General features: G+C 39.2%; 1 protein-coding gene, 1 non-coding gene and 1 pseudogene across 2 annotated transcripts; 2 read left to right on the forward strand and 1 right to left on the reverse strand.

Annotated features, from left to right (window-relative positions):
• The first annotated feature begins 3,927 nt into the window (after window positions 1–3,927).
• Window positions 3,928–79,825, forward strand: CYSTM1 (cysteine rich transmembrane module containing 1). The gene is made up of 5 exons (XM_077137960.1): window positions 3,928–4,069; window positions 4,119–4,299; window positions 4,741–4,878; window positions 50,946–51,166; window positions 79,619–79,825. The coding sequence occupies exons 1-5, from the start codon at window positions 3,928–3,930 to the stop codon at window positions 79,726–79,728; spliced, it is 792 nt and encodes a 263-aa protein (XP_076994075.1). The 3' UTR covers window positions 79,729–79,825.
• On the forward strand, window positions 4,887–15,883 carry LOC143663840 (eukaryotic translation initiation factor 3 subunit J-like; annotated as a pseudogene).
• On the reverse strand, window positions 15,938–16,130 carry LOC143665071 (U2 spliceosomal RNA). The gene has a single exon (XR_013166746.1). It is a non-coding gene; the product is annotated as a U2 spliceosomal RNA (small nuclear RNA).
• Window positions 79,826–103,750: the final 23,925 nt, after the last annotated feature.

Raw genomic sequence — 103,750 nt, forward strand, 5'->3', positions numbered from 1 at the left:
AAGGTTAAGTAAATAGATCACAGTCACGCTGCCAAAATTCAACATTTCTGCCATGTTTCTGCCAGAACATTTTGCTGCCTCAAAGCTCTTCCACATAAATTCCAAATCCTGCCTACACTCAAGGGCAGAGAATTAAGTAGGATAGGAACATCAGGGAGATGTGGATCTGGTTTTTGAAGGTTTGGTAGAATTCTCCTTTGAAATCATCTGGGCCTGTTGTTTTATTTGCCTGGGGTAGTTTCTAAAATGGCTTTCTCTACTTCTAAGGAAATTATTCTGTTTAAACTTACTGTCTCTCATGGAGTCAATTTTAGTAATCTGTGTGTTTTAAGAAATTATCGATTTCATCTACATAGTCAATTTATTTGCATAGAGGTCTGCAAAGTCACCTCATGATTTTTAAAAATTTATTTTTTTTAATATTTATTTCGCCCTTGTCATTTCTTATTTTGTATATTCAGGCTTTCTCCTTTCCTTGATCATGCTTTCTAGTGATTTGCCTATTTTGTAAATTGTTTTCAAATAAAAGAGGATTTTAAAATTTTAGATCTACTGCTTTTTATATTCTCCTCATTTAATCTGATTTTACCTTTACTATTTTGGTTCCTGTGATTTACTTTGTATTACTTTGCTTTTTTTCTTTTCGCTTTTTTCGAGTTGGAAGTTGCAAATTAAAATTTTATCCTTTAATTTTCATGTATAAAATCATTCATGCAATGAATTTTCCTCTGTCACTACTTACTATGCATCCCACAGAAATATCCTACAGTGTTCATATTGTAGTTTTAAAAAGCAATTCTGTCATTTAAATTTGCATCTCATATTTCACTCAAGAATTATTTAATAGGAATTTTTTGTTTGTTTTCTCATTGTCTTTTAATTTACATGTAGTAGGAACTTTTTGGCCTTATTGGTAGAATTTAATGTTATTACATGTGAACAGAGAGTGTTGTTGGTATTCTACTTTATAGACCTAATACATGAAATATTTTTATGAATGTGTTTTTGGCACTTGGGAAAAATGTGTATTCTCCATAATCAGAGTATAGATTTCAAATATACTAATAAAGTTTACCCTATAAATTATGTCGGTTGGATCTTCTATTATTTTTCTTTTGATCACTTTAACTTTCTTATACAAAAATTATATATTAAAACCTCCTATTATCGTGCATGTATCCATGTCTCCTTGCATCTTTTGTAGTTTCTGCTTAATAAAGATGGGTGCCGTGCCATTTTGAACATGCGGGGGGGAAGAAAAAAGCTCTTCCATACTCTGCCCCATCCCTGCCTTATTTCCCACAACTCTCCAATTGCCATGATTCACTTAGGCTTTTCTTATGACTGCATCCACCATCCTCTAATTTCATTGTTGTCTTTGTTTACTCAATTATTCATTCAATTGACAAAACCTGAGCTTACAGCTGCGCCCAATAACTTCATTGTTGTCTTTGCTCCTTCCTTCCTTCAGTCAGCAAATATTTACTGAGCCCCATGCCCTAGGTACTCATATTGCCGCCACCCCCCAACCCAGAATTCTCTCTTTTCCCAGCACTCCAAAGAGTGGCCCATCCTTCAAAAGCTGCTCCAGATCCTTCCCTTCATGCAGTTCATCGCCCCCCTTTTCATGAAGGCTGGAGGCATAGAAGGGCATTGGATTTCTCACGGGCCTTGCAAGGTCTCAGGCTGTCTCACTTTCCCCATCAGGTGTTAGATTCCTGGAGGACTGAGTCAGGGCACATGTTCCTTTTGTAACCAACACAGTGTTGAGTGCACATTAGGCATTCAAGAAATACTCTTTCATCCAATTGTTGAGTGAACAAATGGGGTGCAACGAAAATACAATGGTGATTCAAATGACTCTTTTAAAATATTATGAATCTGGTTTCCTTTTCTTTGCCCTGGAATTTGCCTAATGCTTATGACAGTTTCCTGAGGTAGGTATCATTTTCCTAATTTACAGATAAGAAAGCTGTGGCTCAAAGAAGGTTGGTAACTTGCTCAAGTTCACACAATGGATAAATCTCAGAGCCCAGGCTTCTAACCACTGCACCATGCTGTCTCCGCAGTCCTTGGAGGGTTCACCTGAATTAACAGATGTTAAAAATACATTGCAGCCTCTGTGGCTAATGGCTTTCACAGAAAATATACTTTGCCAGGGCCTTCTACACCAACATTTTTCTTTATCTCCAGGAGTGAAAACCTTCTGCTGTTGTGAAGAAACCTGGTGAAACTCTGGCAACTTCTAAACCAGGACTTCGGCTCAGTCCTAAGACCTGAGGTCAAAATCCTAGAAAAGAGCTATGTGGGAATGCACTCCTTAGCCACATCTCTGGTTCTTAGATGCTGTCAGCAACAACATTTCCTGAGTTTTTACCCATGTGGTAGCGCTTCTTCCTCAGGGTGGAAGAAGGGTGGGGGAATATTCTGTTCTCCTTTAATGGCTATACCTTTTCCCCGCCAACTCAGTGAAAGAAGTGGCCCAGGCCTTACTGAAAATGTGTCCTATCATCTCTTCTCCCCTAGTACGGCCCCATATGTTCCAGAAGCCATATCTAGCCTACTTCCTTTCCACAGCAGCCACACCTTGCCATTCAACCTTGCCCTGCCTGTATTAGTGCCAGGAGGCACGTGCTTACCTCCAAAGGTCCGGAAAGCCTCCAACTAAGAAGCCTCTGCTGTCTTGAGGGCATTGTCTGAGTGTGGTTCTGGATATGCCTACTTCTTCTCTTTGCATCAGTTCTTGCAGAATGTGGCTCTTGGTACTGATGATCCAGAGATGGCTTGGGGGCTCCCTTAGAGGCTGGCCAGCAATGCTCCTGCCTGAATCTTGAGGAGATGTCAGCCTGCACCCGATTGTCTCTTCCCCTCTTCCCCTCAGCCCCATTTTTGTCACCTCTCAGCCTCCCTTCTCTAATACTTTAGCACCCCTTCCTAGGCTTCTCTTTACCTTGCCCAGCCCGTTCAGCAAACCTTGCCAAACCTTGCCCATTTCTCCTTTCTTTCCCCTCCCTCCCCCTTCTTTCTGATCCCTAGCTTTCTCCTCCACACAATCCTTCAAACCCATATTCTGGAAAAAAAAAACCAAAGCCAAAATAAAACCACATTCCGGCCCAATTCTTCCTGCTGCCTACCCCCCATCCCCCACTTTAGTATTTCCCCACCTCCTGTCTGCCAAACACTCTGCATCTTCCTGTGCCCTATTCTCTGCCCCTTGGGACCTGGGCTCACCTTTGCGATCTCTGCTGTCTTTTTAGGACAGCTCTTTCTGCCTGGAGCCATGATTCTTCTCTACCTTCTACAATTGTCTTCTTTCATATTGTATGCTGGTTTCTTTTAATAATAGATGTATAAATGTAAAAAAGTGTCACATAAAATTATGAATAATAAACAGCACAGTTGGTAGTTGGGTATAAGACCCACAATTCATAAGCTCTTTTTTTAATCCATAAATTCTTTTTTGTTTTAAAACTTTTTTTATTGTATAATATAATCTATATACAAAGCAAAGAAGGAAAAAAGCGATAGTTTTCAAAGCACTCTTCAACAAGTAGTAACAGGACAAATCCCAGAGTTTGTCATGGGCTACCATACCATCACCTCAGATTTTTCCTTCCAGCTGCTCCAGAATATTACATTCTTGGGCACTGACTGCTTGCTTTGAGTCTTAGGGGAAAGGCTATAGGGAACAATCCAGTTATCAGTCTCAGCACCAGACCTCTCAGGTAAAGCTCAGGGAGCAAACTGCCACCCCCGAAACTACTTTGGTCTTGACAAAGCAGCAGCCCACCGAGAACCGAGTGCCACATACCGGGCAGGGCACCACAGGGACAGCGGCGCTGCCTCCCAAGCACTGGCGCTTAAGGCGCGGGGGCATCGGTTGGATCTCGGAGGTCGGTCCAACCTGACGGGGTGTCTAACGGAGTAATGGAGACAAGGGTATTACATTCAGCTCAGAGGCCCGCACAAGGAAGCAGAGGTCAAGCCTCGGGCCCCGGTGGCGTCAACGGCCGGAGAGCGCTCCCGGCGGCGCCTAGGGAACTAGGAGGCTGGGGGCGGGGCCCGCGCTGTGACGCCGCCTCTCTCCTCGTCCCGCCCCGCGTTGTCAGGGTGATCAGGTGACTCGGAGCTCCGGACCCTCCAGGCGGCCGTGACGTCAGGCGCGCGGCGGCTCCTCATTCGTTGCGAGGCGAGTGCGGCGCGTCGGGTGCTTTCCCTTTGCGTCCGGTCCGATTCGGACCAGACTAGTGTACAGCCCGTTAGTGGAGCCCGGCGGATTGACGAGAAGGCGGAGAAGAGGTGAGGCGAGGTCCAGCGGCTCCGAAGCCAGTCACGCTGGGACCAGGGAGGGGGTGAGGCGCGGGCAACGGCTGTCCGAACTGTGCGCGCCCCCGACCTCGCGGCGGGCGTCCCGAGAACCCGCACCTGGACGGGCGGGGCTGAGGCGGGGGCGCGCGTCGCTTCTGAAGCAGGGGGGTCCCGGGAGGCTAGGAAGAGGCTGCATCCTGCCGGGAGCTCGCCCCGGCGCCCCGCACCTGCTGCTCCTGTTCCCTGGTCGTAGTGCGGCTGGCGGGGGGCTGGTGAGGCTCCCGCGCCGCCCGTCTGCCCTCTTGCCGTGGACTCAGTGGCTCCGCGTTTCCACTGGTTTCGCCTCGCGGGGAGTGGGGAAGCTCCGAGTGAGACTCGCCACACCCTGTCTCGGGGGACGTCTGCCTGAGGCTCTGGCTTTTTTCGCCTTAGGTTGCGATTTCTGTGGCGCTTCCGAGGACCTACTGTGTGCTCTGGGGCCTGCTGTGGGGGCGTGAGCGGGAGCAGGGGGCTGAGGTGGACTGGAAGTCCGGGGCTCAGGCGCCGGCTGGCCGAGGGCGTCCAGAGAAGGTACTGTGGAGAGAAGGAATCCTCTCACTGTTGGCTTGGGATTGGAATAGACCCGTTGGGGAGGTGAAATCTGAGCCGGATCCTGAGGGGCGGGGACTAATTTCCGGGTAGTCTCGGGATTAGATTCAGTGTTTTGGAGAAAAAAAGTTTGGCGAAGTAGGTTAGGGCGGATTAGGAAAAATTCTAAGTACCCACCTGAGGGTTTGTGGGCTGTGGGGAGCCAACTAGCGTCGGCTGGATTTGGGTGGTGGAAACACGGGTGGGGATACACTGAGGAGGCTGGAATAGGCAGTCCGGGAAAGAGGTAATGACGCTTGCAGCTCTTTTCTGATGGGTTTCCAGGAACTCTGCTTATGAAATGTAACAGACGGGGATGGGGGCTCAGGCAGCCAGATGCCACACAGTCCTGCCATTGTTGGCAGATTAAAAAAAGCTTCCTTATTACAAGAAAAAGGAAGCATCCCAATGTGGGTCTTTTTCTTATTTTATTTGGCCAGATTTAATGACGAGCTGAGAGCTGTCCCCACCTCAATATGCACAGAGGTTGTAATGTCCCCAGCACTTGCCCTTCAGGGGTTTCGGAGTGTCTTACAAACACTTCTCATCCCTAGGGTAAAACCAAAACCCCAAGTGGTTGGTAGGAAATTTAATTGGGGGGGGTAGTTATTAAAGGAGAATAGGTTCTTAAAACATGATTATGGGCATTGGGTAAGCGTTTCAGAAAAGGGACTCATGTTTTTTCTTATGATAAAGGTCTCTGGCCCACAGTTGCCAAGAGTTCTCTTAGCTCCTCGGCTTCTCACTGTAAGGTTGCTTAAGTGTTCTTAATTTCCTGAGAAAATGGAAGAAAATATTTTGATTATAAGAAAATGAAGTTTTCCTAGCCCTCACATTCTCTGATGTAACAACAAAAACAAAGGCATAGCTTTCTCATATTAAATCAAAATTTAGCAGCTTCTGTTTTCTGGGAGGAAGTGAAATAGTTAAACCTTCCCACAACTTTGTTTTGTATTTGTTTGGCCCCAGAAAACAGAATTGGAACTCTAGGGAAATCTACAGTAAAAGGCAGTTTAGGGAATTGCTGAGAACTTAAGAAGGTGGCTGCAGCTGGTTTGTGCATAAATGTAAGAACAGGCGCAGCATTCGGGGGAGTGCTGACACGTGGAAATAGCGAACTTCCAGTCAGGTCACTGAAGTCATTCTCTGTAAAAGTAAACCCCACGATAGGGTGAATTGAGCTATGTATGTACAGAGTAGTTTTCAGTAGTGGGACTTCTTACTTTAGTGATTTTTTTTTAAGGGACTTTGCAGGATACTCCCCTCCTCCCAATATTAAGAATTGCTGGCAATGAGATTTCTTGGCCACATTAAAAAATTTGTTAAACGTTTTCCAAACCTCTTTGATGATATTTGAACAAATCACCTAATCATGGTTCCTTTGGAAGGAAACAGTCTGCCCACCTGCCGCTCCCACCAACATAATAATAATAAGTATGCGCTGTCAGGGCAGTTAAGTAGGCCAAGAGTTTTTGGAAATTTTCCACTGTCCTGTTTTTATTCACCTCTGCCACCCCCACAAGTTTTCCCATTGGTAGAGAACTTAAGATTTCATTGTAAGGAAAAAAATGTTAGTGTGTTTTAACACAAGCTATGAGAAAAACAGGTTGGTCTTCAAAAGATATGCCTTTGCTTTGGAAAACTGAGCGGCGGTGAGGGTCAGGGCTTTGGTATGGGCCACAGACTGGCCACACAGCAATTCTTAGCCCTGTGCCTGTGTCACCAAGGCCCTGAGCATGGCCTTCCTTTCTTGGCACAGAAACGTTCTTTGACCTTGAAACAGGGTAATGATCAGTATCCCCTTCACAGAGGTACGAAGAAGAATTATTGAGAGGCTTATATGACATTTGAGCTCCTCCGTGTCATAATATGTGTATGTATTTTTTGGGGGGGAGGTGCATGGTCCGGGAAGTGAACTCGGGTCTCCCTTATGGAAGGCGAGCATTGTACCACTGAACGACCCGTGCACCCCATAATATTTTTTCATTTTTTAAATTTATTTATTAAACATAACCACATATAGACACAAACATTCTTACCATATGATCATTCCATTCTTTTTTTTACTTTTTAAAATTAACTTTTTAAAATATAACAACAAACACGTTCTTAACATATGATCATTCCGTTCTACATATATAATCAATAATTCACAATATCGTCACATAGTTGCATATTCATCATCATGATCTTTTCTTAGAACATTTGTATCAGTTCAGAAAAAGAAACAAAAAGAAAACAAAGAAATTCATACATACCATACCCCTTACCCCTCCCTTTCATTGATCATTAGCATTTCAATCTACTAAATTTATTTTAACATTTGTCCCCCCATTATTCATTTTTTTTAACATGGACAGGCATATTTGTTCATTTTTAATCCATATGTTTTACTCATTTGTCCATAAGGTAGATAAAAGGAGCATCAGACACAAGGTTTTCACAATCACGCAATCACATTGCAAAAGCTATATCATTATACAATCATCTTCAAGAAACATGGCTACTGGAGCACAGCTCTACAATTTCAGACAGTTCCCCCCAGCTTTTCTATTACATCTTCACTAACAAGGTGATATGTATTTAATGCGTAAGAGTAACCTCCAGGTAGACTCTGTTTGGAATCTCTCACCCATTGACACTTTATTTTGTCTCCTTTCGCTCTTCCCCCTTTTGGTCAGCTCATTCTAGGATTTCTGTCTCACATTGCCAGGCAGGTCCACACCCTTGGGAGTGATGTCCCATGTAGAGAGGGGGAGGGCAGTGAGTTTGCTTGTCGTGTTGGCTAAGAGAGAGAGGCCACAACTGAGCAACAAAAGAGGTTCTCTTCACCCCATAATATTTTAATTTTTTGTATGAATGGTATGTTTTGAGCTGCAGTGAAATAAAAAAAGAGATGACTTTTCTAAACTTTTATAATGAAAGCCCCATTCAAATTCTTAAGGCATTTTTGCTTGTGTTTTTTCCCCTGGAGTTTAAGGGCTTACTTACCCTTTAGCCTATAATCAAGATCTTGAGGCCTAGGGGTAAATGCATATTTGTTTGACATGTAAATCTACTCAGATTGCTCAACATTTTGTTTTTCTAGTCTGGGTTTGGCTTTTTCTGAGTGCCTAGAACCATAGGGCTGACAGTTTTACCAGCATACTTTCAACAGCTAGAGAATTATAGGAAGGTGTCTCAGTCCTTAAAAGAGTTAGTTATTAAGCTCATCAGAAGTAGAAGTGGGTTATAATGCTCATTAAGTTGAATGATGAGTAAAATAGTCATCTTTTAAAATTGTACCTGTCCTAAGTCAGTTTGCCAGTCTGGCAACTGAGAGAAGTAGAAATTCGAGTGCTTGCTGATGTGCTCAGGGACTTTGCCGAAGTATGTCATCCATTCTTTAGATCTCTGGTATTTGTTGACGAGACACCATCCATCTTTTAAATTTCTGGCATTTGTTGACCAGGCTAGCTCTCTCACATGTGGGAAATTGTGAGAGAGGTTGAGTTGAGCTCTGCTTTCAACTCAGGTTGAGTTGAGCTCTGCTTTCCAGGCCTCTAGCCTCCCCATGCTTTGCCAAGGCTACTAATGGTTTGGCTGTAAAATGGGAGTCAGCAATTAAAAAGCAGCAATATAGGAAGGAGGGAATTGAACCTAATTTGACCCTCCACCCTCATAGCCAAAAAGGTTTATGCCACTTTGGGCATTTATATATAAAGGACTCTTCAAAAGGATGTGAGTAGGAATGAAGCCTTCTGTAGTTTTTAGCTGAGATGTGGAATATTAATACTGATTTAGGTTTCAAAGCCAGATCTAGGAAACTGGATGGGTTCTTAGATCTGAAGCAAGGGAGACAGTGGTTTGAATCTAGTCTCTGGACAGCAAGCCTGTGGTATGACTTTGTTAAAAACAAGGGATGATTGATGTTTTTCTGAACCCTTTCAGTTAAAGGTAGTGATGGTGGGAGGAGTTGATTTATTTGACTTTGCTCACTAGGGAGTAATACCTTATTCAGAGGTGCCTATCATTAGTTCTTTGATGATTGGTGCTTAAGAATCATTAGCCAGACACACACTCACACCCTGCTTGAGATGGCAGCCGTGGCGGGAGACCTCAACTCCTGGGACACAGACACGTTCTCGGTGGAGGTCCCGGTGTGAAAGGTGGGGGGCGGTGGTGGCACCGCAGGCGGGGACTGCTGGGAAGGCGAGGACAAAGACGAGGACATCAAGGATAACTAGGATGACGATGATGACGAAAAAAAAAGGAAGCAGAAGTACAACCAGAAGTAAAAGTTTCAGAGAAGAAAAAAATAGTAGAGAAGATCAAAGAGAAAGAATGGCCACAGAAGAAAAGAAGAAATAAAAAAGAGGTTAGAACAACCCGAAGAACCTAAAGTGCTAACACCAGAAGAACAACTAGCAGATAATCTGTGGCTAAAGAAGTTGCAGGAAGAGTCAGACCTCGAATTAGCAAAAGAAACTTTTGGTGTTAATAATACAGTTTATGGAATAGATGCTATGAACCCATCTTCAAGAGATGATTTCACAGAGTTTGGAGAGTTACTAAAAGATAAAATTGCACAATATGAAAAATCACTGTATTATGCCAGATGTTTGGAAGCCTTAGTTTGAGATGTCTGTATTTCATTGGAAATTGAAGATTTGAAAAAGATTACCAATTCGTTGACTGTGCTTTGCATTGAAAAACAGAAGCAAGCAAAGCAAAGCAAAGCCAAAAAGAAGAAAGGTGTGGTTCCGGGGGATGAGGGGGGAGGGATTAAAAGCCATCATGAAAGATGATTTGGCAGACTATGGTGATTATGATGGAGGTTATGTACAAGACTATGAAGACTTCATGTGACATTTCTTCTTCTCCTGGTGTCGTCTTTCTGTTGCCCACAATCCCTTTAACATGTAGCACAACTTCCTTTCCTTTCAGTTCTGCCAAGAGGTACAATCAGAAGTACAGTACCTTTGTGCTGGTTATTTAACCCCTTGATACTTAGGTGCTCATGTGCATATGAGGGAGCTTGGATCTTGCCAAGGGGTTAAAAGTAGGAACCTCAGTTGCTACTAAATCATAGTAAAAAAAAAAAAAAAGAAAAAATATTTTCTTTCTTAATGTTGTTATTGTTGCTATCTGATTCCATAGCAGCAGTCACTAAATTGGAAACAAAGGTTGCAACATGACAAAAAAAATAGTGTAGTATTTACCAGCGCCATTCAGTAATATAGCTTTAACCATACCTCCTTGAACTACTTCATAACTTGTTAAGTAAAGCAGTTTGCAGCAAGGGTATGTGGTGTGCACCTAGTATTAAAATTGCTTTGTCTTAAAGTTGAGCGTGAGGATATTAAAAATACATTATGAAGAAGACTGCTTATCTCAGAGTGAGGATCCTGAAAAGCCACCACCAGTTCGATATTTAAAAATTGACCAAAACTCTCCAGACTGAAGCTGAAGAAGGTAAACCTCTCCATTATTGCCTTACAAGTTGTGGAATCTCTGTCTAGTTTATATTTATCTGAATCTTTCTGCTGATGGAGGGCTTCAGATGGGGGAGGGAAACTCTACCTGTTGGAATTGCCTGATCTAAGTACCTGAGAAACAAATCTCCTTTGTTATCCTAGGCTGCAGTGGAACAACTTTAACAGGGTTTTGGCATTTCTTTTCCTTTATAAAACATCCTCAGCAAACTGCACCAGTTAACTACAGTTTGGTAAATTATGTTAACAATTATGACATCTGCAGTGTTTTATAAAGCAACTAATTTAATAAAATCTCTATTGTGAGGACTTAAAAACAAAAAAAGAATCATTAGCAAATCCCAAGAGTACTGACCCAGAAAATAGTCTTAACTGCAAACTATGTAGACATGTGAAAATCTCCCTGACTCCCAGGAATGAGTGAGGACCCGGCATCATGGGAATGAGGAAAGGCTTCTTGACCAAAAGGGGAAAGAGAAAGATGAGACAAAAAATCTTAGTTAGTGGCTGAGAGATTTAAGAGTGAAGAGTTTATCCTGGAGGTTATTACACATTATGTAGATACCCCTTTTCAGTTTATAGTGTGTATTGGAGTGGCTAGAGGGAAGTACCTAAAACTGTTGAGCTGTGTTCCAGTAGCCTTGATTCTTGAAGGACACTATTACTGTATAGCTTTTACAGTGTGACTGTGTGATTGTGAAAACTTTGGGTCTGATGCTCCTGTTATCCAGTGTAGGAAAAGATAAGTGAAAAAAGAAAAAACAAGGGTTAAAAATAAATAAATAATAGGGAGAGATAAAAGTAAAAATTGGGTAGGTTGTAATACTATGAGTCAGTGAGAGGGAGGAGTAAGGGATGTGGAATGTATGAGTTCTTTTTGTTTTTTTCTCTTTTTTCTTTTTCTGGAGTGATGCAAATGTTCTAAAAATGACCATGGTAAAGAATACACAATTATGTGATGATATTGTGAGTCATTGATTGTATAATATGGTTGGACAGTATGTGTGTGGATATTTCTCAATAAAAATATTAAAAATATTTTAAAAACAGGGCAGGCCATGGTGGCTCAGCAAGCAGAGTTCTCGCCTGCCATGCTGAAAACCCAGGTTTGATTCCTGGTGCCTGCCTATGAAAAAAAAAAAAGAAAGAAAGAAAGAAAAAAAACCACAGTTGAACATCAAAGATTTTTGGGGTAAAAGAAGACCTGGGAAATGGTGCTAAACTTCTTCCGTATTAAATTTATAATGCTGTTTGTGATACTTTACCAGCCAAATTTCAGTATCAGAACTTTGGGTATGGTTAGCTAGGGAAAAGTGTGTGGAGAGAGGGACCTTTGTAGGAATGTGCCTATTTCATGAGTCCTTTATCCTTAAACCTAATACTTGCAGCTTTCTTGCCACCACTAACTTCCAGGGGACCCCAGACTCTACCCCCTTCTCCAGTTTTTCTCCCTCTTGCCCCAAACACTCTGATAAAAGAAAAAAACTTTTCATGCAGTTTAGGATTTTATACTTTTATTGGGTCTCCTGCATGGCAGGTGAGAACTCTGCCACTGAACCACCATTGCCTGCCCATACCCAATATATTTTAACCTTTGTTCCCTATATATTTTTTTCCTGTACCCCCTATCACTCCCTTTCATTGACCACTGGTATTTCAATCTACTAAATTTATTTTAACATTTGTTCCCCCTATTATTTATTCATTTTTAATCCATATTTTTTACTCATCTGCCCATACTGTAGGTAAAAGGAGCATCAGACACAAGGTTTTCACAACCACACAGTCATATTGTGAAAGCTATATCATTATACAGTCATCTTCAAGAAACATGGCTACTGGAACACAGCTCTGCAGTTTCAGGCATTTCCCTCTAGCCTCTCTAAGACACGTTAAACTAAAAAGGGGATATCTGTATAATGCGTAAGAATAACCTCCAGGATAACCTCTTGACTCTGAAATCTCTCAGCCACTAACATTTTATTTTGTCTCATTTCTCTTTTCCTTCATTTGGTCAAGAAGGCTTTTCTAGGGTACATACATCCTTTTAAACCAGCACAGTCCCCTTGAGGGGCTGGGGAGAAAGGAGGAAGTATTAAACATTCCCACCTGGGGAGTCTGTGATATTCTCACAAGTATTGGGGACAGCCAAGTTAATAGTCTGAAATCGCGATCTTGGGTTTTACCTCTGTGAATTTTTTTCCTGCAATAGAGAAGCTAAGCCTACTTATAATTATGCCAAAGACCCATCGCCAAAGAACTCTTGTTGCTCAGATGTGGCCTCTCTTCTTTAAGCCAATGTTCTAATTTGCTAGCTACTGGAATGCAATATATCAGAAACAGAATGGCTTTTAAAAAGGGGAATTTAATAAGTTGCTAGTTTACAGTTCTAAGGCTGAGAAAATATCCTAGTTAAAGCAAGTCTATAGAAATGTCCCATCAAAGGCATCCAGGAAAAGATACCTTGGTTTAAGAAGGCCGATGAAGTTCAGGGTCTCTCTCTGTCACGTGAGGAGGCACATGGTGAACATGGTCAGGGTTCCTCTGTCATCTGGAAAGGCACATGGCAGACATGACATCATCTATTAGCTTCTTCTCCTGGCTTCCTATTTCATGAAACTCCCCAGGAGGCATTTTCCTTCTTCATCTCCAAAGGTCACTGGCTGGTGGACTCTGCTTCTCATGGCTATGTTGTTCTTCTTTGTTCTCTCTGAATTGCTTTCATTCTCTAGAATGTTCCCTCTTTTATAGGACTTTAGAAACTAATCAAGACCCACCCAAATGGTTGGAGACACATCTCCCCTAATCCAGTTTAACAACCACTCTTGATTGAGAGATATCTCCAGGGAGATGATCTAATTACAGATTCAGACATACAGTATTGGATAGGGATTATTCTGCCATTTTACAAAATGGGATTTTGATTAAAACATCACTTTTCTTGGGTCGATACATCCTTTCAAACCAGCACAGCCAACTAGGCAGGGGAACTCACTGCCCTCTCCCCCATGTGAGACGTGACTCCTGGGGATGTAAATCTCCCTGACAACATGGGACATGACTCCCAGGGATAATCCTGGACCTGGCATCTTAGTATTGAGAAAGACTTCTTAACCAAAAAGGGGAAGAGGAATGAAACAAAGTTTCACTAGCTGAGAAATTTCAAACAGAGTTGAGAGATCATTCTGTATGTTATTCTTATGCATTCTACAGTTATCCCTCTTTAGTTTTTAGTGTATTAGAATAGCTAGGATGAAATACCTGAAATTGTTGAACTGTAATCCAGTAGCCTTGACTCTTTAAGATTATTGTATAACTATATAGCTTTTACAGTGTGACCATATGATTGTGTACCTAGGACTGGCACTTTATCCATGGTACAGACAGATAAGTAAAAAAATATGGGCAAAAAAAAAAAATACTAGGTGGGCATAAGGGGTATGGGATGTTTTGGTTGTTCTTTTTTTTTGGGTCCATGATCCGGAAATTGAACCCAGGCCTCCTGCATGCAAGGCGAGCATTCTGCCACTGAACCACCCGTGAATCCTTGGTTGTTCTTTTCAATTTTTATTTTTATTCTTTTTTTTGGAGTAATGGGAATGATCAAAAATTGATTGTGGTGATGAATGCAGAACTAAATTTCTACAACATTTCCCTTGCAACTTATAACATAATCAAATAAATCTGTTTCTAAAAGCAGATCTCTTTTTACAATGTGAAAGAATAAATCCTTTGAGGTTTCCCAGGACCCTGCTGGATCAGTAAGACATCATTTAGGGTTTGATTTTGGGAGGGAGAAATGGTAAAAAGTTGTCAGATTTGAACATTTTACTAAATAAAAAAATGGGTCACTGTCAGACAATATTTGGTTCTCTTTTTCACCCATGTACCAATAAAAGAGTAAATAGGAGTATCCGTAAATATATAAAGAAGACTTAATTCTTTTAAAAGTGAAGAGAATTGTTTTCTTAAACAATATAGGGTAATAAGGTCAATATAAATATCAATAAGGATATTATTCTTATAAGACATAGAATTTTTGCCTTCCAGGTAGATTACTCAAATGGTTAAGGAAAACTTTATATGACCTCTTACTAGGAACAGACCAATAATCCATTTTAACAGAAAGAAACCATATTCTAGTTTTGCATGAGGATACTGTCTGATCAGAAAACTGTTGAAAATCTCATAAGCCTATGAAATCTTAGCCAACCTTAACCATGACAAATAAAATTCTTGTTCCACAAACCTACAATTTTCCATATCCAGTTAAGTTTTGTCCTACACATTCCTCCTCATTTTGGGACAACCAGTCATTTAACTTTCGGACAAAACTACCCTTTTTTCTTAACAAAACACATCCTGCATACCTTATTTACCAAAAAGATCTTTGAAGCTGTCTTAAAATATCGTACAAAGCATAATTATTCTTAGTTTGTCAAAATAATAACACAATTTTGGGCGGGCCACAGTGGCTCAGCAGGCTTGCCTGCCATGCTAGAGGACCTGGGTTCGATTCCTGGTGCCTGCCCATGTAAAAAAAAATGATAATAATAACAACACAATTTGGTTATATACACATTTACATTTTTCATCATCTTGACGATCAAGTAGATAATCATATCTTATATTATCAGTAAACCTGTATAAATTTAGGAATAGACTCAAGTAAAATAAACTTGTGATTGTAGTATACTTAACATTGATAATTCAGAAGGCATAGCTGTTTTTATTTAACTAACAATATTAAACTAGTCTTGTTTGTTAAGGGTTTAACTGAATTATGTAACTCAGAAGTTAAGATTTAAGAAATAATCATGATTTCTGGATCATTATATAGGTATTCTTTTTTACTATCTAGTATATTAGAATAGACAGAGGGAAATACCTGAAATTTCTAAACTGTAATCCAGCTGCCTTAATCTCTGATAATTGTATAACTATATAGCCTTTATCTTGTGATTGTAAAAACCTTGTGACTGACCCTCACTTGTACTCCCTTACCCTGTTTTTCAACTTTTGATAATTGTTTTGTGCATGCTCAATACTTAGATTACCTCTAACCTCATCATCTTGAGCCATTGTTCTCATATCCTAAAACCTGCCCATCTCTCTTTTTTTCATTTTCTACCCATTTTTTGATACTGTAAAACATCTGAGAACTGCAGTTTAGGGAGACAGCTTTTTAGACCAGAAGCCCATCTGCTCTCCTCTTCATGCTTAGCAATAAACTCTCTCTTTGAAACGCTGGTGTCTTAGAAATTGGTCATTTGAGCCTGTTGGGCAGAGAACCCACTGCTTTTGATTGGTATCATTTATGTGAACTTAAATTTTTGTTAAAAAAAGTTTTGATTCTAGATCTATGAATACTTTTCTCCCATTAGAAATATTAGAAGCTTGGTTTCCTTAATTAATAGGTCTTAGAGACTATTAATTTCTATATTAGTACTTATTTATCTTTAAGCTAATTTGATAAAAGCTCTTTTTTTTTTTTTTTTTGACTTTTTATACATTTATTATTCCCCCAAGGGGGGTGCACCGTTCCTGGAAGTACTGCAATACCAGGTCGATGCCTGGAGTGGACAGAGCAAGTTCCTATTCCATCTCCCAATTCCAAAAATCCATTTAATATATTGTCCTCGGATAGAGGACGTATCAGATACTAAACTGATAAGAACAGATACTACACTTGATCTTAGCCAACAAAGGCTGAGAAGCTATGATAAAAGCTCTTTTAAGGAGTTTTATAACTGAGGTAGGAAAATATCATGCATGAAACATGTAGACAGACACAAGTTGAGAGCTTGTAGGGTCAATTTAAATTTTTTAGCCATAAATTAGACATAAAAACAAATATAGAAAACATAGAAATAAAAACTCACTAGTTTATATAAACTGTTTTTAGAGTTTTGTGATTTCATGATAGACTCTGAGTACCAATTAAAATGGATCTTCCTTTTGGCCTAATTCAGGAACCCTCACCTCTGAGTTGAGTAAGTTTGTCTAATTGCAGTCTTCCCTATAACGGCCATTGCAATTTTAGGTGGTGGTTGTTGAAATTTTGCCATTTGGTTAGTTACTCATAGCTTCCAGCCCCATAATTTTTAAACATGTAATATGCTGCAGGTGCCAGAGGGTGGATGTGTTAGTTAGATTCAGTTGTCAACTTGGCCAGGTGAGCATACCTAGTCTTGTTGCTGCGAACATAAGCCAATGGTGCGTGAACCTCATCTATTGCCGATTAAATCTGCAGTCAGCTAGGGGGCGTGTCTGCTGCAGTGAGTGACGTTTGACTTAATTGGCTGGTGCTTAAATGAGAGAGCGCAATGTAGCACAGCCTAAGCAGTTCGGCATTCCTCATCTCAGCACTTGTAGCTCAGCCCAGGCCTTTGGAGATGCAGAAAGTCACCCCGGGGAAAGTTGTTGGAACCCAGGGGCCTGGAGAGAAGACCAGCAGAGACCATCCTGTGCCTTCCACGTAAGAAAGAACCTCAGTGGAAAGTTAGCTGCCTTTCCTCTGAAGAACCAACAAAATAAATCCCCTTTTATTAAAAGCCAATCCATCTCTGGTGTGTTGCATTCTGGCAGCTAGCAAACTAGAACAGTGGAGAATCCGTTTTTTTAGAAATGAGGATCCCATGTTAACTTATGCACATGACTAAGATACCAGCAGTAGCAGAAATGAAACTGGATTGTATCAAAAGGCTAGGGACTGGAGGAACTGAGAGTGGGGACACAAATGGACATTTGGACACTGATGTTTATGGTGGCAGTGTTCGTGATTTGTAATGGATAGAGGTGGCCTAAGGGTACACTGACTGAGGAGTAGAAAGGGGAACTGTGGTGTATGGATACAGTGGACTACTGAGTAGCTGCAAGAAGGAATGAAGTTATGAGGCGTGAACCTGAGGGACAGTATGTTGAATGAAATGTCAAAAAAAAAAAGACAAAAATATTTTGCCTCACACGTATGGACTAATTACACAAACTTGGAGAATTGAAATCAAGAGCCTAGGGTATCAGATTAAGGCCTATTATAGAGGTTCCTAGATTGTAAACTCTTACAGCAGCCACATCTCTTCCAGAGTTGTAATTGTTATTTCTAAATTGTGAGATGCTGAGCTATTTGTGTATAACGTGGTTGTTCCCTAGAATTTTTGGTATTTGTGTGACACCTGAAATTCAGAGTTAGGGCTCTGATGCTATGAAAGTCAGCATTATTCCATACAGCAACTGTTTAAAAAGTTGAAAAAGTGATCAGACTTCAACTGGAGATATGAATGAACCTGATCTTAATAGGACTAAGGTAAATCAGAACACAAGGTAAAGGATGATATGGTTTGTATTTTAAAACTCAATTTCAGTGTAAGACCAAAGGAAGAGATGTTTATTTGGTGCAAAATTTATATTTTCTGTAGCACACTATCTAATTATAGTGTAGTAGTCATGTAGTCAGTTTGTTTGAACACCATAGTTACATGGAATCTTGAATAGGGAGTGAGAGCTTGTTGGTTTGTACAGGTTAGTGTGATGCCCCGATTCATCCCTGAGTAGTTAGGGCATAAAATAAAAAGTATTTGCGAAGTGCCCTTGGAGGACTGGGGGAAAAGGAGAAAATATTAAACGTTCCACCTGGGGAGTCTGTGATATTCTTGCAAGTATTGGGGACAACCAATTTAATAGGCTGAACTCTTGATCTTGGGGCTTACCCCTATGAAACTTATTCCTGCAGTGGAGAAGCTAAGCCTACTTGTAATTATGCCCAAGAGCCACCACCAGAGAACTCTTTTGTTGCTCAGATATGCCCTCTCTCTCTAAGCCAAGTAGGCAGGTGAAGTCACTGCTCTCCCCCCATGTGGGACATGACTGCCAGGGGTGTAAATCTCCCTAACAATGTGGGACTGACTCCCAGGGTTGAGCCTAGAACTGGCATCATGGGATTAAGAAAGCCTTCTTGATCAAAAAGGAGAAGAGAGAAATGAGGCAAAGTTTCAGTGGCTGAGAGATTTCAAATAGAGTCAAAGGTTATTCTGGAGTTATTCTTATGCATTCTATAGATATCCCTCTTTAGTTTTTAATATATTAGAATAACTAGAAGGAAATACCTGAAACTGATGAACTGTAATCCAGTAGACTTAATTCTTGAACATGATTGTATAACTGTATAGCTTTTACAGTGTGACTATGTGATTGTGAAAATCTTGTGACTGATATTCCCTTTATCAGTATGGACAGATGAGTAAAAAAGAAGAGCAAAAAAGTAAATACTTCAGGGGGTGAGAATAAGGGTTAGAAAAAAAAAGGGTAGATTGCAAAACTTGTGGTGAATGAGACAGAGGGGTAAAGGATATGGTATATATGGGATTCTTCTTTTTTCTTTTTATTTCTTTTTCTGGAGTAATGCAGATGTCCTAAAAATGATCATGGTGATGAATACACAACTATATGACAAGATTGTGAGCCATTAATTGTATGCTATGGATGGACTGGTACGTATAGATATCTCAGTAAAAATATTAAAAAAAAAAAATAAGGCTAGGAATTTGGGCTAAGAAATTGAGCCTTCTTGTCAGCAAGATTGATCCGAGAACCTTTTCAGCTAAAAGGTGTGGGATTGGCAAGCTCAAACACAAGGAGAGTGGAGCTCAAATTCGAGAGGCAGTCACTCTCCCACTCTTGGAAATGGTGAGGAAGACAGAATACGCTAACGGCTCTATAGTGCTTTTACCTCTCTTTCTCGTCTCGTGGGATCCCATCCTTTTTGCCAAAATTGACTAAAAAAAAAGCTTTTCATGAAATTTAGAATCTCAGAGCCTTATGGAGCAATTCATGAATCAGGCAGTATCCCATTCAGAAAGCAGAAGGAAGCTCACATAGAGCCAGTTGCTTTGTTCTGATTGGCTGACTGACAGTGTTACCATTTTACTTAGAGGGGTCTTACAAAGTGGGGTGCAGGTGTGTGCTTAGGAATGAGGAGGTTAGCTGGTGATAACGGATTGGCTGTCTTTGAATTTGGTTTTCTGGGCAAGCTGGGCATTTACAGGGAATAGAAACTAACTTAGGTTTTTTGTTTTGCTGATGTGGGGCTTAGCATGGGCACCTCCATGTTGGACCTACTAGATGTTTATTTTATTTTTTTAATTATTTATCAATCCTCTATAAGGCCAATCTAATTCTTAACGTCTCTCAGACCAGTTTCTGTTTCCTTGTGGCCCCGCTAACTTTGCTGGACCAAATGTTTGTTGATGCTGAAATGATAAACTACTGTTAGGGGTAGTTGAATTCTAAAGCAAGGGGTTTGGAAGAGGGTGCTTTATCCTGGTATTTCTCACACTTCATTTGTGTATACCTGCATGCTTTTTGTCTTATATGTATTCCATCTATACTATTAACTCATATTTTTCTTTAAATTAACCCACGTTAAAAAATCCTAAGATTTATTTAAAATGGAAACCATGGCATTAACTTAAATTGAAAACCACTATCACCTACTACAAATAGATGGTGAATACTAAAAGGCATAACTTTTTTTTTTGTTATCACAAAATTTTTATTTGTATCAACATTTGTAATCAAGCGGCATATTAAAACAAAGCCAAATGACTGTATACACGTAGACTGAAAATAACATATGGATTAAAAATCAATAAAAAGAAACTTTCTTGAACAATAGTCTTGCTACTGTTGAAATATTGTCAGAATGGTTCTCTGAGAAAAGATTTTTATCATTAAATTCATGCGTTGTAAAAGAAGGAAGATTGGCAACATGTAAAATGTTTGCTTTAAAACATTTCATTTTGTGTAATCTTGTACAATTTTTATAAAATATACCTCTCTTTCATATTATTTGAGGCCATTGTATGTTTTTAAATAAAAATTTCCAAGGTTCGTTTCCAGTATATAAAATTCAATTGATTTTGTATTAATAGTAGTATCCTGCAGCTTTGCTAAACTCCTTTAGTATTTCCTTTTTTTTAGATGAAGTTATGAGTTTATTTAAAAATTTTCAAGCCTCACAATGTATTATTTCTATCAAATGTGACTAAATGGATAAAGTTACATTTGTAACAGAAGATTCTAAATGCTAGATTTGTTCCTTAAATTTTTTTTTTTTGGAAACAAAACATTTTATTGTAGGGCTATACTTCCCAAAACATTTTTTTCTTTTTTGTGAAAAATAACATGTATACAAAAAAGCAATAAATTCCAAAGTACACTGCAACAATTGGTTGTAGAACAAATTTCAGAGTTTGGTATGTTACAATTCCACAATTTTAGATTTTTACTTCTAGCTGCACAAAGATACTGGAGACTAAAAGAAATATCAATATAGTGATTCAGCAGTCATACTCATTTGTTAAATCCTACCTTCTCTGTATAACTCCGTCATCAGGTTTGACCTTTCTCCCACTCTTTAGGAGTATTTGGGCTATGCCCATTCTAACTTTTTCACATTGGAAGGGGTTGTCGATAATATGGATGGGGACATGAAACTAGTGGATGTTCTGGAGAGGCTGGCCCCTCTGTACTTCAGGACTTAACTGGTCCACGGACCTATCTGGAGGTTGTAGGTTTCTGGAAAGCTACCCTAGTGCATGGAAGCTTTGTAGACTCTTTTTTTTTTTTAAGATTTAATTATTTATTTTTATTGATATATATTATATATTCAATACCATGTAATAATCCAAAGCGTACAATCAGTGGTTCACAGTATCATCATACAGCTGTGCATTTATCATCACAATGACTTTTTTGTGAAAAATAACAAATACAAAAAAACATTATATTTCAAAGCACATCACAACAATTAGTTGTAGGACAGATTTCAGAGTTTGGTGTGGGTTACAATTCCACGATTTTAGATTTTTACTTCTAGCTGCTGTAAGATACTGGAGACTAAAAGAAATGGCAATATTATGATTCAGCAATCATACTGTTTGTTAAACCCTACCTTCTGTGTATAACTCCACCATCACCTTTGATCTTTCTCCTACCCTTTAGGAAGAAAGTGCCCATTCTTATTTCATATTGGAAGGGGCTGTTGATAATATGGGATAGGGGGATGAAACTATTTGATGTTCTAGAGAGACTGGCCTCTCTGCATTTTTGGACTTATCTGGTTCAGGGACCCATCTGGAGGTTGTAGGTTTCTGGAATGTTTCCCTAGTGTATGGAACCTTTGTAGAATCTTATATGATGCCCCATGTGTTCTTTAGGATTGGCAGGAATGGTCTTGGTTGGGGGTTGGCAAGTTAGGGTAGGTAGCAATGTCTAACTGAAGCTTGCGTTAAGAGTGACCTCCAGAGTAGCAACTCTATTTAAACTCTCTCATCCACTGATAACCTTATTTGTTACACTTCTTTTCCCCCTTTTGGTCAGGATGGCATTGTTGAGCTCACAGTGCCAGGGCCAGACTCATCCCTGGGAATCATGTCCCACGCTGCCAGGGAAACTTTCACCCCTGGATGTCATGTCCCATGTAGGGGGGGCTGGGCAATGATTTCCCTTGCAGAGTTGGGCTTCGAGAGAGAGAGACCACATCTGAGCAAGAAAAGAGGTTCTCCAGAAGTAACTCTTAGGTATAGCTATAGGTAGGCTAAGCTTTTCCACTATATGCATAACCTTCACAAGAGCAAGCCTCAAGATAAGGGCTTGGCCTATTGATTTGGGTGTCCCTAATGTTTGACACAGTATCAGGTGTTTCCCCAGTGGTAAAGTTTAATAGTTCCATAATTTTTCTCCCATCCATCAAGGGACTTTGCCAATACTTTTTGATTATTTGTCTAATATTCTCTGGAATGTGTTCAGGTATTACATTAAATTATACAGGATTAAAGGCCCTTGTATTAGTTAGGGTTCTCTAGAGAAACAGAATCAACAGGGAACACTCGCAAATATAAAATTTATAAAAGTGTCTCAAGTGACCACTGGAATGCAGAGTCCAAAATCCGCAGAGTAGGCTGTGAAGCCGATGATTCTGATGGAGGGTCTGTACAAACTCCACAGGAGAGGCTCACCAGCTGAAACAGGAAGAACCTGTCTCTTCTGAATCTTCTTTATAAGGCTTTCAGTGATTAGATTAAGCATCACTCATTGCAGAAGGCACACCCCTTTGGCTGATTACAAATGGAATCAGCTGTGGATGCAGCTGACATGATCATGATTTAATTCTATGAAATGTCCTCATCGCAACAGACAAGCCAGCACTTGCCCAACCACCACTTGGCCAAGTTGACACATGAACCTGACCATGATATCCCTCTTTCTTTTTTTCTTTAAACAGTTTTATTCAAACACTATACAACCCATCCTGAATGTACAATCATTGGCTCCTGGTATAATTGTATACTTATACATTTACCACCACAATCTATATGAGAAATTCCCATTTCTTCCAAAAAGAAAGAAGTTCCATGTCTCCTCCCTGCTAACCCCCTATTATTGGCATTTAGGTTTGGTATAGAGTCTTTGTTACAATTAATGAAAGAATATTTCAGTGTTACTATTAACTATAAGCCTTAATTTGCATTAATTGTATTTTTTTCCGATGTACCATCTGTATTGATCAGTCTTCTCTAGGGGAACAGAACCAACAGGAGTTATCTATAAATATGAGATTTTACAAAAGTATTTCATGTAACTGTGGGATGCATGAGTCCAAATTCCATAAAGCAGGTCATGTACTGGCAGCAGTGATGAAGGTGTTTGATTAATTCCACAGGAGAGGCTGAAGTAGAGATGAAAGTTTCTCTTCTGACTGCAGAAATTGGGGGGGTACTTTTTACTAGATTGTTTCCATGGAGATGTGATTCCACCTGTTGCAGTGTGCTAAAGCTACCAGAATGCAATGTAAGGTAGATGGGTTGGGTTCTACAAAGATTCATAAAGTTGCAAGTTTATAGTTCTCAGGTCATGAAAATGTCCAAATTAAGGCACCAACAAGAGGATACCTTCTCGGAGGAAAGCAAGCATCTGGGTTCCTCTGGCACATGGGAAGGCACATGGTGATATCTGCTGAACCTCTTGGGTTGGTTTCAAAATGTCTCTCTTAGCTTTTGTGAATATTTTTGGCTTCTCCTGGGGGACTCTCCTTCTGCATCTCCATATGTCTGTCTCTCTCTGCTCTCTATCAGTTCTGAACTCTCTCTTCACAAGCTTTTTAAAGGACTCCAGTAAACTAGTCAAGACTCACCTTGAGTGGGCAGCATCACTTCTCATGAAAATAATCTAATCAAAAGATCCCACTCAAACATTAAATCATAAATAATGATTTATTAAATTCATACATACCATACCCCTTATCTCTCCCTTCACTGATCACCAGCATTTCAATCTACTAAATTTATTTTAACATTTGTTCCCCCTGTTATTTATTTATTTTTAATCCATGTTTTACTTGTCCATCAATAAGGTCGACAAAAGGAGCATCAGACACAAGACTCTCATAACCACACAGTCACACTGCAACAACCATATCATTGTACAATTATGTTCAAGAAACATGGCCACTGGAGCACAGCTCCACGTTTTCAGGCAGTTCCCTCCAGCCTCTCCATTACAACTTGACTAACAAGGTGATATCTATTTAATGCATAAGAATAACCTCCAGAATAACCTCTCAACTCTGTTTGGAATCTCTCAGCCACTAACACTTTATTTTGTCTCATTTTGTTCTTTCCCCTTTTGGTCAAGATTTTCTCAATCCCTTGATGCTGAGTTCCAGCTCATTCTAGGATTTCTGTCCCACGTTGCCAGGCAGGTCCACACCCCTGGGAGTCATGTCCCATGTTGAGAGGGGATGGGCAGTGAGTTTGCTTGCTGTGTGGGCTGAGAGGCCACATCTGAGCAACAGAAGAGGTTCCCTTGGGGATGACTCTTAGGCCTAATTTTAAGTAGGCTTAGCCTGTCCTTTGCAAGGCCTTCATTCTTATTCTGGGCTCCCTGCATTTGGGTTGTTTAAATGACCTATCCATATAGGTTGAATTAGATTATGTGCTACAGAAAATTTAGGTTCTGGACAAAATAAATCTTTCTTCCTTTGGTCTCAAAAAGTAGGTGAGGTGCTAAAATACAGACAATGTCTTCCTTACCCCTGTATTCTGAATTGCCTTAATCCTGACCTGATTGACTTTGTCCTTAACTCTCAATACCAGGTTATGCATATATAAAACAGCCTCTAAAATCCAGAAATAACAATTACAGTTCCAGACTAAATGTGACTGCTTAAGAGCTTACAGTCTAGGCCCCTGTTTTCTTATAAGTGTTTTCTAAAGGAGACCATACAATATTTGCTGTTTTATTTCTGGTTTATTTTGTCTCACCAAATGTCCCACAGGTTCATTCACAATGTTGCATGCTTCACAACTTCATTCCTTTTTTGTAGCAGCATAATATTAAAGCATATATACACACCATCACTCACCAATCTACTTCTCAGTGTATCCTTCAGTTACCTCCATTCATTGGGCATTGTGCTTAATGTCAAAAGTCAACAATCCGTCAACACTCAATTTCAGATAATTTCACTGTTCCCAAGAGAAAGATAACCAATAAACACACTGTCACCAAATAGAAAATCCAAACCTCCCTTAACTCTTGTTCCTTCCCCCATTATTTACCCTTGGTGTTGCTGTAGTAATGTTGATAATTTGCTGTTAAACATAGCCCATAGCATCCAGTAGCAGTTTTCCCCCTTTGCTCCTAATTTATACATTCTTTGTACAAGATTCGTACCTTTGCAGTAGTTCATGCAAGAACTTTTTTACATTTGTAGTTGTTGATCAGGGGGGCACATGGGTCTGTACATCCCCTTTCAATCATGTTCACCTTCAATGCGGTAATGTTAATAATTGACCCACCAGTGAACCACCTTCCCTTCTATTGTCTTACATTTAAGTTCAACCTTATTAGCTAACTGTTCACCCACCTCAAGCTTCTGTGTATCTCTTAAATTCCCTCTATTCTGTATTATAAGCCTCTGATTTTAACTTTACCATAATCATAAAAGTGGAATCATACAGTATCTCTCCTCTTGTATCTGGCTTATTACACTCAGCATTATGTCCTGCAGGCTCATCCATCTTGTCATGTTCTTCAGGATGTCATTTTGTCTTCCTGCTGCATAATATTCCATCGTGTGTGTGTGTGTACCATATTTTATTAATTAACTCGTCTGTTGATGGGCACTTGGATTATTTCCTTCTTTTGGTGATTGTGAATAATGCTATGAACATCAGTGTGCAAATATCTGTTTGTGTCACTGTACAATTAAAGTTGTTTGTCCATGTTCCCCAAATCATGCCATGTACCCCACTTGGGAAGATACTGCCTTCATCTAAATATATAACTCACTAATAGTGAGTTCTTCAGATGGCAGTAGATGGGTGATAGGGATGGTTCAGGGGTAGATAGGACCTCTTAAATCTCATCCTTCTCCTGAAACTCTGTGTGTAGCTGTATGATTCCATGAAGGCAACAGAGTGAAGAATCTGAAATAAGAACAGTGTGAAACCCCTGTGTCTATGAAGTTTGGTCAAAAGGAGGTCTGAGTGGTTGGCAAACTTTTATAGTGTATTAAATTCTATGTCCTTTGCCAGGGCCTTGGCTTCATTAATGCTGTTACTCTTTCTATGAGAATGTGCACCCAGAAAACTCTGATTTTTGTTCAAGGGGAATGTTAGTAGTACCCCAAACTAGTTTGGGCTACTGTCTTCCACATATGGAGTAGCTCTTTGTGGATGTTAGTAATCACAGAAATGGAAGTTGTCACTTAGCATTTGTTTTCTGTAACCATTATCCACGAAGCCTGTTTCTTTAAAAATCCTGTGGAAGTGGAGAAAGAGGAAAGGCAGGAAGAAGATGAGTTGCCCTGGGGTTGTATGGTTTCTTAGGGTGCTGCATGTGGTAAGCATGAGTGTTACATGCTAGTGTGAAGTGAAATTCACTGTTGTCCATTAAGAGCTGCCCTGCAGTACCGACAGAGCTGCTGATCCCTCAGAGGGTCAGGTGAGTGTACTTTAATGGTGGAGCAAAGCCACGGCTGGTCCCTATTCACCATGGACCAAGAGAGCTTAATTGCCTGCGCATTAAGCTGTAGGGGCCTCTTTCTAAGACATTAAGATTTCAGCTTTCCCACAAAGCCTAATCTAATGCCCTGTGAGGAGGTGGGCAGAGCCACTCTTTCAAGGGCTGTGCTGGTGGGGGACCTGGCCTGAGAAGTGGCCTTTTCAGGCCCATTGGGAGGGATGGACCTGTCTCTTTCTAGTATGTCCTCTCAATTTAGCAGGGGGTAAAGTTCATCTCTCTCTCTATGCCCTGACCTCTCCTTTCATTTCCCCAACTCACTTTTCTGTGTTAATAACCTTCTTCCCTTTTCCTTTCCTTTCTGTTAACTGCTGCCCTCCCTTTCAGTCCTCTCTCTTGCTGGGCCTCATTTTCTCTCCATTCTCACTTTGAGGGCTGGCTGTTTGAAGTTTTGGAGTTACAATGCTATCCTGTATGTGCCTGCAACTAGATGGAATTCAGAGTTCTCTAGCCTTTTTTTCTAAGGAGGAACTTACTTTCACTTCCCCACTGGCTTCAGAGAGTAGGGTTAGTGGGGTGCTGACCAAAGTGCCTGAGCTGAGTGGTCAGGTGGTACAGGGAATGTCCCACTCCCAGCAGTTGGGGGAGGGGATTTTGATCAGGATTTGCTGTCAGTGTCAGGAGCTGTCAGTTAAGAGGCGTAGGTCCATCCTTGGGTATTCCTCCTGGGCATACCCCTTCCAGAAGCTGAAGGCAGAGGAGAGTTCTGCATCGACACTGTCCTCTGGTTTCTGCAGAGTTTGTTTTGAGTAGATTGTGTTTCTTTCATCCTTTATTCTTTGCATGTATTTTTTTTTTTCCATTTAGGAAATTAAAGTCATAATGTGTCCTGTTTTGCAAAAGAGCTCTTTGTAAATAGCCACTTTGGACAGAATGACTAGTACTCAAGCAATATCTGATGGACACTAAGAGTAAAATAGTAGATAACATTTCCAATAGAGGGTAGGCCATTTTAATTGTTATAGATGTTTTCAGGTAGCAGTTATTATTATAATTATTTATTTTGCATTATCAAAATCAAAACAATATACAAACATAAACATTCTTAACATACAAACATTCCGTGTATGGTGTACAATCAGTGACTCACAGTATCATCCCATAGTCGTATATTCATCACCGTGATCATTTTTTAGAACCTTTGCATCACTCCAGGAAAATAAATTTAAAACAAAACCTCATACCCCTTACCCCTCCCTCTCATTGACTGCTAGTATTTCCATGTACCCAATTTATTTACCCATTATTCCCCCTATTATTTATTTATTTTTATCCATATTTTTTTACTCATCTGTCCATACCTGTATAAAAGGATAAAAGGAGTATCAGACACAGGGTTTTCACCATCACACAGTCACATTGTAAAAGTTTATCCTTATGCAGTCATCTTCAAGAATCAGGGCTAATGAAACACAGCTCAACAGTTTCAGGTATTTCCCTCCAACCACTCCAGTATACCATAAACGAAATGGGATATCTATATAATGTTTAAGAATAATCTCTAGAATAACCTCTTGATTCTGTTTGAAATCTCTCAGCCATTTCTCATTTCTCTCTTCTCCCTTTTGGTCAGGAAGGCTTTCTCAGTCCCTTGATGCCAGGTTCCGGCTCATCCTGGGAATTCTGTCCCATGTTGCCAGGGAGATTTATACTCCTGGGAGTTATGTCCCACGTAGGGGGAAGGGCAGTGAGTTCACCTGCCTGGTTGGCTTAGAAAGAGAGGCCATATCTGAGCAACCAAAATAGATTATCTAGGGTGGCCCTTAAGCCTGATTTAAAGTAGGTTTAGCCTGTCCTTTGCAGGAATAAGTTTCATTGGGGTGAACCCCAAAATTGAGGGCTCAGCCTATTGATTTGGTTGTCCCCACTACCTGAAAGAATATCAGGAATTTTCCAAATGGGGAAGTTGAATATTTCCTCCTTTCTCCCCAGTCCCCCAAGGAGACTTTGCAAATAAAAAATTATAAGCCTGCCTTTGAACCTCTTTATCCCCCTAGGCTAGGACTTCCAGAGATAGATGATCTTCTGTTCTTTCTTGCCTTTCATATGCAGTTTGAGTCCTTGTTCAGTGAAGGGTCCCATTTGTGAGCTTTGTGTCATTCTATACCCCGCAAAGAGTCTATTCCAAAGCCCCAAACCAAAAAATTTGATACAAAAGACTAATTTATTTTTTAATATATTGACTATATTGAGGGCCGCACAGGGTGTGGTAGAACTAGCTAAGAAACGAAAGTTTGTAATGAGGTAGGAAACAGCTAATAAGATTTAGGAGGTTGTCATTAGAATTAATGTTTAGACAATAGTGGAGTAACTGTGCAGGTTGTCTCCTTCTAGCCTGCCCCTTAAAGAACAGCAACTAAAGAAATTGTAGCACACAGCAAAATGAATTAGAAAAAGTAAGCAAGTCATAAAAACAAAGATCTTGTCCATGTTATACTATCAGGGGTCTCTTGGTGTTTTGTTACTGGGAGCACCACTGCATCTTCAAAGAAGTAAATGCCTTTTGTTGCTGTTTCTCTTAGGGTTCTCATGTAAAGTTAGTTGTCTGTGTCACGAGTGCTCTTCCTAGGTGAAGGCATACAGTTCTGGAATGCCTGTTCTTGTAACTTTGGCTTTGAGGCTTGAATTTGAGACTTTCATATGTCTGTCTGTCATGACTCTCCTGATTGGGGACATTTGAGCCTCTATTTGTGCATACTGGTTTCAGCAGAATTGTGTATATCTTTTTTTTTAAAAAACAATTTTTGTTGTAAAATATAACTTATATACAAAGCAAAGAAAGAAAAAAGCAATTTTCAAAGCACAGTTCAACAAGTAGTTACAGAACAGATCCCACAATTTGTCATGGGATATTGTTCCACCATCTCAGCTTTTTCCTTCTAGTTGCTCTTAAAACACTGGAGGCTAGATGAAATATTAATATAGTGATTCAGCAGTCATACTTGTTTGCCAAATCCTATTCTCTCTGTTATACCTGCTCCTTCTCCCCTGCTCCCTCTCCCAGTCCGTAGGGATCCCTGGGCGATGCCAGTTCTGACATTTCATGTTAAGAAGGGGTGTCCACACTAAAGGATAATGGGATATAATTAATTGATAATCTTGGATAGGCTGGTCCCTCTGGGTTTCAGGATTTATCTGACCTAGGAACCCCTTGGGAATTACAGGTTCCAGGAAAGCAAACTTAGTGCACAAAACCTTTACAAGAGTCTCAGTTCTACCAGTGGAATTTCAAAGAGAGTTATTGCTAAGCACAAAGGAGGAGATCAGATGGCCAGTTTGCCTAAAAATCTGTCTCCACTAACTGTAATAACTCTGTAGTTTTATAGTATTAAAAGAAAGGCAGGTTTTAGAATAATGAGCACAATGGCTTGAAGTTGGTGATGAGATAAGAGGTCTAATTATTGAGCTTGTGCAGATTAATTACATGCTTAGACACAGAACATATGTAAGAAATTGGTGGCCTTAATATGATGATGATGGGTGTGATTTTTAGTATTATAATGATATATAGGTCAATTGTAGGTTAAAGTTTAAGCTACTGTGCATGTTAAGCAGGCCAATTTTGGTTAGATCCTGATCTGTCTAATGGGTGGTTCAGGGCTTGTTATTGGACAAAGGTGGTGGATTCTTTTGTCGGATGAACTCAGTGACCGATTCCTAAGACACCTGGGTTTCAAAGAGAGAAAAAATTTATTTTAGGCACATAGCAGGAGAGCAAATAGCCTAGCAGCCCAAAATCTGTCTCCCCAAATTGCAGTAATTTTGATAGTTTTATTAGAGAAGAAGATGGGTAGTGTTTAGGATGATAATGAGCACAGTGGCCTCAGATGATGTAATTGCAGGTAATCTAATTCTTGAACATGTGCAGATTGATTTACATGCTTAGTCACAGAATTCTGTAAGAAAATGGCAGAATGAGGTATAGGTGACTTGTGGGTTAAAGTCCAAGCTACTGCACATCAGGTGGGCCCATTTTGGTTAAATCCAGTGTTAGTTATCAAGATAACTTTGAAATTTGGGTGGGTTAGTTCTGGGCTGGCCCAAGACCCTTCATTGATAAACATTAGGGGCTGTCTTTAGTGATTACAGGACTCTAAAGTTGAAAAACTGAATAATAGAACAAATGAAAGTTAGTCACAAGGTTTTTACAATCACAGGGGCAGAAGATAAAGACTATAAAATTATTATCAGAGAGCTTGGCAACTGGATTGCAGTTTGGAGATTTCAGGTGTTTCCCTTTATTTACTTCGAATACCAAAACGCCAAAAGGAATATCTATATAATGACTCAGTAAGTAAAATCATCTCTTAAATCCTGATTTCTCGGTTACAGGCTGACTGAAAGCCCTTCATTAATAAATGTTAGGGGCTGTCTTTAGTGATTATAAGATTCTAAAGTTGGTAAGTCACAAGGTTTTTACAATCACAAGATTAAGGCTACACGATAATACAGTCATTACCAGAGATCAAGGCAGTTGGGTTACAATTCAGAAATTTCAGATATTTCCATCTGTCTATTCTAATATACCAGAAAGTAAAAAGGGATTTCTATATAATGATTCAGTAGTCATAATCATCCCCTAAATCCTAACTTCTCCCTTACAATATGATCTGTTTATTAAGACCCTATTATGCCCTGCCAATCAGGGAGTTTAAAAAAAAAAAAGAAAACAAAACCTAGCTATGGACTTTAAAATAAGATCTGTTGTCATATTTTTAAACATTAAAGGCAGTCTTATAAGTTACCAAGAAGGATATTTAATGATAGAAGTTGAAGTATAGTAAAGAACTTTGCTAATCTGTGTCCCTGTCTCTTCGGAGGTAATGTCTATATCCTTGGAATTTCCAATGATAGTGACAAAAGGAATGGGTTCTCTGCCTGATGTGCATAATAGCCAATCAATGACAGCAGTGTTTCAAAGAGACAAAGAGTTTAATGCTGTGCAAGAAGCAGGGAATCAGATGGCCTAGGGCCCAAAAATCTGTCTCCCCAGTCTAAGGAGTTCAGGGTTTTTATGGATTCAAATAAGAGGGGAAGGAGTTCTTAACACAGGGTAAGTACACACAGGGCTAAGAATAGGCTATAATAATTACAACAGAAAGTATAAAGAAGGCTGAGACCAGGCTACAATAACCATTATAATAGAAAGTATGAGCAGGGCTGAGATTAGGCCACTACAACCATTACAATAATATATAGATAAGGGTGAGACTAGTTGAGTTTCAGTAATTTTAGGCATTAACTCCTGCCTATTCTACAATATGGAAAGAAAAACATCTATATAATAATTCACTAATAGTCATTTGTTAGTTCTTACAATTGAAGTGTCTTTGGTCATGCATGGTGGGCCCTAGACCATACCTGATTGTCTTGGCAGAAAGATGAACCACATATTAGGGAGTTGGGGCTTTGAACCTTGTCCCAGCAGCCTGACCTCTAGATTAGAGGAAGGGGACTAGAGATTTAGTTCAGATACATGGACATTGATTCAATCACGCTTATATAAAAAAAAAACCCTAAAAACTCTGGAGTGATTCCATGATGACAGTATGCACTGAGATGCCAAGAGGGTGATGTGTTCTTATTCCAAGTGGAGAGGACATGGAAATTTTGCTTCCTGAGGTCTTCCCAGTCCTCATCCTACATGTATTTCATTTGCATTCTTTTCCCTATATTAAATCTAATTGTAAGTATAGTTCTTTATTAGTCTTTCAGGTGAGTTATTGAACCTGACAGTGTGGGTGGAACCTCTGAATTTGTAGCCACTTGGTTAAAAGTGAGGATGCCCTGGGAACCCCTGAACTTGCAGCTGTGTATCTGAATTGAGGACAATGAGGGCAGAAGTGAACTCTCTCTATAGTAGTGGAGGAATGTACCCTTAAGCCATGGAATGTACCCTTAAGCCGTGGAGTTTGGCCTAATTCCAGGAATAGTCTGAATTGTATTATAGTTGTTGTCAAAAGTTAATGAAGCAATGATTTTTTTTTAATTTAAAAATTGTTTTTAAACATAACGTAGAAAAATGAACATTCTTACCATATGACCATTCCATTCTTGGTATATAATCACTAACTCACAATTTCATCACATAGTTGTATATTCATCACCATGATCATTTCTTAGAACATTTGCATCAATTCAGAAAAAAAGAAAAAGAAAAAAGATAAAAACCTCATACATACCATACCCCTTACCCCTCCCTCTCATTGATTGCTAATATTTCCATCTACCCAATGTATTTTAGCCTTTGTTTCCTCTGTTTTTTTTCTATACCCCTTATCACTCCCTTTTATTGGTCACTAGCATTTCAATCTACTAAATTTATTTTAACATTTGTTCCCCCTGTTATTTATTTATTTTTAGTCCCTGTATTTTACTCATCTGTCCATACAGTAGATAAAAGGAGCATCAGACACAAGGTTTTCACAATCACACAGCCACATTGTGAAAGCTATATCATTCTACAATCGTCTTCAAGAAACATGGCTATTGGAACACAGCTCTGCAGTTTCAGGCACTTCTCTCCAGCTTCTCCAATATACCTTAACTAAAAAGGTGATATCTATATAACATGTAAGAATAACCTCCAGGATAACCTCTTGACTCTGTTTGGAATCTCTCAGCCATTGACACTTTATTTCGTCTCATTTCTCTCTTCCCCCTTTTAGTCTAGAAGGTTTTCTCAATCCCTTGATGCTGAGTCACAGCTCATTCTAGGATTTCTGTCCCAGGTTGACAGGAAGGTTTACACCCCTGGGAGTCATGTCCCACTTAGAGAGGGGAGGAGGGCAGTGAGTTTGCTTGCATGTTGGCTGAGAGAGAGAGAGAGACCACATACCTGAGAAACAAAAGAGGTTCTCTTGGGGGTGACTGTTAGGCCTGATTTTAAGTAGGTTTAGTCTATCCTTTGCGGGGATAAGTGTCACAGGGGCAAACTCCAAGATTGAGGGCTTGGTCTGTTGCTTTGGTTGTCCCCACTGATTGTGATAATATCAGGAATTCTCCACATGGGGGAGTTGAATGTTCCCACTTTCTTGCCATTCCCCCAAGGGAACTTTGCAAATACTTTTCTATTTTTTCTGTTCATTGTTCAGATCACTCTGGGATTTATCTGGACATTACTCTGGGCAAACCTATAAACTCTCATGCCCTACTCAAGGTTCCATGTACTTATGGTGTTCAGTAAAACCGTCCACATAAGTTATATTAGGAAATGCACTAGTCAAATTATAAATTTTGTGCCAAATAAACATTTTTTGAAGTAGTGATTTTTGTAGGTTGTTTCTCCTTCCTTCCTTTTCTCTTTTTTTTTTTTTGGCAGGGTGTGGTAGAACATTATAAGTAGTATCAGTGATTTTTCTCCTTCTAAATGTCTAGGTGTAGAATTATCGGGCTAAAGGAAATTAACAATTTTAAGAGTTTTGTGTACAAAGATGGCTTCAATATACGGTACCATCTACCATTGATTCCCTTTTATCACACCTTGGCCAACATGGAGTGTGATGGTTAAAAAACAAACAAACAAACAAAAACCTTTGCTACTTTGTAATTTGTAGGTTGCAAATGGAAGATTGCTTTGATTTTCATTTTTTCTAATTAATTTAAGGGAAATACAGCATCTGGATCATACCAGATCATTTGGGCATTTACAGTCTTAGAGATGAGTGACATTCCAGCTCTGACATTTGTGGATCTGGCTGATGATGACCCTTTGTGATGTCTGACTACTCCAAGCCAACCCAAAGAGATGGGGTAGCAGTTAGTGGGAAATTTTAAATAGAGGCTTCTAAGCAAGTTCAAAACTTAGCTTTGGTGGTTGGCTTCAGAGATCTCTTTGATATCCTTTCCTCTCATTATCAACCCCCATCTTATCTTTTCATACCTGGCCTTAGCTAATGACTCCAGATTGGCTACTGTGGCCTCCAGGTTGCACATAGGAAAGGTCTTTCACATTTCTCTCATGCATGGCTACCTTCTCTGCCTCCTTATCACCTCTCACGAGTGTCATCCTCAGCTTATTTAGAGCAGGTGCCTGTCTGAGCTTTCTTTTGGGGCTGGCTCTGAAGGACTTCCAAGAGCTACCTCACTGACTAGAACTGGGAATTTTCTCTTTGCCTCTACAACACATATTTTTCCTACATGAAAGAAGTGAGACAGGCTGGCAAAAACATCCATGATGATGACAGATAAAGAAACTGGTGTGGAAAGGTAAAGTAACTTTCTTGTCATGCAACTAAGTGACAGAGCTGAACATTTTTAATGTAGTTTTTTAAAACATGAACATTTGAAATGCACATAGTGTTATTAAAGAGAATATAGTGAACCTCCCTGTACACATCACCCATAAGAGAATTTAAACTCATATTTGTCACACACCAGAGCTTTATATCCTTCACTATTAGGAATCAGTTTGTATCTAAATTGTACTACCAAAGCACTTAGATAAAAAATATGTCCCATCACATGATTTGTAGTAATTTTCTTTGTTTTTCAAATTGACACCCACACCTTATTTCATGTTAACCAGTGGGTCACTGGTTATATAATTAATGAATAAGCAGAGTGAGCAGTTAAAGCCATATTAAAGTTAACTTATTTTTATTTAAGAAGTACATGCATGTAATTTAAAAAGTCAAAGATGGTACTACGAGAAAAACAGTTGTTCCCTGACCCAAACTTCTCTGCTCCAGGATAGTTCCTCATAGGCAACCAAAGTCAGTTTTTCTAACCATGTCTTTAGCTATTTGCCTTCATAATTCCAAATGATATACTTCAGTTACTATTTCTTGAGTCATCAGTTTATTATCTCCTGCTTTCAGCTGTAGCGCTTTTATAGCATCGCCTCTTCTTCTCATTTCTCCAATATAGTTTAAACATTTTTTTTTGCTTTCAGTATTTTACACCATTGTGTTTATGAAATTACTGCTGAGCTTTGTAACATATTTACATTTCTTGTACATGTTTTTATGTTCACTGGAATTGATAATTGCCTTTTTTCCCCATTTGCTTAGATTTTTTTGTTTTATTTGAATTCATCAATATAACCTTGCTGCTCTCTCCTATTCCTATATGCCAGAAGCACCCATTTTCCATGCTTTTAGTAGTTTCTTTTTTTCCATATTTCTGAATAATATGATTATATATCATCTACTTCTTAGACATTATCTGTTGACTTCTTGCTATGGAAAATGAGGATTTAGCTCTTTCAATCTTCTACCTTACATCCCCTTCTTCCTTAATCCTCATATAGTCATTTTTTGGTTAGATCAATAGAACTTTTGTGTAGATTCAGTATTTAACATTTATGTAGTCATAATGTATTCACACTGACCCATTTAATAGTATACTGTGATTATAATACCTTTCTTATGTAAAAGCTCCCCAATTAATTTTTTTTTATTTGTTTGCATAGTTCTTTATGTACCTATCATCAGTTCTTGGAGACTCTCCCATAAAGTTGTAAAACCTCTCATAATTCTCCTTTCCACATGTCATGGGTACCAGGTAATCTTCTACCCCCTCTTCCCATACATTATTCTCTTTAGAGCTCTCAGTCTACTTGCCCAGGTCTGAGTTTTTTGTTTACAGACTGCTATGACGCTGTCAGTTTGGCATTTCCCTTCTTTTTTCCCTTTTCCTTGATCCTGGGAATTTTCTTTCCTTTATGGTTGGAGCCCTTTCATCTTTTAAGATGTCTTTATTTTATCTTCATACTAAAAGATGAAATCTTTCACTCAGAATTTTGAAGGCATTGTTCTGTGATGTCAAATTTCAAGTGTTGGTGGCTGAAGTTTCTGAACATTGCTGTAATCAGTGCTTTTTCCTCTTTGCAACCTTTTAAGTAATTTTTGCTTTGCTTCTGAAATTTCACAAAGAGGTTCTTTAACGTGGGTCATTTTATTTGTTGGGATGAGCTTTTCAGTGGGGAAGCTAAAACTTTCATTTATGGGGCACTTTTTAAATTATTGCTTTCTCTCTATAGTTTTTCCTCTACCCCCACCTGAAACTCTTCTTAAACTGGACATGAATCTCCTGGATTTAGCCTCTTATTTTGGGGGTGGGGTGGGGTCTTTGCTCTTCTCATATTTTTTGTGTGTTTGTGTTCTCTACTTTCTGGAAGATTTACTTTACCCCTCTGCCTTTTTTTTTTTGTGGTTACTTGTTGACAATTTCTTTCTTTCTTTTTTTTTTGTGGAGGGTGGGGGTGCATGGGCCAGGAATTCTACCCGAGTTTCTCACGTGACCGCTGAGGGTTCTACACTGAACTCACAATTTACTTCTTTTTTTTTTTTTAATTTTTTAATTTTTTTTAAAAATTCAAAAACAAAAAAGGCAAAGATTCTTAATTTATGATCATTCACTTTACCTCTAACTTTTAAACTAAATTTTTAATTTAATTGTATGTGTATGTTAGTGTGCATATCTGTTTCTCTCTATATAGATAGCTGGGCCAAAATATAAAATTGTATCTAAGCTTTTAGAGGGTACACAGTAGTAGAATGCCTGTTGTCCATGCAGGAGACCCAAGTTTGATTCCTGGACCATGCACTCCCCCACCCCCCACCCCCAAAAATGGTTGAAATGGCAAAATTGTATCTAAGCTTTAGTTTTTAATTCATCAGATGGCCTTGGTAATATCTATTTCCTGGGTTTCTTGAAAGGATTACATGAGATAATAAAAAAAGAACACATAGCACATAGTGGTTATTCAGCAGATGATTTCTTCCCCTATTAGCCAAATGAGAAGTGTCAGAAAAGTCAAGTACCATCTTTCTTTCATCCTTTGCTGATGCAGATTATAAGAAGGTGTTAGAGGTGTGGGTTCACATCTCTTGACATCACTCCCCTGACAATAGGGAAATGCTTAGTGGGAAAATAAACTAGTCATGTTTATTTGTAGAGTGAGTACCACTACTGTAAAACTCCTGCTCTCTCTCAAACATCTCATTTATTTCTCACTTTGGCTGATGGAGTGACATTTGTGTGTTCATTTTAGAGTACTTTTACTATCATCTTTTTAATTCCAAGAGCTGCTGATTGTTCTCTGTTCCTTTTTTTAGCATTTACTTGTTTCATGGCTCCATTATCTTCTAGGTTTTTACTTTTTTCATTTACTTTGCCTTTGTTACTGCTGAGCTGTTTTTCCTTTTCCATGTTTTTATATTTTGGCCTTTTTTTTCTGTGTGCTAGAGGCTTTAACAATCCTTGTCAATGCATTCATTTATGTATGAGGCAAAGTCAATTAGAAGTTCTCTGTACGTTGAGAGGGCTTGACAACTCTGGGCTTTACTTTGGATTGGCTGGAATTATTTCTTTGGAGCCCCTCACGTATTAGCATGTGTAGTCTCCTCCTCCCCCCATTGAGATTGTTCACTATTTCCAGAGAAAAATTCTCCAATATATACTGCCTACAGGATTAATGTCAGTCTATCAGTTATCTTGTAATTACAGATAATATTATTTTTCTTTCTTGCATCTCTGCAATGAGGTTTTCTATAGTATTTCCATAGACCACTTTCCCCAACAGTAGTTTCTGCTCTTCTCATTGTATGGTTGAATTACTGTATGGTTGAAAGACTGCTAATCCTGTGACTTTGAGCATGTCTTACATGCTGTCATAGAGTAACAGTGTGCAGTACAATCCCTTAATGGATCTTGGCTGCTGCACTGCTTTAGGTGCCCCTTTTGGAACTTTGATTTGTCTTGAATGTCACGTTTTCTGCTTACATTAAAAAAATAATTTTTGATTGTGGCAAAATATACTTAATATAAAAATCATTTAAATCATTTTAAGTGGATAATTCTTTGACAATAAGTATATTCACAAACTGGGTAACTTTAATCACTGTCTGTTTCCAGACAGTTTATCATCCTAAACCAAAGCTCGTACTCATTTAGCAAAACTCCCCCATTCCACCTCTTCCCAAACCCCTAGTACTACTGTATTTTTTGTGTGTGTATTTGTCATCATGGTCATTTCTTAGAACATTTGCATCAATTCAGAAAAAGAAATAAAAAGAAAACAGAAAAAATTCATGCATACCATACCCCTTACCCCGCCTTTTCATTGATCACTAACATTTCAATCTACCTAGAAACTAGTATTCTGCTTTCTGTCTCTGTGAATTTGCTTAATCTAAATATTTCATATGTGAGAAATCATGCGATATTTATCTGGCTTATTTCACTTAACATAATGTCTTCCAGCTTTATTCGTGTTGTAGCATGTACTAGCGCTTCACTTCTTTTTTACAGCTGAATAGTATCCGTTGTATGGATATATGCCACATTATGTCTGTCCATTCTTCCTGTTTGGTAGACACTTGGATTGCTTCCACCTTTTGGCTATTGTGATGAACCGTGATCTACAAATATCTGTCCAAGTCCCTGATTTCAGTCCTTTTGGATATATATCTTAGAGTGAAATTGCTAGGTCCCGTGGTGATTCGATGTTTAACTTTCTGAGGAACCACCAAACTGTTTTCCGTGGTGGCTCCATTACAAAATTTCCCATCAACAATGTACAGATTTTCCTGTTTTTCTGCATCATCTCCGAAACTTATTATTTTCTTTTTTTTTTTAATTTTGTTTTTAGTAATTGCTATCTTAGTGGGTTTGAAGTTGGGTTGTCTTTTTATTGTTAAGTTGTAGGATTTATTTTTTACACATTTGCCTGTTAATCCATCCATATAAGAGGTCAAAAAACAAATGCAAACCAAAAGTACAATTACATAAGATTTTATGTGTGTAGTTATGTTTTTCAGTGAACTTTATTTCTTAGGACTTTGTGTTACTGTCTGGTATCCTTTTGTTTCAGCTTAAAGGACCCCATTAGCATTTTTTATAGGGCAAGTCTTTTAGTAATGAATTTTTCCAACTTTTGTTTATCTGTAAATTTTAATTTTCTTTATTTTTGAAAGATTTTTTTCATTGATTATTTTATTCATTCATTTACTTATTCACATTTATTGAACTCTTACTTTACTGTAAAAAGGGCTTGCAAAGTTTTAAGTAAGCGACAGTCCATGCCCTCAAGCAATTTGCAGTCAAGGAGGGGCACAAGAGAAATACCCCAACTTCTAATCAGTTAGATACTTAAGATAATGAGGGACAAATAATGAGTTCTGGGGATTCTCAGGATGGAAAGTCAAGGGAGAGCGCAAGAGTCAGAGTTAAGTAGTACAGGATGTGTTGGGTTTCAGTAGGGGGAAGCGAGAAAGTTGTTTCAGGCAGTCACATATACCAAGAAATAGAGGGGTAAATTACACAGTATGATTGGGAAATGTTGATGAACCTGATTGGCTCATAATATTATTACATAGTTGTATATTCATCACCATGATCATTTCTTAGAACATTTGCATCACTCCAGAAAAAGAAAGAAAAAGAAAAAACTCATACATACCATACCCCTTACCCCTCCCTCTCACTGACTGCTAGTATTTCCATCTACCTAATATATTTTAACCTTTGTTCCCCCTATTTTTTTCTATACCCCTTACCACTCCATTTCATTGATCACTAGTATTTTATTCTACTAAATTTATTTTAGCATTTGTTCCCCCTATTATTTATTTATTTTTAATCCATATGTTTTACTTATCTGTCCATACCATAGATAAAAGGAGCATTAGACACGTGGTTTTCACAATCATGCAGTCATATTGCAAAATCTGTATCATTATACAATCATCTTCAAGAAGCATGGCTACTGGAACACAGCTGTACAGTTTCAGGCACTTCCCTCTAGCCTCTCTAGTACACCTTAAACTAAAATGGGGATATCTGTATAATATGTAAGAATAACCTCCAGAATGACCTCTCAACTCTGTTTGAAATCTCTTAGCCACTGACACTTTATTTTGTCTCATTTCTGTCTTCCCCCTTTTGGTCAAGAAGCTTTTCTCAATCTCTTGATGCTGAGTCCCAGCTCATTCTAGGATTTCTGTCTCACGTTGCCAGGGAGGTTCACACTCCTGGGAGTCGTGAGTCATGTGCCACGTAGAGGGAGGGAGGGCAATGAGATCATTTTTCGTGTTGTCTAAGAGAGAGATATAGGCCACATCTAAGCAACAAACAAGGTTCTCTAGGGGTGACTCTTAGACCTAATTTTTTTTTAAATTTTTATTTATTTATTTTTTAAACATTTTTTATTAATTAAAAAAATTACAAGAAACACAAACATTCCCAACACATACACTCAGCAGTTCACAATATCATCACATAGTTGCGTATTCATCATTATGATCATTTCCAAGAACATTAGCCTCAATTCAGAAAAAGAAATAAAAAGACAACAGAAAAATATAACAAACAGAAAAAAAAATTTTACATGCCATGCCCCTTACTGATCCCTTTCATTGATCACTAGCATTTCAAACTAAATCTATTTTAACATTTGTTACCCCTATTATTTATTTTTATTCTATATGTTCCTCTCATCTATTGACAAGGTAGATAAAAGGAGCATCAGACACAAGGTTTTCACAATCACACAGTCACATTGTGAAAGCTATATCATTATACAGTCATCATCAAGAAACATGGCTACTGAAACACAGCTCTACATTTTCAGGCAGTTCTCTCCAGCCTCTCCATTACATCTTGGATAAAAAGGTGATATCTACTTAATGCATAAGAATAACCTCCAGGATAGCCTCTCGACTCTGTTTGAAATCTCTCAGCCATTGACACTTTGTCTCATTTCACTCTTCCCCCTTTTGGTCGAGAAGGTTTTCTTAATCCCTTGACGCTGGGTCTTAGCTCATTCTAGAGTTTTTCTCAATCCCTTGATGTTAAATCTCAGCTCATTCTGGGATTTCTGTCCCACGCTGCCAGGAAGATCCACACCCCTGGTAGTCATGTCCCACGTAGACAGGGGGAGGGTGGTCAGTCTGCTTGTGTTGGCTGGAGAGAGAGGCCACATCTTAGCAACAAAAGAGGTTCTCTTGGGGGTGACTCTTAGGCTTAATTTTTAGTAGGCTTGACCTATCCCCTGTGGGGTTAAGGCCTAATTTTAAGTAGGCTTAGCCTATCCTTTGCGGGGATAAGCCCCACATGAAGAAACCACAAGATTGAGGGTTCAGCCTATTGATTTGGTTGATCCCCCTGCCTGCGAGAATATCAGGAATTCTCCAAATGCAGAAGTTGAATTTTCTTCCTTTCTCACCATTCCCCCAGTGGGACCCTGCAAACACTTCTTTATTCATTGTTCAAATCTTTCTGGGATGTGTTGGGGCACCAAACTGGAGAAATCCACAAAATCTCATGTCCTGTGCACTTATGGTGTTCAATTAACCTGTTCATGCAAGTCACATCAGGAAATGCACTAGTCAAAATATAAATTTTGTGCCAAATGAACATTTTTTGCTTTAGTCTCACACAGAGTTTGAAGTTTTAAAATATGAATGACCATCTGTTTTTTTTATTAATTAAAAAAAAATTAACTAACACAACATTTAGAAATCATTCCATTCTACATATGCAATCAGTAATTCTTATATCATCACATAGATGTATTATCATCATTTCTTAGTACATTTGCATCGATTTAGAAAAAGAAATAGCAAGACAACAGAAAAAGAAATAAAATGATAATATAGAGAAAAAAATAAAAATAAAAAATATAAAAAAATATATAGCTCAGATGAAGCTTCATTCAGTGTTTTAACATAATTACATTACAATTAGGTAGTATTGTGCTGTCCATTTCTGAGTTTTTGTATCCAGTCCTGTTGTACAGTCTGTATCCCTTCAGCTCCAATTACCCATTATCTTACCCTATTTCTAACTCCTGATGGTCTCTGTTACCAATGACATATTCCAAGTTTATTCTCTAATGTCGGTTCACATCAATGGGACCATACAGTATTTGTCCTTTAGTTTTTGGCTAGTCTCACTCAGCATAATGTTCTGTAGGTCCATCCATGTTATTACATGCTTCATAAGTTTATTCTGTCTTAAAGCTGCATAATATTCCATCGTATGTATATACCACAGTTTGTTTAGCCACTCGTCTGTTGATGGACATTTTGGCTGTTTCCATCTCTTTGCAATTGTAAATAATGCTGCTATAAACATTGGTGTGCAAATGTCCGTTTGTGTCTTTGCCCTTAAGTCCTCTGAGTAGATACCTAGCGATGGTATTGCTGGGTCATATGGCAATTCTATATTCAGCTTTTTGAGGAACCACCAAACTGCCTTCCACAGTGGTTGCACCATTTGACATTCCCACCAACAGTGGATAAGTGTGCCTCTTTCTCCACATCCTCTCCAGCACTTGTCATTTTTTGTTTTGTTGATAATGGCCATTCTGGTGGGTGTGAGATGATATCTCATTGTGGTTTTGATTTGCATTTCTCTAATGGCCAGGGACATTGAGCATCTCTTCATGTGCCTTTTGGCCATTTGTATTTCCTCTTCTGAGAAGTGTCTGTTCAAGTCTTTTTCCCATTTTGTAATTGGATTGGCTGTCTTTTTGTTGTTGAGTTGAACCATCTCTTTATAAATTCTGGATACTAGACCTTTATCTGATATGTCGTTTCCAAATATTGTCTCCCATTGTGTAGGCTGTCTTTCTACTTTTTTGATGAAGTTCTTTGATGCACAAAAGTGTTTAATTTTGAGGAGCTCCCATTCATTTATTTATTTCTTCAGTGCTCTTCTTGCTTTAGGTTTAAGGTCCATAAAACCGCCTCTAATTGTAAGATTCATAAGATATCTCCCTACATTTTCCTCTAACTGTTTTATGTTCTTAGACCTAATGTTTAGATCTTTGATCCATTTTGAGTTAACTTTTGTATAGGGTGTGAGATACAGGTCTTCTTTCATTCTTTTGCATATGGATATCCAGTTCTCTAGGCACCATTTATTGAAGAGACTGTTCTGTCCCAGGTGAGTTGGCTTGACTGCCTTATCAAAGATCAAATGTCCATAGATGAGAGGGTCTATATCTGAGCACTCTATTCGATTCCATTGGTCCGATATATCTATCTTTATGCCAGTACCATGCTGTTTTGACCACTGTGGCTTCATAATATGCCTTAAAATCTGGCAGCGTGAGACCTCCAGCTTAGTTTTTTTCCTCAAGATACTTTTAGCAATTTGGGGCACCCTGCTCTTCCAGATAAATTTGCTTATTGGTTTTTCTATTTCTGAAAGATGAGTTGTTGGGATTTTGATTGGTATTGCATTGAATCTGTAAATCAATTTAGGTAGACTTGACATCTTAACTATATTTAGTCTTCCAATCCATGAACACGGTATGCCCTTCCATCTATTTAGGTCTTCTGTGATTTCTTTTAACAGTTTTTTTGTAGTTTTCTTTGTATAGGTCTTTTGTGTCTTTAGTTAAATTTATTCCTAAGTATTTTATTCTTTTAGTTGCAATTGTAACCATCTGTTTTTAACACCCTGCATTATTGACATTCCTTTGTTCCTCCTCATGCAAAAACATTTTATAATTTGTACATTTAGTCACTATCATTGTACACCCTAGGCATTCTAGATTATACCATCTCAGTCTTTATCTTCTATCTTTCCTTCTGGTTTCATATGTGCCCCTGGCCCTCCTCCCTCTATCCGTCTCACATTCAGCTTCATTCAGTGTACTTACATTATTGTTCTACAGTCAGGTAGTATTGTGCTATCGATTTCTGAATTTTTACAGTCAGTTCTGTTGCACAATCTGTGTCCCTTTAGCTCCAATTACCCAATATCTACCGTGTTTCTATCTCATGATAACCTCTATTCTTAACTGAAATTCTCCCAAGTTCATTCATTAATGTTAGTTCATATCATTGAGACCATAGCTATTCATCCTTTTGTTTCTGGCTAATCTCACTTAGCATAATGTCCTCAAGGTCCATCCACATTGTTACATGTTTCATGACTTTATTAGGTCTTACAGCTGCATAATATTCCATTGTATGTATGTACCACAGCTTGTTTAGCCACTCAACTGTTGATGGACATTTGGACTGTTTCTGTCTCTTGGCAATTGTAAATAATGCGCCATAAACATTGGTGTGCAAATGTCTGTTTGTGTCCTTGCCCTCATGTCCTCTGAATAGATATCTAACAATAGTATTGCCGGGTCGTATGGCAATTCTATACTTAGCTTCCTGAGGAACTGCCAAACTGCCTTCCACAGTGGTTGTACCTTTTCCATTCCCACCAAGAGTGGATAAATGTGCCTCTTTCTCCATATCCTCTCAGCACTTGTCGTTTTCTGTTTTATTGATAATGGCCATTCTTGTTGGTGTGAGATGATATTTCATTGTGGTTTTGATTTACATTTCCCAAATAGCCAGGAAAGTTGAGCATATTTTCATGTGCCTTTTAGCCATTTGTATTTCCTCTTAGAAATGTCTTTTCATGTCTTTTGCCCATTTTGTAATTGGGTTGTTTGTCTTTTTGTTGTTGAGTCAAACAGTCTCTAAATATATAGACCCTTATCTGATATATCATTTCCAAATATTGTCTCCCATTGTGTAGGCTGTCATTTTACTTTCCTGACAGAGTTCTTTGATGCACAAAAGTGTTTAATTTTGAGGAGTTCAAATTTGTCTACATCTTTCTTCAAGACTTATGCTTTGGGTGTAAGATCTAGGGAACCCCTCCTATTACAAGTTTGTTTGTTTTTAGCTTTTTTTATTGTATAGCATAACATATATACAAAGCAAAGAAATAAAAAAGCAGTAGCTTTCAAAGCACTCTTCAAAAAGTGGTTATAGGCCAGATCCTAGAGTTTGTCATGGGCTACCATACGATTCTGTCATATTTTTCCTTCTAGCTGCTCCAGAATATAGGAGGCTAGAGAACTTAAATATTTTTTTGTCATCACAATCGACTTTTTTTCCTTCTTTTTGTGAAAAATAACATAGATACAAAAAAGCTATAAATTTCAAAACACAACACCACAATTAGTTGTAGAATATATTTCAGACTTTGACATGGGTTACAATTTTACAATTTTAGGTTTTTACTTCTAGCTGCTCTAAAGTACTGGAGACTAAAAAGAGGTATCAATTTAATGATTCAGCATTCATATTCATTTGTTAAATCCTGTCTTCTATGTATAACTGCACCATCACCTTTGATCTTTCCATACCTCTCTTTAGGGTAGTTTGGGCTATGGCAATTCTAAATTTTTGATATTGGAAGGGTCTGACACTTATATGGGGTAGGGAGATGGAAATATCTGATGTTTTGGAGAGGCTGGGCCAGGTTTAAGGATTTATCTGGACCAGGGACCCATCTAGAGGTTGTAGGTTTCTGGAAAGTTACTCTAGTGCATGGAACCCTTGTGGAATCTTATATATTGCCCTAGGTGTTCTTTAGGATTGGCTGGAATGGTCCTGGTTGGGGATTGGCAAGTGATGATAGGTAGCAGTGTCTTCCTGAAGCTTGTGTAAGTACAACCTCCACAGTAGCCTCTTGACTCTGTTTGAACTCTCTCTGCCACTGATGCTTTATTAGTTACACTTCTATTACAAGTTTTATATTTCTATATTTTCTACTAACAGTTTTATAGTCTTAGATCTAATGTTTAGGTCTTTGATCCATTTTGAGTTAATTTTTGTATTGGGTGTGAGATATGGAGCCTTTTTTATTCTTTTACATATGGCTATCCAGTTCTCCAAGCATCATTTATTGAAGAGACTGTCCTGTCCCAGGTCAGATGGCTTGACTGCCTTATCAAAGATCAATTGTCCATAGATGAGAGGGTCTATATCTGAACACTCTATTTGATTCCATTGGTCTTTATGCTAGTAGCACGCTGTTTTGATCACTGTAGCTTTGTAATATGCCTTAAAGTTAGGTAGTCTGAGACCTCTGACTTTGTTTTTCTTTCTCAGGATATTTTTAGCTATTCAGTCCATCCTGCCCTTCCAAATAAATTTGGTTATTGGTTTTTCTGTAGTTCTGCAGAGTAAGTTTTTGGGGGTTTAATTGGTATTGCATTGAATCTATAAATCAGTTTAGGTAGAATTGACATCTTAACTATATTTAATCTTGCAGTCGATGAACAAAGTATGCCCTTCCATTTATTTAGGTCTTCTGTGATTTCTTTTAGCAATTTCTTGTAGTTTTCTCTGTATAGGTCTTTTGTCTCTTTAGTTAAATTTATTCCTAAATATTTTATTCTTTTGATTGTAATTGTAAATGGATTTTTTTAAATTTCCCCCTCAGATTGCTAATTACTAGTGTTAAGAAACACTACAGATTTTTGAGTGTTGACCTTGTAACTTGTCACTTTGCTATAGTCATTTATTAGCTCTAGTAGTTTTGCTGTGGATTTTTAGGGGTTTTTAACATATAGTATCATGTCATCTGCAAACAGAGTTTTACTTCTTCCTTTCCAGTTTTGATGCCTTGTATTTCTTTTTCTTGTCTAATTCATCTGGCTAGAACTTCCAACACAATGTTGAATAACATTGGTGACTGTGGACATCCTTGTCTTGTTCCTCATCTGAGGGTGATGTTAACTGTGGTTTTTTCATCTATTCCCTTTATCATCTTGAGGAAGTTCCCTTCTGTTCCTATTCTTTGAAGTGTTTTCAGCGAGAAAGGATGTTGAATTTTGTCAAATGCCTTTTTCTGCAGCAGTCAAGATGATCATGTGGTTTTTCCTGCTTTGTTTTGTTGATATGGTGTATTATGTTAATTGATTTTCTTATGTTGAACCATCCTTGCGTACCTGGGATGAATCTTACTTAGTTGTGGTATATAGTTCTTTTAATGCGCTGCTAGATTTGTTTTGCAAGAATTTTGGACTTTTGCAACATAGAGAATTTTGGCGTCTATATTCATTAGAAAGATTGGTCTGTAATTTTCTTTTCTTGTAGTATCTTTGTCTGGCTTTGGTATGAGGGTGATGTTGGCTTCATAGAATGAATTAGGGAGGCTTCCCTCTTCTTCAATGTTTTTGAAGAATTTGAGCAGGATTGGTATTAATTCTTTCTTGAATGTTTGTAGTATTCCCATGTGAAGCTCTCTGGTCCTGGACGTTTCTTTTTCGGGAGCTTCTTAAAGACTAATTCAGTTACTTTATTTGTGATTGGTTTATTGAGGCCGCCTATTTCTTCTCAGGTCAATGTTGGTTGTTATGTCTTTCTAGGAAGTTGTCCATTTCATCTATGTTGCCTGGTTTATTAGCATAAAGTTGTTTATAGTATCTTCTCTTTACCTCCTTTATTTCTGCGAGGTCAGTAGTTACGTCTCCTCTTCCATTTCTGATTTTATTTATTGCATCCTCTCTCTTCTTTTTGTCAATCTTGCTAAGGGCCCATCAATTTTATTGATTTTCTTATAGAACCAACTTCTGGTTTTGTTGATTTTTCTCAATTGTTTTCATGTTTTCAGTTTTATTTATTTCTGCTCTAATCTTCGTTTTTTTCTTTCCTTTTGCTTGCTTTGGGGTTAGTTTGCTATTCTTTCTCTAGTTCTTCCAAGTGAACAGTTAATTCCTCGATTTTTGCTCTTTGTTCTTTTTTGATATAGGCATTTTGGGCAATAAATTTCCCCCTTAGCATTGCCTTTGCTGCATCCCATAAATTTTGGTATGTTGTGTTTTTGTTTTCATTTGCCTCAAGATGTTTACTGATTTCTCTTGTAATTTCTTCCTTGACCCATTGGTTGTTTAAGAGTGTAGTGTGTTGAGCCTCCATATATTTGTGACTTTTCTGGCCCTCTCCCTGTTGCTGATTTCCAACTTTATTCCTTTATGATCTGAGAAAATGTTTTCACTTTCAATCTTTTTAAATTTATTGAGACTTGCTTTGTGACCTAGCATATGGTCTGTCCTTGAGAATGATCCATGAGCACTTGAGAAAAAGGTATATCCCGCTCTTCTGGGGTGTAATATTCTATAAATATCTGTTAAGTCTAGTTTGTTTATTGTATTATTCAAATTCTCTGTTTCTTTATTGATCCTCTCTCTAGATGATCTGTTGAAGTCATTGATGAGAGCGGAGATTTGAAGTCTCCAACTATTATGGTAGATGTGTCTTTTTCTCTTTTCAGTGTTTGCCTCATGTATTTTGGGGCACTTTGGCTTGGTGTGTAAATATTTACAATTGTTCTGTCTTCTTGTTGAATTGTTCCTTTTATTAATACATAGTGTCCTTCCTTGTCTCTTTTAATTGTTTTACATTTGAAGTCTAATTTGTTGGATATTAGTATAACTACTCTTGCTCTTCTCTGATTTTTGTTTGCATGAAATACCTTTTCCCAGCCTTTCACTTTCAACCTATGTTTGTTTATCCTTGGGTCTAAAATACCTCTCCTGTAGTCAGCATATAGATGGGTCCTGTTTCTTAATCCATTCTGCCAGTCTGTGTATTTTGATTGGGGAGTTTAATCCATTAACATTTAATGTTATTGCTGTAAGGGCAGTACTTTCTTCTGCCATTTTGCCTTTTGGATTTTATATGTCCTATCTAATTTTTCCTCTTTTTACCTTTACTGATAGTCTTCATTTCTGTACTCTTCTCCACACCTCTCTGTCCTATCTTTTCCTATTTGTCTCTAGTGCTTCTTTAATATTTCTTGCAGAGCTGGTCTCTTGGTCCCAAATTCTCTCAGTGTTATTTTTTGTCTGAAAATGTTTTGATTTCCTCCTCATGTTTTGTTTTTTTAAACACAACATACAAACATGAACATTCTTACCATATGATCATTTATTCCATTCTTGATATGTAATCAATAACTTACTATATCATCACATAGTTATATATTCATCACCATGATCATTTCTTAGGACATTTGCATCAATTCAGAAAATGAAATGAAATGAAGAAAAAAAATTCATACATACCATACCCCTTGCCCCTCCCTCTCATTGATTGCTAATATTTCCATCTACCCAATATATTTTAGCCTTTGTTTCCCCTTTTTTTCTATACCCCTTACCACTCCCTTTCATTGATCACTTGCATTTCAATCTCCCAAATTTATTTTAGCATTTGTTCCCCCTGTTATTTATTTTTCATCTATATGTTTTACTTATCTGTCCATATCATAGATAAAAGGAGCATTAGATATGTGTTTTTCACAATCACAGAGTCACATTGCAACAGCTATATCATTATACAATCATCTTTAAGAAACATGGCTACTGAAACACAGCTCTACAATTTCAGGCACTTCCCTCTAACCTTTCTAATACACCTTAAACTAAAAAGGGGATATCTATATGATGCATAAGAACAACCTCCAGGATAACCTGTCATCTCTGTTTGAAATCTCTCAGCCAGTTAACACTTTATTTTGTTTCATTTCTCTCCCCCTCATTTTTTGAAGGACAATTTTGCTGGATATAGAATTCGTGGTTGGCAGTTTTTCTCTTTTCGAATCTTAAATATATCATACCACTGTCTTCTCACTGCCATGGTTTCTGCTGAGAAATCTACACATAGTCTTATTGGGCTTCCCTTGTATGTGATGGATTGCTTTTCTCTTGCTGCTTTCAAAATTCTTTCTCTTTGACATTTGACATTCTGATTAGTAAGTATCTTGGAGTATGTCTATTTGGATCTATTCTGTTTGGGGTATGCTGCACTTGTTGGATCTGTAATTTTAAGTCTTTCATAAGAGTTGGGAAATTTTCAGTGATATTTCCCTCCATTAGTCTTTCTCTTCCTTTTCCCTTCTCTTCTCCTTCTATGACACATCAACACCATGTATATTCATGCACTTCGTGTTGTCATTCAATTCCCTGAGTCTCTGCTGATATTTTTCCATTCTTTTCCTTATAATTTCTTTTTTTTCAAAGTTAGTCTTTAGTAAATACAGAATATCACATTCACACATCCCTATAATTTCTTTAGTTGTCGAATTTCAGATGTCCCATCCTCCAGTTCACTAATCCCATCTTCTGCCTCTTGAAATCTAACATTGTGGGTTTCCATTTTTTTAAATTTCTTTTACTATGCTTTTCATTCCCGTAAGTTCTGTAATTTGTTTTCAGACTTTCAGTTTCTTCTTTTTGTGCACCCATTGCCTTCTTTATATCCTCCCTCAATTTGTTGATTTGGTTTTTGATGAAATTTTCCTCATCTATTCGAACATCCTGAATTAATTGTTTCAACTCCTGTATCTCATTTGAATTGTTGCTTTGTTATTCAGCACATTTATTGAGGTATATGCCTTATTCCAGGCACTATGCTAGGCTCTAGGAATATGGTGATGATTCAGAATTTCACAGTTCACGGTTCCTGCTATCAATACCTTCAGCCTAGTGGGAAGTATAGACAAAAGGCATTAATAGATACATGAAATAATTGCCAAATGTCATGGGAGATGGGAAGAGAAAATGGGAAGAGCTAGAGATTTGCAAGAGGTTTGAGCCATCTTTAAGGCATTTGTATAAATGATCTCACAGGTTGAAAATTTTTTCTTAATGATTTCAATAGGTTAAATGCAAATAATTTTCACTCTGTTTGCCTCTAGGTACAGTTTGCAGTTCCCGATGAACCCAGGGAACCCTCCACCATATTCGGGCCCTGGTCCAACGGCCCCATACCCACCTTACCCACAACCACCAATGGGGCCTGGATCCTACCCTCCAGGGCCTACGGGGGGACCCTATCCACCTCCTCAGGGATACCCTTACCAAGGATACCCACAGTACGGCTGGCAGGGCGGACCTCAGGAGCCTCCTAAAACTACAGGTACTATGAACTGGGTGTGTATGTATATGTATATATGTGGGTGTGCATATGCGCAGCCCCATGTCATCAAAGGAAATGTTTTCTTTGGCAGAGATGAAACTGTGTCTGGCTTTTGTGGGTCATAGTTCAAGGCCTTAAAGCTCTATCTACTTCCATCTTGCCTTTTGCCCCTTCTGGAGCTGATAACTTTCTGGCCAACAGGTTTCCTAAGAGCTATCCATAGTGCACAGGTGGGGAAAAGTACCAGTTGCCAGTTTTATTTTTCAGATTTAGCCTGTTGGGGTTATTTTGTCTCAGCTTGGTGACCTTCAAGTCATCCTCCTGCCTCCACAGGAGGCTTTCTTCACTAATAAGTTTTCATAATTCTATTTAACCTGATAGTTGAGTTTTCAGCAGGCTTCTGAGTCCCTATTGTGTGCTAGAACGGTGCTATTCAAAGTTCAGTCTGCAGATAATCACCAGTTCATGAACTATTAATTGGACCATGATGGGATCAGTAGAGAAAATAAGAATAACCATTTAGGAACTTCTAGAGCAATTTGACATTGCTGTGACATCCAAATATGTAATCTTGCTTTTTACAAAAGTGTCAGTCTATGAAGGATTGGAAATAAAATATCTTGAGAAGCACTGTATGAGATGTCTTGTATCTATTTTATATTGGTTTGCAGAGTAGCCACTCCCTTATAGCACTTCCAGTTTTTTAAAAAGCTAATTTTTACCAAATGCTTATTTTGTGCCAGGTGATTTCTTAAAAGCTTTATATTCTTTATCATTTCATCCTTGCAACAACCCTATGAGGTTATTTCCAATTTGCAGAGAAGTTTTGAAAGCATAGAGTGCCCATGGTCACTCAGCTAGAAGTGGATCTTAGATTAGAATCCTGACAATTTGGCCCAAGAATTTGTACTTGTAATTTATTGCTGTATCTTTCTCTTTCTCCCCCCTCCCCCCTCTACCCTCTTTTTGAACTGACCCATATTCATCTGAATTTAGGGCTTTAGACACCTCTAAGAGATTTCCATATAGTTTAATCCCTTATTAATCAAAAGTAATAACAGAATTGATGGCTTACCTTATTCTAGGATTTGAAATTTATTTCTTTTTATTTTTTTAGGAAAATTTATAATTTGAGGTTCTGTTTTCTTGTCTCAGTTTTGTAACATATGCTTGGAATAGTGCAGGAAGGTATAATCAGAGTAGTTGGAATTCAGGTCTGTGACATCGGGGGATTTACTGAAAATAAATCTCAGCTTTTGGGTTTTTGCTTCAAAACAACATAACCCAGTGATAAGTGAAAGAAGGCAGAGACAAAAGAACACAAACTGTATGATTCTGTTTCTATGAAAATTAAGAACAGGTAAAATTAATCCATGAAGAAAGAGATCAGAATAGTGGTTCCTTCTGGTTATGGGGGTGCAGGGCATTGGGTGGGATTGGTTATTGATTGGGAAGGGCGCAGGGAAGCCTCTGGAAAATATTCTGTATCTTAATCTGGGTATAGACATTTGAGTTGTATACTTGTATGATTTGTGTACTTTGCTGTCTTATTAAGACAGAAAGTCAACCCAGTATTTGGGATGACCACTAGACTCAACCAATGTCTGCCTGGTATTTTGTCTTCCAACCAAATCCTTCAGTGTTTTTTTTGTCCAGTTTCAGGCTGCATTGTTTTTATTGACTCTCCAGCTAACACTCTATGAGTTTGAAACTTTATTGAGTTTGTCTAGGACTTTGTAGCTCATACAGAAAATACCTACAGATTTGGTCCTCTTTCTTGCCTTTGGTGTCATTTAAGTATTGATGTCAGCCTTTTTGAGAAGAAATAATTTAATTATTGTTAGGATTAAAAGGCTCTTTTTCTTCAGCGTTACCAATTTATTGTGATTTCACAAATGCAGTTGAAAACTGTTTGATTTTTCTTTCCTAAGGAGATATGCCAGGGATTTCTTTCTCTGGTATCAACTTGTAAATTTTTTTTTTCCATAGGCAGGCATCAGGAATCGAACCTGGGTCTCAGGCATGGCAGGCGAGAACTCTGCCTGCTGAGCCACTGTGGCCTGCTCAACTTGTAAATTTTTAACTATCAGCTGGTCAAGTTTTTCTCTCAGCAGGGATCCAGGGTCTATGAATGTTACCCTTTGAAGGGTGTAGGCTTACTAAGGGATGAACCGGTAGGGTACCCATTTCATTCTTTGCTCTTTGTATTGCTTCTGGGACCCCCACCAGAGCCGTTCTTGAGACCTCTATTATGCAAACATGTCTCTAAGCTCTCTTTAGAAATTGGTCTAAAACTTTTTCTCTCTGCTGGACAATTTAGATTTATCTGCTACCACAGGTACTATCTCTGGGCTGTACATTCTGTCAATACAGACAGAAATTGTTACTTTTTCGAAGGGTGGATCTTTGACCGTTCTTAATTGGTTTTTGGTATTTAGTAAGGGCTTAATAAAGGTGTGATGAATGGGTGGATAGGTGAGTAGATGGCTAATCTAAGGAGAACTCTTTTTGGCCCTCTATAATTAAGGTTCATTTTTCAGAAATTGCAGCAAACAAAAAACCCTTTATTTTTTTCTCAGGAAATCAGCCTTTTTGGAAACCATGTGACTGGGAGTATTCCCTTATGGGAATGTGGCTTCCCTGGGAGTACACTTGTAGATTATATCAAGGATCTTCTGGTACAGTTTATTAATAATAACTATAACAGCTAGTGTTTCTTGAGCATAGTGTGCCTGCCAATAGCCTTATGTAATCGTCATAATGACCCTGCGAGGTGGCTGGCACCAGTCCCATGTTACAGAGGTGGAATCTGAGGTTCAGAGAGGTTGTGTTTATTATCTGTTGTATTTAACATATCACCTCAAAACTCAGCTGCTTAAAACAACAGTGACGTATTATTTCTCACAATTCTATGAGTTGGCTGGGAGGTTCTTCTGCTTCATATGAACCTGCTGAGGTCACTCATGTGGATTAATTCAGCTACCATCTCGGCTCTGGCTGGAATGTCCAAAATGGCCTCATTCATGTGAGTTAGGTTCTTAGTTTGCCTCCATGTAGTATCTCCTATACACAGTTGTTCATCATTGATAGTCGAGCCTGGGCTTCTTTACATGGCACATGGCTTCCAAGAGGGTGAGTGAAATTTACATAAAAAACTGCCATGTTTTTAATGGCTAGACCCAGAACTGGCACGCTATCACTTCCACATGTTTTGTTGTCCAAAGCAAGACACAAGGCCAGCTAAATTCAACAAGAGGGGAAATAGACTCCATCTCCCCTGACCTTCTTTTTTAAACAACTTTATTGAGATATAATTTATGTACTTATACAATTCACTCATATAAATACAGCATTTTTAGTATATCCACAGAGTTGTATAACCTTTACCATAATCAACTTTAGAACTTTTTTATCACTCCAAAAGGAATTCCCACATACCCTACCCCACTAAACAGTTTTCCTTATTGTTAACACTTTGCATTACTTTGGTGGTACCTTTGTTACAGTTGTTACAACTGATGAAGGAATAATATTATAATTACAATATTAAATATAGGGTTCACTGGGCTATACAATTATATGTTTTTAAAATGTTTAAATTGTAGTACCATATATACAACCTAAAATTTCCCCCTTCAACCACATTCGAATATGCAGTTCAGTGGTGTTAATTACATTGATAATGTTGTGCCACCATCACACCAAGCAGAAACTGTACCAATTTAGCATTAACTCCCCATTCTCTACCCCATCCTGACCCCTGGTAACCTGTATTTTCATTTTCTACTCTATAAATTTGCTTATTCTAATTTTTTCCTATAAGTGAGATCATAGCAATATTTGTCCTTTTGTGTCTGTCATGAAAACATAGTGTTACTCAGTATAGTGTCTTTAGGGTTCACCCATGTAGCATGTATGAGAGCTTCATTCCTTTCTCTGGCCAAATAAATTCCATTATATGAATATACCAGTTTTGTTCATCTAGTCATCCACTAATGGACACTTAACTTGCTTTCCCTTCTTGGCTGTTACGACTAGTGCAGCTGTGAACATTCATGTGCAGTAGACCCCATCTCTTCATGGGTGGAATGGCATGTGAATACAGGGTGAGCAGAATTGTTGCTTACCATTTTTGCAAACAGTGCACCACAATTTGCCCTTTGCCCCCAACAATTAATGTCCCTCACATATGCAAAATGCACCTACCTCCTTCCAAGTCTATCAGATATCTTATCCAACAACTGTATTGTCTTCAAGGCCAGGTGTCACCATCTAAATAGTCCATTTATAGATAAGGTCCCTTCTGTGCCATGCTGCTCTATACCCTACCTTTGCTCATAACTGCACTCACCACTCCTCATTCCCACTTTTGCCCCACCCTACACATCCCTCGAGAGCAAACAAAGCTTTACCTCCTCTATGAAGCTTTTCCGTTACCCACCCCACACCTCCAGTACAATTTGCCACTCCCATGTGTTTAAACTCCACTCTATGCAAACTTCTTTCTTAGGACTTCCTCTCCAAATGCAATTAGATTCCATTTTCTGCCCAGGTTATCTCCTTAATGTGTGAAATCAGTTAACTTTGCTCCTACCATTTTAATTTAGGCTTTTACCTTTTTATATTAATGAATATTCTTTTTTTTTTTTTTTACATGGGCAGGCATCAGGAATCAAACCCAGGTCCTCTGGCATGGCAGGCAAGCATTCTTGCCTGCTGAGCCACCGTGGCCCACCCTATATTAGTGAATATGCTTACGGCTGCAAGTGACAGAACTTCAACCTTAAATATTAACTGACAGCCGAGGATCATGGGATGCCTCGGTAAAGTCTCCAGTATGATCAAAACAGACAGAAAAATGGGATTATGAAGGAACAGACCACACAGGGAGCAGAAACTCTTTTCCAAAAAAGGAAAAAAGAAAAAAACACCTAATAGTCATAGATATATGGGAAGACAAATTTTATTGAAAAGGAACAGGATGCTATAGAAAAAGGAGCTCAGGAAACAAAAGCATTTAGTCAAGAAGCATGTGAAACTGACCTCAGTCCACTAATTAGATCTAAGAAACATATTTGGGTCTTCAGTTCTTGCCAAACTAGAATTGAAGGCTTTTTGTCACAGGTGGAAGTGTGATATATCTTTGGTTATTTATTTCAACATAACTAACCACCCCAACTCACTGGGTTAATGATTCTGCAATTTGCCCAGGGCTTGGCAGGAAATACCCGTCTGGGCTCCACATGGCATCTACTGGGAGTGGAATGTAGATGGTAACCACTGTGCTTGGTTGGGCATGTGCACTTTCTACCCTGAAATGAGATTTAGAAATTTTCTTCTTGGCTGTGTTTTGTGAGCATAGAATGGGTTGACCTGCACCTGCAATTGGGAGAAAGAAGCCATTTGTTTGGCAGATGCTTCTGAGGGAGAAAAATGGAAGGGGTCAGGAGATACCCATCTGAAAATACTCCTGTCCCTAAATGTGTTCCAGACCAGTCCTCGACTTCTTCATTCATACTGGCTTTGTTTGACCTTCTTATTTCCTTGAGGGTTTAATCTGTGCTTCCACAGCACCTAAAAGAACCATATTCTGTCAGCTGTCCCAGTTTCCATGGAATCTTTTGTTTCTGGCTCATTATAGTAAGAAATTGGTCTCTTGAATCTATTAAAAGAAAAACAAAGTCAGAAAACCCCCGATAGGTCTGGCATTTCAACTGGGATGTCTCAAACACCTGGGAGCTGGATGGTCAGTCCTCTCTTCACCTCCACAGGGCCTCTCAGCGAGGCTAGCTTGGACATCCTCATAATGTGGCAGTCTCAAGGTAGTTGGGCATCTTCCATGTTAGAGGATGAAAAAAATTGAAAAACTTATTACCTTTTAGTTTTTAGTTTTACCAAAACATTGTAAAAATAGTAGATGATTCCATATACCTTTCACTTGGATTTCCCCAAATCTTATGTAACCACAGTACAGTTATCTGCCTGGCTTTCTTTATACCTAGGCTCAGAAGTTTCAGATGTCACTTCCATCACATTCTGTTGGTCAGAGTAGCCACAGGTGTATGTAGATTCAAAGGAAAGTGAAATATACTTCACTCCTTGATGGGGTTTGGGAAATAGTAGCAAGGTCATATTGCAAAACAACATATAAAATGGGAAATGTTGTATGTGCATCTTTGGAAATGCTACCACAAGTTCCAGTAACAACAGGTGAACTGTTGCAGTGAAGCATTCTATGTTACAAAACTGTTTCTGGGTTTTCATGAATATATTAAATGACAAATTAAATACAGCAGTATCTCTAGTCTGAATCAGAAAATAAACAGTCTTTCTTTTTAAGGAAAGTTCTTGTGAATTGGTTAGAAGGTCATGAAAGGAGTTTTTTTTTTTTTTTTTTAATTCTATCATCAGAATTAAAATGACCCCCTCTCAGATGCCTCTGATCATCAGAAGCTGAAGTGTTCTCAGATCATTTGGTTAATCACCCTTCCCAGCTCATGGCAGACATTCCTAATCAGTTATGGTTTCTGCTAGATCTGAATGTTTTTTCAGAAACTTTCTTCCTAAGTATTCTAGGCAGTCACTATGAATGAACAAGTTTGCACTGTTAGGTAAGATGAAACCCACTTACCATATGTTCTAGTTTGCTAGCTGCCAGAATGCGATATACCAGAAACGGAATGGCTTTTAAGAGGGGGAATTTATTAAGTTTCTGGCTTACAGTTCTAAGGCCAAAAATGTCCACATAAGTCAAGTCTATGGAAATGTCCATCTAAAGCATCCAAGAAAAGATACCTTGGTTTAAGAAAGATGATGATGTTCAGGGTTTCTCTCTCAACTGGAAAGTTACATGGCGAATATGGCAACATCCCTAGCTTTCTCTCCAGGCTTCTTATTTCATGAAGCTCTCCTGGGGGTGTTTTCCTTCTTCATCTCCAAAGGTCTGTGGCTGTGTGGGCTCTCGTTGTTCTTGCCCTGATATTCTCTCCAAAATATTTCCTCTTTTAAAGGATTCTGGTAAATGAACCAAGACCACCTGGAATGGTGGCATCACAACTCCCTCCAATCAAAGGTTAATATTCACAATTGGGTGCATCACATCTCTGTGGAGATAATCTAATCAAGTTTCCAACCTACAATACTGAATAGGGAGTAAAAGAAACGGCTGTGTCCACAAGCTGAATCAGGATTAAAACATGGGAACATAATCCTTTCAAACCTACTTACCATTTTTTGCTAGGCTAGGCCACCTCTTTTTAAAGATACTCAAATGGAAGCACAGAGAGATGTAGTGACTTGCCCCGTTTCAGCGAGTTTTGATTAGGATATGTCTCCTGATTCTGAGCTAAGTGCTTTTCCTCATTATGCCTTGCTGAACAGATTCCACAGAAGTTCACAAAACACCTACCAAAGAAAAACTCCTTTTCAACATACCCTTTCCCTCTCCACCCACCCACCAAAAACAAAACAAAACGTGTACACACGTGCGTGCACACACATGCACACTCACCAGTTTCCTGGCAGACAGGTAAAGTAGAGTATGATAAAACTGATTTAAATCCACCCTGATTAACATTATGACCTGGACAGGTCATTTAACCCCTACTGATCTTCCTTCCTCCCCAGGAAGATTTGTGAAGTTTTTCCCTCCTTCATCTGTGCTTCTACAGCACCAGGCACAGTACTGGACACATAGTATGTTTTTTTGGTATATTCATTATCATGATCATTCCTTAGAACATTTGCATCAATTCAGAAAAAGAGATAAAAAGAAAAGAGAAAAAAATTCATACATACCATGCCCCTTACCCTGCCCTTTCATTGATCACTAGCATTTCAGTCTACTAAATTTATTTTAACATTTGTTCCCCCTATTTATTTATATTTAATCCATAGGTTTTACTCATCTGTCAGTAAGGTAGATAAAAGAAGCATCAGACACAAGGTTTTCACAATCACACAGTCACACTGTGAAAGCTGATTCATTATACAGTCATCTTCAAGAAACATGGCTACTGAAACACAGTTCTACATTTTCAGGCAGTTCCCTCCAGCCTCTCCATTATACCTTAACTAGAAAGGTAATATCTATATAATGTATAAGAATAACCTCCAGGATACCTCTCGACTCTGAAATCTGTCAGCCATTGACACTTTATTTTGTCCCATTTCACTCTTCCCCCTTTTGGTCGAGAAGCTTTTCTCGATCACTTGATGCTGAGTCCCAGCTCATTGTAGGATTTCTGTCCCACGTTGCCAGGAAGGTCCACATCCCTGGGAGTCATGTCCCACGTAGAGACGGGGAGGGCATTGAGCTTGCTTGTTGTGGCACATGGTTTTTGCTCAGTAAATATGTGTTGGATGAATGGGACATGTTACATTTCAGAGGGTGACTGCAAATTCATATTAGGTATCTAATATGAATTTCTCTTTAAAACACTTCCCTTAATGCTTATTGGTGTGTTGGGGTTTTGCACATGTTCTTTTGGGTAAGGAATGCGATATTGTGGCAATGTGTTGATTTAAAATAAAATAAATTCTACTTCGAGTCCTTGGTGTGCCCCCACATAGTTCAGAAGCCCTGCTTTTTTTTTTCTTGAATGCTGTATGGTAGAGGTCTCATTTCATTCTTTTTCCGTGTGACTATCCTGTTATTACAGCACCATGTGTTAAATTTTTGGGGTGGAGGGTAGAGGATGGGAGAAGTACAATGGCCAGGAATTGAACCCTAGGTCTACCATATGGCAGGTGAAAATTCTACCACTAAACTAACCTTGTACCCTCTCCAGTTGGCTTTTTTTTTTTTTTGTATAGTATAACATATATACAAAGCAAAGAAAGAAAAAAGCAATAGTTTTCAGCGTACTCTTCAACAAGTAGTTACAGGACAGATCCCAGAGTTTGTCATGGGCTGCCATACAATCCTCTCAGATTTTTCCTTCTGGCTGCTCCAGAATATAGGAGGCTAGAAGGAATAAATATTTTTTTTCATCACAATCAACTTTTTTTTTCTTTTTTTGTGAAAAATAACATATATACAAAAAAGCAATAAATTTCAAAGCACCGCAACACAATTAGTTGTAGAACAGATTTCAGACTATGGTGTGGGTTACAATTCCACAATTTTAGGTTTTTACTTCCAGCTGCTGTAAGATACTGGAGACTAAAAGAAATATCAATTTAATGATTCAGCAATCATTCATTTGTTAAGTCCTATCTTCTCTGTATAACTCCACCTTCCCCTTTGATCTTTCTTTCCCTCTGTTTAGGGATGTTTGGGCTATGGCCATTCTAATTTTTTCATGTTGGAAGGGTCTGTCATTAATATGGGATAGAGAGATGGAACTGTCTTATGTTCTGGAGAGGTCTGGCCCTCTAGGTTTTTGTCTGGTCGAGGGACCCATCTGGAGGTTGTAGGTTTTTGGAAAGTTACTCCAGTGCACTGAACCTTTGTAGAATCGTATATATTGCCCTATGTGTTCTTTAGGATTGGCTGGAATGGTTTTGGTTGGGGTTTGGCAAGTTATGATGGGTAGCAATGTCTAACTGAAGCTTGCATGAGGGCAATCTCCAGAGTAGCTTCTCGACTCTACTTGAACTCTCTCTGCCACTGATACTTTATTAGTTATGCTTCTTTTTCCCCCTTTGGTCAAGAAAGAATTGTTGATCACACGGTACCAGGGCCAGATTCATCCCCGGGAGTCATCTCCCAGGTCCAATTTGCTTTTTCAATTTTTTTTTTCTTTTTTGGCATGGGCAGGCTCCAGTAATCAAACCTGGGTCTCTGGCATGTGGGGTGAGAATTCTGCCACTGAGCCACTGTTGCAGTGCCCCAATTCACTTTTGAACAGGGTTTCTAAGTTAGTAATTAGGGAACTACCCAGTGATGCTGTTGTCATTGTTTGTAATCTGAAGTGACAAAAGGAAAGTACGTGTTCTAGGAGTGTCCTGCTGGGCCTTTCAGGTCATTGACCAACAGGCAAGAAATTATGATGCCTAGATTTTATTTCACAGAGAAGTTTATGGAAAAGGTGATAGAATGGCTTATTTCTCCTTCTGCACACTGTTCTTGGTATCTGACTCTGTTCTCATCAGCCAGTGTGACAGTAGAGAAGGATATTTAACAGTCTGGCATATTTGGCTAATTGGCTGGAGATAAGGTATTACAGCTTGGCTTGTTTGAGTCTTTTCTGAAAAAACCTTTTCCATCAGAAACTAACACCAGATATTTTCACTGCTCTGAGAAGCTTTTCCAGCATAGATGAAATCCAACTTAGTACCTTCCTTCTTTGCCAAGTATCAGATGACAAAATGTCCCAGCAAGGACACTACATAGTGGGATGCCCAAAGCCACATAATGGGTTTAGGAATCTAGGTAGAGTTTCTTCAGTTCTTTGTACTTCTTTTTCCTTATCTGTAAAATGGGTATTAGGCGACTGTGGTGAAGAATTAATAAACTGTACAGTTTATGGGACCTTGATGGGCAATGAGAAAAAAGTCCCATCCAAGTTTTCTGTATATTTGCTTGTAGATGGTTGGGGGTGTGAGGGGGACAGGCAGCTCTCAGGGGAAAGCTCCATGGTAAAACTCCATAATAGCAGAAACCTCATCTAATTTGACTGATCACTAGATTCCCCATTCTTCTCCCTCTTTTCCCTGCCTAAAAAATGTTTACTTGTTCTTTGGCTATTTATTTATTTTTAAAACATAGCAAACACGAACGTTCTTACCATATGATCATTCCATTCTTGGTATATAGTCAATAACTCACAATATCACATAGTTGTGTATTCATCACCATGATCATTTCTTAGAACATTTGCATCAATTCAGAAAAAGAAATAAAAAGAAAAAAGAAAAAAACTCATACATATCTCTCCCTCTCATTGATTCCTCGTATTTCCATCTATCTTTGGCTACTTTTCTAACTCCCTCTGGAATTTAAGTTCCTTGAAGGCAGGCACTTTGGTATGTTGTTCACTACTTTTTCCTAATATTTGTTGAATATTTGAATGTCACCTCCCCCAATATCCTCTGGCTGTACAGAGTATCTTGAGTCTTCTTCAGGTCTTACTTTAGGTTCCTTTATTTCCTCCCCTGATTTGCACTGAACTCTGGGATTGAAGCTGCTACTTACTGAGTTACTGCCATATGTTAGGTCTGGTACTGAGCACTGTATATCCTTTATCATTTCACTGGCATAATAACCCTGTGAGATGGGTCCTAACAAAGAAAAACCTAAGGCTTAGCAAGATTAATAACTCACCTAAGGTCAGAGGCAGTAAGTGGCCGAGCAAGAATTCTAACTCCAGCTGTCTGACTCGAGTGCCTATTTTCTATGGCGATCACTGCCTCAGTGGTTCCATTTCCAGGATAGCCACCAGTTCCTGTGGGCTCCTCACCATTGCCACCTTCCTACTTTAAATCTGACTGAGGAAGGACTTTATGCTTTCTTGGCATACATTGTGGCTCTTTCCTTCTTGGCCTTCTAGTTTATCCCAGTCTTTGTCATCTTGATGGTAAGAACTTACTATCTTGCAAAATATTCCGTAATATCTTATACTCTATCTTTGCTCAGTCTGTTTACCTTCTTCCCAATCCCTTAGCACATATTCTGGAACATTCATTTGAATCTTCTAATGTCCAGATAGTGGGATTTTGTTTGTCTGTTTGTCTTTTTTGGTGCATGGTCCAGGAATCGAACCCGGGTCTCCTGCATGGAAGGTGAGCATTCTACCGCTGAACCACCCATGCACCCCCAAATAGTGTTTTTAATGGAATCCCTTGGAAAAATTGCCCTGTGGTCTTGTTTAGTTCTTGATCAGCATCTTTAAGATTTTAGCTGGGCCTGTCAGTGGCTTGGAAAGCTCCTGGTTTCTGACCTAGCTAGTAGGTTTGGGCACATATACTTTATAGTGGCCATGTTATGAGAAGGAAGAGACTGTGTTCGTGGCCACAAGGAGGGAGATCTCCAGAGGGAGAAGGGAGAAGAAGATCAAAGAAGGGGATATGGGGACATTAGGGCTCCCAGACCTAGCATAGTATCTGACAATTAGTAGGGCTTCAGTAAGTTCTTTTAAGAGAATGAATCACTAGAGCCTGTACAGATGAAAGCACAGAACCCAGTGACAAATGGGAGAGTTGGTTGTTGTCTAATCCAGCCTTAACTTGCCCCTCAACTAGGAGAAGAAGGGCTGCTTATGGGGTCGCCTTGGAATTGTTGGTTCTTCAAGGGCTCTGACATCAGCTATTTTTCTCAGCTCTCTTGAGGCCTCCTTTTTCCTTTCCCTAAAGAAGGGTGCAGTCTGTCTTTGTCCTTCAGGCTTAGAACGTGATTTAGAGGGGAAATCTGCCCTTCTTGCAGTATTCTTTCAATTTGGAGGCTTTACCACTATCCTAGGCTTCTGTGGGATAGGCGAGAGGTTTTGACTTACCTGAAAGTAAGTCCAGATGGGAACAGTTGTCTTACCCAACCCTTGGACACACCAGAGTAGGATCAATACAACTTTAAAGGTGGAAACATTTCTTCTGCACCTCCTTGATGGTTTCTATCATTCAAACTAAAGCTTAACATTCCAGACATTCCAGAAGGCCTTAGGGTTCTTCATGGTCCGTCTTCTACTCAGCTCTGATTTAATTCCTCAGAGTTATTACACTCCCTCATTCCACATGGCTTTTGCAATGCCGTTTCCTTTCTACAGCGTGAAAAATTCTTCACTACTCTTTTGGCTCAGGTAACTCTTATTAATCCTTCCCATCTAACCCATGCATCACTTCCCAGCCACCGAGTGGTGCCTCTCCCCCTCTTCCTCCCCCTGAGGACTGGGTTAGGTTTCTGTCCTTCATAGTACTCTCTTGGTTTGTAATTTTATAGTTATGACTCAGGTTAGGGAATTAAGGTCTTCCCTTACTATCTGTTCTAATTTGCTAGCTGCCGGAATGCAATATATCAAAAACGGAATGGCTTTTAAAAAGGGGAATTTAATGAGTTGCTAGTTTACAGTTCTAAGGTCGAGAAAATGTCCCAATTAAAGCAAGTCTATAGATACATCCAATTTAAGGCATCCGGGGAAAGATACCTTGGTTCCAGAAGGCCGATAGAGTTCAGGGTTTCTCTCTCATCTGGAAAGGCACATGGCAAACACAGTCACAACTTCTCTCTTGGCTGGAAGGGCACATGGCGAATACAGCGTCATCTTCTAGCTTTCTCTCCCGGCCTCTGGCTTCATGAAGCTCCCCGGGAGGCGTCTTCCTTCTTCATCTCCAAAGGTCACTGGCTGGTGGACTCTGCTTCGTAGTGTTGCTCTCTCTGAATCTCCCTCTCCAAAATGTTTCCTCTTTTATAGGACTTCAGAAACTAATCAAGACCCATCCAAATAGGTGGAGACATGTCATCCCTTAATCCAGTTTAACAGTCACTCTTGACTAAATCACATCATCCAGGGAGATGATCTGATTACAGTTTCAAACATACAGTATTGAATAGGGATTATTCTACCTTTATGAAATGGGATTTATATTAAAGCATGGCTTTTCTTAGGGGGCATACTTCCTTTCAAACCAGCACACTATCTTAAAGCTCCATTAGAAGAAATCTCATCTAATTTGGTCACTAGATTCCACAGTAACTACTTGTTGAGTGATTAAAGATGAAGAATAATTTAGAGATTTGCAGCAGAGGGGCAAAGTAGTGTTCTGGAATAAGCTTTTTCTTGTTAAACTTTGAGTTTGACTTTGCAGAAAGGACTGTCTGTATTACTTTTCCTCCTTCACTTTATTCATACTTTGGGGTCTGAGACAGAATATTCATTGTGTAGCAGGAGGTTAGAATACCATAATATTGGCATTTACAGATACATGAATATTTAGGATTGAGAGATACAGCTTTGGGGCATTCTTACCTCCGCTGAGTGCCAGCCCTCATTCTTTCTTTGGTCCTCAAACTCTCAAGAAATTTAAAAAAATAAATAAACTCCGCTCATAATCCAGATAGCCTCATCACCTCAGATCATTTTTGTGTTATTTCCTAGCCTGTTCTTGTTTACATGGAAGTGTCCTTTACCTGACTTACATTGTAGTGGAGAGACCATCATGAATTCTCTTTTTTCTCCCACCTTGTCATAAACAACTTTCCTGTAGAGCAGGGTTTCTCAGCCTTAGCACTATTGACATTTTGGGCCAGATAATTCATTGTTGTTGGGGGCTGTCCTGTGCATTGTAGGAAATTTAGCAGCCTCCCTCGCCTCTATCCACTATATACTGGTGGTATCTCCCCAGTATGACAACCAAAAATATCTCAAGACATTGCCAAATGTTCCCTGGGTGCCAGTGTTGCCCTCTGAGAACCATTGCTGTAGTCTTCATAATTAAACATTTAACTTGGCCATTGCTTTTGAGTTCAGTGGAAGAAAAGTATTTCAGCAGCTGAAAAATACATTGACTTTTTCTGATGACCTGCTCAGAGAGAAGGCTCTGGGGATTTGGGACTATAAAGAACACCCTCTTTGCTGACTGAGCAGACTTTGCTTCTGAGCCTGTCTGCACTCTGGAGCAGGAGAATCAGAATAAGTAGAGTTTGAGACACATGGTCCAAGTCTTTTTTTTTTTTAATGCAGTTTTAATTAGATATATTCACACACCATACCAACCATCCAAAGTATATAATTATTGGCTCACAGTATCATCACATAGTTGTGCATACAACATCATGAGCAATTTCATAACATTTTCATTGTTGCAGAAAAGAAATAAAAATAAAAAAGAACCCAAATCCACCTGTACCCCTCATTCGTCCCCCCTCCTCCAATTATTGACCCATAGTATTGGTTTGGCACATTTGTTACTGCTGATGAAAGTGTTAAAATATTACTGTTAATTGTAGTCCATAGTATGTAATAGGTACATTTTTTTCCTTATACCCCTCTATTATTAGCTCCTATGGTCCAAGTCTTTTGATTTTTAATATTAATGATTAAATAACAATAAATTAGTAATAAATTAATTAATATTGAATGTTCACTGTATACCAGCACTTTTATATATTAATTCAATTAGTCCTTAGAGCAACCCTCTGAGGTAGGTCTTGTTATTATCCCCATTACATAGATGAAGAAACTGAAACATAGAAAGGCTAACCTGTCCATGGTCACTCAGCTAGCAAGTGATGGAGCTGAATTTAGCCCAGCAATCTGAGTACAAAGTCTGTGCTCTCCAGTAAATACTATTTACTGAGCACCTATTGAGGTGCTGGCGCTGGGCTGAGAGCTTATAGACATGGCTTCTTCTTATAGCTCTTCAGGGAAGGTGGTACTATCTCAGATTTAAAGAGGTAGAACCAGAGTCTTAAAGAAGCTATCATTCTTTGTCTAAGGTCTTCCAGGTTTCTGACCCAGAGTCTCATATGATTCTACTTTATCATGCTGCCTCCCATGTATGAGTAAAAATTTTTTATAGCTTTGTGTTCCTTTTTCCCTTGGAACCACCATTCATTTATTCAACAAATACCAGTTAAATGCCTTTTGTAACTTAGTGCCAGGTGCTAAATAAATGTTATTTCTAGTTGTAAGTTTATCCTAAAATTGAATGTGAGCTTTGAGTTTTTTCAAAGAAAGCATAACCTAGAATTTTTAGTTATAAATAATCATTTAGTTCTCTCTTGGCGAGTGGATGTGACATCTGTAAGAGAGATGTATTTCCTGGTATACAAAGGAACCCAGCTTTTCTTTTAGCTACCATTCATTACCTATTACCATGCTTACCCAGATCCTTTGTGTAAATTATCTCATAATCCATTCTGCAGTCCTGGTAGTATTATTATCCCATTTCAGACATAAGGAGACCAAGAATCAGAGAGATGAAACTTACCTAAGGTCAAAGAGCAACTCGGTGAGCCTTGAATTGAACCCTGGTCTGTCTGATTTCAAGTTGTATTTTTGACTTCTGTGCTGTTTTGCATCCATTAGAGGATATTCTTAAAATTCTTCAAAATTAGCAAGACCACTCACAGTTAGCAGTGGGAAAGAAGGAGGGCTCTCTTTATAAAACTTGTTCTCTCTGGTGGCACCCTATTGTTACTCCGTTTCTTTTCTTTTCTCAAAAGCAGGTGAAAATGTCTTTTAATGAGTGTGCTGGGAACTTAGTGCCAACTCTGACACTCATTCCATGTATTTGGGATCTCAGGTCTTAACATGACAGGTTTGCTCTGCTAAGCCAAGTGCTCTGGTGATGGCCTCTAATGACTGCACCAGATGTCATGGACCTTTGCTAGTTATGTGAAGACAGTCTGGCTATGAGGACACTGGGAGACTTTAAGCTTCTAAAGGTGACCTATGGTTTTTCTATCTTCTCAGGGATAGAGGCACAAACTATTTCGGTTATATAGAGCACTCTCTGCCTTTTCAAAAGCTTTGGCCATTAGGCCTGCCTAGCACTCAGGGGTAATGGAGTATGAAAAAACAACTGCTTTTTGCAGATCCAGTTTACTCTTCCTGGGGAGATGTTCCCTATGCCTGCCGGCTGGAGCAGACTGAGTTGACCCGACCTGATTGGCCTGGGGAAACAGATGTGTTTTAAAGTCTGACACTGCTTCCAGAGCAGTTTGTTTCATTGTTCTTAGCCCCCTTCCAACAAGGTACAGCGTGGGTTTTCTGCTTTACTGCTTTTACCCAGTCATAAAAACGTCATCTACACATTTCCTTCACCTCTCCCATAGTTCCTTTAGATTGATATAAATAGTGAGGAAATTGGTTTAGTGGGCAAGAAAAGGAAGGCTGCTTTGGATGAAAGGCAGCTCGGAAGAGTGGTAGGTGTGGTGGGCAGAACAGTTCTGTCTCAGAAGGACTGGAGTCCAGACAATGCTGTTAGGATCTCCCTGTGCCTAGTTCCACTTTGCAGAGGAAGCCTGGTACTGCAGGATGTGACATCTCGGGTGGCAGGGATCTTTCCTTTGATAGGATATACGTTTCAAGGTAGTATTGAGGGGTTAGCTGCACTGGAGGTCTGCAGCTCCAGGGCCTCTGCAGGTTAGAGGCAGGGCCTCTAATCATATCAGCTGCTGGTGTGACATGCTGCCCACAGGCCCCTGGCTCCATCTTCCCAGTGGTCAGTGTGGTCAGCCACAGGAGAAACTTGGAGAGGGACCTCTTGAAAATTGATAGCTTTTTCATTCTCTGAAGCCTCCCTTGGGTTTCATGGAAGCCACTTTTAGGAGAAATGGCTACACTGATAGAATTGCGGCTTCTTTATTAAAAACCCGTGTCCTGCTTATTCTGTGGCTTCCCAGAGTCAAGATTTTCTAAAAAGCAGGACCCAGGGTGATTCTAACTAAAATGCTGCAAGTAAAGATGGCAAAGATTGTGTCTGTGTTGTTGGATGAGGACTTAGCCTGGAAGATAACAACAGGAATGCAATGATCAAGTCCAGAATTATCAGAGGGCCAGAGAGCTGCATTATTCTAAATCCTTACTTAATTCAGCTGGACTAACACCCCAGTTTCTGCTCCTGGTTTACACCTGGTTCTCAGAGAAACATTTTCTTTGTTTTTTGTTTTTTAATGACTTTAATTACAGAAATATCTCTTCTTCATAGAAAGTAAATACCTATAATTTTACTACTCAGTGATAGCAGTTATTAACATTTTGGTATAAATCTTTTGGTCTTCCTTTAATTTTTTATGATGTAGCACTTTTTGAAAATCAGCTGATGTTTTAGTCTCTGTCCAGGGAATGTATTTGCTGTAATAAAATGCTACATGAAAGTGTTGCTGGGTGTTTTTGTTTTGTATTTCATTTTAAATTTATCAATTCCTTATATCTTTGGCCAAGTCTTAAGGAGCAGTAGTCAGATTTCATTATGGTCTCCTTTTCAGATATCAGCCTTACACTGCTAACTTCAGGATGTTGTTGTTTCCCCTGGTCTAAATTATTCTTTTTTTTAAAAAATCTCAGTACGGTATAAAGCTCTACAATATGGATTGCTTTCCCTTGTGTCCCTTTATTTAGTCTGTGGTATAACGGGAACAGTAATAGCCATAATTTATTGTCCGTTTCTTTGTGCTGGGCTCTTTACTGTTTTACAAGAATTACCTCATTTTAGTCTTGATAATAATGCCGAGAGGTTGGCACTGTTATTTTCTCCATTTTTCTGGTAAGAAAACTGTCCACAAAGTGATCAAGAGAGTTGCATTTTACTTAAGCAGACTGTGCCAGTTATATGAAGCATAATCCCTGACTATAGTGGACCTGAATCTGAAAGGGCTAGACCTTGGGGGACACCAATGAAGAGGACCAGTTCCTACCCTGTGAGGCTGAGCCAACTAAGGGGGCTTGGGGCTGGTGCATACAGACCAGTGAGAGGGTTATGGCAGTATTTGAGTAACATGCTCTGGTCTTCTGTGGGTCCCTCCTCCAGGAAATGTTTATTTTTCTATTAACTTTTATGGAAATTCTTATTGGTTTGCAGCCAGGAAGCTTGTTGCCATGTACTTTCAATCCTGTAACCTCTAGGTTTTTGAGAGGCCAGTACTGCTCCTCTCTTCTTTCCATCCTTCTGGGCTCCATGGCGTTTTCCTCACTTGATCAAAGGCTGTCTTACATTCAGGCTGGGATCTTGATCGGAGAAGTGGCACATGTTCTGGGGATGCTCTGACCCATCCTTAGCCCCTGAAATTTCAGGGGCTTTCTGAAACTGGGAAAGGCAATCTGTACCTTCCCCCACTCCGACACACACATACTTGTTCTGGAGCTTATACTTAGGTGGGAAGGTAGGAAGGTGGAGAGCTTTCTTCTTGGGGTCCCAGGCACCAGACTCTTTTCCCCATCTTTTCCCCAGGGACACATCTTTAATGACTGAATTGGGAACAGGCTAGGAAATATTTTGATGCCTTTGAACTGCATTTTCCTTAGAGAGAAAAGTCTCTATTAAATAGTTTGTTTTTTCAGTAGTGCCTTGGTTCCCTTTGAACTTTTCCATTTATTCTTGATGGCATTTGAGTTGTTCTTCATGAGTAAAAATGGATTTTTGCTTTTGGAGGTATGTGTGCCCAAGGTATTCACTTCTCCTCTTGGGCAGCCTGTGGGTGAAAGTCTGGCTCCTTTAGATGCCTTGGGGCTGTAGGAAAGACTCCAGAGAGACCATCCAGAAAAGGTATATTCTGTGGCTATAGGGCCCTCCCTCCACTGACCTAACTGAGCGTGAGACCTTGGGCTGCTTTTGCTTGCCTGGTCCTCTCCCAATATGTCCTCCTAGTCAGATTGATCCTTTATAGTATAGTATAAAATACTGGTCCCGTGATCAGGACCTGCCCTTAGACCCTTTCTGGAAAGTTCAGAATATGCTGAAATCTCTTTGGAAGGGTTTGAATTGGTGAAATGGGAGTGATTGCCTTTCTTAAGAACTTGAAGATGATGGGGTCATCATGTTTTTTCTTGGCGGTGCTTTACACTTTACAATTCAGACAGCAGCCAGCTAAGCCTATATCTGCCGCTGGCTTACAAGGCAGGATGAAAACAGCTTTTCCAACTGAGAAAAGGGGTGTAAAGCAATTTCCATGTCAATCCATTCATTCATTGTCTCCAGGAGTACCCTGTGCTAGGCTGTGGGTATAAATGGTAAGTGACACATTGAGTCCTTGGCATTTTTGTCCAGGTAGAATCTGGAATGAAAGTCACCCAGGGGTCTCCTTAGAGGCCAAAACAAATTCTTGAATAGGGCTGTTCCCCTTTTCAAGCAGGGGAGAAGGGAGTTGACAGTGAGGGTTTGGTTTGGTTTGGTGGGATTCTTGGTAGTAGCCTGCTCTGGCCTGTATAGTGGGGTAGAAAATAAGGTGGCTATTTGGTCGTGCATACCATTGGGAGGCAGCGCCCCTAGCCTTCCCGAGTTATCACCCGGCAACCTGGCATCTATAAGAAGCTGAGCTCAGGCACTATCTCAGGGAAATAGATACCTCTTTCGCCCATTTCCATGTTTCTTATTCTTCAGAAACCTCACATTATTGTGTAAAATGAAACTAAGATCTTGTTCCAGCTTTATGTAAAGCCCATGTTGCTTCCACTTGTTTCAGCAGTTGGGGAGCCCTGATCTTTGTCCTTTAGGTCTTTGCCTTAAGAGTAATAATAAGGGCTGACATGCCATATACTAGGCACTGGCCAGTGTGGATTAGCTCATTAAGACCCTTGAAGAACCCAAAGGAGGGAATAAATGCTATTCTTATCTGTACTGTACAGATGAAGAACTTCAATCTGGAAGAGGTTGCTTGTTATACCCTCAGAATGCATCGAGGAGGTACACGGGTATTTCAGTGGTACAATGCTCACCTTCCACGCAGAAGACCCAGGTTTGATTCCCAGATCATGCGTGCCAAAAAAAAAAAATGCATTGAGGCTGGATCCCAGGGTGTCCAACTCTAGAGCTGGCTCTCCTCAGTTCTAAGTTGTTTTCCTTGGCGTGCTGTTAGGCTCATGAGATTGTGTCTGCTTGTGCTACAATTTGGGGATTGGCCAGTGCCATCAGCAGTGCTGCAAAAAGACTCAACATGAGTATGCTGTAGGTTGAGTATGCTAGGTGCTGGGCTTTTAGAGTTCAGTGAGATTCATTCTATTCTTACAGTCTCTTGGTTTTCCAAACTAGTGATGCTGTAAATAAACCCACCTCTTTGGGCAGCTGAACCCTGCTCAGTGGATGGGGAGAAATCATATACCTTCTGGGCTTCCTGGTATATTGGAGGCTCCCCACACATCCTGTCCACTCCAAGGCCAAGCTTGCTTAGCTTTTTGCCATAGTTTTTTCATGACAAAGATTAGCCTCTTTCTCTCCTACACTGTTTCCGTGGAAAGGTGGTCGGTTATGATGTTGGAGACCTTTTTGACCTGGCTTTGATGACAAGCTGGCCAGAACTGGTGGTGCTGACCTTGGAAGGAAGTTGTTTCTCTAAACCCTGACCATGTCTCCCAAGTTGGCAAAGTTCTAGTCCCAGTTCTACAGGCCAGGTCACCCCCTCTGTTTCCTTTTCCACTTGGCAAGTATCTCTTACCTTACATTTGTCAAACTGCACATCCCATTGGGTAAAATGTGGTTTTCAGGACCCCTTGTCATTGATTTTTGGGTGGATGTTGGCTTGTAGCAGTGTTACGGAACAGCATGAATTGCTGAGATAACTTGGTGGAGTCCAGACACCCCACACAGTTCTGCACAGTTCTTTCAAAATCTGCGAAGATAACCTCTGAAATGGTGGGCAGTGTCTGCAGGAAATAGGGGTTAGGGATGGGGATAGTCCCTACAAATGAGGTCTGCTTAGAATCCCCATCTCACCATGTTGAGTGCGAGCGGTCGTCCTGTCCCATCTTTGACCTCAGAACTTATCATGTGCCAGGGTTCTGAACCAAGGCGCACTCAGGTGAAAAGTACAACTATTTTTATGGTCACAAAATTCCTCCTGGCAATGGAGGAAGAAAACAACCTGGGTGTTTTGCATGAATATGTCTGCTGGAGCTATTAATCAGTAACATAGGAATCTGGTACGTGTAGAAGCCAGTTGTGGTCTGTATACCTAAGATAAAAAACAGGCTTTGTGTTCAGTAAAAACGATATGGCAGTGTTTGCCTTCTTACAAAATGTGGCCAGTACTGTTTGAATGAGACTGCTGGAGCTGGCACTCAAATGTGAATCAGACTAACACCGCTGATAACAGAGCAGCCTGTGCCTGTCTGTACCTGGACACAAATGGGTAAAACCCAACAGCTACCTGTTTGGTGATCTCTCCCATTTGGGCAAGTTCTACAGAGTCGGTTCCATTCAAGGTGACCTCTGTAATGCAGTGGTTGGAAACCAGGAAAGTAATTATTTTCCTGATTTCTATGAAGCCTTCTAAAATCATGAAAGTAGTTGTCTTATATTCAGGGACCACTGACATAGGGAGTTTCTTTTCTCTGAGTCACTTTGTATTTCTGTTCTATTCTCTACCTTTTCTTTCCTTGCTTTGTTTCCGTGATTCCCTGATTCCGAGCATTTTTCCTACTGTTCAGCAGAGTCTGAAACAATATTAATCACCATCACTACCACCCCATTCTTAGGGCGACAGGGGTCAAGCTGCAATGGCCCAGCAGTCAGAAGCAGCCAGGGCTCCAAGGGACCTGACTGTGGCAGCCAAGTCCAGTCCAAGATGACACCCATTTTTGATGAACCACTCACTGACCATCGTTTCCTTAAATTTTCTTTAGCAGTATAAGAAGGGAAGAGAAATAAGGGCAGGGCAGTAATAAGATTGACATTTTTTTTCTCATTGTAACTCATCAAAAGGATCTGTCCTGATTCTGAATTACAATTAGGTAATTAGGTTTACCTTGGTCCTGCCCAGTTTGGCATGTCATCATGTGCTGCCTCAGATCGTTCTTTATCTCTTCTTTCAAAGTGGGGTATGTGCTGCCTGAGTTAGGATGGGGTCTTTTATTTCTGAACTTCCCTGCAGTGTTGGCTGTGTCAAGAAAATGAGAATTGAGCATGTGAGATGAGAGACTGAGCAGAGTGTTGGCAGTAGCAGCTTTTTTCTTCTTCACGTTTTCTGGATGTGAGATATAGTTGGAGTAATCTGGAAGAGTCTTCAGGCATGAGGGTGGAGACACAGGTAGACAGAGTGGGCTTAACTTTTTTGGTGACTGTGATGTGCCCCCAGCTGGCTGGAGTCCAGGCTGGCCCCAGGGGACTGCAGGATTGATTCACACTACCGATCTGCATAGAGCTGGAGCTACTGCTGGAATAGAATGTCCCCGAGCCACCAGCAGACAGAGTTTACCTGCTTTGAAGTGAAGCTGTAGTGTCTCCTCCCTCAAGTGTTGAGGTATCAGGAATAAGTGCAGGATTGAAGAATGTGAGGTTTTAAAGCAGAAGTAGCAAGAGGTTTCAGAGGATCAGTTTCTCATGAATCATTCTTCTCAGCTAAGGGTTCCATCCACTTGCTGATCAGAAGTCAGCCTTGCTCACCATTTAATTTTAGACTCTAACATAACCACCCCTGGTCACGCCTATCACTGGACTTCATTTTGATATTTGATAGACTTTTGCAACATGTTATAATTCCAGTTTTACGTATCACCTTTCATTGACTTCAGTTTAGTTGGCCACTTTCCTTGAGATTGTGGGGGCTCCCTTATCACTCAGGGGTGGGGATTGACACTAGGCAAACCTTTCCTCGGTTGGCTTGCTCTAGGGGTGCAGTGTCTTGTCTTTGACCCTCCTCTTTCCTGACCTTGAGGTGAGCTTGTCTTTTGGCCTTTTTCCCATACTTGGCTCTGTCTTGGAACTTGAAACCCCAAGCCTCCAGAGACTGAAGCCATCCCACTCACAGTAGTTTGTGCAGGCATGATATTATTCCCCCATATCTTTTGGCTTTTGTGATCTGTTTTTGTTTCATTCAGTTCTCATACAACATTTAGAACTACTGGGATCGCACGTAATTTTTTTTTCCTAGGAAAGTAAAATACATCATTTCTGAAAAGCCTTGGCATTTGAAGTTGCCAAAAGACTGGTTTTCTCTGGACCAGCTACAAACCATTCCTAGGGCTCTCTGTAATTGGTGAGGTTGACACATGTGGGCAATAATAGGCTTTTGATTAATTCAGCTGTCCTATTATGGGTCTCCTTACCTCTAGCTAAGGTTCTCTTGAACCCATGTCCCTCTGTATTTGCCAGACCAGTTAGGAAGTGGAGAGAGGGCTGGTTGTGAGATTCTTGTTTTAAGGATATGTGATGATTCCCTGTATTAATTTCTTATTCAGAATTCCCCAACCCACAAATGAGCTAACTCATACTACTTCTGCATAGCCAAGGCACTAAGAACAATGGCCAGTTCCCCAGTAGATTTGGAGAGCCATGTCATGGTGAGGACCTAGACCACGGGCCACACAGCCCTTCTAAATGGGGTGTGGACCCTGCCACTGTCCACAGTAGCCACCTGTTCCTGGCTGGGACGCCCTGGCCAGAGGCTTTTAGTGCTGTGTGTGCTGATGGTTGTGCACACTTAGTTCCCATCTACTTCATGCCATCCCTCCCTATGTCTCAGGCTCGTGAGGTCCACACATGGAGAAGGCCTGTTCCCTGCACTTGAGGAACTTACAGGGTATATAGAAACACTGAAAATAAACCAGCCATTTCTGGAACAGTGCTGTCTTCTTTGTTCTATTCTAATGACACAAACTAAAAATAAAAACGTCACTTGTATACAAAATGAAAGTTCTCTGTTCTGTTACCAACCCCAGGTCTGTCTGTTCTCCCAGGCATGTAGGGTTCTGCAGCCTACTCTTTTATCTAAACACTTAGGTTGGGCCTCTCTCTGCCTCACTCTTACATTCTTTTTCTTAAGGACTGCTTGATATTTCTAGGGCTGTTTTTGAATGATTGAGATTATAGCAGGAATTCAGTAGGAAAGATTCTTGATGAGCTAGAGTAAGTAGGTCAGGAAGGCTTCCTAGAGTCCCCAGATGGTAGGTAGGATTCAGCATGGCAATGGTTTGGCAATGCAGAGGAGAATGATGAGGACATCCTCTGTTGCTTTTCTACTCTGCTTTTTTCAGGGCTGCCTGTAGCCTTCCACTGCTGCTTTGACACCATGGCTGCTGGGGCAGTGAAGTGGAAGGATCAAGTGATATTTCATTGCCAAGATATTTTCATCTCTTTGAGCTCCCACTGCAGACATCATTATCAGTCCTGCTTTTAACAAGTGAAGGCACTGAGGTTCTAAGAAATGAAGGGGACTGCCCAAGTCAGGGGCAGAGCTGTACCAGACCCTAAGCCAGGAAGGAGGGAATGAATATCGAAGGGTCTGAGTTGGGGATGAGTTGAGGGATGGGACCAGTACATGCTTAGTACTTGGCCACTGTTTTAGTCCCCTTTTGGTTGCCTTATTTAGGTTTGTTTTGGATGCTGGAGGATGAAGGGAGGAGTCTGCCAGACAGCAGATCAGATGTTCCCGAGAGGATCAGATCTCTAGGATGTGGTAGGAGGGCCTCTCCCACAGTAACCCAACCTGGAGATGGATCTGTGGCCTCAGTCCTGAGGGGAGCTTACTAATGAATCAGGCAGCTATTTCAGGAGCCATCAGGGAGGGGAGAAGGGGACCCTTCTGCCCTGGGGCAGGCATGCCATTCTTTTGACAAGGAGAGAAGAAAGGTTATTCGAGGGGTATGCTACCAGATTGGTTCCTTGAGGTGGTCAGGTGTCTCTGCTCAAAATTGCCCATCCAGGATTGGGGGCAGGCTGAGGACTTGGCAGCTCATCTGGGCTGGTGCAAGTGAAATCCACTGTGGGGTTTCCCTGCTGGAATGTGTGGGGTGGGTTGTTACTAGGCATTGGCCTGAGAGTCAGCAGGTCTGTTGTGGCCCTTGGGTGGCAGTTCCTGTGCTGGTACCCTGTTTTTTCCTCTGCTAGCCTTGGTCCCTCTTCTGACCCAGGTTCAGTATGTGAGTCTTCTCCCACTTCCCACACCCTCCTCACTACTCCCAGAAGCTGGCTGCGCTGGGCTTCCCAGAGTCATATTTCCTAAAGATGTGACCATGTCTCCTGACCCTGAACCTGGACTCCAGTGTCATGGTTGAGATCAAAGGAAAAGTGGCAGGGACTATGTATGTGTGCATGTGAGTTGGGGTTAGGTGTGAATAGGCAGAGGCTTGGGTTCCTGGCAGTCCGCTCCTCTAGCAACTGTTCTTACATTCTCCTGCCATGGTGCTTGGATCTACTGGATTTAGAGGTCTGGCTCTGTTCGTGTTCCTTCCTTCCCTCATAGTGGCTTTGGGTACCTCCCTCCTTTACTCTGGACCTCTAGGCCCCTTGTGAGAACAGCCTGTGACTCTGACTCTCCCTGACTCTTCCTGTGACTCTGCTTGTTTACTTCCAAACTTCTGCCCAGACCCGGGTTAGCCCGCCCCTCTTTCTGCCTACCTGGGTCTGTCACAACAGCCTTCCTCTTTATTCGGTCTGGGGAGGGGTTTTGAATAATAGTAATAATAGCAGTGAGTGCTTGGCAGTGTATCAAGCACTGGACTAAGCATTGTACGGGCATGATCTCTTAATTTTCCTAGAAACCATATGTCGTACAGATTACTAATATTATTCCTTTTGTTTTATAGAAGAGGAAACTGAGGCTAAGAGAGGTTGTCACCTGCCCAAGGTTACCTGGCTAGTGAGTTGAGGGCCCTATATTAATATCATTTTGATGTATCTTATTAAAATCCATTCTGAAATCTTTACTGTGGTGCTGCCTACAAAACTGACAGGGTGTCCTTGGGAATTGTGATCTGGATTGAAGACAGCCCCCTATATACAGTGGCAGCTAGGGAAGGTTCCTTCCCTGCTTCTCTCTGAACTTACCATCACCTGAGTCTGAGAAGAACCCTCTGCCTCCCGTTCTGCTTTCTGCTGAACCTTAGATTCCTGAAAAAATGCTTAGAACTGCTTGGGCCCAGATTTGGTATGGAGGAGGCTGGGGCAATGGGAACAGAGATATTCTGAGAGCACAATTTGTGCCCCCCTGTGGTTTGTCTTTTTGAGTGGGACATAAGGTATTTTTCTCAGACAACCTTGACCTCCCTCATGTGCCAGGCATCCCATGCCCATGAGAGGATGTGTTGATGGCCCACTGCAGCCATCACATTGTAGGGGGTTCAGAACAACTCTCTGCTTTGTGAATACAGCCCTGAGTGGGCTTCAGCCTCCTCACAACAAAGCCGTCCTCACTCAGCTTTCCGGAGAGCCCAGGAGGTTTGCAATTGTCATATAGGTGTTAGTGCTTGGAGCACAGAGGGATTTAACCATATGGAATTAACACTTCTCTTTGGATTATTAGTCAGCCAAGTGCTTCCTTCACACTGTGCCTGTGTTTAGAATTGGTTTGCCTGATTCATATGAAGAGGAGGCATTGGCTCTGCCTCCCCATAGAGCCTTGGGAGATCTGAAAAGAAGCTCTGCTATATGAGGCAGATAGGCTCAGAGCTGTGCTATTTATAGAAACAGCCTTAGTCTTGCTGGTTTGAGACTTGGTGTGTGTGTGGTTGTGTATGTGTGTTTCCATATGAAGCTCAGGTTTAAGAATTGCTCCAGAACAGAGAAGGCTCTCTGAGGTCCTTGGAGGGAGGAGTGGTGATTTGGTAGCATCTCCTGCCTACCGGATTAGCCCAGGGCTGACTGAGGCAGCAAGTCCCGAGGGGAGTCAGGATTTACTTAAGGCTTATCTGAAAGGTGAGTCTCATAGGTAGTCGGTGAGAGGAGCAAGAATGACAGCACAGGTGGAGGTGGGGGTGGGCAGAGTGGGGTGTCTAGATACAGTGACTTGGGAAGGTAGTGCCAGACTGAGGTCAACATTGCTGGAGCGAGGGGCCCAGGACAGTTGATGCCAGCTGTCCCCAAAACCCTAGAACTGGCACTTAGGGCATAGGTTAGGAGAAGTCCAGGTATCCCAGAACTGGACAGGTCCTGCTTCTTGCAAACAGGATCTTGGCAAAGCTGTGGCAGCTTTGAGTGTAGTGTTTGAATCAGACACGCCTATTTGAGAAGAATATAAAATATAAGTGAAGACCTGTACCAGCTCCCCAAACCCTGACCTTTAAGTTTCTTGTATTCTTTCAGAAACTTGTGTTTATGTGTGTATCCTTTTTTTATTATACAAGTAAAATCAAAGAAGCACTGCTATATCCTTTGCTTTTTATCCCTCAATTTATTAGTAACATGGAAGAAGTACCTAGGTGTTTTTTTTTTTTCCTTAATTTTTTTATTGTATAGATGTGCTTTAAGTTAGTTAACTGGTCAATGACATTGAATTTGTTGCTAGTCTGGGTCTGTTCTGATGCAGGAGCAGTCATACTTTACATACATCTTTAAACATTGGAATAATTATTTCTGTGGATTAAATTCTGGTTGTAGATTTTCTGGATTGAAGTTTTCTTTTTTTTCCTTTCTCCAAATTCACTTTCAAAGAGGTTCTACCAATTCACACTGGTGCAGATGATGTATGAGAGTTATAAAATGATTACAGTAATGCAGAGCTGTTGTGAGGGTTCAGTGAGATGATGTGTAAAGTTTTCAGCTGATGCCTGCCACATAGCCTACAGGGGTGGGGACAGGGTACAGATTCCATTGCAAACTAGATAATTTTGGACCAGCCTCAAATTAGATGTTGGCGTAGCAGGAAACAGTGGACTGGCAGCTGCTGGGCGGATGTTATCTTCATTTACTCATTCAAGAAACTAAGTTTAGAGGGAATATCTGTGTGGGAGACACTGAAGGGGGTTACCCAGCACTGAACAAGATAGGCATGGCCCCTGTCTTCATGGAGCTAACAGTCTACAGAGAGGAAGACAGTGAACAAGTAAAGTCTGTACAGATTGTGGTAAGTGCTACCAGGGTGCCACTGCATATGGTTCCCTCTGACTGGGTCTCTCTCTCCCCTGCTCCCATCCCCCCACCTCCCAGTGTACGTGATGGAGCAGGAAAGGAAGACAGCCGACACCGGGTGTCAGGCAGCCCTGGCCGCCTGCTGGACTGCTCTCTGCTGCTGCTGCCTCCTGGACAGCTTGGATTGAGCAGCCAAGACCCAAGTTTTCCACGTGGCCTCAAGTGCTCCAGACAGGCCGTTACCTCCTGTTACAGGAATAAACAACTGCTGCTGTACAATTTCAATTTTTTCCCTTTTTTTGAAAAAAAATCTGATTTGCTGACTTCTGAGTTTTAGCACCTATGGTATGGGTGAAAGACCATCTCCTTTAAATTTGCCTTCTATTAGTGACCTTGAACAAAAACTCTAAAATTTTTGTGATTTGGGCTCTTATGTGAATTGTTTATACATGATCTTACCCATTTTTTTCTTTTCGTTTTTCTTTTTCTTATTGCTTTATGGGGATTATTTGTATATATTGTACATTAACATTTGTCAATTTTGTGGGCTTGCAAATATCTTCTCCCTAGCGCTTAAACCTTTTTTTGGTTCGTCTTTATTTTTTGAGTTTTTTTTTTTATTAGGGAAGTTGTACATTTATCATAAAATCATGCGTAAAATACAAAGTTCCCATATACCAGCCTATGATTAACACTTTGCATTATATGATACATTTGTTATAATTCATGAAAATATTTTTATACTTCTGCTATTAACTATAGTCCGTAGTCATTATTTGTGTAGTACAACCCTATGTTTTGTTTTTTGTTTTAAATTTTTCTAATAACATATATGACTTAAAATTCCCCCCTTTTAACCACATTCCAATACATAATTTGGTGCTGTTAGTTATAGTCACAGTGTTGTGCTACTATCACCACTCTCCATTACTAAAACATTTCCATTAACTCAAATAGTAACTCTGTACAACTTAAGCATTAACTCCCCATTCTATATCCCCACCCAGGCCCCTGGTAATGTATGCTCTAGTTTCTGACTCTTTGAATTTGCTTAATCTAATTATTTCATATCAATGAGATCATACAATATTGATCCTTTTGTTTATGGCTTATTTCATTCAACGTGATGTCTTTAAGGTTCATCCATGTTGTCACATAAATCAGAACTTCACTCCTTTTAATGGCTGAATAATAGTCCATTGTATGCATATACCACATTTTATTTGTCCATTCATTGGTTGCTGAATACTTGGGTTGCTTCCATCTTTTGGTAGTTGTGAACAATACCATATGAACATCAGTGTACAAATATCTGTTTGAGTCCCTGCTTTCAGTTCTTTGGGTATATTCCTACAAGTGGGATTGCTGTGTCATATAGTAAATCTATACTTAGCTTTCTGAGGCACTGTCAACTTTCTTCCACAGTGGTGTACAATTTTACATTCCCATCAGCAATGAATGTTCCTGTTTCTCCACATCATCTTCAGCATTCATAATTTTCCTTTTTTTTTAATAGTAGACATTTTAGTGGGTTTGAAATGGTATCTCCTTGTGGTTTTGATTTGCATTTCCCTGATTGCTAATGATGTTAAGCATCTTTTCACGTGCTTTTTGGCCATTTGTATATTTTTGGAGAAATTATTCAAGTCTTCCCCTTTTTAAATTTGGTTATCTGTCTTTTGTTGTTGAGTTGTAGGATTTCTTTATATATTCTTAATATGAGATCCTTATCAGATATGTGGTTTCTAAATATTTTCTCTCAGTGCATAGGTTGTCTTTTTTTTTAAGTTTTTTTAATTGTAAGATATAAAATATATACAAAACAAAGAAAAATAAACAGTAATTTTCAAAGCATATTTCAACAAGTAGTTACAGAACAGATCCCAGAATTTGTCATGGGCTACCATTCCAACATCTCAGATTTTTCCTTCTTGCTGCTCTAAAACACTGGCAGCTAGAAGGAATATTAATATAGCAATTCAGCAGTCATACTCACTTGTTAAATCGCATTTTCTGATATACCTCCTTCTTCTCCTTTATCTTTCTTCCACTCTATAGGGATTTTTTTTTTTGATTGATTGATAAAATGACATACAAACACAAACATTCTTAACATACAAACATTCCATACATGGTGTACAAACAGTGGCTCACAGTATCATCACATAGTTGTGTATTCATCATTGTAATCGTTTTTAGAACATTTGCATCACTCCAGAAAAAGAAATAAAAAGAAACAAGAAAAAACTCACACATACCATACGCCTTACCCCTCTCTATCATTGACCATAGGAATTTAAATCTACTCAATATATATAACCTTTGTTCCCCCTATTATTTATTTTTTTTAATCCATATTTTTTACTCATCTGTCCATACCCTTGATAAAGGGAGCTTCAGACACAAGGTTTTCACATTCACACAGTCACATTGTAGATGTTGTATCTTCATACAGTCGTCTTCAAGAAACAAGGCTATTGGAACAGCTCTACAGTTTCAGGTACTTCACTTTAGCCACTCAAATACACCATAAACTGAAAAGGGATATCTATATAATGTGTAAGAATAACCTCCAGGATAACCTCTCGACTCTGTTTGAAATCTCTCAGCCACTGACATTTTATTTTTTCTCATTTCTCTGTTCCCCCTTTTTGGTTAAGAAGGTTCTCTCGGTTCCTTGATGCCAGGTCCCAGCTCATCCCAGGATTTCAGTCCCACATTGCCAGGGAAATTTACACCCTTGGGAGTCATGTCCCACATAGGGGATGGAGGAAGGTAGTCAGTTCACTTCCTATGTCAACTTAGACAAAGAGGCCACATCTGAGCAACAAAAGAGGCCCTCTGGGGGTGATTCTCAGGCCCAATTTTAAGTAGGCTCAGCCTGTCCTTTGTAGGAATAAGCTTCATAGAGGCAAACCCAAAGATCGGGGGCTCGGACTATTGATTTGGTTGTTCCCACTGCTTGCGAGAGTATCAGAAATTATCCAAATGGGGAAGTTGAATCTTTCCCTCCTCTCCCCAGTCCCCTAAGGGAACTTTGCAAATACTTCTTTATTCACTGGCCAAATCACTCTGGGGTTTATCGGGACATCACATTAACCTGGACAAACCAACAAAGTCTCACGCCTTATTCAAGATTCCCATACTTATGGTGTTCAACTAACTGATCATACAAGTTAAATTAGTAAGTATCTAATCCAAAATAAAAGTTTTGCACCAAATAAACATCTCTCCCTTTTGTCTCACACAGAAGTTGAAATTTTAAAATATGGGCAATATCATCCTTTTCCCAGGCTTCTGATATACCTTAGTCCTATCCAGATCAGCTTCATTCATATGTCTACTCGATGTCTGATCAACTTTTTCAACTTTTTAAACAGTTCCTGTATAGGGTACTGCTTAGTTTCATAGCTTCAGAGCCCTGACTCTGAGTCTCAGGTGTCACATAAATACCCGAGGTTTCTGGGAAAAACAGGTTATATACAAACAGCTCAGTATCTCAGAATTTAGAATTAGCAGTTACAACTCCTAAATATATGTGACTGCTGTAAGAGCTTACTGTCTAGGACCCTTTATAATATGCCCCAACCTGATAACCCATATCTCATTTTTATTGAGACATGATAATATTTGTCTTTGTGTTCCTAACATTTCATTCAACATACAGCTCTTAAGGTTCATTCATCTAGTTGCATGCCTCGCAACTTCATTCTTTCTTGTGTGGCTCAGTAGTCCATTATACGTATATACCATCGTTACCCCTTCCATTCCTCAGTCACGTTTCTTTAGGCCACCTCCATTCATTGTAGATTATGAACCCTGCCACCAGAAACATCAGTGTGCAAACGTCCACAGAATAGCCTCTTGACTCTGTTTGATCTGTATTAGCCATTGATACCTAATTTTATTATGCTACTTTTCCCCCTTTTGGTCCAGAAGGCATTGGCAATTCCACAGTACCAGGGCCTGACTAATCCTGCAGAGTCATGCCCCATGTTGTCAGAGAGACTTTCACCTCTGGATGTCCCACATAGGTGGGGCAGTAATCATTTTCCTGGAAGCAACTCCTAGGCCTTATTATAGGTAGCCTTAGCTTCACCACTACAAAAATAATTGTCATAAGGGTAAGCCTCAAAATCAAGGGCTTGGCCTATTTTCTTGGGAGTCCCCAGTGGTTGGGAGGGTATCTGAGGTTTCCCAGCTGGGAAAGTTTAATAGTTAAACTATATTGATAACCCACCCTCCTTTGGACCCTCAAGGGACTCTACCATGTGATAAAGCCTTTTGATGCACAAGTTTTTAATTCTGATGAAGTAAGTCCCATCTATCTGTTTTCTTTTGTTGCTTGTGCTCTGGGTATAAAGTCTAAGAAACTATTACCTAATGCAAGGTCCTGAAGAAGCTTCCCTACGTTTTCTTCTAGGAGTTTTATAGTTTTGGTTCTTACATTTAGGTCTTTGATCCATTTTGAGTTGATTTTTGTGGATGGTGTAAGGTAGGGGTCCACCTTTATTCTTTTGCATATGAATATCCAGTTTTCCCAGCATCATTTGTTGAAGAGACTATTCTTTCCTTGGAACTGTTGTCAAGAATCAGTTGGCTGTAAACATGAAGGTTGATTTCTTACTCTGAATTCCATTCCATTGCTCTTTAGGCATACTTCAGATATATTTTGCTTTTGATTCCAGACCACTGCAATAAAGTTGAATCACATTAATTTTTTGGTCTTCTGGTGTATATCAAAGTTATGTTTACATATACTACTGTAGTCTATCAAGTGTGTGTTCTAGTTTGCTAGCTGCCAGAATGCAATATATCAGAAACGGAATGGCTTTTAAAAGGGGGAATTTAATAAGTTGTTAGTTTACAGTTCTAAGGTTGAGAAAATGAACAAATTAAAGCAAGTCTACATAAGTGTCCAATCTAAGGCAGTCAGGGAGAAAGATACCTCGGTTCAAGAAGGCTGATGACGTTCAGGATACATGGCAAACATGGTGAAGTCTGCCAGCTTTCTTTCCAGGTTTCTTGTTTCATGAAGCTCCCCCGGGGATATATTCCTTCTTCATCTCCAAAGATCTCTGGTGGCATGAGCTCTCTGCTTCGTGGCTCTCATTTATTATGTCATCATTCTCTGCTCTCTCAGAATCTCAAGACTCTTCCAAAATGCTTCCTCTTTTAAAGGATTCCAGTTAAGTAATCAAGACCCACCTGGAATGGGTGGAGTCACATCTCCCTCTGTTCACAGGTGCATACCCACAAATGGGGAAGCCACATCTCCATGGAGATAACCTAATCAAGTTTTCCAACCTACATTATTAAATAGGGATTAAAAGAATCTTGCTCCCATAAGATTGATTAGGATTAAAACATGGCTTTTCTAGGGTACATAAATCCTTTCAAACCAGCACAGTATGCAATAGGGTTATGTCTTAAAAAACGGTGTGCATACATTTATTTTAAAATACTTTATTGCTAAAAAATGCTAACCATCACCTGAGCCTTCAGCAAGCTGTAATCTTTTTGCAGGTGCAGGTCTTCCTGCTGTAATCTTTTTTGCAGGTGTTGATGGGTGCTGATTGTTTGGGGTGGTGGTTGCTGAAGGTTAGGGTTGCTGTAGTAATCTCTTAAAATAAGACAGTAAAGTCTGCAGCATCAGTTGACTCTTTCTTTCCTGAAGGATTTCTCTGTAGCCTGTGATAGGGTTTGATAGCATTTTGCCTGAAGTAGAACTTTTTACAAAACTGGAGTCAATCCTCTAAAACCTGCCACTGCTTTATCAACTAAGTTTATGTAATATTCTGAATCCTTTGTTGTGATTTGAACAGTCTTCACAGCATAATCACCAGGAGTAGATTCCATCTCAAGAAACCACTTTCTTTGCCCATCTACAAGAAGCAACTCCTCATCCATTCAAGTTTTAACATGAGATTGCAGCAATCCAGTCACTTCTTCAGGCTCCACTTATAATTCTAGTTCTCTTGCTCTTTTCACCACGTCTGCAGTTACTTCCTCCACTGAAGTCTTGAACCACTCAAAGTCATCCATGAGGGTTGGAATCCACTTCTGCTATAAAATAGATATTTTGACCTCATCCCATGGATCATCAATGTTCTTAATGGCATTTGGAATGGTGAATCCTTTCCAGAAGGTTTTCAATCAACTTTTCCCAGATCCATTAAAGGAATCACTATCTATAGCAGCTATAGCCTTACGAAATGTATTTCTTAATAAGACTTGAAATTTATTGAAATTACTCCTTGTTCATAGGCTGAAGAATGGATGTCTTGACAGGCATGAAAACAACATTCATCTCATTGTACATCTCCATTAAAGCTATTAGGTGACCAGGTGCATTGTAAATGAGCAATCATATTTTGAAAAGAAGTATGAGTCCTCCAACTTTGTTCTTCTTTTTGAAAGATAGGTGGCTTTGTTTATTTGGGGCTCCTTCCGCTTCCATATAATTTTGATAAGTGGCTTTTCCATTTCTCTTCACAGAAGGCTTTTGGAATTTTGATTGGGAATTTGTTGAACTTGTAAATCAGTTTGTATAGAATTAACATCTTAACAATATTTAATCTTGCAATGCATGAAACAAAATGTCCTAACATTTATTTAGGTCTTAATTGACTTATTCTAGCAACGTTTTGCCATTTACTGTGTACAAGTCCTTTATGTCCTTGGTTAGATTTATTCCTAAATATTTGATTCTTTTTAGTTGCTGTTTTAAACAGAATTTTTTTCTTGATTTCCTCTCCAGGTTGTTCATTACTAGTGGTAGAAACACTAATTACTTTTGCATGTTGGTCTTATACCCCTCTATTTTGCTGAAATTGTTTATTACTTCCAGGACCTTTGTTGTGGGTTTTTCAGGATTGTCTATATATAGGATCATGTCACCTGCAAATAGAGAAAGTTTTACTTCTTCCTTTCTAGTTTGGATATGTTTTATTTTTCTTGTCTAATTGCTGTGGCAAGAACTTCCAGTAAAATGTTGAATAACTCTGGTGATAATGAGCATCTTTCTCTTGTTCCAGATCTAAGAGGGAAAGCTTTCATTCTTTCACCATTGCATATGTTGTTAGTTATGGGATTTATATATTCCCTTTATCATGTTGATAAAGTTTTCTTCTATTCCTAGTTTTGAAGTGTTTTTATCAAGAAGGGTGCTGTGTTTTGTCAAATGCCTTTTTGGCACCAGTTGAGATGATCATGTGTTTTTTCCCTTCATTCTGTAAATGTGATGTATTGCATTAATTGATTTTCTTATTTTGAAGCAAGCTTGCATTCCTGGGATAAATCCCACTTGATCATGCTGTAAAATATTTTTGAAGTGCTGTTGGATTCAGTTTGCTAGTAATTTGTTGAGGATTTTTGCATCTATATTCCCAAGGGATGTTTTTTCTTTTCTTGTGGTATCTTTACATGGCACTGATATGAAGGTGATGTTGGTATCATAGAATGAGTTAGGGTGTATTTCCTCTTAAATTTTTTGGAAGAATTTGAAAATTCACCATCTTAGGCTTTTCGTTTTCAATTTCTACTAGTTACTGGTTTGTTGAGATCTTCTATTTATTCTTGAGTCAATGTAGATAATTTGTATGTTTCTAGGAATTGTGGTTTTCTGAATATAGGTCCTTTACATCCTTGGTTAAATTAATTCCTAAACATTTGATTCTTTTAGTTGTTATTGGAATTTTTTTCTTGATTTCCTCCTTGGATGGCTCATTACAAATGCATAGAAAACTACTGATTTTTGCCTGTTGATCTTCTATCCTGCCACTTTGCTGAACTTGTTTATTAGGTCTAGTGGCTTTGTTGTAGATTTTTCAGTACTTCTTGGTATAGGATCATGTCATTTGCAAATAGTGAAAGATTTACTTCTTCCTCTTCACTTGTGATTTTAGCTGTTTGTGTCCTCCCTTTTTTTCTTTCTTTAGCCTATCTAAAGTTTCTTGACTTGATCTCTTCCAAGAAACCAACTTTTGATTTTGTTGATTCTGTTGTTTTTTCTTATCTTTATCATTTGTCTCTACTCTGATCTTTGCGACTTCCTTTCTTCTTTTTTTGGTTTTAGTTTATGTTTTCTTTCTAGATCTTCTAGTTTTGAGGTTAAGAGTCTCATTTGAGATCTTTCTTTCTTTTTTAATGTAAGCATTTTGAGCTTTCAATTCCTCTCAGCACTGTTTTTGCTGCATCTCATAAGTTTTGGTATGTTCTGTTTTCATTTTCATTAACCTCAAGATACTTCCTAATTTCCCTTGTGATTTCTTCTTTTGTCCCATTGGTTGTTTAAGAGTACGTTATTTAATTTCTGCATATTTGTGAATTTTTCGTTTCTCTCTCCATTGTTGATTTCTAATTTCATTCCACTCTGGTTGGAGAAGATACGTTGTATGACTTCAATATTTTTAAATTTATTGAGGCTTGATTTGTGACCTAACCTATGTTCTGTATTACCTAGGGTTTCTAGAGAAACAGAATCAGCAGGAGATATCTATAAATGTAAAGTTTTTTAAAGCATCTCTCACAACCAGAACATTCCCATGTGGAGATATAAGAGTCCAAGATCTGTAGGTCAGACTGTGAGCTGGCAGCTCCAACGAAGGTCCTCAACGAACTTTCAGGAGAGGTTGGCTGGCTGAAGCAGGAAGAGTGATTGTCTCCTGAATCCCCCTTAAAAGCCTTCCAGTGATTACATGAAGCATCACTCATTGCAGAAGACACTCCCCTAAATGCAATCAGCTATGGATAAAGCCAGCATGGTCATGATTTAAGTCCATGAAATGCCTTCACAGCAACAGACCACAGAGCTTGTCTGACCAGACAACTGGGCACCACCACCTGGCCAAGTTGATACATGAACCTGATCACATGGTCTATCCTGGAGAATGATTTATATGCAGTAGAGAAGAATGCCTATTCTCCTGTTGTTGGGTGAAATATTCTATATATGTATTGTTCAAGTCTTCTATTTCCTTATTGATTTGTCTAGATGTTCTGTTGTATTGAAAGTGGTGTATTGAAATCTCCTACTATTAATTTAGAACCATTTATTTATCCTTTCAGATCTGTCAGTATTTGTTTCATAGATTTTGGGGTTCTGCTGTTAGTCATTTATATATTTATAATTGTCTTCTTGTTAATTGACTCCTTTATCAGTATTATAATGACCTTCTTTGTCCCTTGTTAAAGTCTGTTTTACCTGATATTAGTTTATCTACCCAAAATACCTTTTTTTTTTTTCCTTTGGCATGGGCAGACTCCGGGAATCGAACCTGGGTCTCTGGCTTGGCAGGCAAGAATTCTGCCATTGAGCCACCATTGCCCACACCCAGCTCTCTTGATTACTACTTGCATGGTTTATTTTTTTCTATCCTTCACTTTTGACTTACTTATGTGTTTAAGATGAATCTCTTGTAAACAGCATATAGATGGTTCCATTCTGCCAATCTCTTTTGATTGGAGAATTTGATTTATTTATATTTAAAGTAATTATTGATAGTGCAGTATTCTACAATTTGAGTCCCTTCTCATTTCTTTCTAAACATATTTTCCGTGTGTTTTCTTTGTGGTTACTTTGGAGTTAAAATTTAACAGCCTTCCAGACAGAGGTGGTGGCATTCATTGTTTCAACACCACCCCACACCGAGGCACAAAGGTTCCCTCAGGCTTGTGGGGGAATAGTTAGCTGAAGGGCTGCATTTTCCAGGCAGGCCAGGGAAGTAGAGTCTTGAGGAGCCATCAAAGAGGTTTCTGGCATCTTTCCTGATTTCCCTTCCCAGGGCACCTTGGAGCCAGTCTGTGCCCCTTTTGTGGGTCTCAGACCCTGTATTGTTTGGGAAATACTGACTTGTCAAAGTCCTCTCTGGGGTAATCCTTATCCCAGAATTTGCCTTACTGGTAAAATGAGGTAGAGACAATGAAGGAGAGTAAAAAACTATAGAGGCGGGGGTTCCGGGCCAAGATGGTGGCTTAGCAATGTGCATGATTTAGTTCGTCCTCCAGAACAGCTACTAAATAACCAGAAAGAGTACAGAACAGCTCCTGGGGCCACGTCAGTGACTGGACACACAGCATATCCCAGTCTGGACCAGCTGGAATGGCTGCGAACTGCCCCAGAACCGTGAGTTCCCCAAGCTGTGGCGGCTGGCACCCCTCCCCCACAGGTTGCTTCCTAGAGGGGAAAGGAAAGAGATTTTACCAGCAGCAGGGGCTGAGCCCAACCAAACGCCAATTGTGGAATTAATTCACAAATTCTGACAACTAAGAATGGGTCCCCAGCTCAGTTGAACCTGGTCAAAGTAGAGGTCGCTAATTTTTGCCCCAGCGACAAGGGGGCAGGGCTGATGGAAAAAGAAAAAAAAGTAAGAAACAGTATTTTGTGGCTGGGTTTCTACAAAGGCTTGACTGCCTTTGGATACAGTGGCAGGACTTCTCAGGCTGCAACTGCTCCAGGCATAGGCAGAAACAAGCTTGTTTGAGGGCTTGTCTGGAGCCTGTGCCTTCCCCAGGGGAGGGGTGAAGCCCAACTCAGGTGGAATCCCTCCTTCAAGAAATTCAGACACCAGGGCTTGGTAACTTGGAGCCATTAAAACCAGCCTACAACCTCTCCTCTGTCTCCACCACGTCCCCAGCAGGGAGAGTCTGCCAAAGTTAAAGGTACCGTGTCATCTTATGCTGATGGGACCTGCAGGCAGACAAGCACCATACTGGGCAGGATAAGAAAAACAGAGTCCACAGACTTCACGGGAAAGTCTTTCAACCTGCTGGGTCTCACCCTCAGGGAAACCGACGCAGGTGACCCTTTCCTCCTGATAGGAGGCCAGTTTGGTCTGGTAAAATCTGGCTGGGGTCTATAATATCTAAGCAGACCCTCCTAAGTGTGTGGGGGGGAAAGGCACCACACAACCAGGGCAAGAAACAAGAAAACAAGAACTGAAAAAATTCTCCTCTGTTAAACAAAACTTAAGCTAAAGGTCCAGATAAAGCTGAACGGAATGTCAAAGAACAGATAGACAACAAATTCATCCAGCAAGAAAACCCTAGATAAAAGAAGTGAAAGCAATCTCCAGAATAAACTAATTAAAGTAATTATGTGCCCAGATGCCAGCAAAAAATAACAAATCACACTAGGAAAATTGAAGATATGGCCCAGTCAAAGGAACAAACCAACAGTTCAAATGAGATACAAGAGTTGAAACAATTAATTCAGAATATATGAACAGACATGGAAAATCTTATCAAAAACCAAATCAATGAATTGAGGGAGGATATAAAGAAGGCAAGGAATGAACAAAAAGAAGAAATCGAAAGTCTGAAAAAACAAATCACAGAACGTATGAGGATGAAAGGCACAGTAGAAGAGATGAAAAAAACAATGGAAACCTACAGTGGTAGATTTCGAGAGGCAGAAGATAGGATTAGTGAACTGGAGGACGGAACATCTGAAATTCAACAAGAAAAAGAAAATATAGGGAAAAAAATGGAAAAATATGAGCAGGGACTCAGGGAAGTGAATGACAATATGAAGCGCACAAATATACGTGTTGTGGGTGTCCCAAAAGGAGAAGAGAAGGGAAAAGGAGGAGAAAAACTAATGGAGGAAATTATCCCTGAAAATTTCCCAACTTTTATGGAAGACTTAAAATTACAGATCCAAGAAGTGCAGCGTACCCCAAAGAGAATAGATCCAAATAGACATACTCCAAGATACTTAGTAATTAGGTCGTAGAGGAAGAGAGAATCTTGAAAGCGGCAAGAAAAAAGCAATCCATCACATACAAGTGAAGCCCAATAAGACTATGTGTAGATTTCTCAGCAGAAACCATGGAGGCGAGAAGACAGTGGGATGATATATTTAAATTACTGAAAGAGAAAAACTACCAACCAAGAATTCTATATCCAGCAAATTTGTCCTTCAAAAATGAGGGAGAAATTAAAACATTTTCGACAAAAAATCACTGAGAGAATTTGTGACCAAGAGACCAGCTCTGCAAGAAATACTAAAGGGAGCACTAGAGGCAGAAACGAAAAGACAGAAGAGAAAGGTGTGGAGAAGAGTGTAGAAAGGAAGACTTTGAATAAAGGGAAAAAGAAGGAAATTAGATATGACCTGTAAAATCCAAAAGGCAAAATGTTAGAAGAAAGTACTACCGTACAGTAATAACACTAAATGTTAATGGATTAAACTGCCCAATCAAAAGACATAGACTGCCAGAAAAACAGGACCCATCTATATGCTGTCTACAGAAAATACATCTTAGACCCAAGAATAAACATAGGTTGAAAGTGAAAGGTTGGGAAAAGATATTTCATGCAAATAACAACCAGCAAAGAGCAGGAGTAGCTATACTAATATCCAACAAATTAGACTTCAAATGTAAAACAGTTAAATGAGACAAAGAAGGATACTATGTATTAGTAAAAGGAACAATTCAGCATGAAGACATAACAATCATAAATATTTACACACTGAACCAGAATGCTCAAAAATACATGCAGCAAACACTGAAAACACTAAAAAAAGAAATAGACACATCTACCATAGTAGTTGGAGACTTCAGTTCCCCAATGGACAGAACATCTAGACAGAGGATCAATGAATAGAATTTGAATAGTACAATAAATGAGCTAGACTTAACAGACATTTACAGAGCATTACACCCCACAACAGCAGGATACACCTTTTTCTCAAGTGCTCATGTATCATTCTCAAGGGTAGACATATGCTGGGTCATAAAGCAAGTCTCAATAAATTTAAAAAGATTGAAGTCATACAAAACACTTTCTCAGATCATAAAGAATGAAGTTGGAAATCAATAATAGGCAGAGTGCCAGAATATTCACAAATATGTGGAGGCTCAACAACACATTCTTAAACCACCAGTGGGTCAAGGAAGAAATTACAAGAGAAATCAGTAAATATCTTGAGGCAAATGAAAATGAAAACACAACATATCAAAACTTATGGGATGCAGCAAAGGCAGTGCTAAGAAGGAAATTTACTGCCCTAAATGCCTATATCAAAAAAGAAGAAGGGGCAAAATTCGAGGAATTAACTGTCCACTTGGAAGATGGAGAGAAACAACAGCAAACTAACCCCATAGCAAGCAAAAGGAAAGAAATAACAAAGATTAGAGTAGAAACAAATGAAATTGAGAACATGGAAACAATTGAGAAAATCAATAAAATCAGAAGGTGGTTTTATAAGAAAATTAGTAAGATTGATGGGCCCGTAGCAAGATTGACAAAAAGAAGAAGAGAGAGGATGCAAATAAATAAGATCAGAAATGGAAGAGGAGACATAACCACTGATCCCACAGAAATAAAGGAAGTAATGACAGGATACTATGAACAACTTTATGCTAATAAATACAACAATGTAGATGAAATGGACAACTTCCTAGAAAGGCATGAACAACCAACTTTGACTCGAGAAGAAATAGACGACCTCAACAAACCAATCACAAGTAAAGAAATTGAATCAGCCATTAAGCAGCTCCCCCAAAAGAAAAGTCCAGGACCAGATGGCTTCACATGTGAATTCTACCAAACATTCCAGAAAGAATTAGTAACAGTCCTGCTCAAACTCTTCAAAAAAATTGAAGAGGAAGGAAAGCTACTTAACTCATTCTACAAAGCCACCATCACCCTTGTACCAAAGCCAGACAAAGATATTACAAAAAAAAAACTACAGACCACTCTCTCTAATGAATATAGATGCAAAAATCCTCAACAAAATTCTAGCAAATTGAATACAGCAACACATTAAAGGAATTATACATGATGACCAAGTAGGATTCATCCCAGGTATGCAAGGATGGTTCAACATAAGAAAATCAATTAATGTAATGCACCATATCAACAAATCAAAGCAGAAAAATCACATGATCATCTCATTTGATGCAGAGAAGGCATTTGACAAAATTCAACATCCTTTCCTGTTGAAAACACTTCAAAGGGTAGGAATAGAAGGGAACTTCCTTAAAATGATAAAGGGAATATATGAAAAACCCACAGCTAATATCATCCTCAATGGGGAAAAACTGAAAACTTCCCCCTAAGACCAGGAACAAGACAAGGATGTCCACTATCACCACTGTTATTCAACATTGTGTTGAAAGTTCTAGCCAGAGCAATTAGACAAGAAAAAGAAATATAAGACATCCAAATTGGAAAGGAAGAAGTAAAACTGTCACTGTTTGCAGATGATATGATACTATATGTCGAAACCCCTGAAAAATCCACAGCAAAACTACTAGAGCTAATAAACGAGTACAGCAAAGTGGGAGGTTACAAGATCAACACTCAAAAATCTGTAGTGTTTCTATACACTAGTAATGAACAATATGAGGGGAAAATCAAGAAACAAATTCCTTTTTCAATTGTAACCAAAAGAATAAAAAGACTTATACAAATAAAATTACAAGAAACTGTTAAAAGAAATCACAGAAGACCTAAATAGATGGAAGGGCATACTGTGTTCATGGACTGGAAGACTAAATATAGTTAAGATGTCAGTTCTACCTAAATTGATTTACAGATTCAATGCAATACCAGTTAAAATCCTAACAACTTACTTTTCAGAACTAGAAAACCCAATTACCAAATTTATCTCGAAGGGCAGGGTGCCCCAAATAGCTAAAAGTATCCTGAGGAAAAAGAAATGAAGTCGGAGGTCTCACGCTAACTGACTTCAAGGAATATTATGAGGCTACAGTGGTCAAAACAGCATGGTACTGGCATAAAGATAGATATATTGACCAGTGGAATCAAATAGAGTGTTCAGATATAGACCCTCTCATCTATGGACAATTGATCTTTGATAAGGCAGTCAAGCCAACTCACCTGGGACAGAACAGTCTCTTCAATAAATGGTGCCTAGAGAACTGGATATCCATATGCAAAAAAATGAAAGAGGACCCATATCTCACACTCTATACAAAAGTTAACTCAAAATGGATCAAAGACCTAAGCATTAGATCTAAGACCATAAAACTGTTATAAGAAAATGTAGGGAAATATCTTATAAATCTTATACTTGGAAGCAGTTTTATAGACCTTACACCCAAAGCAAGAGCACTGAAGAAAGAAAGAAAGAAATGGGAACTCCTCAAAATTGAACACTTTTGTGCATCAAAGAACTTCATCAAGAAAGTAAAAAGACAGCCTACACAATGGGAGACAATATTTGGAAACGACATATCAGATAAAGGTCTAGCATCCAGAATTTATAAAGAGATTGTTCAACTCAACAACAAAAAGACCGCCAATCCAATTACAAAATAGGCAAAAGACTTGAACGGACACTTCTCAGAAGAGGAAATACAAATGGCCAAAAGGCGCATGAAAAGATGCTCAACTTCCCTGGCCATTAGAGAAATGCAAATCAAAACCACAGTGAGATATCATCTCACACCCACCAGAATGGCCATTATCAACAAAACAGAAAATGACAAGTGCTGGAGAGGATGTGGAGAAAGAGGTACACTTATCCACTGTTGGTGGGAATGTCAAATGGTGCAAACACTGTTGAAGGCAGTTTGGCTATTCCTCAAAAACCTGAATATAGAATTACCATATGACCTGGCAGTACCATTGCTAGGTATCTACTCAAAAGACATGAGGGCAAGGACACAAATAGACATTTGCACACCAATGTTTATAGCAGCATTATTTACAATTGCAAAGAGATGGAAACAGCCAAAATGTCCATCAACAGACTAGTGGCTAAACAAACTGTGGTATATACATATGATGGAACATTATACAGGTGTAAGAATAAAGTTATGAAGTATGTAACAACATGGCTGGACCTTGAGGACATTATGCTGAGTGAGATTAGCCAAAAACAAAAGGACAAATACTGTATGGTCTCACTGATATGAACTGACATTAGTGAATAAACTTGGAGAATTTCATTGGTAACAGACCATCAGGAGATAGAAATAGGGTAAGATATTGGGTAATTGGAGCTGAAGGGATACAGATTGTGCAACACGACTGAATACAGAAACTCAGAAAGACAGCACAATACTACTTAACTGTAATACAATTATGTTAAAACACTGAATGAAGCTGAATGTGAGAATGATGGAGGAAGGCTGGGGCATAAATGAAATCAGAAAGAAAGATAGACGATAAAGATTGAGATGGTATACTCTAGGAATGCCTAGAGTGTATAATGATAGTGACTAAATGTACAAATTTTAAAAATGGTTTTGTATGAGGACGAACAAACGAATGTCATTACTGCAGGGTGCTGAAAATAGATGGTAATTAATATTTTAAAATTTCAGCTTATGTGTGAAACTAAAGCAAAAAATGTTTATTTGGCACAAAATTTCTGTTTTGACTAGTGCATAGCATTTCCTAATATAACTTATGTAGATAGCTTGGTTTAACACTATAAATACATGGAATCTTGGATAGGAAATGAGATTTTGTTGGTTTGTGCAGAGTGATGCTCTGATGAATCCCGGAGTGATTTGATCAGTGAGTGAAAAAGTATTTGCAAAGTCCCCTTTGGGAAATGGTGAGAATGGGGGAAAATTCAGCTTCCCCAAGTTGAATTCTTGATATTCTCAAAAGCAGTGTGCTCAACCAAAGCTATAGGCTGAGCCCCCAGTCTTGGGGTTTGTTCATCTGAAACTTAACCCCACAAAGGATATAGTTCAGGCCTACTTAAAATTTACCCCCAAGAGAGCCTCTTTTGTTGCTCAGATGTGGCCTCTCTCTCCAACCAACACAACAAGCAAACTCACCACCCTCCCGCTGTCTACGTGGGACATGACTCCTGGGTATGGACCTTCCTGGCAATGTGGGACAGAAATCCTAGAATGAGCTGAGACTCAGCATCAAGGATTGAGAAAACCTTCTCGACCAAAAGGGGGAAAAATGAAATGAGACAAAGTGGCAATGGCTGAGAAATTCCAAACAGAGTCGAGAGGTTATCCTGGAGGTTATTCTTATGCATTAAATAGATATATCCTTATTATTCAAGATGTAATGTAGAGGCTGGAGGGAACTGCCTGGACATGTAGAGCTGTGTTCCATTTCTTGATGATGATTGTATAATGATATAGCTTTCACAATGTGACTGTGTGATTGTGAAAACCTTTTGTCTGATGCTCCTTTTATCTACCTTATCATCAGATGAGTAGAACATACGGAATAAAAATAAATAATATGGGGAACAAATGTTAAAATAAATTTAGTTTTAAACGCTAGTGATCAATGAAAGGGAGGGATAAGGGGTATGGTATGTATAATGGGTTTTTTTTTCTGTTTTTGTTTTATTTGTCTTTCTGTTGTCTTTTCGTTTCTTTTTCTGAATTGATGCAAATGTTCTAAGAAATGATCATGATGATGAATATGCAACTATGTGATGATATTGTGAATTAGTGATTATATATATAGAACGGAATGATCGTATGGTAAGAATGTTTTTGTTCGTTTGTTGTTAAAAAAAAAAAAAAAAAAAAAACTACAGAGGCCAAACAGAAACAAACAACAACTTTCCCAAGGAAGAAACAGAGGAAGGGAACCTTTCTCCTGGACGTGAAAGAATTGCACAGAAAGTGCAGTCTTAAAAAGTATACCACATACACAGGGCAAGAATCAGATGACAAACAGTTGAAAAAATCTAATCATACCCAGGCCATTTTAAAGGTCTAAAATAAGTTGAACCAAGTGTCAAAGAAGAGCCTTAACACAAAGCTAGTCAAAAAGAACTTTGGGCATCCCCTCTATGTGGGACATGACATTCAGGGGTGAAAGTCTCCATGACAGTGTGGGACGTGACTCCCATGGATGAACTTGGCCCTGGTTCTGTGGGGTTGACAGTGCTTTCCTGACCAAAAGGTGGGGGCGGGAAGAAATGTAACAAAATAAGGTATCAGTGGCTAATAGAGTTAAAATGGAATTGAGGGCGGGCCACGGTGTCTCAGAAGGCAGCGTTCTTGCCAGCCATGCCGGAGACCTGGGTTCGATTACTGGAGCCTGCCCATGTAGTAAAAACAGGCATTGAGAGGCTGTTCTGGAGGCTACTCTTATTAAGCTTCAGCTAGATATTGCTAGTGGCCATCGTTTGCCAAACCCTAACCAACATCATTCCTGTTAACCCTAAAGGACACCCATGGCTCTGAGAGTGTATAAAAGTCTCATACACTAAGTTTAATTTTCAGAAACCTAAAACCTTCAGATGGTTCCTAGGCCAGGTAAGTCCTGAAACCCTGGCAGGCCAGTCTCTCCAAGTGTATCAGTCAGTTCCATCTCCCTATCCCATACTGTCAACATCCTTTTCAACATGAAGAAGTTAGAATGGGCACAGCCCAAATATCCCTTAACATTGGGAGAAGGATCAAAGGAGAAGGAGCAGTTATAACAGAGAAGTTAGGATTTAACAAATGAGTATGATTACTGAATCATTATATTGATATTTAGTCTCTAGTGTCTTGGAGCAGCTAGCAGGAAAAACCTGAAATTTGTGGGACTGTAACCCATACCAAACTTTGAAATCTGTTCTATAACTACTTGTTAAAATGTACTTTAAAATTTTTTGCTTTTTTGTATATATGTTATATCTCACAATAAAAAATGTTAAAAAAAAAAAAAAAAACCTGGGCAAGAAAGAGACACTGACCATCAGAGTAAAGCCATCTAGATAATCACATGCCTAGGCATCAGCAAAGAAATTTTAAAACATACTAAAAAATATGAAGATATGGCCCAGTCAAAGGAACAAATTAAAACTACAGAAGAGACACAGAATTTGGAACTAATAAAAAATGTTTTTAAAAATTCCCCAAATCAGTTCAAGGAGATGAAGGAAAATATGGCTAAAGAGATGCAGGATATTATGACAACAATGTGTGAGCATAAAGAAGAATCTGAAATTATACAACAAAACATAATAGAAATTATGGGATGAAAGGCACAATAGGAGAAATTAAAAATACACTAGCAGCATACAACAGCAGATTTGAACAAGTACAAGAAAGAATCAGCAAACTAGAAGACAGGACAATTGAAATAATAACAATCAGAAAAACAAACAAAAGAATGGAAAAAATGGAGCAGTGTCTCAGGGATTTAAATGACAGCATGAAGCACACAAGCCTATGCATCATGGGTGTCCCAGAAGGAGAAAGAACAGAATAGGGGCTGAAAGAATATTTGAGGAAAATTCTGCAACTCTTAAGAAACACATAAATATATATGTCCAAGAAGTACAATGTACTCCAAACAGATTAAATCCTAATAGACCTACTCTAAAACACATACGAATCAGAATGCCAAATGTCAAAGATAGAGAATTCTGAAAGCAGCAAGAGAAAAGCCATTTGCCACATACAAGGAGTGTCAATAAGAGTAAGTGTCAATTTCTTGTCAGAAACCATGGAGGGAGAGGGCAGGGAATGATATATTTAAGGTATTGAAAGAGAAAAACTGACAGCCAAAATTTTTTACCTGGCAAAACTGTTCTTCAAAAATGAGGGAGAGTTTAAGTATTCACAGATAAACAGAAACAGAGAAAAAGTCAACAAGACAGCTGTGCTACCAGAAATATTAAAGGGACTTCTGCAGGTTGGAAAGAAAAAAAACGATGGGAGAGAGTGGCTTGGAGTAGTGTGAAGAAATAAAGAGTATCAGTAAAGGTAACTAAAGGATAAAAAGGGACACATGCAAGAAAATGTATGACTTATAAAAAATCAAGGGATAAGATGGCTGAAGCAAGTATTGCCTTTACAATATAACATTGAATGTTAACGGATTAAACTCCCCAGTCAAAAGACACAGATTGGCAGAGTGGATTAAAAAGTATGATCCAATTCTATTCTGCTTACACTCATCTTAGGCCCAAAGACTAAATAGGTTGAAAGTGAAGGGTTGGAAAAAGATATTCTGTGCAAATAGTAACCAAAAAAAGAGCCGAGGTAGCTATACTGATATCAGGCAAATAAGACTTTGAAGAGACAAAGAGGGATACTTTATATTAATAAAAGAGGCAATTCTCTAAGAATTGCCTAAGAAGAAATAACAAAACATAAGCATTTATACACCTAACCAGTGTGCCCCAAAATTCATGAAGCAAACATTGACAAAACTGAAGGAAAGAATAGATGTCTTATACAAAAATAATTGGAGACTTTAATATACCACTCTCATCTATAGATAGAATATCTAGACAGAGGATCAATAAGGAAATAATGTGATAAATGAACTAGATCTAACAGACATATATAGAACATTGCACCCCCAGAATAGCAGAATTTACATTTCTTCTCAAGTGCCCATGAATCATTCTCCAGGATTTACTACACGTTGGGTCACAAAACAAGTCTCAAACATTTAAAAAGATTGAGATTATACAAACCACTGTCTGACCACAATGGAACATACCTGGAAATCGATAACAAGCAGAGAACCAGAAAATTTAAAATATATATATGGAATTAAACAACATACTCGTAATCATTGGGTCAAAGGAAATCAGTTAAATATCTTGCAATGAATGAAAAAGAGTAAACAACATATTAAAACATATGGGATGCAGTGAAGGCAGTGCTGAGAGGGAAATTTATAGTCTTAAACGTTTAACATTTTAAATGTTAAGAGATAAAATCAGAGACCTAGCTGTACACCTGGAGAAACTAGAAAAAGGAGAGGAAACTAATCCCAATGCAAGCAGAAAGAAAGAAATAGCAAAGACTAGAACATAAATAAATAAAATTGAGAATAAAAGAACAATAGAATTAAGAAAACAAAAAGTTGGTTCTTTGAGAAGATCAATAAAATTGATAATCAGCTAGACTGGCAAAGAAAAAGATGTGAATAAATGAGAGAGGACACATACTTTTAACCTCACAGAAATAAAAAGGCCCACAAGAGGATACGATGAATGACATATGCCAAATAAATTAGACAGCTTAGATGAAACGGACAAATTGATAGAAACACACAAAAATTGAACATCTTGAATTTATTAACAATCACATTTGGTTTGATACCAATGTATCTTCATGTACTCCATTCCTATACCTCTCCTTCCCACCATCTTTTTTTTGTACTTGTTACAAGTTTTATCTTTGTACACTGTACATCCAAAACAATTATCTTTTTTTTCTTTTGCATTGCACTTTTAGCACCTGTGTGAAGAAATGTAGTTATATAAAAAAGGCAGTGCAGTAGTACTGACATTTATAATTACCTATGTGGCTACCTTTACTGGAGATTTTTATTTCCTTATGCTGCTTTGGTTTGGTCCACTGTCTGGTGTCCTTTCCTTTCAATCTGAAGAATTCTTAACTTTTTTCTGGGGTATTTTAGTGTGAAAGGTTTTAAATGTCCTATTCAGTCATCTTTCCCTTGGACTTTATGTGTTTTAGTCTTTATAAAAATCATTTTCTATTCCAAGGTCATAAAAATAAGACTATATTTTCTTCTAAATGTTTGGTTTTCATATAAGGTCTTTAGGTTACCTGAATTTTTGATTTATGGTGTGGAATAGGGTTCTGGTTTTCTTTATGTATTGATTAAGCCATCCTTTCCCACCGATTTGTAAAGACACTTGTCACATACAAGTTACCATATAGTGTTTGGGCTAGAATCTGGTATGTCCCTACCTCCAATGCATGTACACACATATACCCCATATTCTTGAAGTTTCATGACTATTCTTAGCCTTTTACTGTTTAATTAGAACTTTAGGATGAGTAGAGTGGGTTAGAGTCTATAGAAAACCATGTTTGGTTTGGATTGGAATGGTATTTAATTTTTTTTACTTTTTTTTATTATATACTATATATACAAAGCGAAGAAAGAAAAAAGCTATAGTTTTCAAAGTGCTCTTCAACAGATAGTTACAGGACAGATCCCAGAGTTTGTCAGATTTTTCTTCTGCCCCAGAATACAGGAAGTTAGAAGGAATAAATATTTTTTATCATCACAGTCGACTTTTTTTGTGTGTGAAAAATAATATATATACAAAAAAGGTAATAAATTTCAAAGCACAGCACAGCAATTAGTTGTAGAACAGATTTCCGAGTTTGGTATGGGTTACATTCCACAATTTTAGGTTTTTACTTCTCGCTACTCTAAGATCTTGGAGACTAAAAGAAATCAAGTTAATGATTCAGCAGTCATACTCGTTTTTAAAATCCTACCTTCTCTGTATAACTCCATGATCACCTTTGATCTTTCTCCCACTCTTTAGGTGCTATGCCCATTCTACCCTTTTCATGTCAGAAGGGCTAACATTAGTAAGGTGTTCCAGAACAACTAGCTGATGTTCTGGAAAGGCTGGCCCCTCAGGTTTCAATACTTACCTGGTCCAGGGACCCATCTGGAGGTTGTAGGTTTCTGAAAAGTTACCCTGGCACGTGGAACCTTTGTAAAATCTTATATATTGCCCTAAGTATTCTTTAGGATTCGCTGGAATGGTTTTGGTTGGGGTTTGGCAAGTTATGATAGATAGCTTCAGCTAGATATTGCTTGTGTAAGAGTGACTTCTAGATTATCCTTTTGACTCTCTCCCCCTTTTGGTCAGAATGGAATTGTTGATCCCACGGTGCCAGGGCCGGACTCATCCCTGGGAGTCAGTATTATATTTTCTACTTGGTGGAGATAATTTCTTCATTCCAGTGGGGTCACAGATTAGGACCACAGAACACTGCCTTGGGGCATTTCAAACTGTCAGGGAGCCATTCTCCCATCTGCCTTTTGCACACCTCCAGGGAAGGAGGGAGGGGCCATTCTTGGGGTAGGGGCTGGGAGGGCTCCAGCATTCTCTAGGGATGAACATTTATTCAGCAAATACTGAACAGCTCTGGTGTGTTAGGTGGTAGACCGCATAGAATACAAACCTCTATTCCTGCCCTCATGGTGCTTACAGTCATGTGTGGGAACCAGAAATTAAACCCCACAGGTAGATAGTAATTGACATTATACTTTCATATGATGATAAGATATGTAATGTTATAAAAACACATAAAGGGGACAAATCTGGCAGAGCCTGAGAGATCTTCCCCAAGAAGGTGATGTGTGGGCTAACATTGGTGTCAACAGGCAAACATACTGCTGGAAAAGTAGGTAGAAAGGCCCAATGGTGGTAGAGAATGAAGCTTATTTGAAAAACTAGAAGTTGATTAGGCAGAAAGCAATGGAACATCGAGAACAGATAAAATGCAGGCAGGAGTGAAATGGGCCTTGTGGCCCAACTTAGGGATTTTGGTCTTCATCCTTTAAGCTATTAAAGCAAAGGGATGACATAAACAAATTTGCATTTTTAAGAAGTTTCCTTGGCTTCTGCATAGAGAATGGTTTGGAGGGGATACAAGTATACATGGTGATGGAGAAAAATGAATACATTTGAGATATTTGGAAGTAAAAACCAGTAGGACATGGTGATGGATTAGGTATAGGGATTGAAGAAGGAAGAGTCAGAGGTGACTCCTGGGCTTCTGACTGGAACTGACATGCATGCATGTGGTGCTGTTTACTGAGGTTGGGAACAAGGGATAAGTTTGGTTGGGAGGAAGAAAATTTTGTGAGGTTCTGAACATACTGAGTTACTTTGAGGGGTTTGGATGACTCTAAATCGAGATGTCTGGATAGGCAGTTGCCTCTATGCCTCAGTGTTGGAGAAGTTGGGTTTGGGATATAAATATGGAAAGCATTAGTGGTTATTGAAAGTGGGGTGAATAAGATCAAGCTGGGGGGAAATATGGAGGTAGAAGAGAGGTGACAGTGTAGGGCTGAGCTTTTAAGGAATTCTGGCATGGATTTAAGGATGAGGAACCTGCAGAGGCATCAAGAGATGGAAAACTAGGTGAAGTACATTAAAGGGAGTGGTCAATAACATCAAATATGCTCAGAGGTCAGGTAAAGTCAGAACTCATAAGTGTCCACTAGAGTTAGCCATACATTCTCTCTAATTTCTATTCTGTGAAACACTAACAGAGGGAAAAACAGGGCTGCTATGACCAGAAGACAGGACTCCTCAAGCCTGGAGGAAAGCAAGCGTGCAGGCGTAGAAAAGACAAGCTTAGAGATGCAAAGAACCATCTCTTTTCTTGGGGAATGCTGGCTAGAAACTATTAAACTAGAGAGAAAGCATGCAACCAGACACTGAATTCCAGAAAGGCCAGACATCAGGTAAGGAAGGTTGGCTAATGTCACTTAGTTGTGCATCTTTGAGCCTGGACT

This window comes from Tamandua tetradactyla, chromosome 20, assembly GCF_023851605.1.
Source record: "Tamandua tetradactyla isolate mTamTet1 chromosome 20, mTamTet1.pri, whole genome shotgun sequence".
Taxonomy (NCBI): Eukaryota; Metazoa; Chordata; class Mammalia; order Pilosa; family Myrmecophagidae; genus Tamandua; species Tamandua tetradactyla.

Bases quoted from the DNA above. Each gene is read 5' to 3' on its own strand.
- CYSTM1 (XM_077137960.1), top strand. From the start codon at position 3,928: ATGGAGACAAGGGTATTACATTCAGCTCAGAGGCCCGCACAAGGAAGC. The intron at 4,070-4,118 runs GTGACGCCGCCT...CAGGGTGATCAG, and splicing joins CTGGGGGCGGGGCCCGCGCT to GTGACTCGGAGCTCCGGACC. The intron at 51,167-79,618 runs GTACTATGAACT...CCCACCTCCCAG, and splicing joins GGAGCCTCCTAAAACTACAG to TGTACGTGATGGAGCAGGAA.